Below are 144,179 nucleotides of genomic sequence, written 5' to 3'. Positions count from 1 at the left end.
ATTAAATTTCACTCTTTTTTTTTTTCTTTTGAAATGAGCATAATCAAAACCTGCAATCAGCATTACAATAGTTTGTCAAGGCTGCATCCTGGACTGTCTGTAACAGACTTTGAAGCTCCCTTTGATCAGGGTACCTCCCCTGTCTAATCTTCATATTGTTCCTTCTTTTTCCTCTCCCCTCCAATTTCAGTTTAGTGACTAACAGTTGTGCAGTGACTGACTTAATGCTTGAGAAGTAAATTCCACTATTGACTACGGTCCATGTAACACTTGGGATGGGAAGGAGTTTTTGGAACAAAGAAAGTTTGGGGTTTTTTATCTTCCCTCCCTGCTCCTGTCTGTAGAAACAGTCTTATTCTCCAGAAGTTGCTACTGTATCGAGGACTTGCAGCATGAAGTTTGTTGCTTGTCTGCTTGTTCAAAAATCCTGTGAAAACTGAACCTCAGTATTATTAGAAAAATTAATTCCCTGGCCTAACCATGCAAAAATACTTGGATTTATGTAGTGTAAAGTTGATGATGTTACATGTGTTATCACAAGGAACTACAAGAACACTTAATTCTATACCATGTAGTATCTCCTGTACTTTAATTGTATCCTTTCTTGTCCCTTCTGTAAGGCAAACTCTCATGTTTCTTTTAACAAGAAAGCTGCTAATGAAAGCTCTCATTACTATCTATTAGCTTCTGTCCTGATCTGAAGCAAACCATTTTAGGCAAGAAGGCACCTTCAGATTGCCAGTGGAACTACAAGAGCATTAGCACTACATTCATCATAATTTTTACATCCTCCAGTGCCTGTCTCAGGTACAGTTTTTGATGAGGCATCTTCCTATCTATTTCCCATGAGTTTTGGAGCTCATTACAGCACACCTGGCTGGGTTCCTCTATCCAGGCATTGCCCAGCATTTGTCAAAAGGGCAAAAAAGAATACAAAATAGAGGGGGAAAAATTAAGAACAAATCAATTAAAACCAAAAACGAACAAACAAACAAACAAAAATTAAAAACAAAAAAATCCCAATCCAGTCAGAACCTGAAATAACCTATTACCTCCATCCTTGGAGACAGCTTTGACTTCACCTAATTGAAATCCTTCTGTTGCTTCTGCAGACTTTGTCATTCATTTCTAAATCATTGTTTAAAAAATTAATGAATAAAACCCCTTTAACATGAAGCCCCACATGCCTCTAACCAAAGCTGAAAATTCACAGTTTGTTCCTACTCCTTAATTTAGTTGCAGTTTCTAGTCTGTAACAGTTCTTTATTTCTAACTTCCTGATAACATCATGACCTTTTCTTTATTTCTGTTTTAATATGAATTTATTTCAAACATTTTCTGGAAATCAAAACAATTAATACTATGGAGTTAGGCAGAACAAATAGCAAAAAAGTTCAAGATGAAAAATTTAACTCTGACACACAGAGTTTGATATAAACTATAAATGGTATGGCTACTGGTTTTTTAAATGTTCAAACAAACACTAGTGGATTAATTGAAATTGGACTCAATTCCTTAATAATACAATCCTCTTGCTTCATTTGCTAAACGGAGATGACAACATTTATTCTGTTAAGGCACCATCACACTTGCAAGTGAAAAGTACTATATGAGATACACATAATGGATGCATCTTAATTTATTCTTTTTTTGCTAGAGATAATGGCATTAAAAATTGAAAACATACTTTAATTTAGATGTAAGGTAAGATGAATCCAAATCTATAATAATTTCTCATCCTATTAATTAAAGTCTGACATAACAGCTAAAAAGATTTTTCATTATATTAACAAATCAATGGCATTTAAATACTGTTCACAATAACCAAAACATACATGGAACACTGCAGCCTGTATAAAATTAGCTGAACTCCAAACCACATCAAAATGTTTTGATAGAAATGGTGGTGAGGTTATCTTCTGAACCATGAACTACCTCATCACATATTCTTGTGTTTAAATTATTCAGGCATGCCTAAGAAAATTTTATCTTCCTCCAACATAAGAGAGGTATTTTTCCCAAGGACATTTAAGCTTCTATTGAAGAAAATATTACAATTGAAACCATTTTTAGAACTTACTTTAAACTACAGTAACTTCATTTTCTGGCTCTGTATAGACCTAAATAAATAATTTTCTACACATCTATTTGTGACTCAGTCACAAATCTTTTCAACCTTTAGTAAGCAAAAATGGCTATCAACATTTGAATAGAGAAGCAGAATAAAAATGCTTTAACAGTCTTCCCAAATGGCTTAAATTATCTTCCTAAATGTAACAACAACATGAATCACAAACTGGGCCCAAATTTTTCAAGCAGTGCACATTAAGATGGTCATTAACACTTTTCCTATGATGGATTCTGTTCTTCCTACCAAAAAATTTGTATCACAAGAGAAGGTCTTAAGGTTTTTTATATAATTTTTAAATGGAAACACCAGTGTGTTTCCATTAAAAAAATTATATAAAAAATGGAACAAATCAAGAGTCTCACATGCTGCTTTCCCATGCAGTCACTAAGGATCAGAAGCAACTTTTCTCAGCAAATTTGCTCATTTCATTATTTATTCTTAAACAGTTTTAAAAGGAAATCCAGTAATAATCTAATACTAAGAAAAGTGATTATTTAGTCCTATTTTTCAGCCTGGCCCAATTTTTAAAAATCAGTATTCAATCCATGAAATACATTCCCTCTTACTGCTCAACAGCTTCCTTTCCTCAAGAGCTTCCACTGAGTGACGTCACTGAAAACCTTTAAATCCAAGTGCAGTACAGCAACTTGATCACCATAATTCACGTTTGTCAGACCCTTCAAGGTCCTCTGCTTCATTTGCAAGGAGTGACTTTACCTCCCAAATCAGGTGGATTCCTCCCCAGTATTCCTGGTTTGAGTATGACTGTTTTCTTTACCAATTTCATTATTCTTTGAGTATAGAAGTCAGCCTTCCTGGTGTGCAGCTTGTCCATTCCTTCATCCCCTTTTAGAAAGTAGCATCACATATAAAATCCATTAATTTTCCTGGTATCAAGAACAATTTAGGAGGTTATTTTCATATCACAGTTCAACCGTTTCATTTTTGAGTTACTGCAGAACCTGTGAGCAATTGCCATCTGGTTCTAGAGACCTATTTCTCTCTACTGATTTAGCCTAAAACTTACTCTTGACACTTGCAATTAAGGCAGCCTGACACAGTGAGAGATTGATGTGAAAATTCTTCTAAACTCTTCCAATAAAAAAAAAAACCCAGACAAAAATACAAAGGAAGTCAATGCAAACAATTTCTTTTGCAGTCATTAACTGACTTTAACTGAGACTATCTGTAGAGCTCCTTTTCCATCCTCCTCTTCAGATACCAGACTCACTCAGAAATGCTCCAGAAAATCTTCCTCTTGGTAGCTCTGCATAAAATTCTGGGGTTTTTTGGCTTATTGGTTTGTTGTTTTGTTTTTTTTTTTTAATTACTTCCCCATCTTCAAAAAGCACTTTAGCTGTACTAACTCACTGGCAAGTTCAGTCACCCATGTTACAGAAAACCAAAGGAAGTAATCAAAACTGAATTGCTAGTCATTCTACAAAGAAACTTCCTTTTCCTTTCAAGTCCTAGTAATAGATTGCTACTTCTCTTTCCCTAAACATTTTGATGACCAGAAAAATAGTTACCACTAAGAGCATCCATATTGATCCATCCGAATCAATACAAATGAGATAATTTACACCTCCAAAGAATCATTTCAGCTTTTCTGCAAAATCAGCAAACAATACTTAATTGGTTTGGTTCTAACCACGTTTTCCAAAGCTTTCTCCATGAAGCAGCTCAATTTGTTTTCCTCATAAATCATAAACTGCCAAAATTGTGGCCAAATGTTTTGCTTAAATTTTCAAAATCAAAGGGGATATGCCCGCAGGAAATCCTTTTTTTTACAAAAATAATCACATTCCACAGAAATGCCAAATGTATTTCAAAAATGAGTAATCTACTATCACTGGCTTACAGAAAGACACCATCACCTACGCAAGAGCTTTCAAATGACTGGAATAAGATACAATCCTGTATTCATGGAACATCCTGAAGTCTTCCAGAGCCGATGATAAGATGAATAATAGCAATAACAAATGATGCACTGCTATTTTTTCATTACTGAGTAATTCGCTTTAGAAGTCATTAGGTAATTTGGGTTTTAAATGAGATGCTGAGCTGCTCTTGCTGCTATTTTTTTTTTTTTTTAAGTTTCAGATTCCTGACTTCAGCCGGTAGTTATGTAATACTGTAAAGGCAGATCCCTCTGGTTTCCAAAAATAGTTTTAGTGAGTATACAGTTAACTAAGCAAGAGAACCCAGGGGTTCTTCAAATTACATACTGCTGTTAATTTTTTAGTATTTCTCCAGTAAAAATGATTATTTCACCAATAAACCTTACTAACTGATGTCCAGTGCAACACTGAGAAAATAAAGACTGCAAGTAATACTTTGTTGGTGCTCTTGATTGTGCACCATAATGTTCTGCTACATTACCTGCTTCAGATAATTAAATTATATGCTTACTTTAATCTTCTCACCTGCCAACACTGGAAAGAAGGCTATTATATGAAAGAAGTTCATTTATATCAAAGGTTATTATTCAGGACAGATTGGCAAAAGAAACTGCAATTACCTTTTTATTGGCTTTAATTAACAAAGGAAAACAGAAGAGTATCCATTAACACCAAGTATTCCACGGCTTAGTTCAGTAACTTTGCTCTTTAACCTTGCAAACAGGCAACATAAATGTATCAATGAAAATTCAGCTTTCATATCAGTTTCCCTGAAGTCAAAGATTTTGATCTCACTACCCAAAGCGATTGAGAAAGCTCTTGTAGAACGCCTCCAACAGCCCAGTAGGGAGCACAGCAGCTCAACAAAGAGAGAAGGAGTCAGGGATCTTTGCAAGTGATCCGAGTTCTCAGAGAAAACTCCTGGACCACTCTCAGTATCCAGATTATCTCTTTGGATCTACCTGATCCTCACTCAAAGAACTGAAAATCAAGGGTAATATCCAAACAGGTCCATCCTTTCTGAGCCTAAGCTCTTCTGTCTCATGTAAATCAAACTGAGCCCCTGTACACAAATGAAACTATTCAAAGGTCACTTGGCTGATACTTGTGCTGGATTTCTACTTGTTCAGTACAGGAAAAATCAACTTAGATCACTTTTGTAAAATGGAGCTATGGAGAAGAATGTTGGTCCTCCATAGGACTATGTCTAAAAAATCTTTTATAATGGTAAAACAAAACAACAAAAAAAAAAGTAAATTATCAACTCTACTACTGTGACACAACCAATATAAAATGAATTATATTAAAAATATGAGCATTTTAATCACAAACATCTGTGTAATCTCACAAGAAGACAAAACTGGAAGAGCCAAGTGCAGCACAGCAGGACAGAACTGCTCTATTTGATCAGTATGGAAAACTGCATTAATAGCAGAAGAAAGACTCGACAGATAAAACAGCATTTAAGAAGCTGCATTATTTTTAAAACACCAGTTTATTCTTCTTTCTAAATTGATAGATCTTTAAAGAACTAGTGTCTCAGATCCCTAAGGTGATCAACCTAGTGCTAAGATACATCACTCCGTCAGTAAAAATGAAAACTGGTTCTCAATGACATGTCTGAGTTTCTAATTTTTTGAGCAGGTTTCAAGTGTGCAACAAACAGCTCCACCTACTGTCTCTGAAGCAGAGAAAGCATTTCCCAAATCTGCATTTCCAGGGTGTGGCAAGTGCAAGAGATTTCTTATCATGCCCTTCCACCCTGCCCCTTTGCAATGAAGCAGTATGTCTGAAAAACATGAATACCAAAGTAAGAAGAAGAAAAGAACCAGCCATGTAAAATCCCACTCGAAGTTTTTCTGTTGTCCTTTAGGCAAGTGAAGGTCCCCATCCCAGTCAGAAAAAGGGTAAGAAACCCACCGAGACAGAGACCCTCCCACTCAGCTCCTGACACAGTGCACTCAAGAGACAGGAAGGATGCTCCCCAGCAGGTCTTGCTGTCTTGCATAAATAGCTGACTCTAACCACCACTGTCTGTCTCCCAGTAAGAACCTCTCTGAAAAACACCAAAGCACTACATAGGCCAAAATCAAAGTCCAACACTACTTGTTGTGGATTTTTTTCTGATTTTTGAACATGGAAGATTCCTGTGTCTAAGAAGGAGTGTATGCAGCAACAGGAGATGACAGCCAGCTCGAGCTTGGACCTTCTATACTGACACGAGGAGCAATGCTGTACCAATCCCTACGAAATCAAGGGGCAAAATTCATATGATCAGTTCCTACACTCTCACAGCAGCTCAGCTGTTCTGATGCATTGGTCAGACTTTTACTCAGCTTTCTTTAAGTAAGACTCTCCTTTGTAAACATCAATTATCCATGAAGAAAGAAAGAAAGACTACTTCCTTCCCTTTTAAGAATCACAAAAACATTCAAATACTACAGCAATACAGTACTCAGAAAAGCAAAATTTGTGATCTTTGAGCTTCAAACTACAGTTTATAACCCACATAACTCTTCAAAGATGAAAGTAATTTTATTTAACTTAAGATTTTTAAAGTTGCCTGTTTTAAATAACCAGTAATTTAACATACACAAAATTAACACAGATACTAGTTATATGATCTATAGGTCAGTCTCGTTATGCTCCAAATTAAAGTGGTATAGTCCACCCACAACTCCTACCCCAATCAGCAGGCTTTAAGCACATTTGAAAAAACTTTGCTGTAACCTGTTTGTGAAAACAGCAGAGCAAAAGTTGTGTGTCCAGCTCTTTGGGAAACATCATGAGACTGCCCAGTTGCAGTGTCCTGGCAGCATTCACGGTCCTCAGATGTGATAATATCACTAGATTTGTAACCATAACTGGATGGATGTTTAAAATTATTGTGATTTAATATGGATAAAATATGGGAAAGGGAAAGGAAAAGGAATTTGTGAAGTTCTTGTGGGGTTTTTTGCTTGATCTTTGATTTTTTTTTAATACCATAAAATTAGGATGATTCAAATGAATCACACTGAAGTTAACTTTTGCTCATGTGAACCAACTGGCATGAAGAGTCACATCAACTGATTGCATTACATTTAGTAAAGGGAAAAGGTGCGTTGGGAATTTGAAAATAATCCTGCTTCATCTGCTTGTACAGGGTCACAATGGAGTAACAACGTTAGAGGAGAGAGCTGCACAGAGCAGAAGTCAGAGTAGCAACATATGGCTTCTTTTTCACACAGTCTTGTCACCTTCCCCCAGAGCCCCAGGCCGGATTACGAGGCACACTCCTTCACCCTGATGTTAACTGCTCCTAAAAATGTCACCTGCCAAATGTGAAGCCGTCAAATGCAAGGCTTACAGCCCAGAATGCAAACCAGCTATGAAAACACCAAGATCCTAATCCCAGCAATCTTTCTCTGTCTCACCCTGACTGGAATCTGCTTTAGCTCCTAAATTTAGGATCTGTCAGTGTATCAAGTAGATGGCACTACAAGCTTTGGCTAAGTAGCAGTGGGGTGTATGCTCAAAAGGACTATATTTCAGTAGCAGCACAGTTTAGAAGGATGCATACACTAACAAAACCTAACTCTTAGGAAAAAGCAGTGAAATCTTCTTGCCCTTTGCATGGGATGCTGGCCAGATGAGTAAGTGCAGTTACACGCAGCACACTGCTGCCAAAACTTCCAAAAACAGAAACTGCAAGTTTGTCATTTTTTGTAAATACAGACTTAATCAATAAATATGAAAACTTCTCCTCTGGGGAGGAATTTATATTAAATGCCTTCTTTAACATCTTTGTCCTTAATTATTAGGATAGTAAGTGGAAATGTGTCTATTTCAAGGAAGTTACAACTCTTCCTGTTTCCCAGCAGTGCAAACAGGGTTGGCTGAAGTCAAGCTTCAGGTCAGGCATTCACAAGGAGTGTTCTGCCTTGAGTTATGCCTTGCTATGACAGCACTCCCCTTACCCACTATGACAGAACCCTGCTCAAGGACACTGAGACACTTCAGAACTATGTTGATAGGTGGAAGCTGAACACCTTGCTCCACATTCATCAACACTACACTGAGGAGTTCAAGCTGACTTTAAGAGGATGGCCAGTACCATTCACACCATGCAGGGCAGCACAGATCCCACAAAAGCGGTGCCCATAAATACACTGGTGCACTGACACTAAATTCCATGCAATTTCTGCTACTTTGCAAACAGAGATACCTGAGTTAGCTCTAACACTGGGCAGCTGTACCTGAGCTGATGTGACTGCAGTGAAGCTGCAGTTTTCCTGATGCCATCTTGTTTTGATTTCCAGATCCAGTAAGACAGAAAAGCTACAGTTATTCATTCATTTAAGTCACTTAATATTTGTGTTACAGACCACTGCAAAATAAAAGCTCAGCAAATTCAGCAGCAAAAAATCCCAACAGTTTAACAGCTCAGTTCTAAGGAAGCAGAACAAGTTTTGGGCATTTGCTTTTGGGACAAGGACTTTCACAAAGCACATCTCCAACTCACTGCATGTGTGATCAAGTTTCCTTAATGTCTGCCCTGAACCATGAGCTATGACCTTTGCTGTACCAGAGTGAACAAATGAATTGTCCTCCTTTCAAAAAGTACAATTACAAAACACTCAAGATCCAGGGGCATGACATATCAGTGTCCAGCAAGAAAGTTCACACAACCTGTCTCTTATAGCCCTTTAAACCCTGCAATTAATGCAATCCCAGGCAAAGCCTTAGCATCACTGTAATAAAAATATCTGCTGCAATTAAAACTAATGTTAGCAATCTTACTTTTGCATGCATCTCAGTTTGAGGGACAATCCTCATTTTGTTCTTTATTATGGATACACAAGGTAAATTCTGTATTTCTGTAGATGAATAAAATGTGAAATATTGTAAAATCCTGGCAAACACTGTGTCTAAAACTCAGTGAAACACACAGCCAGACTCACAAAACATACTTAAAAAATTAATGCTATTTCATCACTCTTTTTGCAATGTCCTTTTTTCCTCAGTACAATAAAGCAACTCAGTAAAGGTGCCTTAACACTGAATTTAGGTTGGTTTCATGAGAGAATTTATTAATCAGAAATAACAAGCTATAACATTTTGATTTCATATTTACTTTCATTATAGACTTTTATTCTCACATGTTGTACCATGATTAGCTGCATAATTCCAACACCCTCAAAAATGTAAAAATGTAAGACAAAAAACATGGTGGGAAAAGAAAACATACTCAGCACCAAGAAAAATGTGCATAAAATCATTTACTCTGTTATTGCCACTTTACTATTAAAAGAAAGAATGAAAGCTCTGCTGAAAAAAGTAGCTGTTCAGATGCCAAGTCTTAATAGCTCCATATGTCTCATCAACTAAAAATCCTGAGTTTATTAAATTCCAGCAGGGAAAAAGCAGTTCATAGAGTCAAAGTCATGCATTTTTCTTCCTAAGAATAAGACCACCCGGGGCTGCCTCTAGACATGCCATCTTAAGAAGGGTCAGAGCACAGGCTAACCAGTATCTAGATAAGGTCCATTAGACCATGAGGGTGAACTTTTCTAGGTTTCCTGATTAACACACACACAAAAAAATCTTTCTCCCAATTCCTTACGCATGCAATGGAACATTAGAACATATTGAAGAAATTAAATTCTAACATGTGGGCATGATGGGGATTTGGGCCATTGGAGAATTTTGTTGGGTTTTTTTGGCGTTTTTTTTTTGTTAATATAAAGCAGCAACTTCAGAGCAATTCTCAGTTTCAAATAAGTCAGTACTGTGATACAGTGGAGATATGCAGGGGAGTGCAGTGCTGTAAGTTCATGTGGACAGCCAGTTGTCAACAGCCATCATTTGCTCTTGGCCTGGGCTAGAAGGACTAATTGCCTGGGAAAGGACAGTGCACAGATTATTAACAGACTCCATGCCTGGTGACCACTGATATTATGAAGTTACATCATGATAATGACCACAGTTCACATCCTAGCAATGTATTAAAGAAAAGATCATGGCATGGTTTTGTTTCTCACAGTGGTTAGGTGAGAAAACATTTCCCCTCTTTTGGTGCTGGATACCTTAAAACTTCATCCGACTAATTTTCCATATCAAGACGTTTTACTACCAGGAGCTTTGTCTGTAATTACTTGCAACCTTGGTTGCTGCAGATGTATTAAGACTGAAAAGATAATGTGAAACAAAAGTGACTAAATTAAATGTTTCATTAAGTATTTGTAGATCTTTGTATTTCATCAAACCAGACTCTAAGCTTTTATGGCTGATGGACAAAAGGATATTATAAAAAGCATGTAGGTCAAAATTTTACACTTTTCTCCCCAAGTAATATGACCATACAGTATCTGGGCACCTTGTATCCACCTGTATTTCCACTCCTCCTCCCCCTTTTAAATTACAAGATAGTTTTTACTCAAAATTCAAAACATGGAATTTCAAACAACTTTTGAATACAAATTTTCTCAGTTATCTTCAGTGTCTTACCTCCTGTCATTTGTTCTACTAAAGGGCAACTGACTAGAAGTGCCTTGAGCAAAGATCAAGGCAGCTGAGATGTCTGTCTTGGCGCTTCACCTGACACACTGAGACAGAAATTTATGCTTTTTGAGAACGTGTGTGTCAGGCAGCCAATCACCCTACATTATACAAGGTGAATTATGGCAAATTGGGCAAGGAAGCATTTTCATGAGAACATTTAGCTCATGCCTCCCCCCAAGGCTGATTCACTTACATCTATACAGCTCCTAGTGAATATTTCCTTATTCCAAAACACTGCTAGAAATGGAGATCTTGCAGTTTTTGCAGGTAAGCACTACAAGGCCTCACAACCCTCAGCATTTAATGGTGTTTCTCCATGTGAACCCTCACTTCAACCTAAGCACATTAATTCATAACCTAACACCAGCTGTTTATCCCCTCTCTTATTCCAATAATTTTTTACTTATTCAGTTTGTGCAGTAACATCAGTCTGACTGTGGTAGGCTGCAGGACCTCTGAGGTATTTCAGACCCATTCTTCAGTGCACACTGCATTTATTTCACCTGTCTAATTGAGGTTTCTCCGTGTTGCAGAGCTGCTGTTCGATAAGCATTCAGGCTGACAGCTGTGGGAAATGCACACCTAATGGAAGAGTTTCTGCCACTTTCACCATACATCAGGAATGAACAAATGAGGAAATGGGAAGAACACACAAGCTCATGTTTTTTAATTCAATACATGCTGACCTTCCTTCATCTCATGTGACTGTCAGGGATCGTTCATCCTTTTCTCAGGAGTTCATGCCACTGCCTCTCACCCTTACTAAGCATCTACCAAAGCAAGCTTTGTATCTAAGGGACTGTGTAAGGTAGTAGCTTGCATGATATGCCACAGCTGATACAGTGAATTAAGTTAAAATATTGGGGGAAGTACCTGCTTTCTGTAACCTTAACAATCAGGTCCATAACACGTAAACTTTAAAACCCCATCTTCTGTTTTTTCCTCCACCTCATGTTCTAAAGGCCACAATGGAAAGGAAAATGCACAATAGGTTTCATCTACTTACTGTCTGTCCAAGGGCTAGTAGTACATGGTAAACATTTAATGAGGTTGGAATTAGGACAATTTAACCTCTTTGACTCAAGTGTACACATTATACACATCCATCAGCTCAACAAGACTAATCTTTACAAAGGAAGACAGGCACAGACATGACACGGTATATTAAAAATTAACATAATACTTTTTACAAAATGAACTACAAAAAGTTTTTTGAAATCCAACAAATCTTTATGTAACTAAAATTCATTACTTCTGCTATTTCTACCATACGAACCATGAAATTAGCCTTTATCCTATTTTTATGTACTCTAAAGATATTACATTTTGTACTATGCACCTCACTGACTCACTCATTTGATGATCTTTTGAGCACACAGTGAAAACATTTCCTGAGTAAATCACACAAATAGGATTATTCTGAAGCAATTTTGCCCAGGCTGAAACCACAAGATGCAGAATGGTACGAGAAGAGGTCAAAAAGTACTCTACGTAACATGCAAAAGCTTTCCTGTAAATAGAAAGCAGTTTAGGGTTAATAAAATGAGTAAGATCACCCATCAAGCACTGAAACCTGCAGTAGAAATGCAGGTGAAAATGGATAACACTAAAACACTACAATCTAAGTCAATGATGTGGTATCAGTCTTAAAGAGATGGAGTCCTCAGAACTACTTTCAGTCTTAAACAATCAGGAATAATAACTCAAGATCTCTCCAAAGCCTGGAGTTCCTACTTATCCAAATTGATCAGATTTTTCAGGAACAACTGTAGTATTCTGACTTATCAAAAGCAGCAATCAAGATGCATCCACCCTATGTTACTTCATTCATTCAACATCTCAATTAAGCAACTGAAAATTCTTCTTTAAGATAATTACAATACAGAATAGCATAGCATCTGAAATAGAGGAAATCTACAACAGGAAGTTGCAATCATTTTACACTTTATTTTAGAAGATGTTTCCTTGGGTAGCTGACCGAGTTCAGGTTACTCTTATTTTTCTTGCACTGAAATTGCCCAAGAAGGATTCCTACTTTCACCCTGGTCTGACACTGCAAAAAAAAGAGCACAAATGTAATGAAATGTCTTGTATCACACACAAATGGAATTAGGTTTTAACCTTTGGATGGATGAAGACTGCCTGTCTGTGATTCTTTGAAATTCATGTTCCCCACATTCTCTCATCTCCACAGTTTGAATAAAACTTGCTTTAATAGTCCAAATGCTGCCTGAGTCTTGTCATACAGCAAACTACTACACAATGTCAATCAAACCCATGTATCTTTAATTTTTGATAGAGGTAAAACATTCAACAACAAAGAGGCAAAGATGAAAAGTTTTTCCTTTGCTTCTTACACATATACACCTATAATTACTCATGACAGCTTTGGTTAAATGAATTTCAATAAAAAAGGGTCAAGCCATAAAGGCCTAATTAATTTTACAAATGCTCAGCAGGATAAAATAAAATTTCTCTGGAGAGTTAGAGAACCAGAAAAGACTAATTAAGAATGAGAATATGATGTGGTAGCTCATAATTATGGAAATTTTTTTCATGCGTTTTCATTCTGATCTAAACTTGTTGGAACACACCTCAAATATTTCATTGAGTTGCAGCTACAAACTAAGCCAAAAATGTTGAAAGGTTAGAAAAAAATTATTATTTCCCCACTTAATTTATCTTCACTTCTGTAACAAAATATTTCAATTGTTTTTTTATATATATATACATGTATATGTAGGGCAGAGTAGGGCAACTAGCAGGTTTTACCAGTTTTACCAGCAGGTTTTACCAGTTTTCTAGTTTTCCAATATAGGGGAGTTTACTTATATAGCTTCCAAAAATAAATATCTATATGAAATTTAGACCATTTTAAGTGAACACCAGGAGAGGGCTACACTAGAAAGGCACAGAATGATTTAAAATATAATCTGAAAAATAATCTGTCTTATTTCAAGATAGTCCTCTTCTGCTTTCATCCAAAAACAAAGGACACAAAGAATCTGCAGCATACATTAGCATGATATGTTCAAAGCACATACAAGTACCTATAAAATTCCAGCTGTCCTATATAAACAGAAAAGCTTGGGGGGAAAATAAATCTTATCAGAAACCTAAAGTGATAAAAACTTCAATGCAAGTTACAAAAACACTCAAATTTGTGTTTTACTCCAGAATTCTGTGGTACATGATGTTCAGCATTTCAGGCCAGCTATATCAAGTGCATCTTTTGATACTGCCTGCTAAGAGAATGGAGTGAGATAAACCCACAAAATCCACTCAGCAGTCACCTGTTTCACAGTGAGAGTGAATAGGATTACACAATATATGTAGTTCTACTTTGTATGGAGGGGACATGTGATACCCTGTGGACACAGACTGTTCTGCCAACAGAGGCAAACAGAACAGTAATTATAATTAACTGCATTTTTTTCCACTGGATGGATTTCTACACATATCAGCTCCTAACAAAAGTAAAATTGATTTTAATACAACAGAATAAATACCATGCCATAGAACAGGGTAAAATGTTTCTATTTAAATAACAAAAGAGATTGGAACTTATTGTGGGGATTTTGGTTGTTTGGTTGGGTTTTTTATAATTTGCTTTCAAAGAGCCTTATATTGTTTTCACATATCAAAAGTATAGATTTCAGCTCAAGGTGGTAGGTCTAAGGCTCCACACTGTCACTAAAAATACAGTATCTATTTAGTAATCACAGTAATACTGCCAGTAAAGAAAAACACCCCCACACACAAACCAGCACACCCTCATTTGATAAGCTTTCAGACAATCTCATCATCTTTAAAACAAGCTGTAGCCAGTCACTCACCAGTGCAGAGATTACTCATAATACCCAGATACACAAATATACAAAATTACTTCTGAAATTGCACATTGCTTTAGCAACTCTTAAACTTGCAGTCATTTGCTGAATGACCTTGCAACCCTTTACATGATGAATCTGCTCTTGCCCTTATGAGAGAAATGTACAGCTCCATGAACCCTGAGTATGTGGCTGTTGTTGTTGCCATATAGGAATAAACAATCTCTCAAATTTCATTATACAAAGCACTTCTGGTGAGCTTCAGGCTTCTTTCATTTCAAATTGCTTGGAGAGAAAAAACAAAGTCTCATTTTATTTTCAACAGCCACTTTGTGGATAGTCTCCTCACCACCACCAAGACAGAATAATAAATTTTCAAGAAATGCTGCTTTACTTTTAACATACAGAAATAAGCCTTAGGGGCTGCATTAATCTCCCAGACAGTTTCACAGTGTTCTTTCATTAAACATCTCACAAGCATACACTGGCATCATTTTTTTTGAGGAGGAAAAAAAAGAAAAGGTGCTTCTATTAAAGGTATCCACTTTTAATAAGAACAGGCTCAAACCCTTGTGGTCTGGCTATTTAGGGCTGAAAACCAGAGTTTTTTCACTTCCATGCAAATGAGTAAAAATATTGGTAACGTTTGGGCAAGAAATATAAATCCCCTATAGAAATAAACTTCAGCTATTCCTTATTTAAAAGACCTATAAAATATTCTATTTTTATAAGCACACATTCAGTGAGTTCAAAAATCTTAAGCTACATTTATGAAGACATGGAAGTATGGAAATTTATCTGACTTGATAACAAAATTCAAGGCTTTTGCGACAATCCCTTTAAATTTACATACTGGAAAGTCTCTCAGAGAGGTAGAGGGCATTCAATCATCTTTTATGGGGGCAGGCATCTTTCCCCATTATCAAGTAAGACAGCAACCAGTTTAGAGACCCAGAGTGGGCAAGAACCAGAAAAGGAGCCCAGCTGGGGCAGCGTTCAGGGCAGTACCTACACAGGTGGGGAGGCTGAGTTGCCTCAGTGCAGGATATTTAGCCCTGCTTCCACAGTGTGTCTAGATCAGCTGTTCAGATGCCTGCTCCCACATGTGCACAAGAGACCCTCTCTTGCACAGGAGCCGTTGCTTTTTTCAGGGTGAAAGAGAACACAGATTCATCTTCACAGAGTCCTTCCTGAATACAAATGGGCTTAACTATGTCACCTTATTAGCCTCAGTCTCCAGCTTTGAAATGGGACCATTTAGGAAATAATAAAGGTTTCTCGGGTCTCAGAGGCCAAAGTGATACAGACTGTAACTTTCCTGAGTAAGGCAGACACCCCACTCAGCCACATCTCATGGAGATGAAAAACTACACCAGAGGCAAGACAGAACCTAAAACAACATTAAAGCAAACACATACCCAGATGGAATTTATTGTAAAATACAAAAGCAAATTAAATAATTTTGATCAAATGCAAGAGAGAAAAATTCTCAAAATATGTTTAGTAAAGATACTAACATTTTCATTTTCCTGATCTTTGGTTGTGTTTAGTGAGGTTTTATATGCTTTTTGCTCCATCGCATTCTATCAATATGCAAAGGCTGATTCTGCATTGACTTGCTTAGCAGTAGAGCTTTGTGAAGCCAAAATAAGGTATTGTTGCTGTGTTTTGCTTCCTCACTGAACACTTGAGGGTCTTCAGCCTTTTGAGTGGGTTATGTACAAACATGTAAACCAGAAGGAATGGTCAACACTTGAACATGAAATACAACTCACTGACACCTATATATAAAGCAGCTTTGATTTTTCATGGAAATCTCCCATCCCTTGCATCATGAATAATAGAAATTGGCAGCTTGAATTATTAAAAACTCTGCTAACCAATGAAGTGGAGAAAAGATCATGGAGTTAGCATACCGATTACTACACGAGATACTTGGTACTTTATGCCCCAAAAACTATGAAACTTTACCACTGCCATTAGTCCACTTAAAAACTTAAAAACTGAAACTGTGTTCAACTTTATGCAAATGTCATCTTAATAAGGCAAATATGGTCATCTGAATTTGGGATGTTTCATACTGTAAAATATCTACTTTGCAGAGAAAATGAGACCTCCCATTATGTACAATAATAAGTTATCGTACAGTTTAGATTATTATTAGATCTCACTTTGTTTGCTGGTTTTGGCCAGCATGGATTGAAAACTTAGATCTGAGTCATGATACTTTTAATAACTGTGGAAAGAGAACTAATTTGTAGGATGGCACACTTCCATACAGTCACCATAAGCATCTAAATGTCCATGTAAATATGGAATTTGGCATATGACTGGGTCCAAATTTCTGCATGTGATTTATTTTAAACTGTTTTCCTAAACGAATGTAAAATCCTCTCAGCTTGGGAGATACTCCTTTGCATATTTCCAAAATATCCATCGATATGCCAGCTGTCCCACAAAAGGGAAAAACAGAGTCAGGGTAATGTATATGTCCTAGATTCATTCCAAGAATGAATTCAGTAAAAAAAGCCTGTTCTGGGACTGCAGTTTTATTCCCACTTTCGCCATTAAGAAACCTTTTGCTTCTTTGAGTAAGAAACATCCAAAATACCTAACAATTCAGAAGTTATTAACATTACAAACTCAGGAAAAAAAAGCTGTGGAAATGTAATTATGTACATTCAACAGTGTTGGCCTATTAGGTACATAACATGTATTTCTTAATATTGCTTAACTGCAATTCCATTCTCTTGGGTAATAAAAAAAACACACATCTGAAAAATTTACCTGGGAGAACAGAATTAGAATTTTTAATAATGGAAAATACTGCACATTCTTTACAACATTTATTTAGTTAACCAGCATGTTATCCCACTGCCTCCCTTCTCTACAGTTAGCCATCACAATCTTTCATCATTTGGGGATCTATCAAAGGATCAAAGCTACGAAATTGGAGTTTAAAGTATTAAAAATATTAGTAAGTATTGATTTTCTTATTCACAAAACTGTGTCACACTACAATTTGTCCAGGAGGGTCTGTTTGAAACTATTTTGCACAGCTCACAACGTGTGTTCTCTCTGTCACTGAGGCCTTTTACAGTGAGGAATAACCTGTACTAGGCACTCCACACATGTAGAGTAAGAAACCTTAACTGTGCTGCTAACTGGCCTTGCCTGCCCTGCCTGCTTAGGCAAAGCACTGAGAAACAAAGAGAATTAACTTGCCAAGACCCACACAACCACTTGGTCACAGGGCTCACAATGTTCTCCCAGCTTTCCCAAGACCAGAGCTGCCTTGTTTCTGGGTCACATTGTCCCCTTCTCACAGAGATTATCTTGCCCAAGGAAGGCGTATTATGAAGGAAATAGGTGCACAGAACACAAGCCCTGCAAGCACTTTAAAGCCTGGCAGTATTAGGCAAACAGTTGGGATGCTCTGCAGGCATTAATTTTCTTCCCTAATGAAAAAAGTTCATTTCAACTTCTGCCTGTGTCCTTATCTCTAAATTAAATGAGGAAACCGCCTCTTTTCTACTCTTTTCCAGGTCTCTTTGATCTTATGATTACGTACATTGCTGGTTGCTTGCCATTATATAGAGTCTGAATAATGTATATCAATGCTAGATAGCTCTGAGTACACTATGTACCCAGGAATAAAGAAAAGCTACTTTTTCTGTAACAGGTATCTTAGGAGTGTTTCAAAAATCTTGGGAAGGAGAGGAAGAACATATAAAGCTGTCCCACAGTAATTCCATGCTTGCTCCACATCTGCATTGCCTTAAATCACATGGGGGTGCCCAGGGCAGAAACAAGAAGACAAGAAATAAGGCAGAAAAAACTGCACATGGACTTTACCAAAGGCATACCTGGCTCATTCCCACTTCCTCCTCCATAGCTTACAGGAAGGATGCTGAGGGAGGATGGAGGACCTCACCATCCACAGGCCTGAACCATCTTCCCACCCAGGGAGCTCACCACTGCACTTCAGTCTAAAACATTTTCAACCTTAAGGGACAAAACCACCTTTACAAAAGCCAAACTTCCTGACGCCTTTGTCTTTTAGGAAATTTTGTCCATTTTGGCTTTACCATATTCATTTGCTCACCCACCTTTTCTCCTGTACCATGGACCTCTGAAGAGATGTGAGATGCATCACGTTCACTCCCACTGAATCCACCTATATACCAGGACATGTGGCAAAACAGTAAGAAATATTCACTCCCCTTTATTCAAAGCAGTGCATCCACCCTACCTTCACTTCAGACTTGCATTTCTTTGTCCCTCCTCTCTATCAAGCTGATGGCACACAACCCCACATTCCAGTGTGGCTCCAAAGCATGTCAGGGAAAGCTGCTGTGCAACAGAGTGATAGCTAACCCCTTTACTACCACTGTAACAACTGATCTCAGTTAATCCCTGATAACACTTTCATTTCTAGTAACATCAAAATTTTGATTCTTCTCCTCCCAATCAATATTACTGTGAATACTTTGGACAGTTACATATGGTTTGACCCAGACAATGCTTACAGAAGTCTGAAAATAAGAACAGCTACTCATCTTAGAGAAAGAGGAAAAAAAAAAGAAAAAAAAGTGAAAAAAAAAGAGATCTGCAGCTAAACACATCCAAAATGAAACAATTCTGAAATACTTTCTGCTTTAGAAATCTTCATCCCACTATGTTCCTTTTTATGTCTTGCAGTTAACAAATAAATTCAGAACATAGAACAAATTGAAACATTAAATATTAATTTTCAAAATACCAATTACTCCACTATCATGAGAGCTAGGTTGAAAAATTTATATGATAATATAAAGGGAAAAAATGTTATGTGTCAAAAATTCAAAGGAAAGTTAGCTTTTATGGTGGGGTTTTTTATGGTTGGGTTTTTTTATGGTTTCTTTCTTTGGTATAAAAGCATTGAGCAATATATCGTAAATTTTTACATTCTAAGCTTGGCACTATCTGCTTTTACATCCCTAATGCACCAGGTCTCTAAAGGATGCTTATTTATGACACTTTCATTAGGAGGGTACAAATATAGATACACTAGAAATTTAAGATTCAGAATATGCACAATTTCACAAACAAGCAGTGCTATTCAGGACCTTGAAATGAAAGCAGTACATAAAAATAGATCTGAAACAGAGACAGGCAAAACAGGCTACTTCTGCAAATGATGTACTGTGACTTCTCCGTGCACACATACACATATTTAAAGAGGTAAAAAAAACCCATACTTTCTGGCCTGTTTCAACCAGTTACTGAAAGAATTTATTATTTATACTTCTTAAGTCCAAAGGGCAGTACCATCATTATGATAACACATCCCTCAGCCACATATTTTGCAATATGTGGAAAACAGTACCTTGGAAATGGTTGTTTCAGGACAATTAGGCAGAGGAAAGGCAAGCTGAGAGCTTGATCTAAGGCCTGGACACCAGAGGTAGTGACCTGCACTATGGAAAGCTCCTCTGCAACATCTGACAAGTCACTTCTTGTCTTCTGGCCTCCATTTGTCTTCTGACCTGCACCCCCAGTTTTACCTGGCTATCCTAAAGTCTCAGGGATGCATAAAAGGCTGCACAGAATAGAGTATGCAGATACTAATGCAATTGAAGATAAAGTACATACTAAAGTGATATAGATACACAGACAACTCTGGTGTTTATCAAAGACTACAAAGCTTTAAAAGTAAACAGGAAGGAGTAATGCAGACAGGGGCTAAGTCCCTGCACAAACAGCATGCAGTCAGCTCTTGACATTCAAAAACAGCATCATGTCATTTCCGGACTGGCGAATTACATTGATTCCAACATCTTTCTTTAAACCCACAGTGGTATCCAATCCAGCCAAACACCTATCACCTTCAGCAAGAGGAGGAAATAGTTTCCTAAGCCTAGCAAGAAGGCTCCTGAAAATACACAAAACTACTCTTATTTCCTGAGGCTATCAGTGTTAAAATGTCAGTTGTAAAGAATCATTTACACACAAATGTGGCTGCATAATTTAATTATATACAGATTCTGATATGATTAACTATTAATTAAATCATGCAGACAAGCGAATTTTGCTTGCAGGCAAGCTATCTTTCCCCAAATTATAATTAACTAAAATATTACCAAATAAATGCTGCAGAAACAAAATGATCTGTGTTCACTGCTGCTGTGTTTTCCAATAGTCATAAAGGTGATACTTTATAATCCCAGGATACTAATTAGCAGTATAGTGATATAGAAAGAAATCACCTATTGCAAAGGCAACTTCATTGGGTTAGAGTAAAACCAAAAGAAACTACGGGATCCATTCAAGACACAAACATCTCAAAAAAAAGGAAGGCAAAACTTTTTCTTCTAAACCTGAGTTAAAGGGACTACAAAGAAATCATCCAGATCTTCAAAATTTTTCACAGTGGAATATACAGAGATCAAATTCACAGAAGTCAAATGTAGTTTCAGAAGAAAGCTCTCTTTCTAGGACCTCCCAAAAATTTGAAATAGTTTGCATCAAAAGTACATTTAATAAAAAACACAAGGACACAACCCACGCACACTCATTCTTTACATGACGGAGGTCAACACAACTCAATGGGAGAAGGAAGGAATATGAACATAATGAGGAATGATGAAGTCAAAAAAGGTTTTCCATGGTAGTATTGAAAGCAATCTACTATTACACAAATTTGATTATCCCACCCAGAAAATACATTTTGAAGACTGAGACTCCTTCTCTAAAAATCCCTAAAGAGTTTGTGAAAAGGAAAAAAAAAAAAAGAAGCACAAAAGAATTCTGTGGGAAGAATGAACAAATCTGATGTTTAATAAGGTAAAGAGAACATACAGGTATATTGGATATCCCTTAGGATGTATCAAAACCCATGCAAGTTAAAGAAAATCATCAGCTAGAATTTGATGAGACAATTTAAGCACCAAAGCCTATAGTACAGTCAAACCCACGTCTTTTTTTAACTTTTCATTAACCAGGTGACCTTGGCACCTGACTGCCATTTAGTATTTTTGTCCTTACTTACCTTGGTGTTAGGGTACTACATAGTCCATGTGATCCAGGGTCAGATTTCACTCAGACAAACATGGTGATGTGATCACTGATCATCACTGCCTGCAATGGCAGGGAGCTCCATGTCTGTGTTGTGCACAGCCTTCAACTACTCAACTTCAACTACTCAAAATACACAGTCAGGCTTGGCCCTTCAGAGGCACTTAGACATTTAACTCAAAGAAATCAATGGAAGGAACTCAAGTATCTCCAAAGGGTGTGGGATAAACTGTTTTCCCCAAGGTCAGACATCAAAGTTTTCTGGATAAACTCCACCTCAACTCTGGTCACAGGATTTTCTATTTTTATGTGAGATCACTGGTGCAAACCAGGCTCCTCAAGGCTAATGTAGGGACTGAGGAGTTCTCATGAGCATGACAAACATGGAAGCAAAATTGCTTCAGAATTCAGAGGGTGAATGGGGTGATGTAGATTGGTCACAGCAACCCAGCTTCTAACAGAACAAAGAAATCATGGCAAGAGTTTAATTTTTTTACTATGTCTTATTGAAGTGCAATCAACCAGTAGCAAAATCTAACCTAATCAGCTTCCCTTACACAATTTCCATTAATTGCATCTGAGAGAAAAAGCTGGTTTTACAAGACTATTACAGCAAGAACTGAGTTTTTCAGTGACCTTCAAAAAAAGCTTCTCTTTTACTTCTTAATAAAAACTTTACAAAACTTTACAAACATTTAGATGACTTTTATGAAAAAAACATTAAAAATAAAGTTGAACTAATCTGTGCTGCACAGTCTTGACAATAAGAAATACAGATGCTGAATGGATTGGCCAACTGTAGACAAAGGGAAGCTGCCAACACACCCCTCAAAATGGAAAGAGATTAAGTGGCACTGCCAGATGCTCACTGTTAATTAATGAGGCTGAAGAAAGAATATGCTTGTTTGCAGATGACAAAGGCATTCAGAAGAAACTCAACATAACCGAGATTGTTGGTAAACTGGCTGAAGAGAAACCTCTGTGAAATTCAGTAAGGGATAAATCCAAGGCTGGAGACTTACACAGAGAGAATCAACAGTGCAAACACAAGATGAAGACGACAGTGGAGCAGTCCAAGAACAGCAAAAGCTGAATACAAGGCAACAATGTTTTCAATACTACAGCAAAACCACAAAGCACTGACAGACTAACAACCTGAAAAATACCTGAAATAACCCTGCTTTACACAGGTAAGGTCTCAGGTGAGCTGCTTAAAGTGGGGAAAGGTACTCTTTTTCAGCAATATAGGCACCAAGCAAATACAGTCAGCAGCAGCAACTGGAATGATCTGAGATCTAGAAATAAAAAATATAAAAAAGAACATCTACCTAATAAAAATTATTAAGTCTAGAAAAAAAAGGCTGGTTTCCAAAGATACCTTCTATGTCTCTTCATCTTTCTTAAAATGAAATGCTCACAATATGTATTTGGCGTGTTTTTAAAAGGCTGAAATTCACAGGCAGGGAAAGGAATAAAGAGGAAATGAACAGATTGGGTAGAGGGTGCAGAACATAACAAAGAGACCTGGTCAGGAAAACTCAGGATGATCCTGAGTCAAGGATAATGACATTTGCCAATAACACACTTCTATTTGCCATAATAAGAGACATCCCAACTTTAATACAGACAGATGAAGCATATGAAGCATAATTTATGACTAGAGCATGTTACAGGTGTGAGAAAATAAATACAAAACATTTAATTACATACTGAAATGTCAAATAAAAGGTGAATTCAAACTGACAAACTAGTCTTTAATTTTCGTTGGAATAGCTATATTTGGAAAATTGTGTTTTGATTAATTTTGTCTTTGTAGCCTGCAAAAGACCCTAATTAATGCAATGAAAAATTCATATTTAACTGGAAGGATTCAGCTGAGACATGGCAGCCGACTTAGAACAGGCACATTTTGGAAACTGTCTAGGCTCAGCTTTGACAAATCAAATTAAAAAAATTCAGCAGACCACAACTGTAAATCTCAGCTATTTTATCTTTCTCTCTTGCACTGTTCCCAAATTAGCATCACTGAGAAATCTCCCTTGAAAATACCACAAACTAAAGCATATCCATTTGGAAATTACTGCTTTTGTGCACAATAAGGAGTATCTTCATAGAATAAACTATTTCCATTTAACTTCTTTAAATCATGCCTTTTCTTGAAAAAAATTAACAACTTACAAACAATTTCCAGACACCACTTCCAGCATTTTGGAACACTGTTGTCAACAAGCAAAATCCACCTCCATGCTCTTAATTTCTGCCTAATTTTGTGTTCTTAACTCTTTTCTCAAATTCCAACACAACTGTTATGCATTTAATCAGCAAAAAAACACATGCACATCCCTGTGTTCAGTGTCTTGTATATTATCAATTTGGTAACAGTAGTTTATTTTTTTCATGATGGAATAGTCAAAGTGTTGGACAGGAACCTTTTTTCTCTCTCTCTGCATGGACAAAGTACAAACTAAATAAGGGCCACAATCTGATAAAGCCTCTGGAATCAGCAACAGCATTTAAAATACTGATTTCTATATAATTTCAAAGAGTTAGAAATACACTATTCTCTCTAACATCTGTGAATTCACATTTGCAATACAAGAGCATACTGGCAACTACTGCCTATAGAAGAGAGAAAAGAAAAAAAGGAAGAAACAGCACAAGGAGGATTGTCCTCAGAACCAACCGATGCCTTGAGTTTTAGCTTCTATATTTTTTAGATTCTGTGCTGCTTCAGTGTGTAGTTCTGAGCTTCATATTAAGGGATGGTAAGCTCTCTTCCCAGAGTAGGGAGACAAAACAATTCCTTTTCTAGCTTGGGACCAAGGACAACTGATCCAAGTTTCAGGCCCAAGATCATAAACAATGGTGGACTGAAGAGAGAAAACAAGAAGGATGGAACTTCATAATCTAAAGCTACAATTGGACAATTAACTCCAATTTGCTAATGAACCAGAACTTATAAAAGTCAGAGACCTCATGACCGGTTGTCCATTTTGTGACCATTTTGTGACCATTCTGCATCCATCTTGGGTGTAGCCCTGGCTGGGCTCTTGTACTGCCCAAGGTGCATCCATTGAGGCCTTTTAATAAATACCTACCTGAAATACAAGTGAGAGGCAGAAGAAGTGTAACATTGAAAAGCTTTGTTTCTTTTTGGAAGATTGTAGTTGTAGCACTCAAAGCCAGTTTTAACCCCAAATTCTTCCAGTGCAACTTAAACATGTCAATGGATATTATTATCAGATTAAAAGTGTGTAAGAAGCATTTACAAGAATACATTCTGGCCACAGAATTACAGTTATAAAAAAGGGTTGATAAAAGCAAAAAACTCTTCATTAATAATTAAATAGGGAAAAAAAACTCATCTCTCATCCACATAACTGCTCTTTTTAAAAATTTATAAATAATAATGAACAAGACATTTTATTTATGAATAATAAGAGTCTGGACAGCTTTACAGTTGACATTACTGGAGAAACTTAGTGCAAGTAAAACACATGAAAAATTAATTCTCCCTAAACATATCTCACTTTATACATCCATTTATGCATTACATTAAAGAAGCATGCACGCATCTCTGAGCTTGTGTTCATATAATGTCTCAGCTTCAGAAAGAGTCAAGGCAAAGAAAATACTCAGAGGCAATCCATCTGAGTTTGACTGCTGTTCTGACCACATATTTTCAAAAATAAACATACTTTTTACGAGTCAGAGAATAATTAAGTGTCCAGATGTCTGTTTAATTCATACCCTCTGGGAAGCTTGATCACTCCCATGCCATGTGTTATATGGGCATGTTTCCACAGAGCTCGAGGCTAGGACCAACAACCCCTCTAAGACAGACTGCTCAGCAGAGGGCAACTACTTTGTCATTGCCACTTATATTTAAATTTGAACTTGTGATCTTCAGGCAAAAAGCTTTATATCCTTGTCATCAATGTATTGCAATTATTTAGTTCTTTAAATACAGGAAGACTAATGTAAATGGCAAAGTCTGCTGAAAACAATTGTGGAAGGAAGGAGTCTGTGAAGTCATTGCCACAAAATGTGATGCACAGAGTGTACCTTTCAGTTTTTCTGTTTGTCTGCTGATGATATTCCTGTGATATGTATTGCTCTCAGCAATACAGATGATGCATACATCCTGTCTTTTTCATTTGAAGTGATTAAAGAGCAAAAATTCTTCATATTTTACTAATTATCACAAAGTAAAATCCTACCAAATTACAGTAAGGGTTTTTTTAACGGCTGTATGGCTTTATTGCTGGCAATTTAATTATTTGTCAGTAGTTTCATTCCTAAAGAGTGACGAATGTATGTGATATTCTAAACTTTTATATTTTGCAATTAGTTTAATGAGGCAGTATTCCTAATTATAAAATGTTTTGCATAATTAAGCCCCAGAATGAGTGAATGTATGCTTGTACACATACCTGTGTTACTGTCCTTTATATTACCACAGTACATGTTAGAGTACTACAATAGGATGCTACTTCTTTAATTTGTTCTTTTCCATTATATTCATCTAGTGTATAACACTATTTAGCTACCTACCACTTCTGCTTTGCCTTTACTACAGTGGCTTGCAAATTCAAAACACATCCCTGGGCAACCTGTGCCAGTGCTTAGTTAATCTCACAGAGAAAGAATTTTTCCTGATTTTCAGAGGAAACTTCCTGTGTTTCAGTCGCTGCCCAGTGCTTCTGATCTTGTCACTGGGAAGCACCAAACGGAGCCTGGCTCCATCCCCTTTTGCACCTGGCCCTTGAGGTATTTATGGAAAATTGGTACATTAGTTACTCCTGAGTCTTGTCTTAACTCTGAGTCCAGCCTTAACAGTCCCAGCTCTCTCAGCCTTTTTCCATAAGAGAGATGCTCTGGTTCCTTAATAGTCTCAGTGGCTTTTCACTGGATGCCCTCCAGTACACCCATACCTCTCCCGTGCTGGGGAGCCCAGGACTGGACCCAGCACTCCAAGCGCAGCCTCACCAGCACTAAGGAGGAGGATGACCACCTTAAAACTGCTGGCAGTGCTTTGGCTAAAGCAGCCCAGAGCATCATTAGGGTTTTTTTTTTTTGCTGCAAGAGCACATTGCTAGCTCATGTTCAACTTGGTGTTCACCAGGTCCTCTTCTGACAAGGTGCTTTCCACCTGGGCAGCCCCCAGTATATACTGATGCCTGGGGCTGTCCCTCGCCATGTGCAAGACTTTGTACTTCCCCTTGGTGAACGATATCCCTACTCCAAGAAAGTATGAATGAAGGACATGGAGTCTATTATTGTGTTTTGAATTCCTACACAGCCACGCACTGAAATTTAATGAAAATTACTTTCAACACAAAAATTTAACAGTAGCCTTTCAGCTAAATGGGACTGAAGAATAAACATTGATTTAATACCATGGATAATTAACTTCCCTTTCTCTCCTTAATGGAACAGTCAAAAGTGATCCATTACTTTGTAAAACAAGATCATACACTTCTCTATATAGAGAAAAATTACACTGTTTCTGATGTGTCTAAGAAGCAACTATGGAAACAGAATGTCATTGCTTCTAGTTCAAATTACAATGATATACTAGACCTGTAAATTATGCCTATACATATCAAATTTGTACTGAATGGATGAAACACAGAAATTAGTCTATTTCTAATCAATTTTAATATGTAGAAAACATTTTCATCTTAGCAAAACTGGAGAACACTCAGAGACCAACAAATTTTTGCCAACATAATCAATGTCAAGACACAGAGTATGAAGGACAAACTTATGAAACAGAAAGAAACTTGAAGGAATCTCTGTGCTGAAGAAGCACTTCTTAACAGATACAGCATAATCCCAAGACTGGCTGTGTCCAAGAGCGTCTGAATACTCTTATCTAGGACAAAAAAGTCTGAATCTGCTTGCATTTAGTAGATTACTGCAAGATGTTTCTCTCAGAGCAGTATTTTTTACATGAGTCAAGACTGTTAGCAGGTTTCAAGATTTTTGAAGTAAGCGGTAAAGTCAAAATTGCATAGAGTTCATTAGGTGACCAGAAGGGTCAGACTCCAACAGAGAGGACAGCAATTCTGTTTAGCCTGAAGTGAAAGCTATTCCACTGCTGAATAGTGATTACCAAATCAGCTATTCCACTGCTGACTTGGTAATCACTAACAGGTCTGGCAGCAGAAACACTTCCCAGCACCCCAACAGCGCCAGGAGAGCTCCCTCCAGTACTGCTCCTTGCCTGGGAGCCACAGGAAAACACATGGGGAGCTGGTGCTGCAGTGGTAGAGAGGACACAGAGCAGGTTCTCACTGTTCACAGAGAGCTTTCTCTGCACTCTGTGTGATTTTAAAGGAGATGGTTTTGATGCTATTTTTAACTGCATATATAATAGTGCAGAAAGAACTGAAGTAAATGAAAGCAAAATGATGGAATCTTTTAGGAAGGAGACATTTTTGAATGAACATTGCCTCATTGCAAAGTCTCTTTTGACCCTAAATGCAGTAGAAACTGCAAACTTGATAAAAAGAGTTCATTACAGTACACACTGTAATGTGTAATAAAAAAAAAAGCACCCACAAGAAACAAGCCGGAACAAAATATATTGAGTCAACAGCAGTCCAAATTCACTGGCTCAACTAAGGAAGTAATAAGAAACAAAACAGAAGATTTTATTTTCACAAGGACCATGGAAAGTATCAGGACATTGACAAAAACAAGTAATTTACATTCATAAAGTAAAAAAAAAAAAAACAAAACCCTTAAAGATTTAGCTACTGTAAACCTAGGAGAAATGTTTCCTGTTAACTTTTAAAGCAAATGGAGCCCAGCCAAAAATTTGCCAAGCAAATTCTAACACCCATTCTTCCATTTCTGAATTTCTACAATTACTGTAGAAACAGCTTCCTTTTTTACTTTTTTTCGTAAACATTATTTTTCACGCTACAGTACAAAAACAATTTACAAGAAAGTACTGTCATTTAAAAGGACTTTTTATTGTTTGCTCTACCATTCATGTCTGTATTTTGTTATCACAGTACACCTAGATATTTGCAACCTGCAGGGCACGCACCTAAAACACATTCCCACGTTGTGCTTATCCCCTCTTTGCAATGATCTTTCATTCCCATAATTTCAGTTCCTCTAACTTATGCCACCTCCTCAGAGCCAAAGATGATTTGCTATCAGCTATGAGAGCACCACCTCATTCTCCAAATGCTATCACCAGATGAAGATTGTGCATTAATTGCTGGGCCAACTCAACTGGGCCAGCAGGGTACTGGAACTAAACACAGCAGAGCTAAAACACCTGACTTGCATGAGCTGTTTGATTGGAAATATACATAAATTTTTACGAGCTGCAAGAGAAGCCATGAGTATTTGCTTGGAGAATGCTGGTTAATAGAGATGAGTTTATTACCTACACTTCAGTGAACTTGGGGACAATCTTGACCTCATAAGATAGCATTTATGGGTGACACATCAAAGGAAAGTCTTAGGATCTTTTTCTTCTCTCCCTGAAGGGTAAAGAAGACAGCTTATAGCTACCAGCACCAGCTAAATCCTGAAAGAGATTTCTCATTCCTCACTTACTCCCACCCCTTCTGTTTAAAGAAGTATAATCATGGTAACCCGGATGGTTTCCTCTGCACAACACTGCTGCAGGTCAGCAACTCAAGGCAATACTGAAGCCAGTGCTTTAAGCAGCCCTGCGATGACACAAACTCAACAAGTTTTGCCAGGCAGAGTTGAGGAGGGAACATGCTTCCCACTTGCCCTCAGCACTGAGCCCTGGCTGCAGAAATGAATGCTCTCTCTGCCCTTTGCCCTTTTCTTCCATGCCTTGTCCTGAGGACTGCTCTAAGAGAACAAGGACTGAACTCCAACAGCATCAGCTGCCCCCCTCCACCTGGGCGAGGACTCTAATTTCCCCCCCTTTCCTCTAGAAGAACTAGTTAGGATGTCTGTAACATTTTAATCCCAAATTTTAAATTATATAATACAGAAACAAGTAGGTGCCATTATGACAACAAAAAAAATAGTTCTGTATTTAACTGTACTATTTTGTTGGGTTTCTTTGCTCTTAAAAAAGTTACACAGACTTCTTTTTCCCCCAACCACTGACTGGTTACTTCATTTTCAAATAAATGGAGGCCTCAGCACTCAAACATTTATCTAACAGCCAAATCTTGCATCACTAAACCATAGTGTTAAATACCTTTTCATTTTTTGTCCTATTTATATTAATTTAAACTCTTGAGACAGGGAGACACGAAAGAATGCTGCTCTTTAGTCTCAGACCTATACTAACATCCAGTGTATTTTAGACGTACATAAAATTTTTGAAGCTTTATTGAATTAGTTTAAAATGATCAGAAGTCACCAACGAGTTCTAGCTAACCTATCTTAATCCTGAGATAAAGAATAATTAAGAGTAAGTATGTTACCTCAGTACTGACGGTGTCTTTTCAAACTAAAATTTGAGTCAAGCATTAGCGCACTTTCTTTCTTCTCTTTAGGGAAAAAAAAGGCAAAGTTGCTCCATTATTTATATTTAATGAATCATTTAAAGACAGCAGTTTTGTCTATTTATAATTGCAATGTTTAAATATAGTGCACTGATTGCTTCTTGTCTTTTTGAAGAGCCACATGGCAACATCTGCGAGTTTATTTTGGAAAAAAAAAATCAATAGAACCTATAAATTCAGAATCCAAGTGGCTCTTAATTGCAGATGCTGATGCTGACTGGTACTTACAGGACTTCCAGTTTCAATTTGGGTCTACTGGGGTCTGACCCTTCCAGTGGTTTCCAGGAAGAACATAGAACAGGAAACTAAAGGAGGAGTCCCCCAAGATGAGGAAGGAAAGGATAACCAGGGAGAGATTGTAAAATTGTGTGTGCAACCAGCTGATGCCAAGTGCTTGTTTCTCCTCTTACTCCCTCTGTTTTGACAATATTTCTTCTCCAGCCTTTTTGGGGAGAGGTATTTCCTGTCAGCTATACTGTCAGAATACAGATGTCTGTCATTACACTTCGTGAGAACTGGAACACATATGGTTCCCTATGTCCGGAAAGTTTTTTGAATCAAATGCTGCCTCTGGAGCTCCTAGTTAAGAATTACTACTGCCACAAAAGAGAACAGCCAAGGAGAAGCAATACAGAACCAAGTTTTCTGCTCCAAGACTGCTCCAAGGCTGTCTCCAGCTGCCAACAGATCAGCAGGCTATGCTTTGCTCACAAGAATGCCCTCTCCACAAAGGTGTCCAGTTTCTCCCCCTATACCGTTGCTAGCTGCGACCTCTCCCTTTCCATACCCTCATATGAACAACTTCTGCACTATTTAAAAGGCACAGAGCATTTCTTACTCTCACACTTCACACATTACAAACTCACTGCCTTCCCCATGAGTTTTTCACAGTAAAATGTGAATCCAATCCAGTTCCTGATGTTAGAGATGTAACACAGATACAGACACATAACCCAGACACCCTGAATGCACCAACGACTGAAAGAAATAAATGTACCAACAGTGGGAGCTGAGGAGAAAATCCCACTCTGGCAAACAACTTTAATCCTGTCCCTACTCTAAAAATTTATTCAAAGCTGTAGCAACCACAGGGAATTTTTAAACAGTCTCACTGTACACTCAGCTCTCCAAATAAGAACCAGAGTGAAATAAAAGTAAATAACAAATAAAACTAAACAAGACACTAAAAGTTATTTGCCTCAATTGAAAGTTTCAGTTGAAATAAGCCTGCCTTTTGTAGTTGAGCCATTACTTAATAGTGACTGCTAGAATCCATCCTGGCCTTAGTCAAAGCATTCTTCTATTCTGTCTATAGGATCATGTCCACAAAGCATCTCAAGCCATCTGCCCCATGAGATCATGAAAGAGGAGCTCATCTGGAGGTTGGGCATGTAAAAGTATAACTTACTCCTTATACTTAACAGGATATAAAGGCTTTTATTAGATTAAGGCATGTCTGTAACTAAATAGTTAGGTGAGCTGGTAGATGGTGCACTAGGAAAATGAGGATGCTGGGTACACTCTGTCTGCTGGGTAGCTGTCCACATGCAGCACAACAGTGCCCATCTCACAGGGATGTTTGTCCCACTTGAGGAAGGATTAAGGGGCAAGGAGAGAATGAGTTAAATCCTTAAGTTTATTCTCTCAAACTAAAAGTTTGCTTCTTTGACTTAATGTTCTATATATTTTTTCAAAACATAACGATACTATTGTCAACTCCATGTAAGTTTAAAAGTATTATGTGAATTAAGAATTAATGCTGTGCAATTTTCCAGCCTGACAAGTATGGGTAACTAAGATGATCTGCAAGTGAGTGAAAGGGTCAAGCAATTTCCTAGTTGAGATTTTCTTTATTTCTCAGTGAGGTAAGAAACAATTGGAGGAAGGAAAGGCTTAAGCATGACATTTCAGAAGCCAAAAGCTGTTCTTGTAAAACAGAAGAACAGTACAATTCAAAACCAGGAAAACCACATATAATTCCAGGTCAAAAAGCTGAAAACATTAAGCGGGGAAGAAATCAAAACACTGAGAGTCTAAAAGACCAACACAATAGCAGAAACAACTAGAACAAACATATGCATATAAGCAGAAAAAGTAGAAAATAATTAAGTGAATTGAAATCTGACAGGCCATTAAAACACTAGGATAAGCAAGATGTACTGTTCATCATTAGATCTTGATGAACAAGAGTATTGAAATGGTCCATTTTTCACCTCAGGAAATAAGTATGTCAGATTTTAACTTGCAGAAGAAAAAATAAAACAAATTTGCAATTTTTTTTAACAGTGCTCATGCTTAATGAAAATAATTTGACAAGCCGGAGGGCTATCTGTTCAAATCAGTGATTAATTAAACAAGACTATTTTAATTATTCTTAAAATAACACTGCTGTATTTATATTTTTAAAAGATTAATCAGTGGAGAATGCTATCATTTCCAGACTTGGAAATCTGAAAGATTATAGGCCATATATTTAAGGTTTAGGGGAACTGCAGAATGAAAATCAAAGTCAGTTCAGTCTTAGGGACAAGAAGAAAAGGATTAACTGCAAGATGTTCACGTACAGTAGAGAGAGTGCAGATCCTTCTGCCATTTGATGCAGTAAGTTTTTATATCTGGTATAAAGACTAGATGATTCACACACATCCCTACATTACTAGTAGGTCTCCTTTAATTCCCTTTCTAAAGGGACTCCATCTAACATTTCAACTAGACTCTTTCAGAATAGACTGAAGAAAAATATGCAAACAACACAATATTTTTCTTTCTCAACAAAAATATGCAAACAACACAAAAGACATCCAAGCTTTTGCCAGACTACAGCTAGCCATAAATATGGATCTAATAATTTGTAACACACTGTACAAAGCTGTTCAGCTTTTCAAAACTGGGCATGTTAAGAACATGCAGCCTTTATCAATAACTAGGCCACATTTTTCGAAATGGGGATAATCAGTTTAAATGTTTGTCAAACTTAAAAGGTAAAGCCTAAAAATACGATTACAGTAAAATGTATTACTGGCACAACAGCTGCCAGAGAGATTAAAAATGAGTGAAACAATTGAGCCTTTGACACAAACCTATCAGTCTGCAATGCTTACACTGTCATGGAGAGACAAGGATTCATTAGAAGAACCAGGTACAGATGCAAGAAAATCTGTGTTCTAAAGAAATGCTTTTCCTTTGTTTAATCTATGCAGTTTAAACATAAGGTACACGTTCATTTAATCCATGGTAACTTCCACAAGTTGGTTATTTGAGAAGCTAATGCAGCAGGGAAGGTGAAGAAGGACGACACGTATTTCCAACACACAAGAATTTTTTTCAGACTAGTCTGATTTTAGTGACTGTGACTTTTGGTGTAATGAAGGATATAACCTCTTCCTACAGATCTTATCTTCTTTTTTTTTCTGTAGACAATCTTGGCCATACCACCAGTAGAAACAGGTTAAGGTCTTTGAAGGAAGAGTCATTGGCATTCATTTGCTCTTTTAAAATAATCTCTTTCCTCCTTATTCCACCATGTAGTATAATTCACACCACCAACGCAAAATGATGAAAACAAAGTCTATATTCACACTCTTCACTACACTCAGGGTTTTGAAAGCCTGTTTAAACCGTCCCTAAACAGCTGGGGTTATTTCCACTAAGTTTTAGTCCTCAGATAGAAAGTATTCCATACCTTTGATCAAGCATGACAATCTTTGCTATTTATTTACTACTGCTATCATATTTTAAAGATAACTATAACATTAAGGAAGTGCATAATATTGAAATGTGGATGTGGTAGAAATTAAAGCATTTGAACTAGTGAAGTTTTCTGATTTGTTCTCTATTCCTTTATTAGTCTATCATCAACATCCTTTTAGAATCCTTCTAGATAGTCCAGTACTACTGAGTACTGAACCAATTCCTAAGACATAAGTCTTTCTTTAATGGCAACAGCTGATTTATTAATTTAAAGGTTACGGTTTGTAAGTTTTTTCCTTTCTTCACCATGTAAAGTGCTTGGTACTTACCAAAGTTATCCCATTTGCACTTAAATACTAAAACCCCAAAGTCCTCACTTAAATAATGAAAATGTAAAGTTTTCATGGTTGCTTTTGATTCACAAGAATCTTTCTCTATAATGAAAAATTGTCAACATATTGCAACTTCCTGTCTAATATTTCAATGGGGCAAACACTCTTGAGTTTTTCAGATATTAACTACAATGAAAAAATGTTTAAATTAAGCGTGCTGCAATCACTTTATCCACCTGCACTATCTCATTTTCATCTTAATAATTATTAGCTTTGCTGACTCCTGGCAAACTTGCTTCTTGCTTATTATGTATCAATAGCTGTTACACACAAGTTTAGGGGGTTGGTTTTTGTTATTTTGTCTTTAAAAGGGCAGTGTTTACATATTTTCCATCGTCTTCAGAGGATATTGCCTTCACTTTTTAAAGGCAGCATTTTTATTTTCAACAAATCTTTCATTCAGCTTTCTGATGCTTTTTTCTTTCTTTTTAGACTTTACCCTTAATTAGACAAATTTTCTTGAGCCTCTACCTTTCAACATAATTAATCCTGACTCCAAGCACCTTTCCTTTTACCTGTTCCTTTTATTTCTTTTTTAAAATTAAAATCCTTTCTGTAACTCAAAACACTAGAGAAAAGTAAAACAAGGGTAAGCAGTGCCACTACCTCCGCTGTAGAAATTGCTCTGAAAGAATAAAAGGCTTCACAGCCATCGTTCCTCAGTCTCAGGCAAAAGACACATAAGATCTAGTCCAAAAAATAAAAAGCTTTAAAAATTCAGGGACACTGTTTCACTCTAGTTTACTTATTTATTAAAGGTTTGTAGCCACATACATACTGCGATTATTTAATTTTTCATTTTTGATGCAAATACAAGATTTGAAAGCTTCTGGGGTTGTTCACCCTTTTTAATGCTACTTCTCCAGTGATCTCTAGGGCTCAGTCTTGCCACATAAACTCTGATCAGATGCTTGTTTGGCATAAATAGTTCTTTTAGATCATAAAAGACCAAACTCCTAAAAGACAGTTCTTCTGGCACACAGTAGAACATAAATTCTTTTCTGCCAAGAAAAGATAAATCACAGACGTTCAAATAAGCAGTAATTGCAATACAGAAACACAGCTGGTTAGCAAGAAATAACCAAACCAACAAGAAACAAATCAACCCAATCCAAACCTGAGAAACGTGTTTTCATTTTCTTTCAGTAAGAAAGAAATGCTTTTGCAGTAGGTCTTTCAGGCACCATGAATTAGTATTCCAGGATGGCTTGTTGCAAGTCAACCGCACATAAGTGACCATTTGTATTTTGAGAATATTGATTATATGCAGTTGAGGAAAGCTTTTTGAGCTAAAAAGCTGGGGCTCAATAAATGAAAAAAAGACAGTAAAAACTGACTTGCCAATGTTGAAGTAACATATGCCTAAGGTACCTTCACCACATCTTTTAAAATTCTGTTCCCTATAAATAAACATCTAATAATTAACAACAGTTAATTAGGCCTAAACCCAACTTATATTAATGTTGTGAATCATAAATATTTTTCACAGTCGGTTGCTGTGAAAAGGATTGTGTGTCATATGCAGAGGATTAGGATGTCACACTGAAAGTGATCAGAAGCAGACGGAATTATAAGAACCATGGATCCAGCTTTTATGGAAAGGACACAAGCATAAATTTTCCTACACTTTCCAGAATGCAGTAGCAGGAATATTTTATAGCAATCTTTTTATTATTGATCCTTTTAAAATAAAAATTTTAAAAAAGTAGAGAACAGAACACAAATATAAGGTAATAAGTACGTATCACTACTGAAACGCTCAAAGTAGCACAGAAAGCCAAACTTACTGAGTCCAGCTTCTGCAAACAGTTCACAGGAGCTGTGCTGTGCCTACAAGTCACAGTTGATTTAATCCTCATGTAACAGTAAACCAGAGAAAAATGAACCACTACAAGACCACTTGCACAACTATCCATAGAAACAAAAGTGAAAAGCAAGAAACATTCACCTGGATAAAATATGCTTATAGCTCTCTTCAACAAGCAGCTGTGAAACAGGAAGGTTCTAGTTTAGAAGCACCAAGTAGCTTAGGTTGAAAGGAGCTTTACTCTGACTTGCATTCTCAAAGCTATTAGCAAACTTTCCACTTAAGGCACTTTATGAAATGGACTGACCTTTGTCTTTACAATACATTTTTCTTTGAAATTAGGTCTTCAGTAAAAAGAAAAAGGGGCAAATTGAGGTCTGGTCATTCTTCCTGTCATTTTCATACATAATGTGATAACTTTCCCCATAAGTAGCATCACTCCTCAAGGACCACCTCCCAATACCATGGCTCCTGAAAAGTCAGCCTGCCTGCAGACCCACATAAAAGCTGCATCTTGTCAGTGAGACTAGCTTTCCAGAGATGCAAAATATGAGACATCCCGCTGACACCTAATGGGGTCAGGCTGCTATTCCCCTCTCTCAATGGAAAAAAAAATCCTACGGGAGACTGAGTCATTGCTATAGGTAAATCATGTCATCTACTAGCTACCATTTAAAAAATGTGGACATCAAACCTTGAAACAAATGGGGTATTTATGATATCCAAAAGAAACAGTTCTGGGCTTCCAGTACAAGTGAGAGATGGACATCCTGAGGAGTACAGCAAAGTCCCACTAAGACTACTTAAGGACTATAGCACCTCTCCTATAAAAAGAACTGCTTCTGTTCAGCCTGGAGAAGAGAAAGCTCAGTGGGGCATCTCATCAGTTTTTCACAAATACTTGAAAGGAGGGCACAAAGAAGACATAGCCAGGCTTTTTTCAGTGGCTCCCAGTGACAAGATCAAAGATGAAGGGTACAAACTGAAACCCAAGAAGCTACCCCTGAACATCAGGAAACAGCAGTCACCTCCATGAGAGAGAGAGAGCACTAGCACAGTTTGTCCAGGGATGTTGTGGAGTTTTCCTTAAAGAAATTTACAAGTCACTGAAGATGGCCCTGCGAAACTGGCTCTTGGTGGTCCTTCTTCAGTAGGTGTGTTGGACAAGATGACCTCCAGAGGTCCCTTCTAACCATGCTATGATTTTGTGAACAGCAGCTAAGAATGGAAGAAGCATGGCAATTTATCATTTTCAGAATAAACTGCGCTCTAAATTTCTCACGGTGTTTAAAACTCAGCAATCCTACTAAATGCTGAGCTGTAGGTCTCATCAATGAAGCAATCTTTAGAAGGTGGCTCAATATGTATGGATTGGCAAAATTCTGAGTAAGTATTACTATTGGATCAATACTTTAATTAAGATGGATGAAATTATGTTTGAGAATTACTTTTAGCAGTAATAAGGCAAAAAATTTCCACTTTCTTACTATGCTTTGATATTAAATATAAATCACAGTGTTGAATAAGCCTCTGGCAAGGTTAATTAACAAAGCAATATCAATCAAGCATGAAATTATCACGGGACAAATGCTACCCATGGCAGAAATAGAGAACAAGAAGAGACATCCGTCAAAGATTAAACAGGCAAAGTCCATGTTGTTTCCAAAATGAGACCCTGAGCTGGACAAGCACAGTACAAAGACAAAGCTTTAACAGACTACTATAATGCATCACCTAATACAATAACTCCAATCCATCAATTTTCATGTTAAAGTGCATCTGAATGGAAATACCCATCTACAGCATGCCAGTTTAAATATCACTGGCTTCTCCTCATTGTAAATTTAAAGTCATCCATTAATAATCATTGATGGAATAAAAATCTGGAAACAAATACATGAAAACATGTTCCCTCATGCCCCACGGCATTCAATCAAAACTTTTGGAACAGCCCCACCAGCAGTTCTAGGCCTCACATGAAATGAATCATTAATTTGGTTTGACTACCCAAAACATCTTGCCTAGATTCAAATTCATAGGCTCTATTATACAACTCTAAGCAGAGCATATGCTATTCTACAAATGCCCTCTGATTACAATGCCCAGGATTTTGGCGGGGGAACCCCAAAACATTTCTAAAACCACAGACTAGATGCAACTCTTACAATTTTGCACCCTTCCTGAATAAGGTAACATTACAGGAAGCATCTCCTAACTCAGGTGGGGTCATATACCTCATCTGCTGCGCAAGCATTTGTGCTTTCAGCTCTCAGACAGAGAATCAGAGCTAGGAACACTTAGTACTTCTCTGATACAGTCTCTTAATGAGACAGGACTAGGAAGCATCCCTGACTTCATTTACTGATCCTAATGCATGGAAAAAAAATGATGAGAAAATTCTTCCAGACAATGAAATTTATTTTTACTTCAATTAAAAACAAATGAGCACTCTACTGAAAAAAGTAGCACCACAGGATGTCATGCTTGCATGGTTTAACAAGTGTCAGGAAATACATGAATTCAGACAGAATGTGTCATTAATTAATTCTACATTAGGAGTCAGCTTTTAATTACACTATCTCATGCTAGAACATCAAGATACTCCTGAAATCTGCCCCTGATACAGAGTCTTGATGACCTTCAGGGTATTTTTGACTCTTCAATAAGGTACCTCCAGTATGAAGCTCCCCTTATCTCCCATGCTGTAGTCAGAAGCCACCAGTATCAGAAGGCTGATAAAAGCACTATAGGCCACCTATCTATATCTATATATCTATATCTATATATATATATACAAGATATCAGCTTTGCTTACAAGAGAAATTTTCCCAACAGTCATTAGTTTAAAAGGTAGCTTGAGCCTGAACTAAATGTGTCCCAAAAGAGCTGAGAAAGAAATTTGGACATCTCAAGCTTGCTAGCTACTTCATGCTGCTTGCATTTAACTTTGTGGATGTTTGCCAACACACAGAAGGAGGAAGGACATAAGACATTTTTAATTATAGAAGGAGTCTAGTTAAAAACATAAAATTAAAAATAAATCCAGACCATTTAATTTAACACAAAGAAAAACGCTACCATATCTGAGCTATTGTTCATGACCAGTGCCCCAGGAACACAAAGAACCTGAACCAAATAAATGAGTATTTTTTCTATGTTATCTGAAGAGAATTATCTTTATTAAAACCAATCTAGCCTTTATGAATAATACACGCCAGCTTCAAACAGATCAAAGAATAGCTACTCACTACAAAATCACCTCCAGGAGGGGGGGAAGAAAGGACACAGTTTTACTTAACATAACTGCTTCCCGATACTTTCAGTTAGAAAAATAGCCATTAACTGCCATGTATTAAAAAAAGAAAGCATTCTTCTACAGCCACCCTTGCTGAGAAGGAGCACCTGCCACCACAGTGTGCCTCTGCTGCCAAAGGCACCCTTTATGTGCTGGGAGTAGTGCAGGCATTATTGCCACAGCTAGTCCAGCACACAAGGGAAGAGTGATTTTGCAGGACACTGTACTCAAATGAACTTTACCTAGGCAAATTCCTACCACCTCCTCAAGAGATCAGGGATGCTGTAATTTGAGAAAAACAATAGGAAATTTAGCCCACTCAGTGCACAGATGGGTGCCAGCTTCACCCAAAGCAACTGCACTGGGAACACAGTACAAATTGGGATGTTGTTTCATCTTCGTAAGGGGCTGCACAAGCTGACAACAAATTGTTGAGGAAACACAGATAAAAACCACATTCATTATTACTGTGGCCTTCGTGTAATGAGACTGAAATTTTAAAAAAAGGTCAGGTAATACTTCTACTGGATGTGTAGAAGGTTAAATGTCCATCAAATGAACTGCTGCAACTATGCCTGCTGTGAATTACTGCAGCACACACTTCGGTTTACTAGAAAGATAACAAATTATTTTGACAGATTTTGTCACACTTTAAAGTGTTTCCCAAACATTAAAAATTAAAGGTTTGAAATTTAGTGGAACACAATGAAGAAAATCTAAACCTCAAGTCCTCCATCTATTATTCAACAACAGCTGCTATTCCAACACTGTATTCTAAAATAAAGTTTTATAGATGTATTCATGCCAAGGTCAGCAGCTTGGCAGAGAACCTGTCCCAAGCAGACTTTAAAAGAAGAACACATATACTTATAGACAACCTGTCACTTGGAATATATCTTTTCTCAAAGGAGGATGTGGATGCTCGAGGTTCACAGGCATTAGTTAAGCATGACATGCCTGGCCCAGAGAACACTGCACTTCAGTGCTATTACCTGAGGGTGGAGGTTGTCAAACATCAAAGATAAGGCACCTCTGAAAATGCTAATATTTTATCAATACTTTGGAGCAAAAGATGCTGAAAACCAGTTGGGAATGAAGCTGTCAGTATGCCAGCAACCAACTTTAATTCTTGGTAACATGATGAAAAAACATAATAACACCATATTAAACAGAAGCACATATAACATGAAGCTTGAATATATTTTCTTTACAGGCACATTCCACTTCATTTTTGAAATTAACATCACAATTAATAGATAAAAAGGACAGATTCAATGCACAGCTCCACCTGTGAAAAGTCTGACAAGTCTCATTCAGATCAGGAATATCTATGCATGAAATGCTTCCCAAAAGATACAGCCTCTTACAAATTTAGACTTTTTCGATGACAAAATGTAAAGACTGTGATTCTAAGTATCTTTTAGCATTTTTAAGACTTAGAAAACAAGACAGTATGTTGATGAAGGAAAGGCTTAAAGTGAAAAAAGTAGTATTAAATACACAAATTCTTGAATGAAATGAGTAAGAACTCATCATGATAGCAAAACAGAACGAAACTCAAGTCGGTAGAAAAACAGACATCGTAAAATTATATTCAGGTTGAAGCTGGTCTTACAACTTCCCCACTCTCTCCCAAAACCCCACAAAAAACCTTCAAACCTTTATATGATTATTACCCCAACTTTTTTGTTCCAACTCTTCTAGCTGTTAGCACTGATGTTAATGTGTTGAAGTTACACACACTAAAATCTGTATGCACACTAATCTGATTTGCTTTGCTTCCCCTACTCCAGCCTGACACAGGAAAACTTATTTATCCTGCTTTGTCCATTCCCACAAAGAAACTCTTCTGGCTTGACAAACTCTCTTTCTGCCAAGTATCCCCAGTTCCAACATTTCTTTATTTTATTAACTGAATATCCTTAATGTGGGGGGGAAGTGATGCAAGCAAAAAATACTCATTTATATATTACCTAATTAAAATAAAAATAGAGTTTATGGTTTATTGACTGAATTCTTTAATACCTAAAGGAAAAAACTGAAGTTTAAATCACTGGTCCCATTGCTCCAATGTGTAAAGAGTACAAGCCAAGACAGCAACAATAGTCCTCTTATGCTCTACTGAGAAGGTCACATACAGGATTAAAGCTGACAAATCTCCATGGGTGCATGGTTCCATAGAGCTTGTGTTTTCAAGATTAAACCTTTGGTTTTTATTAATACTACAAAGAGCAAGAACAAAACCTTGTTAAATCAGATACATAAGCTTATTTCAAGAAATGCCAAAGTCCTAACTCAAATTCAAGAAGATAAAGAAAACCCCAACACACTCTCAGGACGACTGAAGCAGGAGCTCAGGTCACTGAACTCAGCTAATCCCTTGCTAAGTAAAGGTCTCTGCCCAGCTACAATCTTTGTACCCACAGATGACCATTGGTTTCCTCAGGTCAAGAATGTGCTCAGCTAAGCTTGCAAGTCTACCAGATGAGGATCAGGTTTATTTCCCAGGATGCTTAAACTGGTTACCAGCCTCTCATTTATCTACATTGATCCTGTCTGGTTTCAAATTCCTGTATGAAGGGTCAGTAGCCAGACTGGAGACCTCCAAGAAGCAGCACAGTTCAGAACCAGACAGGGCTGCTAGTTTCAAAGCAGGATCAAAGATCCACAAAGCAAACCAACTCCTTTGCCCCACACTCCCCTGAGGCAGAGTCAAGTTGAGACCAATTCTGAATTAGTGTAATTAACATAGCAGCTAATAGCAGAGTTAATTTCTGATGAAATGCACCACTATTTACACTGTACTAGAGCTGCCCTTTGGCTACATCAAGAGAAGCACTCCTTGCTCCTTGGACAAGTTCAACCCTCTTCTGTTTCTTGACTCATGCTCAAATGCTCAGGAAAGAAAAGCTGCAAGGGAGAGAGGCTGGCAGTACACACAGATTAACCGGAAACAGGTAAAAATTAGACATACAGCATGAATGTGACATTTTTGAAGAGCTTTGCAGTGAGATCAACTGAGAGAGATGAGGTCAAAACAGTGCTGCTGCAATCGCAATCAGAAACATTTCATGGAGATAAAAGCAATTGCACCAACATGCCAGAGGTGTGAAGGTTGTATTTGTCTTGTGAAATACTTTATTCCAGCAACTACAAAACTTTACCAGAATACTTTTACTATAAAAGGCTCTATCAGAAGTCTGGTTTAAAATCAGTTGCAGGGGATGAGGGAAAAACAAAGAGCACACTCAACTCAGATTAAGCTTATTTCCCCAAAACAAAGAAACCTTTCTGAACTCCCTCTGACCCATGCCTCTGTCATCTATGGTCCCTCAAGTACTATCAAATTGATTACAGAGGATTTTATAGAACTTAAATAACCCTCAATGATCCTGCATTTATCCTGCCAGGGATGCGTGACTCACATTTCAAAAAAGGCCACTCTAACACACTTGGCAGCTAAATATATTGGAACCAATTATCACTGCACAACTTCAGTTCTGGTGAGTTCACCAAACCGAAAGACTTTTCTGATACACTGTAAAGGTCCATTCTTCCAGCTGAATGAGCAGCTTATAGCTGACATCAAGCTAATTATGTGAAAGCAAGCAATAAGAGTCTGTGTATACTGCTTACAATAATAAACATTTTTTAAAACATAGCCAGGTTTTAATGCTTACATTCAAAAGATCCAAGTTCACTTTTCTTAGGTCAGGAATAAATTATTTAACACTGCAAAACATTTCAAGTTCTTATTGAACAAGAGGAGGAACATACAAATGAGAAACTCATTGTATTATTTTTAGTCTCCCCAAGTGTTTCTGAAAGATGACAGAAAAACTCCTAAAAAGCAAAGTTCCTTTTGCCTAGGAACAGAAAATGTTTTTGGGGTTTTTTTCTACACAGAGTAGGAAATACTATCCTTGTAGAAAGAAAAATTAATAACTCTCGCCTTCTTTAATCAGAGGTCTTTGAAAAACTATTTACTGTAGGGTGGGTTGTATTTTTAATACCTGGGTTGTCAATACTGAGGTGATTTATCTTCTCCCTTACACACAGTTCAGTGAAATGCCATTTACACAAAAGCAGTGGCAAGGTTCTCTGTTCCAAGGTTCTTTCATGTAGGCACTTTCACAGATTTTTTTCTAGGACTGCATCCATGCTGGAGCACAGTCAGGATGTGTCAGGAGCACAACAAATCTGTTTGACTCCAGAAACAATTTAGTGCTGTTTGTACTACCTGGGAGGTAGTAAGCCCTGCAGGAATTTATCAGGGAATATGCCCCTTTCAGCCCTGAGACCATAGATGAGGTTAGTAGGACCCAGTCCTGCTGCACTGATCTCTTTAGTGCACAGAACAGGTTTTCACTCATCCAACAAGAGGCACAAACAAAACATGCTGATGGGCTTAACAACTACAAGGCACACCTCCCAGTCAATGCAACCATCTATAGGGGATGTAGGGAGATGCACTGATCTGTAGGGAAAGAGAAAAGTTTTCAAAGGAGAGCAGAGAATGTGGCAGTTAATGCAACAGAGACCCCTCTTATGCAAGTGTTCTCAACCTCCTACCAGTAAGCAGAGACAAGCAGGCTCTCCCACCTCTTCATTACCAGGAATCATTTAACTTAATTGTCTACAATCTTCCACTCTCCTCATTTCAGAGTTAATGAAACAATACCAGACCAGCTGGAAAGAAGTACAGGAAAGTGAGTGAACAGAGCTTTGATTTGTCCCTGGAAGAGTGTCTTGACCCAGAAGATTAGTCCCTCTCCTCTTTCTGTCAAGATGGAAAACTGGCCAATGGCAAGGCTTTAAGAACATTCAAGCGAATGCCTGTCCTTTTTCAAAGCAGCGACAGTATTTTAGCCACTATCGACTGATTTTGGAACCATTTCTTTATATAAGCAGATAAACTTCTTCAAACAGTCATTTGCTGGTGATGATAAAGGCTTCAGCCATCTAAAATTCCCTTCAGATGAGAAATAAAGTTTTTACAGTATTATCACCATGATACCTAACTACTCCTATAGATACATCTAACAAGAATAACAGCTACACGGAATGTTGAAAAACTGCCTCAGTACCAGATATCAATACAATGCCTACACTCCACTGCTGTGTTCAGTAACTAAATAATAAACAAATCTGTCATTCATTAGCAAAAAGGTACAGTAGACTGAAAGCATGAACACTGCATTTGCCCAAAGCAGGAAACAGGGGAAAATGCAGTTGTATCACCTGGAAGAGTCTTACCAAATCCTTGTGATGAATTCAGAAATTTAAAAAAAAAAAAAATCCATTTGATGTATTTATACTACAATTTGCAATGTTATATGGATTTTGTTTCTCACACAAGACAAACATTAGTAGACAAAGACCTTAAAAGCCTACTTCACTGTTAACCATTTTAATAACCAATTCACTTTTAGCTACAAAAGTTAATGACAGATTATCTGCCAATGCTAGCGGAAACCAGCTGAGGTATACCAAACATGAATATAATTCACAATATGCGTGTTTGCAATCAACTAAAATTGTCTTTCATGTGACAATTTAGTTCTTCATAATTAACATTGAAGTGACAACTGTAAATGGAAAGACGAAAGATACAATCCCAGCTCTCTAACTATTGAAGATTTAGGTCTGTAATGAAAGCTAAAGCCTTTCATATGATAGGCTCATTTCAGCTAACAGACACAGAAGTGGTACTTCATTTGCATCTAACCCATGGAAACTAAAAATATTAATTAGGACAACTGTAAATAACAGAACTTAAACAAAAGGCTCAATATTTCTAAAATTTTAACTCTTGAAGTGCTACAATCTCAGGGGTGGCTTTGTGAGATAATGGTTCCAGAAATATTAACTTGAGGTGGAACACAGCTCTCTTATTTTTTTTATACTGCAGACTCTCTCCCAGAGAGTATTCATACTTGTTTGATGAAAATCAGTATATAACTTCTTATTCCTCAGAAGCCCTGAAGACATAACATTGCTAAATTGAAAACACAGATGGCTTTATTACTTCTTGTGCAATATTCTACAAAAAAATCTAATTACTCACAGACATGCAGCCCTACTGGTGATGAAAAGGCTGCACAAGCAATACTTCCACCTCACCAATGCTTCAGGGATTTTAAAAGGACATCAAGAAATCAAATTTAAAGAACTCAGATCAACTTTTGCAGCAGCTGTCAAGTTTGCAGTTAGTATCAAGGGGATAAAGAATGCATTTAATAAAAGAATACTAAGAAACAGTGAATATGGAACTTCAAATAAGAATTTTTACATTCAAGTTTTTTGAAGTAGATGTACATTAAATGGTTTCATTAAGTCACATACGAGCACACACACCTTGCTGCACCTTACTAAATCAGTCAGCCAAACTCTGTGAAGCCTTCCTCTCTTCCCCAAGGTAGGACAGATTTGTAAGTCCATTCTGGCATCACACAGAAGAGCTTCCAGACCACACCCCAAATCCTCTGTGTACACACACACAGACACTCATTTCAGTGAGATCAGTGCAATTTTTTTCCTGTACCACACACTTTGTGAGCTAAGGATGAGGCAGGATACTAAGGATTGCATAACAAAACCCTAGTGCCATTTGAGACTTTCCCAACACAAGAAGAAAGTTCCTACACCCCCCATGCTTTAAACCAACAGCCAGGATCACCCCAATGCCAATGGCAATGGCACCTGGCTTCTGGTACACAGGAAACAGGCTTTTCTGCTTTTAATGACACCTGCTCTTTGCACAACTCCTTCTGTATGAGGCTCCCCTTCCAGCCAGTTTCCTCGGTAATTTCACCAGATTTCTCAAAAGGTGGAGGGAAAATGGACACCCTGACAAATGATTCCTGCCAGGAAGCAACATCCACTTTCAAACAACCCATGTCAGAACTATCCACATGCTTTTTTTAAATGTACTATTTTCATTGCCTTTTCTGAAATTGATAACAGAGAGAGTAGTTATTTAACTAAAAGGTTCTGCAATAAATACCACTATGTGGTTTATTATGGCCACAGAAATATATTTTCTGTCTTAATCTTTAAAACTATGGCAATATGTGCAATCTTATCAATATTTGCTTATCTATTAAAGCAAATCTAAATATTTCTCTGGGAAGTGCATCACGTGTGATCAACATAAGGTAGTGAATAGTAGCTCACAAGCCACGTAGGTAAAAATGAACACAGAGCACCACTTAAAGCTTTGCAAAGCAGCAGAATACTTGGAAACAAATGAGGAGCTCAAAAAGAGAGACAACTCATATAACATGTATCAACAGTCTAATCAGCACTGACAGACTTTTTCTCACCACAGATATCTACTGAGAATGTTTGTTTTTTCAAAACGTGCAGCATATAAAAAGATACAGTGTTTGTTATTTCTGCCTGCTTCAATTTCTGACTGCTTCATGAAGCAGTCCATTACCATCTACAGTAAGCTGTTTTGGTTTCAAGTTTTGCTACATTAGGAAACTACAAATGCAGAGACTTCAATACATATGTATCTTGGAGTTGTAGTGCTTCATGGTTTGGTTTTTATTATTCAGAATAAAAAGACTCGGTCTTGACTTTACATCCTCCATGCTAATTGCTGTTGTCTAAAACTAAAGTATTTGTTTGAGTGAAGAAAGAAATCCATAGTACTGAAGAGGAGTTTAATCCATGCAAAGCCAACTGAGCTGAACTCATAAGCTACAATAGAGGCAGTCAAATCAAGAGAAAATAGGCAGAGAAAGGGATCAGATTTTACTAGATAACAGTGACTTCAAAGATATTCTTTCTTCTTCTGTCTCCTTCCTAATATCTCTTGTCTTAGATAACCCAAATCACCATTACAAAGTGCAAAATGATGAAGCAAACTAATCAAAGGAAAATGCCACCATATTAAGCAAGTTAAATGTAGAGACATCAAATACATGACTAAAATGTTCTGCAAATTTCTGAGATTGTTATTCTGCAGCAAACATCAGTATTTGAAGATTTTTCCGCTGAATGAAAAAGGCATCACAGCAGTTTTAAAAACTGTTACCTGTTCATATACACTACAATTATGTACTGCTGATTTACTCATCACATTAATTGTAATTAATGCTAATGTCAATAATTGATGCTAAAGCAGCAATGCTTTCAATACCAAGATAATGTGTATTTAAGATCATAATTTCTGCTCAAAGTGATGATATCACCTTCTCCTCTTGCAACATTATCCTCTGCTGTAATTCATTCAAAGTAAATGTTGTATGGCCAGGACTATTTGCTTAAAAGAACATTTTAATGTAGAGTCCTCTACAGGACTTTGCTGTTGTCAGGAATTTCCTGTTCAATAGCATACAAAACCACTTAACTGCTGAACTCAGCAGTCTGACTTGCTATTCCTAGCAGGAGTCATTACTGATGTGTATCTGAAACATACCTTACTTAACTCAGCTACGGTAAACATGAGACTGGGAAAAATTTTGAAAAATAGTCTGTGTTATCATAAAAATGCCAAAGCTATCAACTTAGCCAGAGAAATGTAGGTCAAAGCAGAGTACTCCTGAAAAGTGGACAAAGTTAATTTCTGTGACAGTGGAGTTACTGCCTTCCTTTTATGAAACTAAGTCCTAAGTTGATTAATGGAATGCTGCATATTTTTACATCACCCGAGGGCAGAAATGGCTTGCATTAGAGTGCCTGGAACTGCTTCATCGATTGATTAAAGAAATGAAGGTTGAGAGAACTGTCGACCAGAAAACACTTCTTGGAGATCATAGAATCTACTAAGGCCTAGAATAATATTTTGTTTGACTAGAAAGAAAAATTATCCTCACTTGTGTTAGTAATACTTGTGTTCTGTCCTCATTTTTATTCAGAATACAAAAATATAAGAATACCAGCCTGAAACTGAACTAAAATTTGGCAAATGTAAGGAATTTAAAGATTATTCCTTCTGAGACCACTATAAAACACTGAAAACTCCTTCAAGCAGGTACTTAGAGAGAGCTGATGTATTCTATGTCAGGAAAACCCTCATTTACAGTTTGCTGACAGAAGTGCCATCCACAAGACTCTGTGCTTAAGACAATTGCAAACACATGAAAGTGAATTCAATCTCTGTTCAGCCTTTCTGAAACTGGGTTACTTCCTAAGTTCTAAGCTATTTTTTCAAATCACAAGTTTGCATCTCTGGATAGTTGCAAGTCCAGCCTGTGTTAACGGCAAACATGAACATACATGTCTGACTTGTTATAAACCTCTGATTTCAGAGGCTATCTTCCTCTGATTTCTCACCTGCTCTGGCAATCTGAAGGTACACTTTGCTAGTGTGGTTGTATGAGTATTTCATTATATACTATACTAGTAGAAAACTAGTAAATAGCCAATATTATTAGTATTTTTTAAAAATGATAGAACAGTAAAGCTCCTGGGGGAAAGAAATGAAAAGTCTGTGTGGCAGAAAAGAAAACAATGCTCAGGCTACTGTATACTTTGCTTGCTGAGACACAGAAAATTCACCAGTCCTGGACTGATTTATAAACTGTTTAAGAGCTCCTTCTTGAACCTGAAGAAACCCAATTTTACACAGATTCACCACTTACCATAGAACAGATCTGTCAGTTCACAGATCACACTAGCTAACTAGGTTTCATATTAGCACTGAAGAATTGTTCTCAAGAACCACGGTGCATAAAATATGAAAGTAAAGTAAGTACAAATTCACAGTAATTTTAATTGATTTACAACAAAATTACTTTTTATCTAGATAACCAACTAATTATACATGAAACACAAATTCACATTCCCCTTTTATGCACTAAATTTGGCTACCCGTAATAATGTAACAGTGAAATAACAACAGGCAAAATCTATCACACATATAGAAACTCCAAACAATATTTCACGGCATGGAGCAGGTTTCTGTACCAGTGACATTATTTAGATTACAGTCTCATATCTAACAAGAGATATTCCATACCTGCCATACAAGTATGTGACTATTTTCATATTAGTCCACAATCCAATAAAATGAAGTTTTCAAAAGACAGTCACTGGTGACATCTTGCTATCAACTGAAGGAACATAAATTGAAAAGACAGGTTCATTCTTTTGTGAGATCAACATAGTGGAAGGATTACCACAGGATTATCTCCAGGATAACTGACAGCCTACATGCAGCTCCAAAAAAGCCTTTAAAATTCATCATATGTTCAACATTCTTCTGGAAGAACACAAGTTTATTTTTATTCTTAAACAGGAAAGCAAAGGAGAAAAAGAACCCAAAAAAATCAAAACACAAGCAAATAATTCAACATTTCCTGCAGGTTCGAGAACTATAAAAACCACAGAACCACAGTGCAGCACTAATGAGCTTCACCCCTTTAATGACAAATCTTCTACCAAAATACAATGGTCCCCTCCCTCTGAGTGCTATGCTGAGAAAAACCACAAAGTCCATCATGCACGGATAAAAACTGAAGAGGGATAAAGGAGAGAGATGCCACCAGCACATAATCAGCCATCCTCACTGACAAATGCTACACAGTAGTCAAGAGAGATTAATTAAAGATTCTTTTGTTAAAGCTCAATCAGAGTGTTTCTGTACAGCAGAAAAAAAATTATGAAATCCCTGCCACCTCCATCAGACATCTTTTTTAATTACTTCCTGATTTAGACTTTGATTGAGATGCAAACACTGACTTCTGTGCTTCATTCCATTTCCAATGTGCTTCACAAAACCAAGATAAATTTAGAATATCCTTTCAAGTTGAATGTGCTGCAGAAACACCATATCATCTGCAGTCTATATCTTCCAATATTTACTAGCCAAATTGTAACCCAAACTGTACCAAGAACCACATGTAATTTGCCATAAACTAGCACTAGGGTTGCATCTTCCTAATGCACTGAAGAACAGCATTAATGAAGACTTACAATGATGCTCTAATATACTAATTCTGTTGTAAACCAGCTTTATAGAGATTTTTTTTTTCTTTTATGGAGTTAGGATAGCAGAATGGATAAAATAGGTACCATAGAGGAAAAAGCTTAAAAAAGTATGTTTGAGTTCAACTGCTTCCAAGAGAACCTGAAGTCATAACTAGAACGAGAATCAAATTATTACATCAATAAAGGAAAATATGCATAAGCAAATATATAGAGCAGTTATAATTCATTCCAATAAAAAATTACTCTGGTGGGCAGCTCGAAGACTTGCTCTTGCCTCAGGCACAAACTGTAAATAAAGGCAACAGTACATTAAAAACTTACCACAAGTTAAATTACAGCAAAAAGTATGACTGCAGTAACTGCCCATATGTTAGTTCCTTCTCTTAGGCAAACATGAAGCTCCTTACTGTACCCCTCAAGGGTAAATTATAATTATCTTGTATTTATCATAGGGTAGGTTTATATACTTAGGCAACACCCATTGCAGCAAAACTTTGTGGTATATTAAGTTGAGTAATACCATCAGCTGAGATACACCTGACAATTTTTGTATGTCTAAAATATTATAAATGCAAAACTTGACTTATTAGTTTCTACTGCTACTACTCTTTTTTTATTATTTTCACAGAAGTAACAAAAGCAAATCCATTTTATGTCAAATAAGAACCAACAAGTGGCAGAATGTGTTACAGTTAAAAAGTATCTCCAAAGATATTTCTCAAGCTACACTTTGGAAGTGTTGACAAAGTGCTTTGACATCTGTGGTATTCTCCCACACATGCATATCCCTCTTTCCTTTAGCTGAAAATGTTAAACAATTTCATTTAGAAAACTTCATGCTGAAAATTTTGGCATTTTGGAAACAGAGATCACTGATCTCTAACATACACCTTAACTCAGTCACCTCCATTCCTCACAGAAGTTGACTGGTAGTCTTTGGAACCCACCACAAACATAGAACATTATTACAAACACTAAAAATTGAACTCCCCTTAACCAACACATGGTGACATTTCTGGAAAGCAAGCAGATTCTAGTTTGCAATAGTTCACTTTGGAATGAAGTATAACAGTGAAGAACCTGGCACAAGTGATTTATAAAGTAGTTTTCTTTCCATGGACCTCCTAAGACACAAATTCTTAGGCTCAGGATGAATTTCTAAGAACCACACCCCCTTTAGCACAGCTTATTCCTCTGGCACAGCTTTGAGAAGAAAGCTGCAAAAGACAAAAGTACTAGAGAACCTGCAGGATGAGGGGTTAGGTGAATACAAAAGCACCAAAGCTATTTATTAACATTCACCTCTCCTTACTCAATAGGCTGAGGCAGATCTCGTGACGTACTCCCTTAAGCTTCAGCACAATGAACAAAGCACCCAATTTGCTGTAGTACAGCAGCCTTACCTCCCCAAAGTGCTCCTTCCACACCCAGAAGATTTATCTAAATCCAGAAGATTTGTTTGTCATGTGGATTCCAAGATGCTTTCAGTTCTTCATAGTCTTCAGAAAGGAAATATTAAGAAGTATTCAAAATGCACCTTTTTATAACGAAAAGCATGGACAGTGGGATACAGCTCCATAGTCAGCTGCTCGGCTGCAAGGGCAACTGAACTTCACAGCAGACCTTTTTCACTCTGTCACCTTCCTGTGCTGTTTCTTACAGCTATTCTTGGTTTTACTCCAAACTGGGAGCATAGGAACTAGCCACAAAAAAATAAATGACCAGAGAAATTTCTATGAAGAACACAGAGTATGGAAATGCTTGAAGTAAGCAAAGCAAATACTATCCCTTGATTCACCAACAATACTTGAAATAAAAACATCAGCAAATGAAGTCAATATTAATTTCCTTAAATGTCCTGCCTCTGAAATACTGTAATACTTCTTAAGAATGGTTACTACATTGTAGGCAGAAGCAAAAGTCTTTTACTTTCACAAACATCAGTGTTTCTCAAAAGTAGACTTTTACAATTCCATAATGCATATTTCTGAAAAAAAGGATTACAAGTCAAATTTCACATCTAAATGAAAAGTCATAGCTCAGACTGATAACAAACTAACCTCATAATGATGAGCAGTATTTCTTATTTCCTTGAGAACCAAAGGTGAGTATAACTAAGACAGGAAGGCCTGCAGCTTCAGCCAAATCCATCCAGATTAGTGCAGACAAGGGCAGGCCTATGGCACGTTACAACAGAAACTTACAGTAAAACCTATCCCTTCTGTCATAAATAAGCCCCAAAACCAAAACCCTACCCATATTTTAAATACAACACCTCAAAACTGTAAGACTTGGCACTACTTACAAGTTACTGAACATTATATGGAAATGCACTCAGAGTATCCCTGTTCTCTAAAATCTAATATGAAGAATAAATCCTGAATAAAATACATTATGCAGCCATTTTTCTCATGTTTATTTACATGTTCTGCCATAACTTGGCAGAACCAATTGTACTGCTATAATAACACGCAAAGAGATAAACCAACACTTAAGATAGACTAAACTGTAAAGACAGGAGTTCATGTGCAAGAGAACATCCTTTGCCCGCACTGCAGGGCCAGTCAGGTGGGAGAAGATTACTACTACAAGTCACGTGTGACAGCTCAGACTTTTCATACACGAGACATTGGAGATTAAATATTGATTTTACATTATAGCTGTTCATTATCACTAGGAACACTCACTCCTTTTAGCTAAATTGTAGCCAATAATTTGATTAGTCATAACCCACAACGAAGACCAAATTACACAAAAAAATCCTGCAATAAGTTTTATAACATCTCTGCAACATCATGCTGCTTTCTTTAAATACTTAGCCACAGTTTATGCAAGCTTGGCACACTGAACGTGGGATGTACTTCAGCTACATCTCTTATGGCCTGTCCAATATTAAAAATGTGAGCTGGAGATATTTCTTTATAGAAAAGTTTCTCTAATATTCCCTAAAATTATGCCTTTTTTTTGCACCTTTCATAAGCATGAAGAAACATGAGAGATGATGCTTGGTTCACCAGAATTTCCTCTCAGCTGAAACTGCATTTGTAAATACATTTTGAAAAAGCCAAAACTCACATCTGGCATTGCCTATATTCAAACACTTGGCAGAAAGAATTTGTTAAAAAGTTCCATCTGTGCTTCTCCTATAGCATCTACATGCCATTCAGATAGCAAGAAACTTCATGGTGGGTTCCCATGATAGTCACAAGCAAGATGCACAGACCTTAGTTTTAGAGGCAACTAAGCATAAGCTACTCTTTGGAAGTAGCCTGGCATTTTTTCCTCCATTAGGCAGGAAGAAAACTGGGCCCAAATCTGTAACTGGAAACAGATTCTTTGTTCAGTTCTTTGCTTCAAAGGCCAGATTCTTCCCAGTGCCCTGGTTTCTCTCCTTTAAGGCATAAACTAGATCCTACTGTCTTGTCAGCTGCAATCACTTTCTCCAATTACAGGTGGGGCTGGGATCAACATCAGAGTCAGAAGAACCTACACACTCACCACCTTTGCACCTTGTGGTGTCAAAGTAGGGAGTTCTGGGCAAACCACAGAAAGGACTCAAAATGCTGCTGCACTGCACAAGGTAAGACCTTGCATCATTGCTGAGATACCTCTTTCCTTGTCTAATCCCAGTCACGGCATTATTCCATAGCAAGCAGCACGCTTGGATCAATATTTCCTGAAATTAGCAGCAACTAACAGTTTCTAAATGCATTTTGAAGTGCACCCTTACTGACTGCAGCAAAAGCAACCATTAGCTATGACTTGCATGCAGAATTCATCCAAGTAGCCATTTTTTGATAAGCAACTTATCCTGACCTGAGAAGACTGCTAAGGGATAGCTGTTAAAATATTAAACACAGCTGTTGAGAGAAGGCAACACAGTAGCAGTATGAAGCATCTAGTACACAGATGCAGTTACTGACAACTCTTAATCCTGACAGGCTGTGTGAGCTAGAAAACAGGTTTGCATCTTGGAACATTATGTAACAAAATTGGTGATAAGCTATAAAAAAAAAAAAGATGTCTTGCTCTTAATCTTGTTAATAAACCCTTACTTCCAGGAAAAAGCTGTAGTGCCCTACATATGTTTTAATCATCTTGTTTTCTAAGTCAAGGCCCTAGCAAAATAATGTATTTATTCAGCAGCTATGATTCTGATGAATCATTTCTTGCACCCAAAAATAATTCTAGGCATATGAGTGCTAAACTCATGACAGCTCAGCAGAACCTTGCACTGGAGAAGTGTGCAGCTGTTTTAACATGAGAATCACAAAGAACAACTTTCTCAGAGGAGCTAACTGCTCTAAGACCTTTTATGATGGGAGAGAACAGATCTGTCAGGACAACCCAGGAAGCAGAACAGTGACTACCTGCTCAAATAAAAAAATTTAAAAAGTCAGCATAATGGGCTTCCCCCACACTGTTCATCAGAGTGAAGGGCAGGAAGGCCGACCTTATGAAATCACTTCAAGCCATTAAGGTACTGATCAACAAGTTCATCTGCTGGAACTCTAGAGCTTGACACAAGACTAATCTCCTGTTCTTTCCTCACTAGGAAAACAGCTATAAAATAGCATTGCTTGGAGGAAAGAAGAGGGAAGACAGGACGTGGTTTTGCTTGGTTTTTGTTTGGTTTAAGGTATTTAGTACAAGCCTGCCACAGGAAGGAGGAACAAGGACTGATACGTAGAAACAACAGATAGCTACCCAAATGTCTGTCCTGGCATTTTGCCAGTTTGATATGACTCATACCAGCAATATTTTGATTAACAAGCTTTGGAAGGAGTTCAATATTTTATCCACTACAAGACCCATGACACATACTGTAAAAACACTGAAGTCTACTGTAGTTTGACAAGAAAGTATCAAACTGGTTTCTGGGTTTTGTCAAGTATGTTTCTGCAGAAGCCTCTTCACAGGCCTATTCATGCTACAATAGGATATGCTGCAAAAGGAGCAAAAAGAATAAAGTAGGCAAAAGCAATTTAAACCATTTCATAATGTTCTACACAAGGCTCTGTCCTAATCCCTTTCTCATTCTTTGGCTAAAAAGGCAATTAGAATAACCAGAGTAGAGAGGGCCCTCCTGTGAGCATAGACAATTCATTTCTTTCTGCAAATAAAACACTTCTGCAAAATTGATCACAAATAACTGCATTTGTCTTTACTACAACTGAAAACGTGACTTTATAAATAAAGGTAGCCAAGTTGATATTCAGCAACCCAGCTATGAAAGACACAACATCAAGCAAGACATGGCGATGTTTCTGCCTGTGGGCAACAGTCAGTTCTCAACACTTCCCTTGTGCTGTTCCAGCAAACCCCACATAAGTATATTGATTTGTTAAAGTGTTATGATCACATATCCATGTGGCACCAGAAGGTCAGTAGTTTTTCTTCATAAATACATTTTCTCAGATGATTAACAGCAGCGGTTCAAACAAAAGAGAACCATGCTGCCTGCAAAGAAGCACCTTTCATCCCTGCCCAATGCAAGTTTTGCCACTAAAATACCAACATACAAATGGCTGATCCAGCATTCACTATGATGATGGAAACTCTTCTTAGCCAATGACTATAGAAAGACAGCTTAAGTCGCTCCAACCATGGCCTCCTAAGGTAAAGTAGCTGCTGACAGGTAAAGCATCCGCTCCGTTTGCAGTCTGCTCTGTTTACAGCTGATCAGCACCGAGCCCTTCCTATGCCTGAATCCTTCTGACCTTCTAATTTGCCTCCCTTTGCACCCACTCTGAATGTGAGAATCAGAACAGCCATTTTTTAACCTGTCCACATGGCTGAAACACAACAGATCAGGAACATCTACCACAATAAGGTGATCTACCAATTATTTTCTGTGAAATTATAATTTCACTTATTTAAAACACCTTGACTTCTCAGCATTCCTGACCTAAAACACATGGATACGTGTGTTTATAAATACATTAGGAACTGTAAAAACAAAACCAAAGGGCAACTTGATTTTGTCCACAGTGGAAGAGAATTAACAGTGGCATATTTAGACAGTCTTGAAAACTGAATCAGCAAGCAACAAATACAAGACAGCAAACACTTTTACACATCTGGTTATATATAAAGGCCACAAGCATTTGGGCTTGGAAGCTCTTATTGTCTCTCCTCTGTCATTTCTTTCAAAAAAATAAATAATTTAAAAAAAGAGGACACAGTCCTTCCTAAACTGCAGACAACAAAGATGTTATGCACAGCAAAATATTAAAATATTAGATGTTTAATGCTCAACACAGTCCAGTCTTTTCCACTGCTGACATTCTGCAGCTGCATGCAGTCTGAAATTCAAGATTAATAAATCTGTACATGAGGAAACAAGTCATTAGCATGTCCAGTCAACTTCCTCAAAAAGCCAAGTCTGGTTCTGAGTGTCCCAGGAGTCCAGAGACAGCCTGCAGAGCTTCAGTGACAGAAGGAATGTACACAAGGTTGTCCTGAGCATACACACCAAGAAATTCAAATTAACCACCTTCCTAGTTACACCAGATCTGCCTTGTTTGTCTAGTTCAACTGATTCACAGTAAACTCAGCCCATGCATTTGCAAGTCTGTGTTATAATTTTAGCCACAATGGCTCTGGGTGACTACACTAACACAGGGGTAAATAAAAACATAACACTACTGCCAAAGACAACAACAAACACATAATCAAGCCAGAAAGATAATGGGTGAACAAGTGTCAAAGAACAGTAAATATTATTAATCTCATATCAGGTTGAAAGCCATAGCAAAAAAAGAAACTAAAATGATACGAAGCAGTAAGGCATAACAAACCAACCACTCTACTCACTAAACATGTACACATGTTTATCTTATTGTTATCGTACCAGCTGTAGCCAACTAATTTTTTTTTTCACAAAATGTACAAGATCAAACTGTCTGATAACAGCAGGAGATATAATTGTGAGAAAGACTTAAATTAGAGAACCACTGCAAAAAATCCTCACTGCAGAGAAATTCAAAACAGCTCTGCAGCAGAAAATGCAGATCACCAGTATGGCTTTTCTCCATACATTATGTCATTTTGTTTACAGAATATGAAAAAATTAGTTAACATGTAAACCCAGCAATATTATAAAAAACATTGGAATGTTAGTTCTAAAACATTTGCTATTTTACCACCTTAAAAATATTTATTAGAAGTAAAGATAAGCTTCTCTTCTTGTAGTATGCTAGTTAACTGTTCAGCTGCCATTAGAAAAGCAAAGTTGAAGTTATCAACCACTCACAGTTTTTTAGCTTTCGTTACCCTCCTGATACAGTGGAAATCTATCATATATTCCTTTAAGCATTTCTTGATCTTTAGAAATAATTGTTACCAATAGGAATAATACAGAGAGAGATATGTGAAAGAGCTACTTAAATCTTGGTGGGGAAAAGCACCCAAAAATAACACAATGATATGAAGAATTATACAGAAACCCTATTTTAAGAAAGTATCACATGCAAAAGCTTCAACAGTTCCATTTAAAGTCTAATGCTGACACAAATTAATTACAGGAATAAAAAAAAAAAAATTAAAAACCATACCTTTAGATATAGCTTGGTTTTGAATTTGTTAAAAGACGTCTAAAAGTCTAACGTATAATATATTAATATATATATGCCAGCTTTTTTATCTTAAAGATTACAGAGCCTTAAAGAGTTTCACTTCTAAAGTGAAACTACATGGTAAACTTTGCCAGTTGATAACATTCTAAATACAAACACAATAGAGCCAAGAACATCAAAGGAAATCTAATCTCTTTTCTTACATGTTGAAAAAATCTAATCTATAGCAAGATCATGTAATTTTCTTATATATTTTCAATCACACAGGAAGACATAAAGGTGTGCTGTAAACGAAGCAACCAAAACCCACCAGAGTAGCCTGATTTAAAAAAAGGAAAATAAAAAAGATCATAGCTTTTAAGTCAGAAGTAAGCTTTGAATTTCACTTGCAATTTTAGTGTCATTGAAACTACTTAAGTTCATATTTTAAATAACAGCTGAATTTCAGAACTGCTTTGTCACTACAGCTCCTTATACAGCAGCACTTTAACATAAATACTTGCAAAAGGCATAACTTTGTAAGAAGACAAAAGTCATATATACTTGAAACACACCTACCTTCCCAGTGTTTTAGCTGTCTTCTCACACCAGCTTTCTACTTGTGAAATTAAGTGTCATGAAAATTAGGTGTCATGAAAAACTTCAGTAGCACAATGAAAAAACACAAACACCAGCAGAAATTTTCTCTATCTAGGCTTTCCAGTCAATTTTCTGTGTGCATGCCTTTCATCTTTGCTCCTCCTCCTCCCACTGTAAATCTATTGTATAGAACAGGCAAGATGCCCCAGAGCACTTCCCAGATGTGCTATGCTTGCTCCAGTCATGGTACAAAAAGCCAGAGAGAGCTCACACACTCACCCTCTTTAAGCTGTTTCGAGAATCTCTTGGCTGTGTTGTGAAAAATTACCAGAGTAATCAGAACAACCTATGGTACAACAAACAGTCAAAAAAAAAATTCTGTGTTCCATGCTCATGCAGTTGTTTCTCCCTGCAGCAAGCTTGCACTACCAACCCAAGCAAGAACTTGCACAGCATGCTAAAATTGAAGTAGGCCTATGCTGCAAGACACATTTCTTGCTCCTAATATTCCAGGTGAGAGAGTTTCAATTGCACATGGTATATATGCCTAGTTTTCTGTTGAGTTCAGTCATCTTCCTGCTCTGTTGACTTCGGCTTGATAATAAATGAAACAGATGATGTCTGAGATAAAAGTAGCACAGTAAGAGAATGTACATTTGCCAACCATAGATAGAGACTCCAGAGCATTCTGAATAATAAATAACTATGTGTTCAAAGAAGGTAGTAAAAAATCAGGCATAATAATTCAAGGAAATATTGTTGAAACTAGAAAGAGAAATACTGCATCTACCAATTCAGGTCTCTATCGGTAGTCCCCTTGTCACATACCGAATTTCCTCAGCTACCTTGTGAACAAGTTCCATCTGTTTTCTTCTGGATTATTTCTGTTTGCCATCATTTTGTACACAGACTACTGAAAGCAAAGTTAAGTTATCTCAACACAATGGACAACACATCCCATTGACTGCTTCGGGGGAAAGAGATGGGTTGAACTTCTTCACTTTCAGATGTCTGCATGTAGAGAAATTTTTGAATAAAAAGATGGAACTGACTACAGCAGGGAAAAAATTCTCTTAACATAAACTTCTGCTTTCGTTACGTCAAACACTACTTAGCCTCTACCCAGGAGATATACATAGGTGATTTAGAGACCATTTCTGTGGTTTAATCTCGGATAGACTAAATACAAAAATTAATTACTACTCAGTAATTGAATTCATGTGGAGGAGTTTGAATATTTCTTGCCTCTGTGACAGGAATGATTATTAATGCACAGAACACCACAAAAATGCTGTGTTCTCACGTTTCCTCCAAAGCCAATTTGTAATAATCAAAATACACCACTATTTTAAATCCTGTTTTTATCCTTACCTCAGCCTTTCCTCTTCTTTCTTACGAAGGCTGAAATCTCTCTGAACCACCTGGAGCACATGCTCTGCTTCTTCATCGGTCAAGCCAGAAAGGTCCAGTTTTCTCCCCATTCTACACTGGGTCCTGGATATGAATAACTATAACGAATATCTAAAATCAGAAAAAGAAAATAAAATAGAGAAATAAATTGAAAGCACTCATAGTTTTCATAAGTGTGTGGAGATCACGGGCACAAAAAGAAAGTTGCTGCCATAAACATCAGAAAAGAAAACATTTGAATCTTTTTGGCTGGAAAACACCTTTTACACTGAGTCCAACCACCAACCCAGCACTGCCCAGTCCACCATTAAACTGTGTCCCTAGGTGCCACACCTGCACATCTTTTAAATACCTTCAGGAATGGCAACTCAACCTGTTCAATGTTTGACAAACCTTTCAGTGATGGAATCACATCCAAAATCCCATCTAAACTTCCCTCGTACAACTTGAAGGATTAATTTCAGAATTATTTTGCAGGTTCCACGCACTGAAAGCAATCACTCCTCATTCAAACATAAATGAAAAAGATAAATTATTTGGGATAATAAGAGATGCTGAGGACAGACCTCAGTGTTGCTCTCAAAAAGGAACATGTTTAACTAAGTCAGGTCAAATCAGGTTTATACATTTCTTAAGATTTTATAAAACTGCTTGCAGTGCAATCCCTGCCACTGTGTATGAACAGAGAACATATTCTGCTGTAACACTCAAAAATGTTTTATATTGCCAACTAAGAAATCGGGAATTATTTTAAAGCACCATTTAAAAAAGTAAGCACATAAATTTTAAATGGATTTCCCAGAGTGACTGAAAAGATTTAGATGTCACTATCTATATTTGGATGTCACCACTATAAGGTTGGAGGAGAAAAAGAAGTAGTTAATATTATGTGTGAACTGAAGGTACTATAAAGTTTGAACTAGAGCTTGGTCCATTAAGTTTCACTAATGAAATTTGTTCTAATTTATTTTCTCATGACTTTTACTCATTTAATTGAATTCTCATAAATTCAGCTCTCAGTATTAACTTGCATCACTTGATTTATGCAATTATTTGGGCCATCACAGAGGTGTTAATCTCCACGTTGTGTTACAGCTTCAGAAGCATAAGACAGTCTTTGCATCTTTGTTGTGAGCCCCCAGCAACGTACATAATAACCATGAACACACTACAGTTCCTACACAGTACACAAGAGGTGACTATTACTGAATCTTCATCCATGGTGAGTGGCAAGTGGATGAGGCTATGTAAAGCATCTAAGCTGGTTCTGGCTCAAAAAAACCCCACACCTCTAAGGAAAACTGCTAAGGCATACAATTAAGTGCTCCAAGTACTACTGCAAGTAGAAGCATGGGAGAAAAAGTCAGTTTTATTTTCTCAACATTTCTTTTGCTACTCAGATAATGATGGGATGCGGTTGGTTGGGTTTTGCTTGGGTTTTTTTTTTTTGTTGGTTTGGTGGAGGTTTTTTTAGTACAATATTTACCTTCCTACAATCATCTGATTACCCTTCTTCAAACAAGAAAAACACACACACAAAAGGAGGGAACTGCTTATTTTTTGGTTAGGCTGTTTTGGTTAAGCTATTCATGAAGTTTATTCTAAACTCCTTGCTCAAGAAAACAACTCTTCACCAAAACCAAGCTGATACTATACAAGCTTAGGTAGAATCAAGATGACAAGATGCCTCCAACAAGATATATATGTTCCCCATACAGATGAAAAAAAAGGTCACAATGTTCTGGCTTGACTCTGAATCTACTAAGGAAGATGACAATGAGTATTTAATAATGATTATAAAAATTTGTTTCTAAAAAAAATTGATTTGCATAGAAGAGAAGTGCCAAAGAAACAAAGGACTGTGTGTAGTCTTCATTAATCTCACTTGCAAGACCAAGAATATACATTAAAGATTGGCTAAAACATAGCGAGGAACAACTGGCAAGATGGTTTTTTTTCAATGCCACACGTGCATAAATCTTCTCAAAATTTTCAATGGAATATTAAGATTTTCCTCTTATAAGAACCTTTTTCCCTTACTTTCCTCTTATAAGAACCATTTTCCTTTACCTTCCTTTCCTCTCGTAAGAACCTACAGTCCTTACACCAAAACCTCATTGAGCGCTGGCAAGGAAAAGAAAAGGGTTTGCTGAGGTAACACTTGGGTTGAAGCTCAAAGACAGAGCATGAAATGCCCTGGGACACATCCTTCCCTTCAGGCTTAGGGATAGCTGCTCAGCTCTTCCCAAAGAAAGCAATTGAGTGCAAAGGCACCTATGCCTTTCTAAAAGCATGGAAGGGCTTCACTACAGGAGAGCCACATCCATGGGGAAGTAAGCAAGGCTTTTCCAAGTAACGTTTTTTATGCATATACACTTTAGGGAAAATATAAGATGCACAGTAAAATGAAATAAAACCTTTTTAAGCAATTCCTGGAGCCAGTAGAGACACCTGCATGCTAGGGCTACAGTCTTCTGAGACACGAGATGACGAAGGCAACTGGAATTTCATCTTTGATCTCCCAGTATCATAAGCATGAAGTCAACAACTGTAATTAACACTTTCATAATAAGTTCTCCCTTCAGGTCTTCATCAAAACCCTTTTGAAAATTGTTTAAAAACCAATAATGTTTTTCCACAGACGCAAACTGGTCCACCAGTAAAGAAAATTGTCCCTTTGATTCAGCTGCCAGTGCTGATTGTGGCCATGTATTAGAAAGGGGAAGCTTACCCCTAAGTTTGGGAATAAGTGGGCAGCCCCACCACTTCTGATTTTCTGGGGCTGGCTAAGACTTCATTTCAAGTATACACGCTTTAAAATCAAAACCAACTTTAACTTTAGATTTTCATGTGGTTTAGTTCTCTATGGTATTCTCAGTTTGCATTCCAATACCACATTAACCTCTAAGGAATGCTGTGTGTTTTACTAGGAAATAATTTTTCATCACATTACTAAATCACCTCTGATCTGGGAGTATCACAGCACTTTATAAATATTTATGAACAATTCTCAATTGTCCTTTCTGTGGTAGATCCAGATTATGCATTTCAGAAATACACAATGGCAAGTCCTCTAGAGAAAATGTAACAAGTTACACTTAAAACTACCTTAAAACACACAAAATAGCTTCTAAGCCTAAAATAACTTCTGGCCTGAATTAAAATAACTTACATGAGGCTGTTCAGATGATTGCCTTCATGAGTACTTCTTTGGTAAATCTCAAACTGAATACAAAATCTAAGATCTCACAGGCCTTACAAGGAATAATATCACTCCTTGGAAAACTTTTGCTCAACAAATTAAAACACTGTAACAGAAAAGCCTAGGCTTACAAGACACGATTGGGTACTGTTTGAGTAATACTCTAATCTTCACATTTCTTACAGTCTATTTTAAAATCTAATTAAAACTTCCACATTTAAAACCTTTCTTGAGTTTAACCTCAAAAACAAAACCAAACCCCAGCAAAAAGGAAAACAAGCAAATGAAATGCTTTTCAAGAACTGCAAGCAATTGATGGTTTTAACACACACAAAGGCATCAAACAAGAAATAAAGGCAAGTAGTGCATTTCCTACTCACCCATATAACAGCTAAGCTGTTTAGACTTGGAGTCTCAGCAGATGATTAGCATTACTGGGAGGGTGGGATGAAAAAAAAAGGTTTTTGGGCTAAGTGACAACTAATATTTAAGACAGATTCTCGGCTTGACAAAGAACCACATTATAAAGTTAATTATACAAGTGGCCACACTGAATATTGTACAACACAGACCTCTTAGTTTTATGCTGTAGCAAAGCAATCAGCACTAGTGAGGCTGCATCTCGAGTCCTGTGTCCAGTTTGGGCTTTCCCAGGACTAGAAAGATACTTATGGCCACAGCGATGGTTAGGGGACTGGAGCGTCTTTCGCAGGCAGTGATGCTCGGAGTACTAGGACAGCTCAGCCTGGAGAAGAGAAGGCTTGGGGAGTATATACAGTGGGTATCTGGAAAAGAGCTCTCCAAACAAGAATATCCTACAATTCTTTCCGTTTCTGAGCACATATTTATTCAAGATTTCACTGGCTGACACAACACAGTATAAGTTTTGCTCCAAAATGCTGTTGATTTGCATTGATGAAATGTAACACCTGAGGAACCAAGACCACAAACTCTTTCAACCCAGTCATTTGCAACTGAAATATTTCATATACAATACCTTTCCCCCACATAGTCTCAGCTTTAGAGTCACCAAACTCTTCATCAGAACTGTTCTACTCTGTTTTGCTACTCTACTGCTTCAAAAATTTCCAGGTAGAAAATCAAGAAGAAACCTATTAGCAATTATATCTTTGCTTCTGTCACCAACAAGCTCATCTTGCCTCCTTTAGCAGTCTGTCAGGACCCAAATAATACTGCTCAATCTTTCTTGTCGTTCTTTCCAGAATTCTTTTAGTACTATAAGAAATTCCTTGTATAATCTTACTGGTGAACATTTTCCCCTTTTAAATCATACAAGATAGTCACCTCTCTAAGACAGAGAGGAAGACAAGCACTTTGTCCTCAACAGAGCTCCTTCACCATCCTTGTATTTTAAAAAGTTTTGTTTACTGAATTGTCCAAAAGAAGTTTCCACTTTGCTCATGTGAGGTCATTATCATAATTTTTGAAAGCAAATATCACAATACTGTGACATAATGTCACACACTTCATTTGACAAATATAAGGTAATAGTGCTATGAGTTATGTCAACACACTTGAATAAAACAGACTTCAGCCATAAGCCAACATTTTAAAAACATCACTGTCCAAAGTAATTTCTACTACAGCTAGCACATTGTTAAGTCTGAAATGAGGCATAATTAACTCTGGCCACAGATTTGTTAATCTTTTTTAAACTCCAAGAATGTCTAGAAGCTTGAGCAAAAAACACTGAGTAATCTTCTCTTTACACTCAAAATGAACAAATGTCTCAAAATAAGAAAAGGGAAAATATACTTGTCAGAAATAAAAGGCCACCTCTCTGATTGAAACATTAAATACAACCCACCTGACTTCAACATGGGAGTGACTTGTATCTGGTGTATCACTTTTTAAATGAGATGTAAGATCAAGATCTCAAAGACTATGTTATTCTTTGTACCCACACTGATTTTAAACTGAGTTTTACTGCACATATATCCTGGTCTACCACCAAAGCAAAACAAAAATTATCTTGCTTTCAGCCTTGGACTAATTTTATGAGAGATTTGCAAGCAGCAAAACAAATGGCTGGCAAGCTCCTGAGCAAAGTTACATTTGTTTCACTGGGGTGCGTGAGGGGTAAAGCAGCAGGTTTTAAAACATGAAGTTCATTCAGTTCCTTCAGGGAGAAATGTTTCTTATTAATGCAAGCTATTACAATACTTGTATGTACATTTATCTAAAAGATTGCTGAAACATACCATAATGGGTGAAACTGTAAACCTTACAGGTCAAAGGTTAGTACTGCACGGTTTTAAATTTTAAGCTATTTAGGAAATAAACAGGAGTTTCACACTCTTCTTCTTGCTTTTGTATTTTATGTTATTTTAAGTACTGAATATGAAACAGCAGAATTTCCTGGTGACACCTGGGATAGAGCTCATTTTCTTCTTAGTGGCTGGTGGGGTTATACCATGACACAGAATTAAAAATATTAGTGAGGTCACATTCCATTCAAGAAAGAATGGCATCTCTCATATAAGGATAGCACTCTCCTAAAGGCAGAACACCGCACATAAAAGTGTTTCAAAAAAAATGGAACCTATTTTATTTAAATAGAAAAGAAAATTAGAAAATACTAAAGGTTTCACCGTAGAACCTAATTTGTCATCTAACTCTGATGGTTCAAAAAAAGTGACATTAAAAAAAGAATCTGTATAACAACTAATGACCATTTTATACTTATGTATCAGGCCTACAACTAATACACAAGTACAAATTGCACTGGAGATTCAAAATGTGATACAAAAGCTAAATTGATGGACCAGAATAACCTTCTCACTGGTAGAACTGAACTAGAGTCAAGTCTTATCAAAAATCCCCGCAGCTGCTAAAGATCATAGCTTATCTGGCATATACTGATTTCACATATTTCATATGCAAGTGGATTTCTAGTTAGTGTATATTTTCACTTTACTTCAGTCTCCTCTTCCATTGTTTATGCTGAATTTAGGCAGATCATGTTCAGCTCTATTTTCTCTATTTAATAGCAACTGTCTTATGGAAGAGTGCGTAAAGATGATGGGTCTGACAATATTCTGAGTGTGCGAGACTGACTATCACTCTTCCAGAAATGACGAAGACAGCTTGGAGAAAAAGACAAAATTGGAGCAGTAATGTGCTGACATACAATCGTATCTTGGATGATTTGCCTCTTCTCCATGTGCCTTCAATCTAAAGCATGAAATCCAGCTCATTACTGTAATGGACTGTCAACCAACTCCAGAGTGAATCATCACAGGCCAGCAAGAAAGCCAGCATGTGCACTTAGGGAATGCAACTGATCCCAAACAGTCCAACACAACCAGAAATTTGCACATCTGTAAGCACAAGACTGCAGGGGCTTCCCTTTGAATGCCTAACCTGCAAAGTGGGGCTCAGAGCTTAATTCTATATGCCTGGACTCCCTGCACAGAGAGAGCAGCAGGCACCAAACTGAGTTATGCCTCTTCCACCTTTGCATCAAAACACAAACCAGAACACACCTGGCAAATCAGGCTTCACACTGTACCTGCTAAGCTTGAGTCAGCATGAAGAGAATACAAAACAAAAAGCTCGTTTGTACTCCTGCCTCCCCTCAGCGTCAGCTCAAGAATGAGGACTGCAAAAATGCATTCACCCACCTGTGCTGCATTACACATGCCACAATTTTTCCTGAGACACCTGTAGTCCCAGCATTTCACAATCAATGGCCCTCAAACAAGCCACATGGATTGAAGGGAGATGAAAGAAACAGTGAATACTTCTTGGTTCCTTCAAAGAATTGCAGGGTTTCTCTCTCATTCTAAGAGGCAGACAGATAAGTGAGCACTCACTTTACCAGTATAAATACATGCAAATACCAGCCTAATACTGGCACCCAGAAAAACTCAGGTCAGATGCCATATTAACTCTGGGAAGGCTCAATTGTTTATCTCCATCCTTGTGGAGGACAAGTGAGAGGAGCCCTCATCAATGCCTTTAAGTATCTGAAGGTGTGGGGGGAGGATGCCAAGAGGATGTTTCCAGGCTTGTAGCGGTGGTGCCAAACAACAGCACAATAGGCAAAGGGCAGAGACTGATGCTCAGAAGTTCCATCTGAACACGAGGAAGAGCTTCTTCAAGCAGGTGATCACACACTAGAACAGGCTGCCCAGACAGGTTGTGCCATCTCCCTCACCAGGAATACTCAAAAACAACCTGGATGCAATCCTGCACCATGTGCTCTAAGGTGGCCCAGCTTCAGCAGGGACACTGGACCAGATGACCAGATAGTCCCTTCCAACTTGACCCATTCTGGATACTACTGTGCAGATCCCTATTTCAGATGCCAACATCCTGTTTTCCTGTATGACCTGAAGCAATTGAACGATACAGAAGGTCCCCTGCCATACAAGCTGTGGAGCAGCACATGACAAGTATGTGTATCAAAGTTAAATGCCTTCCCCTATACACAGCAGTCGCTATTTGTCAGAACAACTAGAGATAACATTCAATAAACTAACCAAGAAAATAGGTCCACTAAGATAAGTTCTTCAACTCCACAATGCCAAAGCATCACTATTGACTTAAGTCGTGATAAGGCTTCTCATCTAAGTTATTAACATCTTTAATACGAAAAAAAAAAATTGAGAGAAAAGGTGAAGCTTTTGTCTAAAGTCAAACAGCTCTGGAAGCACTACACATTTTGCATCTGTGTTTAATTCTGCATTTCAATAATATAGGCAAAAGAGTTATGATAAATTAAGAAACTCATCATAACTTGAAAGCCATATTGTGATTAATCCTTGCAAGCTACAAAAGCAAACAATTAAGTGTGGATTGCTTGACTGCCACTAAAACATCCATAACATAAAATCCAACCAATACACAAACATACCACAGGCATACTTAAAATATCCTATACAGTAAAATCGATATTTTTCCCTACAACATCTGTTGCACTATTTGATATCCCTCATCCCTCTTATGAAATACCACCCATGAATGTATAATTAAAATTTATCCAAGAACTAAACTTTCACTGAGAGAATCTTCCTGCAGGACTAGAAGAAGGACAAAAGTTCTATTTTTAGAGGTAAGAAAATGCTTCCAACAGCAGTTGCCACAATGAGGTAGTATTCTCTAGCGCTGCCAGATGTGAAAACAAATTTAATACAGTAAATCACTGTTAATTCAAATCACGGGCAGGAAACCCCACTGCAAATTACTGAATTTTACAGATTAGCAAGTAAATTAACAAAATAAAAAGCTAAAATAAATTCCTAAGACTGTGCCTTCCACATTCACTATGACATTTGCAAAATGCTTCTAACCCTGATTTATCCTTGAAGAAGCAAGAATCATAAGATATACAACAATGAAGGGACATGTATAAAGCCACATGTTCCATTTCACTTAGACTTTGTGCCGAGCTGCAGTTGGCTGACACACACCGTATGCCCTGTGCACTGTAAAAAGGGTTTCAGTAGCAGGTTGTCTTTGGTTTGTTTAGGTAACCATTTGTCAACTGACATAAGACATGAATTAAATAGAGCCAGAGCTTTAGAAAGCCTCTGAAAACCAAAGGACCTGGGTTAATCTGCCAGGTGGGGGAGTTAATGGATTTGTTTGTTGACACTGGGACCTACTCCACACTGTACTCAGAAGACACTCTGCTTTGGACCAGTGCTCAGCTGATTTTTTTTATATTGACACTGCACAACATAGAGATAACCTGAGCCTAGACCAATAAACACACACCTGAAGGTCTGGATCATAAATTTATACAAGTAAAGCATGTTTATATTCAAGCATAATACACGGTCAGTTGTTCTCTGGAGTTCAAAGGCCAACCTCAGTGTCAGGTTTTGACTGCTGCTTCACCAATATTTGAAACCAAACTGGAGCAGAGTCACAGCTCCTTTAGTTTAAACTACAGAACCAATTCATCCTCCTACAGGCTCAGGAAATCATCCAGCTAGCACAGATCCCTTTTTGAGTCTCACAGAACTTATTATTTGAACAGCATAATCGAGTTAAGCCACGACCTTTAGGAACTAACTAGGGCTCCTCACTTAATCATGTGTGGAACCCAAGTCCACAGTATTTCCAATTATTTGCCTGTTTTGACCTGTGATACTACCTTGGAGAAGGAATTTGAAACCTTATCATTAAACATTAGAAAAGAAGTGGGAGATGGAATAATCAGGCTTATCCTCCTCTAGAGGTGAACTGCTTTCTGCTCATTTGGGACTCAATTCATGGTTTCTCTGCTTGTAGTGATCAACACATGGACAAATTTTGTCACTTTTAGATCAAGACCAGCTGAGATAGTGAAAAACAACACCACCTTTTTGAATCCTCCCCAAAGCTCTTTCAATTGTTTTTGAAACCTGATGGTGCTCCAATTCACACACTGTGATTTAACTTGAATCCAAGTCATGGTCTGTCAAACAAATATCAAAGCACTTATGACAGCAAGATGCAAGCACTGAGATAACTCCAGAAAAGTACACTCAAGCACTTCTGGGTATGATCCCTGAGAGGCAAAAGGATCAGTTCTCATAAGTGGAAAAAAAGTAATCAATTTCTTGCAAGATTAACAATGGTTAGAAAAATAGGTGCATCCCTGAAATTTGAGGTATTTCAGGTCAGCGCTAGTTGCACCCCTGTCAATTGCACTTAAATCATACACTGCACATCCACGCTGTAGCAATTAACCTTGATGACACAAACTTTTTTTTTTTATTATTATCCTGGGACACAAAATCCTGTTCATACAGCTCAAAAGGGTCAGAAGAAAACCCCATCAAAAACATCTTCTGTCCTACAAGTAATGCCTAATAAGCAAAGAATAAGCTCTTGTATTCATTTCAGAAGAGATAAAACTCATCACAAGAGCAGAACAGAAAGTTTATTCCACCAGTTATAAACATATTTTGCTTTCAAGAAAGAAAACAACTGATTATGTACTGTCTTCCTCCAAAGGCAGAAAGTTGGTTTACAACAGCAGAACCACCTATTATTCTGCAGGGAGACGGGTGGAGGGTGCTGGGGAAGGGACTGCTTTGTTATTAATAAAACCCAAAGATTTCAGGCTGTTGCCTGGCTTCAAGACTCATTAAAGACAGTGGGAATGCCATGAACTTTAACAGCCTTTGAGTGAGCCTACACTTCAGATTGCTATCACAAGAAGATATTACACTTCACTTTCTAGAGAAAATTACCTCTGCGCCCTTTAAACAGACTTAATCCAGAAACTACGGCTGCCCCATTTATTCTTCTCCGTCAATAAGCAGCACATTCTGCAAAAAAGAGTCCAGAAAGAGCTTCTTGAAACTGCTACACAGCAGAACTTGAGCTTGGGTGCTCAGCAAGAGGACAGGATAGAGTTGCCTGCCTGCAAAGTCAATGCCAGCAAAACTCCAGAAAACTACTGATTACCACGAGCCAACGGGGACAATGCCATTGAAAGTGTCTCACCAAGACTGATCTCCACAGTAGTCAGCTCCACTCCAATTTTATTTGGAGGTATACTTTGCCTTGAAGAATGTGTATTTCACTTCCTGTGGTAATGCTTTATATCTTAAAACAACCAGTAAATAGAAATAATTCCAATAATCCAAATACCAAACACCAATATTAGTTTTTCCAATCATCAATGGATCAACAGGTAAATGAAGCATAAAATGATAAAAAGTAACAAGAGATTTTGTTTCTTTTACTCAGTTCAGGAGCTAATTGGTCAGTAAAAAATTGCTACATGAGGTGTTTTACTAGTAGAACACTCTTTAAAAAGTATTTTATATATACACATACATACATTGCTGTGGTATTGAAATTTAACACATTATTGGCTTGGAAATTTATTGTGTTTCTATTCCCTGAATAGTATGCATAAGATCTAAAAATCTGTCATTATTGCAATATGCTGATATTAGCTTTTGACCAATCAAGTCATTGCAGTCTTTATACCCTCTTCATCTATGATAAAGCTGCTAAGGTGATTCATTAAACTGCTTTCCACTACAGTGTGCTTAATTTATTTATTTTCAGGACACAGGATGCCAAGCATAATGTTTATTCACAGAAAACGAAGTTTTAAAAGACACAGCATGGCATTTTTCTACAAGATTGTTAAAAAAATAATGATAGCATGTTTCAACTGAAAGTTAAACAGCAAGCACATCATAATCACTAGCCTACCACATGAGTGACAGAACTTACTGGTGTATCAGATATGTATGGGAGGTTTTTCTCTTCAGTTTCTGTAAACCCACAAAATTTCAGACACAGGCATCTTTGACCAATCACACAGAGAGATGTACAAAATTAGATCACTGTTTAAAATCTTCTCAAATTACACTGTATTTAGCCCTTCTGTAAAATTGCCTGGTTGTATCGTAACGGTGAAGTTTCTTTGGTAAACTGAGGAATAGTGTGGTGTGCTTCACTTCACACCAAAGTATAGCATTCACCTGCCTCATCCCTTAAGCCCTAAAAGCTTCTTCTGAAAGTAAGCTGCTATAAATCTCTGAGTATAAGAAACTTGGAGCTGTCTTATTCTTTGGCTGTCAGTGGTTCACAGGTAAGCCAGAAGGCTTTATTATCTTTAAGAATCTATCTAAAAAATAACCTACCTGAATCCAAAAGGAAGGTGAATAAAGCATTCCACAGGAAGGCAGCATTAATCTGCTCAAACAATTCAATGGGTTTTCTCAATGAGAAAAGCTGTCCCTGTGGTTTTCATGGAATTATATTCAGCTAGATTCTTTCAACTTGTCCAGCTTTCCAAGGGCAAGTTAAGGTGGTTTACACTGCCAAACCACGGTTTCCAGCCTTATAACAATAGGGCATGTTAATGTTGGCAGCAATACAAAGGAGTTGCATTTTCATACCAATGTACTGTTTGTGCACAATAGTGCACTTGGTACATACAGCTTTACAATAGTGCACTTGGTACATACAGCCTTGGTTCATCATCACCCATGCATGCTTTGGGGATTTTTTTATTTTCTTTACTTAAATACAAGCCATTCAAGTGTTCTGTTTACTGCAACTATGAAGTGAGAAGGGTGAATTCCTACTGTGCTCATACACTTGGGTACACTCTATGTAGTGCACTCAGATGTATTCATCAGGTTAGCATGGAAGCAAGAAACCAGCTCAGGAAAATAAATGAAAGTTCTAACTCAGTTTTCTACAGCCAAACAGCAGTGGTTCAGACGAAGACAAAAAGGCACTACCCTGCCTGAAAAGACAATATTGTGTCATTTGAACATGCAGCAGGTCCAAGAGGCAAATCCTGTCACAGGGTGTAGTGCTCTAAGTACATCTCACCGCTGTGAGGGCTACTAGGGTGGAATTGACTTGTGTGCATTCTCACCACCAGCAATTAAGGTATCACAGGCTGCTCGCCTGTTTCTAACTGCAATCTACTAAATTACCTGACAAACTCCCCAGAAAGGCTACACAAGAGCCAAGTAACTTTTTAGATGCTCAGACATAAGGCATCAGTAAATATGCTCTGATACAATCTGATACTTGAACAATGATGGGTAAGGCAGTAGCCTGAGGGGCAACATACAAGATACAGGATCTTCTGCTTTTTGCACAGCTCTGTTCATTTCCTAAAGGTAGAATTAAGCAGCAAACACTACTGTTTGACATTTAACAGCAGGGGCTTAGTCAGTGGTCCCAACACAGTTAACGGAGAGCAGCTATCACCATAAATAAGCAACTGTAAAAACCTGTCTAGTTTGATGACAGGTCCATCAAAATCAGAAAGATGTCTGGTAATATGAGAACTAGACTAACTATCCTTCCATTCTCTCTCTAGCCTTCCAGAAAAGGCTTACAAGAGGAATGAGTAAAAGCCTTTATTGCTAAAATCTTTGCTGTGCCTATTCTAAAAAACTCCTGGCTCCATAGGGAGGCAGCTACCCACATTTTCAGAAATGCAAGAAATAATAAAATGGTAGGTATGAGACAAAAAAGCATAATTTGTCAAAATAGATTGCTAGTTACGGTTAACGTCCCTGCAGACACTCTTGAGGAGCGACACACGCGCTATAAGGCATTCTGCAATCTAATTCGGTTACGCTTGCCTGAAACATAACACAAATCCCAGCACAACACAGGCTCTGACTTAATTAGATTCCCTAAGAAAAGTCAGTCTGAGCCATATGGTATTTTCCTCAGTAGTTACGATAAACTGACCTTGATACTAGGAAAACGCACGCTGCTTCTGTCTGAGACATAAATTACAAGCGCAGCGTGGCGGGATGCTCCCATGAAACGGGGACAGCGGCAGCGCCACGCTGAAACCCTCCCCGGGCTCTCGGGGAAGTTGATCAAGAGTAAAACACTCCAATGATAACGACGATGATGATGCACTGCAGTGACAGCGCTCGAAGAGCCACGCGGCCAGCAGAACACCACGAAGCTGCTCAGACATCTGTCCGGTAATTAAAGCACAGCCTAATGCCGCGCTGCCGCGGAGGAGCGGCCCGCCTCGGCCCCGGACGCCGCGGAGAGCGGTGGCCCCTCGGCCACCGGCCGCCCCGGCCCCGCCCGACCCCTCCCCAGCGGCGCAGGGCGCCCCACGGCCCGAGCCCGGCCGGCCCCGACGGGCGCTGCGGCCCCGCACCTCGGCCCTGCCGCAGGCCGCCCCACGGCGCGGCCGGCCCCGCGCTGCCGCGGCGGGGGGGGCCCCAAGCCCACCCCGGCCCACCCCGGCCCCGGCCGTACTCACCCCCGGCCAAGTGCGAGGGCTGCACCGCAATGGCACGCAGGCAGGAAGCGCCTCGCTCTGGGGCACGGGCAGAACCACCGCCGGCGGCTGCGCCCCGTGCCTCATGCACGGCGGGGTCTGCGGCCGCCCCGCGCCGGCCCCCGGCCACCAGCTGCGCGGAGTCGCCGGGCACAGGTGCCCCGGTCCCGCTCCGCACCGGACGGTGCAAGGCGAGAGCCGCTATCTCCTCCTCCTTCTCCTCCTCCTCTTGCTGCTGCTGCTGCTGCTTCTGCCGCCGCCGCCGCTGCTGCTGTCGCTGTCGCCTTCAGCCCTCCCCGCCCCGCCGGACGCGCCGAGTGCTGCTGCGGTGCCGGCGGCGGCAGCTCCCGCCGCGCACCGGCACCTGCCCGGGCGCTGCCGCCAATCGCCGGCAAGGGGCCGGGCAGGGGCGGGGGCGGCGCGCCTGACAGGGGCGGGAGTTGCGCGAACCTCCGCGTCCCGGTGCGCATCCATCCCTAAAGCTGTACCCCCGACAGGCAAGGACCGCGCTCCCACCGCCCCGGCAAGTGCCCCGGGGCCGCCCGCCGCTGTCACACCCGCTGGCCGGGGGGACACCTGCGGCCCGGCCGCCACCTGAGCCCCGCTGGCCGGGATAGGCACAGGTGCCGCCAGGCGGTGCCTGTCTGGGCCCTGCCGGGTGCGGGCCGCCCGTGGCGGGTGTCTAGCAAAGGAAAGCAGAGGCCGGTTGTTGGGAACGGGCGAGAATTCCATCCGTATGGCTGCGGCGCACCGGGCAGTCATAAGGAAGGTGCGGCCTGGTCAGTCGTTCAGCGCATCTGTGAGTCACTGCTGTAACGTGGAACCGCTTTCTTATGTCCTGAATCACTGCAGATTTTGTTGTACCAGGCTAATTACTTTTCCCCTGGTATTATGTTTCATTCCCCTTTTTTTTTGTTGTTTTTTTTCCCATGCTTGCTTATCTTCATTTTAAAGTAGCTGCAGCTGTTCACTGCAAGGTGTGGACTTATTTGATCTCAGCCAAAGTGCTCTGTCAAGACAGATGAATTCAATAAACTTTGGCAGGTGTTCAAAGAAAACATTTTCTGGGAGAGTATTTTTGTTTACATGAATTTCATGGTATAACAAATTAACTGGTTTACCAAACGTTTACTTCTATGCTAACCTACACTTGCCTCTGTTAGTAAAATGGGTGCCACTCTGTGAGGCAGACATCACATTCATTTTAAATGTGTATGCAAAGAACAAACAAACAAAAACAACTTTAGGAAGTACTCTGCATCAAACATCATTTTGTATTTCCCAAACACATACGTAGGTAAATACATGCCTCAGTGTTTCCCAAACAGAAGAAATTTCTTTAAATAAAAACAAGAAAAAGAAGCAGTTATTTTCAGCAGTAACATTTTTTCAAGAGCAACATGACATGGCAACAAATCAGGGATTGACTTAAACAATAGGTCACACATCGCCTGTATTAGAAGAGTAATCGATAACACACTTGAGCGCTTTTAATAATTGAAAAAGGATCTGGATAGAAACCTCTCTCCAATATTCCAGTTGAAACACTGGAAGAATAAGGTTTTAAAGTCAGCCACCAATACCAGTAATTCTATAATGCTTATGATTATACAACCATGAAGTTAAACAGATAAAACTGTCTGAGATCCTGCTCCTCACACTCAAGCTACTAAGCTAATATTGAGTTCAAGAGTAATGTCTCACCCTTGCCTCAACATTCTGCAATTAGGTTAAAAAAAACACAGAGTGTTTTTTCCTTTCAAGGTAATATTTCACATTCTTCACCACTGGAGATAAACGGTTGGACTTGAGGCTCTTTCATTCCACACCAGTGCAGTAACCAATACGTTTTTACATGTTTACATGTAAATCAGTACATTTTTACATCTTTACATTTACATGTTTTTACTGCAACAGTACTCCGCAGGGAAGGCATTAATCAGTGGCACAGCTAAGCCAGCCATTAACAACTGACAGAGTGCCACTGAAAGAGGGGAAAGGGAACAATGCAAAAGTGAAGAAATACTGTAATTACCTTGTGAATACTGTGCTGGACTTCTCTATTTGACTGTATCCCCACCTTACTTGTTAGATGCTCTATTTGTCCTCATGTACAGGTTTTGGTGTCTCACTTGGAGAGAAAACAACTTCTCTTTGCATCTGTAGCAGGTGTTTTTCATGGCATGCATTCACGCTAAAAAAACAACAACAACAACAACAACAACAACAACAACAACAACAACAACAACAACAACAACAACAACAAACCACCCCAAACCTGCATAAAAAAAGCATAAAAATCTCCTTTTCACCCCTACAAGCCAAATCATAAGGGATGGATGGGGAAACTGAGATATGCCAGGCTTTCCCCAGAATCACATGAGATACAGCCACTGACTAATTAAAATAAGTATCGAAATAAGCATGCAGAATAAACAGAAGTCTGAGGAAGAGAAACTATCCAGAGGCAAGTTCCTAGTGGTGGCATGGCAATTTTTACCCTGTGAGCAGCACATGCCCAAACACCTTTCCACCCAGTGCCTGGCAGTTGCAGAGGGGAGCAGGGCACTAGAGGTGCAAGGGATACAGGCAAGAGTATCCCTGGTCATCAGGGAAAGAAGAGGGCCCTGCACGCTCATCTCACATCCTATAGCTCTGAAATTCCCAGTTCCCCATATATTCACAACAGTTAGGATAAACTACAGACCATGCAATCTTTCAGTGATAATAACCTCAGTGTGGAGACAAGCAAAAAAAAGACGTTGGATCCAGAGAACACATGTGTAGTAACAGCAACCATGGTGCTGTTTAGGCAGCAGCATGGGAAAAATCTTGTAAAAATGGGAGGCAGATCTGGTAATAATGGGGTGCAGGACAAGAAAATAATGTGTTTTCTTGGTGGTAAGTTTCTCTTGTCACAATACAGCCTTTTTCCATAAAGAAAAAAAGTCATCCAAATGCAGACCGAAATAAGCAGGCTGGTGTTGCTTGGAATGCTCAGCACTAAATCCAGTGATGCCATAACTTGTGGCTACAAGGCTGCAGTGGCCAACAGGTGACTCTTCAAGCTGTCCCCAAGGTGTGCTGTGTAACCACCTGGCTGCACTGGGGTAAGGAGGTCAGGGCAGGCTGCTGCCAGGACCTGTGGGACCCTGCCTTAGCCTGACAGCAGTAGTTCTGGGTAGGAGGTCCCACTCTACAAAGAACTCTCTGCCCTCAGCATCCATGGAATGGGACTGCTAGTCATAGGAAGATTTTTGGAGCACAGTTCATACGATCAGGAGTTTTGGCCATCTTTATTACAGCATATGATTGTTGCAAAACCTTCAAATAAGTTGTTCTTTAAAATAAGATTTAAAAAATAAGATTTTGCTGGTTTGGTATTCCTCCAGAGGATACACAGGGGGTGCAGAAATATGGTGTTAGCCAATGTGCACAGTCATGCTGGATTATTCATTGACAATCACAGACCACTCCAGGAGGACTTTATGAAGTTTGCTTTCTGAGTGTCCCAAATTTCTCAATAAAAATAGGGAGTTTAATAGGGAAATTGGAGATGCAAATATGGACTGTACCTGCTGAAAAGCCACCAGCTGCTGCTTAGCCACAACGACCAATTATGAGCTTATTCCAGCCTACTGGTATCTCAGGGCAGCAAATGAAGACAGTAATAAGTAATTGAGTTTCTCTTAATTTCAAGTGATCTCAGAGTATTTTCACAAAGTGTAGTTAACAATAATTTGATGGTAATCACTTGGAAGTCATTGTAACCTTTTATCTTAGGGTCTTAAAGAACTTCCTAAATACAAATCACATTTTACAAAGTGTCCATGCAAAACACAGAGTATTATGATAAATAAGTTAAAGTACTTAAGTTATTCATAGGCCATAAGAAAATGAGTAGGAAGAGAAAGAACTGAAAAGAATGGACACATTTTTAACAGTACTTAGTATGTAGGGCATAACATTTGATATTTCATTTTGCCATGAAATTTCCTTTGGAAATTTCAACAGCCATGCTCCCTGCCTCATAAGCCTCACAGTGTATGGAGGAGCTCTGATAAATGCTAAGTGTGGAAAGAGAAAAAGGAAAGCTGAGAGAAGACGGGATTAGTTATATGCCTACTCTAGTAAAGGATACAACTTGAGAAAGTTTTGGTATTTACCAAGCAGCAGCATAATTGAGGCGAGCTAATACTTAGAAAAGACACAAACTTACCAAACTCTCACAACTGGGATGAAAACAGTTGCAGACAAACTGTAACTAATGCAGAAAAAACAATTTATGATCAGTGGGGGGAGAGAAAGGAGGGGGTGTTTTGTTTTTGTTGTGGTTGTGTGGTCAATGAAAAGGCAACAACAGGAATATGAGTTAGTAAGAGAGATGGTAGAGAAAAAACATATGATACATAATTAGTAAGGGGAATTCTTTCCATGATTATTGGAAAGAATGGGAATAATCAGAACGCTAATAAGTTGTAGAAGAGAACATGATGCTGCTGTATTGCTGTTACTGTAGATTTCCTCATTCTTTCAGAGTGCATAAATGCAAGCTTGAAGGTGTTTGCAGAAGAAGCTACGTGCAAAGAAATGTAGACTCTTTTGGTGCTCTTCCCTGTGACTGTCACTAAATAGGTATGGGCAAGGACATTAAGTTCCTGCATTTCTGCAAGTAAAAAGAAAATTCTTAAAATGGTGGGGTGACTTCTTCAATTTCCCTGAAGAATGGGCTTCATTTTTTGGCAGTGGCTGAAACATATGAAACAATGTGAGGATGTCCTTCATCCTCAGGTGGTGGTTTTTTGTTTCTTTGTTTATTTTTTCTCCATTTAGCCCCACCTTTCATGCAATAACTCCTTCTTGGTCATCAGTCTGAGGATGAGCAAGCAGCAGGAGGGATGTGGTCCACTGATGCTTTTCTTTAGAGCTGCATTTGTGTCCTGGGCAAAGTGGCACTGAGGATGTGGTAGCATCTCTAGTATGGCTCAGCTCCGCTCTCTTCTCCACAAATTGAAAAAAAAAGAGAAAAAGCTTTGTGGTGCCCAGGGGAGGAATAAGAAAAACCATGCAAGTCTCCAACTAAACAGGAAAATGCTCACATTAAGGCAGATTTGACTTCACAGATTCAAGCACTGAATAAACAGGAGTGAATGTTGGTTTAGCTCTTGATCTCTTGTGTTTAGTGATAGGTTCTTTCAGCTTCATTTGATTTCTTTGTACCAGAATCAACAGACAGCTGTGAAATTTTGGGTTTAAAACAAGCCCATCTGAAACTATTATGCCTGCAGCTCTCTTTTGGGTTCATTGCTTCAATTCTCTAGCACTATCAGGAATTTTTTATTTTACTTAACACCTCTGATACCTAGAGCCAGACTACAAGAATACGCTCTAGAAGGTTGCTTTTCATAAAAAGACTATAAAATTCTTTTCTTATTCAAATAAATCAAAGTTTTTCATTATTTTAAGTTATTAAAATCTAAGTTGTCATCAACCCAACTGCCTTTGGCTAAAGCTGATAAATGAAGGTGATAGTGTTAAATGCTTTTCTGTCCCTTATTATAACTCTATACAGAAAAAGTATCCTCAGGTGCATATAGTATACATTATATAATTCTATGCTTACATTTTACAAGCAAAACCCCAGCCATAATGAAACAAATTTTTATGAACAGAGCCCTAAAAATCCTAGGCAGTACAAAACCAGTCAATTCCTTTAAGGAAGATTAGTCAAAATTAAAATACTTTCTATTAACTTCTTATATTTTAGTACATCCTGAATATAGGAGTTTTCAGAAATTCTTTTTTTGTTTTTTTTTTGAAAGAAACCCTAATCCTGACAGTAATTTCCACATGGAAATGAGGTCAACAAAACCAGATCAGCTGAATTTTCCAACCAATTGTTTGGGGATATAGGATTTAACCATTTCTGAGTCAAAGAGAAAATTCATCTTTTCAAAGAGGAAAAGTTTTCTCACTTTCTTCCCCTTCCCATTAGGCCATTGGATGGAAATAGGTACAATTTCATCCACATTTACAAAACTTTTATGCAGCTGTTTTACATTGAAGTCCCTTCTTCTGTGATATTCATCTGTTCAGAATCAGTAGTGCGTGGCTGAGGAAAAAATGGATGTTTCAAACAGCAAAAATGCCTGGTGAGAGTGAGGCAAGCTCTTTGCTAACAACACAGGCTAGTTCATTAATGTTTCTGAGCCTTGCTAGTTAGATACACTGACTGGCAAGGTTCACCCAGGAGCAGAAGTAACAGGTATTTTGACAATCTTTTCTCCATGATACATCTAGCTGAGATGGACATTAAAATAAAAATCATCAAACAAAATCTATTTCCACAATGACTCTTTAGAAAGGTAGTTTCTCTCTTCCAAAACCCAAGTCTTAGTGGCAAATGTATAGCAACAACAGTCAAAGCAACTACAAGAAAGTTGCTTGCCAGCACCTCATTCCAGAAAAAGACTGAGTTAAAGTATTGTGAAAGTATGTGTTTGATGCTGGGACATCTAATCATGTTACTGTTTGACACATTCTTGCACAACCTCTCACATGCCTTGATTATGTTCAGTACCCTTTGAGCTTGTTCTGTGCATAGAAAATCCATTGTGCTTGTTTCAAAGAGCTTACCCCATGAATGCTTTAATTCCTCTCCCTGGATTTTCTATAATCAGTTTGTTACTTGGTGTTTTCTCACACACAAAGTAAAAATCTTCTCATTTAATTTACCCCCAAAAGAACATGGGGTATACTGGAGCAGGATTATATCTGTCACAAGCTGCAGAAATGACTGTGTGGTTTTATTCAAATCAAATCCTCCAGGGATTGTCCCAAATACACACAAGTTTCTTTTTTCTGTGTCTGTCTTGGGAACTCAGATCAGCCATTTTGCTTTTCCATCTTGTTTTAAAGGTATTGTGTCTGACAGGACCATGTCACTTCACCTTGCATTGTCCTTGCAGAGGGCTGCAGGCACTGCACTCACGCACTCTTCTTCTGCAAGACCAGCATCAGCCCTGCAAGACTTATTCCTTAACCTCTTCCACTCTGCCCAAGTTAGCAACAGCTATACTTCAGGAATTTCTCAGTTTTATAATTCCTATGAGAACAACCTTTCCAGTGTGCAAACTGGCATACACCAGCCCTCCAGCAGACCCAGGCCCAGATTACATATGTCCTGTTTCCCTGCTCAGCTATGAAACTCTCAGCTCTCAGACACACCAACAGGGTGTGTCACTCCAGACAAATATTTATATACTGAGCTTCATTTCCTTATCCAAGTTCCTGGTGAATGTATAAAAAAACAGTCACTAGAATTTTAAAACCTAGAATACCCACATCTATTAATTAAGTGTTTAAGGGGAAGAGACCAGTCTCTAATTGCAGAGCTTGAGCTGTTCATTTTCCTATGGGAGCCAATTATTGTTGTTCTCCTCAGTGGCATCTCCACTTTAGGCCATGGGGTAATGAAGACAGATGAGTAAATAGTGCATATAAGATATCTGTGAATCATTAACAAAGTCATTAAAACAATTACAGATAACTTTTACTGAAATAGGGTCTAGCACAGAGAATAGTAAGTCTTATTGTGATACCATCTGTGATACCAGGAACAGAGAGCTCTGCAGCCAAATCTTAATCCAACAACTTTTTGATTAAAAAAAACAAAAACCCCTTTGGCATTCACTTTGAAAGCCCTCAGTTGTTTTCTTGTGGTCATTCTTATGAGGAATTATTCTGATGCACTAGCTCTTTGCTGACAGGCATCTCTGTGTCAGGAAAGATGCCTGTGGCCCTCACAGCAGGACTTGGGAAAGCTAACAGGATGGTTGCCCAGGTGGGCAAGCATTAGTCCCTAACTGTAAATAATAAGCTGCAGACCAATGTTTTTCTTTAAATACTCCTAGGAAGAGCATGGCCATCAACAGCCTTCCTGGGCAGGTTTCTTCATGGAGTTTTCTATGTGTTGGTTGGTATCAGTGTGCTGCACATGTGCAGCATGTGTGCTGCACAGCTTCCCTGGAACAAGGTGGCATTGTTTGAATCCTCCCTGTATGCAAACCCATTAAGAACAGGCCTCCATCAATGGGCAATAAAGCTGTTACGGCCATCACTGCTTGATGGCTTGATTTCTGGAAGAGCAGATGGCCCATACCTCTTACTGGAGATTTCAGCCCATTTTACTTCAAGTGTTCCTGGTTCTGTAGCTTTATTTCCTTGTGCCTGAAAAGCAAAGCTGGAGTGGTCCTGAGGTGGCCTTTGAAATGCAGCCTCACTCCCATTACCACACCTGCCACAGAAAGGTGAGAAATTTGCTGTCCTTTAATGAAACTACATTTGAAATGAAATTAATGAAATTAATGAAATACATAATATTTCTTTTTCTCTGAAATGGTCTGGAATGTAGTCCTGGAAAAAACAAACCTGCTACAATTATGCACTGCTGTGGTAGAAGAGACCATAAGATTTCCACAGCAACTACTAGTAGTGACCCAGCATACACCATGAGCATTGTGTGACTTCACTACTTCTATTCAATGGTCTATATTAAATGGCACTAAGAGGAATAGTTTCAGTTACACTTTTAATGCCCTGTTGATGCACTTGATGCAAATAGCTCTACCACAAGCTATAACTCTTTGAAAAAAAACCCCAAACCAAACCCTCAAACAGAATAGCAATTAAATTGTCAAGCCAGTGTTGCTGTAAGATTTTAGCTTTTATATCTGAGGTTCATTTGTTTCACGTGCAGTAATATTGCCCTTTCGTGCAACTTAATCTTATCTCTACTACATGCATAAACATTTTAAAACATCTCCATATGAAATACCAAGGAATTTAAAATTACTCTATTCTCAAAGGCATTATCAAGGTTCTCCACTTGGTGGAAGGGGATATTTTGCCAGTGGAGAAGTGAAGGGGAATGCAAAGGGATGAGCAGAGAAAATTCAGGATCCCTGTAAGTCCCAGACACAGTTTTATCTGTGTCTGAGGTTCTCTGAAGAGCAGATGGGGAGGATACGGATGAATTATTGATAAGAAGACAGAAATGCATACCGTTATACCAGCTACATGAATAATAAAATTCCTTCAGTCTGTTGACCAAGTGCAGTTCAGGAGCAGGACATGAGCACCAGCTTTGGTGGTCAGTTCTAGGACCTCAACATGCATTCCTACTTATTGAGAAAATTATAGGGAGCCAGATGCACACACTCATGGAAGCTGATATCTCAAATCTCAGGAACTCAGAGAAAGGGAAAACAGAAATTATAAATGAAGCACAAAGGAAGTACATTGGTGGACTGTGTTCAGTTGTTAACAGGGGAATCCATTCTCCTAACCTTTACTGGAGCAGTAACTAACTTTAGACCACAGATCCTGCCATACAGATAAAAAAAGGTCTGTAGATTTCAGGAAATCTGGTAAAATCTTTTTAAATCTTTTCCCAATAGGTTGTAGCTAATATGGCATCTCAGCCAAGAGAATCCTGGTGTATGGATACACACACACACTCATTCAGTGTCTCTAAAGTCTCTAGATGAAGAGATAAAAATCACATAATGTACAATTTTCCCATCTTTGCTTACATTGTGCCTGATATGTTATGAGAGATGGTACTTAATAATAACTGATGAGAGAGTCAGTGATTCCTGTAGGCAGGAAATAAACTCACACCTTTCCAAGTTCCCTTGTGTGACTGTGTTGTGACATAACTTATGTCTTACTTTGCAGGATTACTACTCACATATGGGACTACTTAAAATTATTATTTCAAGCAAAAGTTATGTGAAAGGTTGGTTTCAAGAAAACCAAGAAAAAAGCAACAGTGAAACAGCCAAGGTTCTGGTTGAGACCAGTTCGTCCATCAAAAGCTGAACTCAGGAAAGACAAAATTGTACAGATGTATGGGAAGAAAAAGATCCCTAAAAACATTTCCAAGAGTTCTCAGCAGCAACAAATTCTCATTTTACCAGAGTCCCACATCATTTTTGGAGAGGTTGATTCCTCCTTGGCATTCCACTCCAGAATCACAGGATCTCCTTTTGACTAAGAGGCTCCATCCCAAAGCAGTGAACAACATTCTGGCCTTGTTATAAAAATTCCAACAACAGCAGGACACTGAAGCAGCTCTGAAGCCTGATGTAGCCCGGGTATTACCTTTTTCTTCCTAGTATGTAATGACCCGATGTAGGATATAAAAGGTTTCTGAGGCTCTGGGGTAGAAATCAAGGGTGACTTGATTTCCTCTGAAGCTCCCCTGTTATGGTCCTGGCAGGGGACAGATCTTCTCAAAGGTATTGCTTATCTGTGGAGCCAATCCTGAGAGAGTCATCTGCATTCTGCTGTAAAATCATGCTGCTTGCTTCAAATTTTTTGTAATGTTTGATATTATTTGCATTTTAAACTAAACACAATCAGATTCAGATACTTTGCAGCACATATTATAGACACCGAGGGAAGGAAAGAACACACAACATTGGAAATGACAGTCACATCTGTTTCTACAAGGAAATGAGAATAGACTGTGCAAGGAGAGTGATATCTGAATCTATATCAGAGCAACTACATTTGAAACAGTGGCACCAAGAAGGAGTCTCAGACAACCTCATTACTCTCTAGTTCTGATTCCTTTGGTGGTTTTTCTCCTAAATGACTGTTCCTTCTCTTGTAGGGTCTGAATGTGCAAGTTATTCTACCCCTCTCTGCCTATGCTGTACCAAATCTATCATGGATGACAGTGATAACTTCAATCACTTCCCAAAATCCGTACGTGACTATATTTACTATTTTGCTTATTATTATATTTTATTATTTCAAAGATTCTTTAATGGTCTTCTGGGACATTACACCTTATACACTTTTCAGAAGATTATCTATTTTGAGTTGCAGCAAGTGTTTCATATGTGCAAATAGTTTCCTTTTACCTTGTGAAATATTCCAGTGCATTTTTGAGCTACTGACTACTAAAATTTTGCTTCTCAAATTAAATTGTCATTTTTTTTTCCCAGTCAGGAAAATATAACATGTACTTACTATTTGTTAGCTTTTTATTGAATGGAATAATAAAGGGCACCAGCAGAGAACCCAGCAGCAACCCAGACAACTGTTTTTGCACTCTTACTATAGAGATAAATTAGCCTTTTTTCCCCCCTCCATAAATCTTCATGAAAAAACTAATTCATGTCTTTGGCCTGATTTCTCCCTCTACTGGTCTGAAACAGAATCTTTACAATGGGAAATGTCACGACCTTTTGTATTAAAATCTGATCTCTGTGCTTGCACTACAGCAAAGAAAGCATGATGCCCCTGAAGTTCATCCTCTGCAGTTCCCATGAATCACATGCCCCTGTAATCCACGGACAAGGACAACATCTTCAATGGTCTGGCCACATTTATGCTATTTCTTCTTAAAATACCTCCTCTCTGTAGGGATTTGAGCTTGAATAGTCATGTGATAGCATGAGAATAAATCACAAATCCATGATTTATACATCGCCTTGAACCTCATTCAAGGAATGAGAGTGAATTGCTGTTTGAAGTTTGCTCTTTGTTAAGCAAAATGGAACCCATGAATGGGAAAAGATGAGACAATTGCCATTTCACACATTGTAATAGTAAGAATAGCCCAAAATCTCTGAGGCTGGTTATTCCTTACTCAAGAGAAGCTAGTTTGTATGGAAGCTATGCTCAAATGACATTGCCATTCTGTTCCTCCTCAGTCATGCTTTTCTCTCCTTGGGCAGTCACACAGTGAGCTAGCTCAAGGAATGTATCTGGTCAAAAAATGCCTTCAAAAAGCTGTATTTTTAATCCAACAACTTGCATTTCAGTCAGCTTAATGAGAGAATGAATAACAGCCCGATCACAGTTCTGGAACATTCAGGTTCCCCGATTTCCTTAACATAGCCTTAATTTCATCTACCTCCTTCGCCGTGTTCTCCTCCCAAAGGACCCCATCCCACTGTCCCTGTTTTATCTTTGGGCCTGAGAGGTGTCCTTTAACCTACAGTGCCAGCACACAGCTGAATGTGCCAACACTGAAGTCCACTTGCCTGCTCTCTGGACTAGGCCACCATGTATTCCCACGGAATGCAGGGAGTATGTCAGCATGGATTATGCTCAACATACCCAGGACATCCATCTTCCTTACAACGAAAACTGCAGTGGAAATATTGATTTTCAGCATGACTCATTGACAAGTTTTTACCTCACTGTTTGCCACTGACGAAGGCTTGTGTTGCTGGGTTCCTCCAGCCACAGGAAGAAAACCTGATCTCCTTCAAGGCTGAGCTCTCCTGAGGATGGCATGGGCAGCTGCTGCAGCCCAGCACATAGCCATGTCACAGCACCAGGATGCTCAGGCTTGTATTCCTGGAGCAGGAATCCACTGCATTTGCACAATCAATTAGACCAGAGGGAGAAGAGACATAGGGGAAGTTTCCAAGTTGAGGTTTATCATACAACTGTTTGCATGGTGAGCCCATATTAATTTCTGCACTGAAGGTTGTTTTGCTTTTACAGGTACAAACTCAGCAAACCCAGTTATACAGAGGCTATGAAATTAATGGCTTTTTCCCCCTCCATCACAGCCTGGCAGCTTGCAGCTTTGAGTGGAGAAACAGGGGGAGATTACTAAAATTAAATGTAAAAACTCAGCTTGTAAGCACCATTAGTCTTGATGGCAAGAAGAAATGTTTGCTGAGGAGTTCATATACTCGACAGTGTGAGAAAGTATATAACCTTGCTGTCAGAAGTGAAAAGAGTGTTAAGACAGAAGAGAGAAGCCTTGCTCAGTGTCAAGGATGGCTAAGCAAGTGTTTAAAGCTAATCACAATTTGGAAAGGTAGCCAGGAGATGTGAGGCAGGAAAAATAAAGGAGTTAATGCTAAACCCATGTGGCCAAGGGAAGGAAAGAAATACTCTGGAAGCAACCCATAAGCAATAGAATTAGGTAGTTACAGAGCACATCTTAATGGCAATATTGCATACATTCTCATTTTTGGATCTTTCTCTTCTCTACAAAGACAAGAGCAAGCAAAGGTATGAATGCTGCCTGCTCTCCAGGTTAGATTCTTGTCTTGCACCATTGATACTGAGGCAGATGTGAGACAGGTCAGCCCATGCTGGGATAAATATTCCTGCTTAACCCAGAGCCCAGCAGCCACCCAGCCTTACTCGTCCTCCCCAGCCAGCTTAGGCTGCTCCCACTCAAGGGAAGCTACTCAGAACTATCACAACCTGCTAATTCTGGTACTGGGGCTTTAGTCCTCTGCAGCCAGGCTGGGGTGTGCAGCCTTCCTCCAGGAGAGCAAAGGAGGCAAGCACAGGCTGGGGCTGTACTAAAGAGCTGGGGGATTTTATAGCTCAGGCTTTGCACGCCTAAATTAAAGGTTATGTTGTTGCATTAACGATAATTAATTGATCCTGGGGGTGCAGGCACCACACCCTGCTAGCCTCAGCCCGGCAGAACCACACCTCCCAGCTGTAGGGTAGTGTAACCAGGCTGGGTGGGTTGAAGTAAATCCAGAGTTTCCCTGAAGATCATTACAAACCCCTCTGTTCTTTCTCACTCCTTGGTTTGATGAAGGCAGTGACATGTCCTTATAAAGTATCCAGCAGGCATTCAGCTTCCCATTCCCTTGAATGCATTTGATCTCTCACATTGTCCATCTCTGCACACTAGGGTGAAATGAGTGGGCAAGAAAGCAGGAGGAGCAGGGACTGCTTTCTCCCAGATTCCCCCAAATGAAGCAGTTTCTCAGAAGAGGAAATGGTCTGCAAGGAGCAGATATGGCTTTGTCATGAGACAGGGCAAGAGAGACGAGGATTGCAGTGGGTGCCAAATCCTTCTTTACCCACTCAGGCAGGACAAGGCTTTGATTTCTCAGCATCAGCTGTGGTAAAGCTGGTGGCTGTGCCCATGTATTCCCCACAGTGCTTAAATGGAGCAATGGCACCATCTGCACAGCAATTATGAGCAAAAACACCTCTGCCCTGGGTGCATGCACACACAGCAGATCTGATCAGGAGCCAGCTGTGAGAAGAGAAAGGAAATGCCACTGGAGCTGGCTGTGCCCAGGGAAGGGAGGCTCTGAGACCAGCCAGAGACATGTTCAGGATGTCTATGGGAGTGAGGAAACACATGCTGCTAAACCAGGGGAGCAGGAATTGTGTGCATGGCTCTAAGAGGTCCAGAGAAACATCCCTGGTACACAATAAATCGTGTCCAGAGCTTCCTGCTTGGCTGCCAATTGCTCATTTCTCTCCATGCAATTATAGACATTTAACTATGACATTCGATGGCTGGGAAGGACCCATATCTTCTCACCCAAGTAACTTGTGGCCATCATTCAGTAGCTCACCCTTGAAAAAAACCCTGTTTGCACTGCACATCTTAGCCTGGCCACTCATTCAGGTGCCATCTCAGCCTGGCCACTCATTCAGGTGCCACTTCTATTCTGCTGTGGGGTTCAATGGCATCTGCACAGGCATCAAACAGTGCATCAAGTCTCATATTTCTCACTGTGCATTCAGGCTGCAGAGCAGTTGCTGTTCCAAAGGCACCTTTTGTGGGCCAGACCCTTCATATCTCACTGGGCTGCACCCTACCTCATCTTTTCAGCAGTTTCAGTATGCTTCTGCTTCTCCTCTCTTGACTTTCTCCAGGACATCTTGAATTTGGAAATTTCTCTAATAAAATGCTGAGCAGAATTTCAAAGTAAAAAAAAAAACAAAAAAAAACAACCCAAAACAAAGCAAAAACAAATAAACAATAACAACAAAAAAACTCCAAAAAAACAAAAACCCCAAGACAAATTGGGGGAGGAGGAAATAAAACCAATCCCATTTCCAAGCATGGCTTAAAGCTGCTTGCCATCACTGCCTGATAGTGCTCTTGTCATGTCGGCTGTCTGCTTACTTTTTGAATTCCCTCTACAAGTTACTCTAGTCAGAGGAAAATAAAAGTGACAAGCAGAGCTGACGTGTATGTGCTCTGAAAAGGACAGGGGCAAAGTCCTCTATGAGGTTTTAAAAATAGATGTGCTGCAAAGTGTACAAAAAGATGGACTGAGAGTTTCTTTCCCCCACATGCAGCTTCTGTAGATACTGAGTGCTGGTAGGGTCACCACATGATTTACTCTAAGTGTTTAAGTAGGGTAGCAAGACACACTGCTAAGTGACTGTCAAAATACAAGTATTTAATGGTTTGGAATCATTATCTAATCAACTAATCCAACACTGCAAAAAAAAACCTTACACCTTTTGCCTTTATCACTTGCACAGTTTAGTGACATATTTGCAGTTGAATAATTAACACATCGGTTACTGCAAATCATTTTGATGTATGTACAGCAAATTAAGAACTGGAAACACAGCAAGGATTTCTTAGTGTTTGTCTGGGCTTTTCCCCTTTCAAGTCATCCCTCTAAGCTTCCTGTAAATACACACAAGTTTTGTGGCTTTTGTCTTCCTCTGTAAAACAGTAGGAATTGTGCACAATATCACAAACACTTTAACCAATCAAGCACACAATTAACGACCGATTTATATGTTTCGTCTGCAATTTTCCTCAGCAGCAGCTTTAGTCGAGACTATTGCACAGTCTTGGCTTGCCTAGAAAGATCAGATTTGCCAAGGCAGTTGCAATTAATTGAAAGTTCTTCCTATTGCCTCTAAAGGTGGCTGAAAAGAAATTATATACCAGCTCTGCTTACCAAGAAGAAGGCATTGGCAATTCTAAGGAGATGATATCCACTTTATTTAAATAAGTTTTTATCATGGTTAGTAGAAGGCTGTAAGAAGCAAATTAAATTTCTTATCAGCATTAATACAGAGACAACTGTTGTGATAGGAATTCAATAGCATTATATTTAAATACTTATTTTGCAGGGAAAATGTATCAGTGAAAAATGAAAAATCCTCCAGTTATCAAATACTCAACTAATGCATACTAAAAATGTGAAATGCACTCAGGAATTTCACTTTAAAAATACACACTGGACTCATTAATTCATCACAGTCACTTGTGGAGTATACTGTAAAGGGAATTTTTGTTTTCAACAACTTAATCCTAGGCTACAAAATAAGAGCTGTTTTACTGAGATACTCCAGCCAGCGCATGCACTGGGGATACCAGCAGCAGTATTCCTCCTGGGACTTTGGTAGTCCTGCGGCAGTTTACTGATGTTGCCTTACTAACACAGCACAGCCAGCCCCACATCTGAGGGTTTTTTAGCAGATTTTGATGTTTATGTTACTTTTGTGAAGTATCACACATAGCAGACCTGATTCCTACCCATGGGTAAGCCCTGGGTATCAGTGGAGTTGACCTGTCTTAAGTGTGAAGAGATGGTTTCTGCTTCTGCATATCACATAGTCCCAGAAGAAACAAAGGAAGGTCCCTCACCTGCTTCATTCCTAGAAAGGAATCTCATCTTGGGGTGCTGGAGAGCAGCAGATGACATCCAGAAGAGGAAATTAATTATTGCCATTATTCGTGAGCAGGAAAATTGCTATTTCTATAAATCTTTATGGGGCATGTACAAATATACTCAACACGTGTTTGCACTAGCTGTAGCAGAAAACCTCCTCCACCCCCAACTACAAGAAATTAAATGAACCAAAAAGCTCCAAATTCTGTTGTAATAGCGCAGGGATTCCTTGAAACTCTGAAAACTTCAAACAACAGCTGGGAACAAAGCTCAGAGTCATTTACTATCCAGAAAAAATAGTGGCATTACACATTACAAGACAGTACTTTAATAAATGTGGAAGAGAAAAAAAATCCTAATATCTGGCAGAAGCCAGTGTTATTTATCTATTTACATGAGCACTAAGAACAGAAACCCTTTCTAGCAACACCTCCTGGCTTGAATGCCTTTAACATCATGTTTTTTCCTAGCTACATTTGGCTCTTTGCATTATTCCTTGATTAACTTCTTGTTACTCACAGGCATTTAAATACCCAAATATTACTGATCATACTTACCCTAAAATTTTGACAACAAATTCCCATTTTAATCTATCATGCAGTTTATTTTTTGCTGCAGGAACACACTTCCCTTTTATCTCTCTCCTAAGTAACACCTTTATAAATTTTCTGTTCTTTCCTTCACTCCTTCGGAGGAATTTAACCACCCACAGGTTATATTTTTCTTCCAAAAGCACCAGTCTGCTGCTTGCTCAGTTGTGACAGATTCAGTCTAAGCAGAGACCTTTCTCTTAGCAGGAGATTTTTTGTCCCACAGTACAGGGTAGAGTCTTTCTCTGATCACACTGCTGGCTGCACTGTTCCCCTCTGTTTCTCTGAAGGGAGGATGTCCTATGTGAGTGGGCATCCACTAGGTGTGTTTGCATGGGTTTTCCCCCCCAATAACATCAGCTTCTAGTTCCTCCACCAGAAATTCCTTTGGTGCCAAAGCAAGATCTGCTTCTTACTTACTCTCTCCGTCCCTGTAAGGAACCAAGTATTTTCCAGCACTTAAATTTTTTAGCCAAAAGGTCCTGAAGAGTCATCTCCACACAGGCAAACAGCCTCTCCTCTGAGAACTCCACCTCTGCATTTACCCTGGAGCAATGTTTGTAATGATGCACTGGCAAATTTCCTCATACAGATGTTATGCATGAGATGAGACTAAGCATGTTCTTGGTAATGCAACCTGTCAGTCTTAAATCATCCAGATTAAATAGATATGTCTGCACTCTGAAACACACATGCAAAAAAAGCTCTAGGGGAAACAAAAAAGAACAGTCTTGTACCAATACGTGGGGGGGCAGGGAGCATCTTTATCACCCAGCATTGCCCTGAGCACACAGAAACCCAGAGGAAGCTCATTTCAAAACAAAGGTGTTGCTGCTGCTGCCCTAAGTGACAATCCTGCATGGCCTAGGCTGCCCATGGAGCAGAGTCAGGGCTGGAGGGAATGTAGGCAGAGCTCACTGTCTACCCAGTGGGAGATGCTGCACCAAACCATGCACATTCCCTCCACCCTCCCTGCCCCAGCACCCTCCCCTGTTTAGGGATCAGGGATGCCTGGAGAAAGGAAGATGTTTGGCCCCATACCCAGAAGTTTTGCTTCAGGCTGAGATTCGCTGGATCACACATCCTCAAATGCACCATGCTGTTCTGGGTGTGCATGAAACACATGTTTGTCGCTGTCTCAGATTTGCACTAGCTCTACCTGGAGCAGCCACCCTGTCCCCTCTGGAAGAGGAAGTGAGCTACCATGATCAGAACTGGCCTTTGGGGTACCAAGGTTTGTATTTCGTATAATTTCAAACTCTAAAACTATCTGTGAAAAACCTGAAATTATATTCCTGTTGGGCAACATTCTCCAAATTACATTTTCTACCTGGAAGCTTTATTAAGGGATAATGAAATCACTGGTTACAGCCAATCCCCCGAAATCTCACATTGATATAAACTTACATGTAGTGGATGAGGATATTAAAACACACACTAGGAGACAGAAAAAGGAAAGCCCTACAGTCTGGGAGAGAGCAGCACAGAAAAGAGTGACCCACTCATGTAATTTCTCATTTCTAGTTTATTCTAGCAATTCCTAGAATTTAAAAATATGTGAGAAATCTTTATTAAAAGATGAGATAAAAAACCAAAACCTTTTCTGAAACTTACTTTTGTCAGATGGGCAAATTAGAAGTTTTGAAATATTCAGTCTTTAAAGATGGATGTTTCCACTAATTTTTGTATCATGAACTTAATTATGCCTCCCCACAGATTTGATACATTTCTTCAGTAATGACTGCTTATAAAATTCTGAAAAAAATCCTTGGACAAAGTCTTTAAAGTAAAAACTGCCCCCAGATAATTGCTGTAATAGTCATTAGAAACAGGCAATTATTTTTTAGAAAATTAAATTTCAACTCATGGATTTATATAAAATACCATCATTTGTTCAAACCTGAATTTCCACACTGCATAACAAAATGTGTTGCTGGGACAGGCTGATAAATATGTGTCAGCTTAGACAAAATTTTTATGTGGCCAAAAGTAAACACTTTGTATATACTTATCTATATTATATTTAGAACTTGTATTTTACCTATGTAGGACTTTTTAGATTTTCCTGGCCCTGCTGACATCTGACTACCTTTAGTAATATAACACTTTAAGAAAAAAATATTCTCAGTTCCTTTTAGTAGCAGTGCATTCAGAGTGGGTGACTGACTCTATAAACTTTGGACTATTTTTCACCTGGCATAAGAAGTGGAAAGTTGTGAGGCTTCCCTGGTCCTGGAAGGGCTTTTTCCTCTCCAGATATTTCCCTAATGATCCATGAACAGAAATCAGCTGGGACTCACAGCAATACTGCTGAAGAGCAGATCTTTTTCTTATGACTTGGCAAGACTGGTTTAAACACCAGATGGATCCAAAGTAATAATTGGAAGAAAAGCAGTATCTTCTTCCACTGGTCCCCCACAATCTTTTTCCTGTCTCACACACACCTACACTCTTACAGTCACATGCTGAATGCTGCTCTTGGAAGGATCCTGGAGCACCAAGTGCTTTCCATTAAACCAGAGATTTGCTCTGTGGTGATGCTTCCTTCACCAGCTGTGTTTAAGAGAGATTGGTTTTGTTTAGCTGCATTACCTGGAGCCACTGAGCTCTCCAGTGAGTTTTCCAGGTGTTACTGGAACAACACATGGAATGGACTGCAAACCAATGGTGTAAACCTTTATGGCACTGGGAAAGTGGGCGGGTTCTACCATGCCCAGACTCACTGTCCCTACATCCATTTTCCAGTTCCTCCGGCAAAGTCACATTCACTTGAGCCTGGAGGGGCAAAGCTACTCTAATTGTGTCTGTCTTAAATAGCAAATCCTCTTCCAACCTGTCCATTTTTATAAATGTCACATCTTCTGTATGGATGACCTTTTCCTTTCCTGAGTTTTCTATCTGACTTGGCACGGGGAGAAATGAAGTCCAGAGTTTGGTGGATGGCAACACGGTAGCTCTCGGATGGCATACGCTGTGGAAATGCAGTGCAGCCACTCTTTTCAGGCTCCTGATAACAGGGCTGGATTGCAAGTATGTCTGGCAGAACAATATGAATGGATGGCACAATCAAAGGCTGAGAGGAGCCCGTGCAAACTGGCACATCACATTTTTAGGTATCCTTTAGAAAAGGTCACAGATCAGCTTATTGCAGCACCAGCCTGCTGACTAACAGAAATTTATCAAACTAGTGATTAAACACACACAAACAAAACAAGCCCGGTGATTTTTTTTTTTTTACCTTAATGGAAAATCTCTCCAAGCTCAAGTATCACTTGAGTGTTTCCCACAAGCATTTGTGGATCTGGCAGAGCTGAAGAAAACATGTGGGTAACCACAGAGAGACCTCACTGCAGCTACATCTCCTGAGATCCCTCCAGGCTGTCTATGACCAATAGAGAGCATCCTTGCATGGCAGCAGTGTAGAGGGAGCACATCCAGTGTCAGAAAGGACCTACAGCGAACAGACCTACAGTGCAGACACCCAAAAGTCCCAGCTGGACAGACCCTACAGAGCAGTAGATCAGCACATGGCTGCTGTTCACTTCATGGTCTAACCACCTTGCTACCTGGCTGGTCTTTGTGCTGTAGCCCCTCCAAAGCTACAAAGGCGGTAACTACAGGAAAGCAGCAGCATTGATGCCCTTTCAGTCCTTTTCCAGACAATTTTCCCTACAGTTAGAGAGCAGGAGTAGAGCAGACATTTTTATTGCTTGAGCCCAGAGATAATAAACATAGAGATTAGCCAATTCAATACTTTTAGGGCTTTGTGGTTTTTAAATTTAACACAAATGACTCTTAAGTTCTGATTTTAACACAAATTACTCTTAATTTCCAATTCATCCCCAACACAACAACAGTCAGCTCCCAGCATTGCTTGAAATATGTCTTTTCTCAAGCTGTGCTAACAGTTAAAAAATCATCACTGCTTAGGATGGACAATACCTTTCTGGTTTTTGCCTCAAGGATCAAGATAAACCGATTTTCTAATGACTCTCCACAGAAATGTCAAATAGTGAAGCTAATCCTTAGTCAGCTTGGCTGCTTCTGTGGCTTTTGTGCAGCAAATTAAGACACAGAAACTATGTTTTTAATTGTGCCTGTGTAATAGAAGTTGTGATACTGGGATTTCCAGCCATTCTTTCTGTGCTTTTAGGAATCCGCCACTACCCACAGAAAGGTGGTTCTTGTTTCTCCATCTTCCTATTGTCATTTGCAGAAATATCACCTGATTTTGTTTTCTAAACCATAAAGTACCAAAAGAATAACAGCTTGCTTGACTTTTATGGTGGCCCACAGTATAAGTGGCAGATGAAAGAGTAACAAATATATCCAAAGGCTTTTTTTGTCTGAAAAGTGAGTTTTGTAAGCTTACCAAATTCTGAGGTTTATTTTGCCTAAGGCATTGATGGGAGTTAAATGTAGATTTCCAGCACCCCTGGATGAATGCACAAAGCCTTGGGCAGCTCATGAGCAGTTCTGCAAATCAAGTATTTTACTTCCTCTGCTTTGATAGCAAGTGCCTGAAAGCAAGCAGCTGCTTTCTAGGAAGACAGTGTGTTTTGCTGGACACAAAGCAACACTTTTTTCCTAGTTCCATTTCAGGGAAACACTCTCAGTTGCATCCAAACTTTAGAGTTGAGTTTGACCCAGGTGGAATTTCCTATTGGTTTTGTTTTGCCTTTTAACGTGGCAATCCCCCACCACCCAAGGTACCCTTGGTATTTGGGTACCTTGTTGTTTCCTGTCTCTTTTCCTTTCTTTGAAGCTGCTCAGCTCTGCAACCAGCCACAAAGCTGCCAGAACAAGGCTGCTCTTAGAGGCTAAAGGAAGTAGAGGTATTCCCCTTTTTTTTATATCAAAAGGCTGAAACACCAAAAAACAAACAAAAACACAAAACAAACAAACAAACAAAAAACCCCAACAACAACAAAAAAGAAAAGAAAACAAACCCAAGAAAAAATAAAAAATGGGCTCTTCTAAAAATAGCCACTGCTCTAAACAGTCACTTTGAACTAAAGGATTTAATTTCCCTGTTTGACAGGAGCAGTGAAGGATAGGACTGATTAGTTTCTTTGCGTGTGCTGTAAGAAAGATGTTTCTTTGCACATGCTGCACCTAAGAAAGATGAGGGCTGCTTTGAGCAGTCTGTGGAGCCAGAACAGTTGGGTCTGAGCCAGCACGGAGCAGCCAGAGACAGCCCGGATGCCCCCATAGTCCTGGAACTCCTGCCCGACAGGTTGCTGGAGCTGCCTCCATTGGGGCATTGCAGGAGGCTCAGCTCTCAGCCTGCCAAAAACCAGAGGGTGTCCAAGAAACCTCCAAGACCAGCCCTCTTACCTGTGACATTACAGGAATAACAAATACTTGTTGCTGGAACATTTGCTAACGTTCTCCTCTTGGCTACACTAGGCATAAACAAGCACAGGAAGAACCTCTTGGTTTTGCATAAGGCTGAGGCCAGTCAGACGTAAAAATGGCAACACAGGTTTCTCTAAAGAGGTTTAAGATTGCACCATATTTAGGCTTCCAAAAATCTAAATTGTATTGTTATAGTTAGGAAATAGCCACACACAAATCATAGAATTGTAGATTGGTTTGGGTTGGAAGAGGCCTCAATGATCATCCACTTCCAACCTCTCTGCCATGGGTAGGGACACCTTCCACTAGACCAGATTGCCCAAGACCCCATCCAACTTGACCTAGAACGCATCCATGGATAGGGCATCCACAACTTCTCAGGGCAGCCTGTTCCTGCGCCTCACCACCCTCTCAGGAAATTCATAGCTTTCCAAAAGAAATTGTGGAAGGTAAACCACAATTTACATTAGGAAGCTGCTATGGGTGTGCCACCGTTCCCCTTATACCCCAACCACCAACCTGTCAGTCCTTTGACCACAGCCTGCACCAACTTGCCTTGAAGACTGGCAGGCTATTTCAGGCTAATCTTTAGCACAGGCAAGTATGGAGTCAGGATGTAACACCTGTACCTTTAAAATATGTGTTTGGGGTTGTTTTGTTTTTTAAATTTAAATGTGTTAAATTTAAACCATTCTGCCTAAAATTGTGGAGACAGCTGCCTTGGAAAAAAGTAGGGAAGGTTTCAGCTGAATTTGCTGTCCCATTCCCCTGAGTGATGGTAAGAGGAAATATTTTGGTTTGTCTATTACACTAAAACTTCTAGTGTTCCTTGCTTTAGGGTAATGAAATGTTGAGATAGGAAGTGTCCTCCATTGTGAATGATTTGTGCTGTCTTCCTCCAATGAAAATGGATAGATAACTGATTTTGCCATGATAACTAATTTTGGTTACCTCTTCTTTCTGGATATCATAACTTACACACATTTATATTAAAAAGGGCTATATCAGAGAAAAGTGGGGCCTTGCAGACACATCCAGAGGCAAAGCAGTAAAAAACATGTCCTTGCAGACAGCACATTAGCAGGCCTGATGGGTGTCTTTTGTGATGCCCCCAGATTGTGCAATCTCATTTTATAATAAATTACTATTTTGTGCAGTTTCTGAACAAATCTGAGCAGAAGAGGATATCCAGCTATTACATTTCAGGCTCTGTGCATACATTATTTTCCTGACACTACAGAGCTGTTCTCATTTTTTAATGCAAATGCTCTATGCTGCTGATCAGCGATACATTCTCTTACCCTGTTTATATAAGAAAAGGAGGTATGGAATGGTCCTATCTGTGACTGCCTACATGATTACTTTTAATCCAAAGGACAATTTTAACTATGTCTCTACATGCCTCAGAGCCTGTGAAAACACATGGAAGGCTGGAACGCAGAGAGGCAGCAGAAGGATGGAGAAGAGCTGTCCTACAGGCAGCCAGCACAGGCCACTGCTCCATCCACACTTGCATAATTCTGCTGAGAAATGCAGGGGAAAATACAGGAGTCAAAAGTCCAAATCTGTTGGAAAGCAGGCTTCCTTGGATCTGTTACCAACTGAACAGCTTAAATTACTGCGGGGTAATCATCATGCTGCTGTAAAAGGAATTAATCAAAAGGGCATGCAAAGCTTTCTGAAGACTGATTCTTACAGCTGTAGAAATCTAAGTGAATCACTCCCATTTTCCATAAGGTATGTATTTTGACATGTATCGTCTCATCCTTGGGCTTCAGCAAAAGCTAGCAACTCTTCAGTGAGCAGCCACACACTGTATATTTACTTTTTAAATTTTTCTCTGGAGGTAGATATCATCTCAGGAAAAATATACATAGATCTTAGAAGACTGTAAACTGTCCATCACAAATACAGCCTTTGCAAAACTTGCTAGCTGAAGGAGGAATAAAAAAGCCATAATAAGCTAATTTCCAAGTATTTGGTTTTCCCCCTGGCAGACACCACTAGTAAAAAAAAAAATCCTTAAATCCTTTCTCAGAGATGTGAAAGTTTGAAAATATTAACAAGAAGTGAGAGGTAGTGTAAGCAGCAGTAAAAATAGTTCTCATTTACTCAAGAATTAATAAAAAAACAAAGCAGAAAAGATGATGTTGAGAGAACTAGAATGAAAAAACCCTGCTTATAAGAACTCACAAAGACAGAACTGCTCAGTGTTATCCTGGCAGGCACCCTGCTGGTGCTGTTCCAAACCCATTTGTCTCTAGGGCTGGGTGTGTACAGAAAATGTCAAGTCCGGACCCACGTTTCACCTGCTGAAAAGGGAGACACAAGACTGGAGGATTGCTGTCTCTGTCCCTCTGCAATTACTGGCAATCCTGTGTGGCCAATGGGAGTGGTGTTTGGCACAGCCAGTCCCACAGCACTCCCAGGCACCAAAATCCCTCCTGCACATCTCTGAAGCACATCCTGCAGCATGGTAACTAGTTTAAGTATAAAAAACAGCTTAAAGAGGCACAGTGCCAAGGGGGAGTCTCAGCTACATCTGCCTGTCAGCTGTGTCAAAGCATGGAGGGAGCAGCCCTGTGGCACCTCTGAAACCCCAGCAGTCTGTGTCCTATAACTCATCTTTCCCTCCAAGACTGGTGACAAAGGACTTTCCCTGTTTGCAAATTCATATTGCAGGTCTGAATTAGGCGCAAATTGACATGCCAGCGTAGATAAAATGCAAATATGTTTTCATTTTTCATTTGTAAATGTCCTTGCAGCTCCTAAACCAAAAAAAATCTTGATAAAATTTACTTCTGGTAATGTACTCAGGATGTTCCCTCCCTTGCTATACTGGTTATTTTGCACAGCAGAAGTTCCCTACACCAGAGAAACATTCAAATTATTGAAGAGCTAATTGCAAAAGAGTGTTTCGGGGTTAAGATATGGACTGTGTTGGAGATTATGCTATATCAGGTGCAGATTATTAATTTGTGCTACCCCAAATTGCAGCATGATGGTTGAAAGAGCGGATTAATATTTAAATTCTTGTTTGGATTAAATTGATGCAAATAACTTCTCTTGCTCAAGTACTTGATTGTTATTTTTTGTGGTATTTTTGGACACTACCAAGGGAAGTTTCTTTTGGCACACATGGACCACAAGAAAAGGTTTGAAAATATTGAATTGATAATGTCTCTCAAACTGTCCCTGTATGTGTTTTTCTGAATCTTTTTTTCCCCCAGTATTGCCCCTTCTGTTTCTACTGTGAATCTGCCTCTTTTCTAAATTAAGATACCACATCTCCATCTCTGTTGAAAACATGTATTCCTGGTTTTCCCTTCCATGCCTGAAGTGGAAATAGGTTTAGGGAAATGTGAAGAAGAGTCAGGAGAAATGACAGCAAATTGGGATGGGTTTCATCCAATATATTTGCCATATAAGACTGGCAAAGTAGATGAAATGCAATTACATTGTAACTTTGCTCACTGGCTCCGGTGGTACAGCGAGCATTGCCTGCTCAGGTCACAGCATCATCAAATCCTGGGAGGTAGGAAGGGGCCACTGGAGGACATCCAGTCCAGCCCCCTGCCCAAATCATGGTCAACCATTGGATCACACACACCCAGTGCCTCAGGGCTTTTAACTGGTCAGGTCCTGAGAAACTCCAAGGATGGAGGGGGCAGAACCTCTCTGGATAACCTGAGCCATAGCCTTTCCTGTGATACCTGTAGGGTAGCAGAGTTCTGCCCTGTAATGACAAGTCCACTGTATGACATGGCCATACTCAAAAATACTTACCTAAAAGCAAAGACTTATGGACTCATGAGAGGTTTTGAGAAGCATTCCCTCTGCTGCTGTGTTGGTTCTTGCACACAGAACACCAACCCAGGGTTTTTCCCAGCCCCTGCTATGACTCAGTTTACACCGTGTATTTTTCACCATGCTGTGGGACAAGCTCTCTGCCGCCCTGAAGCACAGCAGGATGGCAGCTGCCACTTCTCTTGACAGAAGAAGAGCCCTCCCACCTGACCACTTCCCAGATTCATTATCAAAGCCTTCCCACACGTGTAACAAGTGAGCAAATTTTCACCTCTGCACCCATTATCTGGCAGTGGAAAAGTGACGCCACTCTGAGACACGACATGAAATAGCTGGAGCAGAGCCTCAGTCTCAATTGCCTACGTCTACTGAGGTGGTAGCCTAAATTAGAGAAACTGCAAAATGCCTTTTCAGTATTAAACCAGCTGAGTCAGAGTGGGAAAGTCAGCCTCTCACAGCTCAGAGTGGATATGCTTACCTCCCTGCATTCCCCTCTGGGGCCAAAACAGGTGTTTCTTGCTAATGAAATTACTGAGATCTAACAGAATTAAAAATATATACATACACAGATAATTGAACAGGGTAAAAAAGTAGTTTAAAAAAGTGTGTTCACTCAAGAAAGAACTGTGATATTTGAGACAGCTATTTCTACAGCCCCTGTTCTGATTTAGCTTTTCTCCTCTTGCTCCCTCCTTCATTAAATCACATCCTTCCTGACCGCCTTCATTAAACCATATCGGGTACCTTGAATTAGATAATCAGAACCTTAAAAATTTCCAGTCTGTCATGCACTTTGACATTCTTGGATTTCACATAAAGAGCATTTATTGAGCAATGTTTTCTGGTCCCATTCAGATTTCAGTGCCCTCCAGCCAGTGTGTATTATCTCAGGAGGCACATGTCAGGGTGGCACAGCCAGCACAAACCTTCCTAGTCTCCCTGCAGGGAAATTTCCTCATTAGGAGAGCACACAAGCATGAGAAACAGGCCAACCACCCCTGGTGACTTTCCTTGTTGTGAAACACAGAGATGCTTCTATCAGAAGAGCTCTGGAGGAACTCTGAGTGACACAGTTTTCCTGCCACTTTCTGCAGCCCAGAAGAACACCAGGGTTTTTGTGACTGGTCCGTGAAGGTACCCAAGCATGGCATCAATACTTGCAAAAAAAAATGACAAGCTTAACTGCCAATCCCAACCCTTCATAATTCCAGAACTGATTTAATCATCTGAGCCAGTGGTTTCAGGGCCAAATTAAATGACAAAGGTGGGAGAGGGGCCCAGCACTCATTCCCTAAATAGCACAAATTGTTCTGACCTGTCACAGTAGATCAGGATGAAGGTTTTAGGCTTAGCAAGATAGCCATGAAGATCAAATAGGGATGAGGGTAGAGGAGAACTAATGTGTATTTAATCCCAGACACTCTACTGTGACAAGAAAATATTTTTCTAAAAATTATTTGATATGTTTCCAGGGCTGAAGTGAGGGAGTAGCCATCAGATCCACATGACCTTGCCCAGTCTTATACTGTGCCCCTGGGCACCCAGAGCAGGAGCCAGGTAATGACCACCATACTGGCTGCTGTCCCATCTCTGTTCCATCCTGGCTGGCAGGAAAGTCCCTGGAGAGGGAAGGTGGCAGTGTAGTCCCAGGGCACTGCTGACACAGCAGGGCCAGAGGGACACCATCATGGCAGGTCCATGGTCAACATATGTCACCTCAGCAGATGCCGCCTCAGCAGTGATATGGAGGATATGAGGAAACTGAAAGGGAACATGAAAGCTAAAGAAATTTGAGAAGAAAGTGATGCAGGACATGCTGTTTCCCTTATTGGGGCAACATTCAGAGCACCGATTTAGGCTGTGTCTGTGCTGAGCTCAGGGTTAGGGCTGTTTATTCTTGTCTCTCCAGGGCTGCCTTGCCCAGAAGACACATGGGCTGGACATCCGAGATTTCCCTGTGCTGCTTGATAGTTCTTTCACAAACCACTTTTCTTCTCTAACCTCAGACAAATCGTCTTCATGTTAATAAAAAGACTAATGTTTGGAAAACTCCTTCTGTGCCCACAAAAAATAACCTCATCAGCTCACTGAACAGGAGCTTAGCAATTTTCCTCCAAACAAGATGAATCAAAAGCAAAGGCACTAAGCTCAGATTCTCAGTGTGTCGTATTTATGTAAATATCTGAGTAAAATAATCATCAGCACTGCTCTGAGAGGTGAGGAGGTGGAGGATAGCTGGGGGCAGAGCGCTGCCAAGGCATCTAGAAACCTCACAACAAGAAGCAGCAAATATCAAAATGCCATGAGGAGGATGGATTTGGGTTCTCCAATTGCTTCACGTTTCATTGAGCATGATATTTGTGCTTTGAAGTTTTTGAGTACTGGGCGCAAAGTGCCACCTGGGGTAAAGGTTAAAAGAACCAGTGGCTGGAAAATGCCATTGCTGTGACACAGAGCTTTTGACATAGGTGCTGGGACTGCTCTAAGCCCAGTGGATGAGGAAAAAAACAGGAAATCAAGGCTTTCTACAGCACTGTCTACTCACAAAGTCTCTGGAGCTCTCTTGTTCACTTATCCTCACTATTCTTGCATGAAGCTTCTGAGATACCATTTTTTAGGGTTTATTTAGAATTTCCCCACTTTGATGCAGTTACCTTACTGGGGCTTCAATACACAGCAAGTATATGTGGGAACTGATTGGCTGTGATTCAAAGGCTTCAGGGCCATCGTTACACAGGAGGTGTTATCACAGCTTCCCTCCCACCATAGCAAAAAGCTTGAGCAGAAACCTTGGTTTTGGTCATTATTGGAAAGCAATAGAACATGTTTTTCTGTGCAAGCAAAGTTAATCAATACCAGTTATGGTTACATGAGCAGAATATAGCTCTGAAACTCAGACCTCACCACAGGGAGGTTGCTTAAGAAGTCAGTTTAGCCAGATCTTGCTGCCTGTGAGTGCTGCTAAAGCTGCTATTTCTGAGCTCTGCTACAGAATTTACTACAGTGACTTCTGTGTGAAAACATGCGGTAACGCAATTTGGTTTTGGAAACTCTGTGGCCAATTGGTACATTTTCAAAATTAAGTAACCATCATTTAGCATCTAGTTATTTATGTCCCTGAGGAAAAGTTTTTATTAGTATAAAGGTATTCAGATTTTAAAGGCAAAAGAACAAATGAGCCTGCTAATAGTTCATAAAATGATCTTCCCAGCTTGCCTTAAATGATACTGCAAAATTATTGTAATGGAAAAAGCACTAGAGGACCTTGATCAAACATGATCCTTCAGGGCTAAGGAACCTCATTTTCCTGCATACAGATACAGTTCACTCAGTCTCTCAAGATTTCATAACACATGAAGACATCAGTATTTTCAGCAGAATTAAGCAGTGCAGTTAAATAGCTACTCAACTGCTGCACCATGGAAAAATACAGTAGAATCATTTCATAGGGATAGCTAACCTAATCAAGGATCAGCCAGTCTTACAGTACACCTGCTATGAATTAATGCTTCCCTCTGCACCAGACCAAGCTGGTCCAGGGGCACTGCCCCACACCTGGACCAGGCTTAAAAACAAGTGGCTCCTTTACGAGTGGTTTCTCTCTTTGCAGGAATGTGAATTAATGAAGACCAAATCACTTCACTTGTTAATAATTTTTTAGTGAACAGCCACAACAAAAGGGTTTAACAAACAAGAGTAACCAAATTCAATTATGGGCAGTCTAAAGAAGTAGTTTTGCTCACTTCTGAGGTGCCAATATTAAGCAAGTTGCTCTCCAGCCACAGTCAGCTGGTGCCACCCGTGGGCTTTGGAGGAATGCCAGTGCAGTCTCTGCGAGTGCTTGGAGCTGAGACACACAGTACCATGCAGAAGATGTAACAAAGCAGAGACAGTGAAGGAGCAGATGCTCCAGAAGGCTCTACCTGCTGTGACTAAGATTGGTCTTTCAAAGCACACGCATGGGGTGTGCAAAAGAGGCAATGACAGTCACACATGGATGTGTCACTGTCTGTGAGGGTGTGGAACAGAGCAAGCCAACACTGAGGAGTTGCTGTTGGTGTTTGATCAAGCCCAGTGAACAGATTCTTGTGCAGAAGTTTGTGGACAGAGGAATCAGGAGCAGGTTTGGTTTGCTGCAAGAGGTGTAGGTTGAATGCAGGCAATCCAAAACACACGCAAGACTTGGATAAATAAATTTGCCATTTATGATTTACAACCCTCCCCACAGCACAAAGCCTGGATGGACAGTTTTATGAAGTCTGATCAGTCAGTGAATTTACTTCCATTTAAATAGCCTGAGCTGCTCAAAAATAATAACAAAAAAGAGATGATACTGCAAAGCCAGTGCTCAGTACTTCTAGAAGCATTATCTAGTGCTCCTACCACTGCTGGGTGCTGGCACAATGAGAGTTTTACCCACTTGTGTCTTATGTGCTGAGTTTATTATATCTTCACAGTTCATGGAGTAGTTAAATTACTTTCTCAGGATCACATAACTCATCTTTGTCAGCACTGAGACGAGAAGCCAGGTGCTCTCTTTGCCACTGCAGACTTCAGGGCCCAATAGCTAGATTTTGTGTTTCCCTCTTTACTTGCTTCTGCTGGATGAATAGTACAAGCAATTCATCCTGCATTATATGCAGGAAAGAAAGCAGAAATTTGAATAGTTGCCATCTGCTGGAGATGCTTTGATTTATTGCTTTCCAGCCTCAGCTGGATCAAACAAGCTCAAGAGAGAAACGTTTCCTTAGGTTGTTGTAGTGCGTGTGTCTCTGCTCAGTGCTAAACTAAGTCACAAGGATATGGGCAGAGAACATTCCCTTCCTTCACCAGAATAATTTATACCTTTAATTCAGTGGTTATAATCGGCCACCCAAAATGTATTGTTGCTTCCACTGGCATCAGTTCTTCTCTCAAGTAGCATCAAATTCAAAATTGAATAAAACAGTTACACTTTGTAATTTCCTGTCTGATTTATTGTGTTTTCTCAGAGAAGAGCTCTTTATCCTTCAGAAGCATACCCCTATCTTTCTTCAAAGTGTCACACAGACAACAATAATATTGTGGCATTTCACCCCATCTGTCTACATTTTTAGACATAAGTTTTTCACTTTATGTATTTTCATTTCCTCTCCAAGTCCAAAGCCATAAAACTCTTCAGTTAATTACTGCTACTGTTTCCTTCAGATTATATAATTACTTTCCTTTTTTATCTAGCTGCCCTTTCATTTGTATTTTCCATGTTGATTAAACAAAAAGTACTATGCCACTGCTAATTTTACTTCAAAGAGGGACTTTCACATTTGGGCAAATTAAAAAAAAAAATCCTAGCATCAATATCTATGCATAAAGTAATTTATTTTTCCATTAATTTCTATATTCTCTAATCTTCTTCAGTATTAGTGGAGATCTTTGGGTTTTGAATTGAGTCTGTTTCTTTGTAACCATATCTGTCTTTGGCCCAGGTCCTGAGTACTGGTAATAGCTGATAGAGGTAATTGATGGACCAAAGGGAGAGTTTCTGACAGAGTCCTACCTAGAGGGTTAGAGGTTTAGTGTTATGTCCTACCAAACAGGGAAAACAATGCCAGTAGTTAGATCAGGAAATAATCCGAAATTATGCAGTTTGTGTGTGGCTGAGGTTGTAAGACCCACAGGCTTTGGGAGAGAATAAGACTATCCTGTTTATTTCTGCCTGGGTCATTGCCCAAGACCCAAGCAACCCAAAATAACCATTCCAAATCAAAGTGCGACACTTAATAATCCTACAATGGCAGATGGGTATAGTAAAGAGAGAAAAGATTTAACCTCCACCTGGATATTTCTTACATGCTAACCTGGCCGCTTTCTGTCCTTTAGAGGAGACTTGGGGTCAGTTGATGTTCCCAGGCACTGTGTAGAAGGTTGGCTCTCAGCCCCTGCCTCCAGCCCCTGTCTCCACCTCCTTGCCAGAGTCCCTCTGTGCTCTCGCAAGCTGTGACACCCCTATCTTCAGACAGAGGGTGAGGAACCCAGCTGGCTCCTGTCTTACCCTACAGGATACCAAAAGGAGCTTGGCAGGGTTCTTCTTGCCTTTGTGCAGCCAGCCAGCCGTGCCTTGCAGGGGAACCCATTTTTCTTACATTCAACATCTTTACAGCAACAAGAAAAACATGCAGAGCTTTGATCCAACATTGCTTCCCATCTGCACCGCTGACTGCTGAGGAGCCCCACACCAGATGGTTGTTTCGCCAGGAACTGTGCCAATGCAAAGCCCAAAGAGAGTTCCTGTCCTCAAATACGTCAAGAAGAAGCACTGAGATGAGAGGATGTCGGTGCAGGCAATAATGAAGAATCCTGGCACTCCAGCACATTAACTGCTGGCAGTTTCAGGTATGTCAGGCATTTGTCGGCAGGAGAGGAGGGAGATCTGCTTGTGTAGGCATTTGAAAGATGATGCTATTCATGGCTTTTACGTGGCACAAAGACAAAGCAGTGCAGGCAACATCAAAAATGCTCCATGCTTGTCAGCCTTTAGCCAGGACAGCTGGGAGAAATCAGACCTTCATCCTCAAGACGTGGAACTAATGGAGACCTTTAAAATCAACAGTGTGTTTCCAACTGAAAATCAGTGAGCACAAGGAAAGGATTCTAACAGCACAACATCCAAGCCAGGATCAGAACCTGTGTATACTTGGGTCCACAACCACAGCTTCTCCCCTTTCCTCTTGTCTTCAGTACCTCCCTTCATTTCCTTGTCTCATAAAAATCACAACATCATTCATCCCAATTGTTTTCACTCCTGGGAGACCTGATTTATTGCAATAAAAGATTTAATGAAGTTTGAAATAGTACTTCTTACGACCAAAATCATAACCTACAAGAATGAAAAAATTTCAAGGGAGCCTCAGGACAAAAATATTCAACTGAATCTTTCAAAAAGTACAGTAAACATTCCATTCTTTCCTCCAAAATAATTGTCAGGCAGCAATGCCACGTATTGTGTTCAATAAAACATGGCAGTGACAAACCTACCTGCAGCAGAAAATAAACTGAAGAATTAAAGCCAAACTTGAAGATATTCTTCCTTAGTCCTTGACTTCAATTTCCATTTTCTCTGGCAGATTTAAACTTACTGTGAATGACTACAGTAACTTTCAGGCATTCAGTTGCCTCATCAGTGTTAAACTCCCAGGAGGAAAAATGGCAGAACTACAGCAAGGATGAAGACAGCATGTGAGTGACCAGCAGTGAGCTGTCTCCATCCCACGTAAACTTGTTAATTTAAAATTCTGAAAGAAATTCTGATCAGAGTATTAATTGTCGGTGTTTTAAATATTATAATTAAGTCATTGCTTTTCATCTCCTGTGAAGTGGGAAAGTGTTGTCACTTCAAATCTCTCTTGCTTTGTGCCAGAAAATTCTAGCAGATGTGAATCTGTGATGTTAATGTTTGCATTTGTATTCACTCAGCAAACAGCTAAAATGTTCACCTCCTATGAATATTCAGTCTATAAAAATTCAGACAACATTTTTCACTTGCAGGACAATAACTGAAATAATTTATTCACCAGAAGAGCTGAAACACACACAGTTGAGCAAGTCTGTCTGTCTGTCTGTCTATCTATCTATCTATCTATCTATCTATCTATCTATCTATCTATCTATCTACCTCTCTCTCTCCTTGGACAACTTTTTTGACTGCAAAAAAGATTACAAAAAAAAAATCTTAAAACATTTAACCTAGTGGGAACTTCTATCAGGACTGGTAATGGGCAAATATGACAAGACAGCAGATAGGAGGAACACAAGCTTTTAGAGGCTCCACTTTCCACTGGAAAGGAATACAGTTATGTTAGCACTTTAAATCTCACAAAAACTTTGTAGCTAGAGATTAAAGCAATGGGAAAGTGGGGACAAATCACGGATAACTTTGCTGGATAACTTTGCGGTGATGCACAACAGGGGAGAGCAAGTGCTTCTACAATGGGGCTATTGCAAACTGATGGTACCATACTAAGCTTTGCTTTCAGGGAAGGAGCAGTTGTGTTTCCAAAACCTCTGTGGGCACCAAAGAGGAGTACCTTTCATTGCAGGAGGGAGTTTCATGCTAGCTTTGTATTATTGCTGCTGCAAGCATGTAATCATCAGCTTAACCTTTCTCTGAGTACTGCTGTCTGTGCTATCAGGCTTTGCAGTCCTAACCTACGCCCACAGCTCAACTCTGCAGCTGAACTGTCAGTATGACTTTAGTTCATGTTAGTGACCTAGGACTCCCAGCAAATTGGGTGGATTAAACATCCTAAGATATCATCATTCACTTTAATTTGACAAAGTAGATTTTTACCCAGCATAGCAGGCTGTCCATAACTTTCTGGAGGTCACCTGGAACACTGGGAGCTGGTGTCCCCAGGGTGAAGTAAAAGCCAGAAGTACATGCTGATGAAGGAGCTGACAAAGCAGAAGTCAAATGCAATTAATATGCATCAGAAAAAGATTTTCTAGGAGAGATAGGAAAATATTAATGCCACTGCAGAAGCAATCGCTGTTGCCTCAACTATGGTGCAGTGCACATCCCTGGGCACTTTGAACTGTCTAAGAGAATTCAAACCAAGTTGGAATAAAAACTATGAACATAAAAAGTGGAGATATTTTTCATTGGGGGTCTGAAAATCTGGGGTAAACTGGCCTAGAAAAACATCCTTGCTGCTTTTCATGTGGAGTTTTCCCAGCAAGAACAGTCTGGCACAATTCCCTGCCACACCAGGGGACATGATGCCATGGTCCCAGGGAGTCCCTTCCACCTCCCTCTTCAAAGAATTGTGGCTCTGGAGTGTCCATCTGAGGCAGTAACTCAGCGACAGAAAGAATTCATTCTTAAGATTAAGAATGTCAACACTGAACCATGTTGGAAACAATGCTTTATTCTAAGCTCAGTCTTCTGCATGCAAAAGCCAGAGATTTCAAGGATGATACAAAGATCCTGAGGGGGAAAGGACTCCCACATTGCCTCTGACTGCCTGCATAGAGAGAAGCCCTACAGAATTATGCATTATTCAGATACAAAATGCAGTTCCACTAATAAACTTTTTAACATCAAAGGGCAATGGTACCAGCAGACTGCAAGCCAGTTGCACTGATTACAGAGTAATTTTCTTGTGAGGCAACTGACTGGAAAATAAATAAATAAATGCAAAGCTGTCTTTCAGGGTGGATGAGTTTGTTCCCTGTTTGAAAATCCTGTGGTGAGTTCCAGCAGGACAAACAAGGACCAAACAACAAGAAAAAGCATTCTTTTTAGTTGCCAGCAACATAATCCTTCCACCTGCCAAGTGGCTGTAGCAGAGCATTGGGGATATTCCTGAATTATCAGAGGCATCCACAGACACCAACTGTTTGGTTCTGATTGTGTCACGTGAGAGTGTGATCTGACAATGTGCTGCTGGGACAGACCCCTCTGGTCCCATGTGTCAGATTCTTCATGAGCAGACAATTGGAAAGTGCTGCCTGAAGCAGCTGGGACAGCAGGCATAACTCTGGCATATGAGATTTTTAGGACTAGAGTAGCTAGGATTGATTCACATTGGTGATTTATGTCACAGATTACAATGAGCTGAGGGACCTGTCCTCCTGAGCTAAACCAAGTGCTCTCTTCTCACATCTTAGGATCTACACTCTGACAAATGGGAAAGCTCCCATGATTTAGGTCTTTTTATCTGAAGATGCAAAGCGGGTGACAAGAGAAAGAAAACTGCCACAGGTGCTACAGAGAAAAAAGTCCATGGGGAACTAGGGACTCTTTAGGTTTCCTTCCAGTGACTAATTCCTCTTCACAACTCTGACCTCTAATTTCAGCAGTTAGTTCTTCAGCTGCTCTCATATCCGGTCTTGCAGCATTTCTAGGCTTATTTGGATTCTGCCATGTTTAATCTGAATAGTATCATATGCTGTGTGTAGTCACATTTATTAGTCTCTCTGGAAAAAGATGTCTTCAAAATCAGCAGTAAATGCCAGATTCTTTCCCCAGTGACCAGCACTGACGTCATTCCATGATACTGCAACTGTCTTCCCTGTTAGCTAGATTCCCACAATTCACAATTAATAGATTTCTTTAAGACAGGTGAATAGGTCACCATGGGCCAATTTTATGAATATTTCTCGAACCAAAGTAAACAAATGAAAATTTAAAGAGGGGATTTGATATGCTGCCATTACCCTAATGCTGTTGTAAGCAGAAATACCTGTGTTCCTTACTGTCAATACACTATCCTCTTGGATCCATCATGGAGAGCAGACACTGCAACTAAGCCTGAGATACACTTTTTAAAGTTACTTTACATGTCAGATGACATTTTATTTGAAATATCAAATGAGACAGTAGCTGCTCAATGAGCTTCCCACATAAATTGATAAAAACAAACAGATGGGACCCAGGGAACCTGACACATGTGTAGCCCATTTATTGCCCTAAGATTGTTTCCTGCTGCAGTACTTCGCTTTTGAATAACCCATCTTTTGCTGTAAGAACATGGTATTTGTAGTCTGCCCTGATAGTTTATAGCAGGTACCTGCCTCCAGCCCTCTAGGGAAACATGGCAAATAGCTGACAACTGTGGAGCAAAATCTGAGAATGGCATGAAATCCCAAAAGGAGTAAGAGTTTCAGATTAGAAAGGGGAAGAATTTCACTGATATGAGAGGGTCAGAGGTGCACAGTAACTGATATCTCTTTGCCATGAGATGCTTCTCTACTGACTTTTCAGATTGTGTTAAACATCCGAGGTTTCATCTGCGCCTTTCTGGATTATCATAATATCGTATTGGGCAATCTCATTAAATAGAGAGCTTTTTCTGTCTATTTGTTCAATGATGAAAATGTTTATTCTGCAAGCCCTCTTTTTGGTGCTATTTCTTTATCCTTTCTATCATCCATTATATCCAGGTTAAGAGATTGACAGGCTACGATCGTGGGATTTCTTGCAGAGTTTATAATATTTGAACATCAAATGTTTCAACAACTAAGCTTGAAGAGCTGTTCTTGCTATCTGCTAGGCAATTATAGGTGAGTGCTTATCCATGGAGCCTTTTGCAGCCATTTAATACCACTTTTATTTTGCTTTTGGTTGGTGTTTATCACTACAGCAGTGAGATTCTTGCTTGTGGTTTTGTCCCTTAATTGTATGGAATTAAAATAATTCCATTCAATGCTCACAAAAGCTTCTCCACTGATGACAAGAGAAAATGATGAAGTAGTCTCTTCTGTAAGCTGTGCTTGCTAATGCTAATTCAGCACTCCTCTGTGAGGATGCTCTTTGTGGTGTAAGGAAGGGGAGAGCAGGTATTCCAAACAATGGCCTGTCTGCTTCATCCGCCAACAAATCGAGACTAATTGTTGGCCTTGTTCTCTAGCACAGATGTCATGTGCATCTACCTCTGCCACTGAACTGCTCACATGCCAACACATCAGAGGAGCAGAGCCAAAGAGCCCTGAAGACAGCCCAGCACAGTTCTGTTAACATCACTGGCACATGGTTGGTCACAGGTAAACAGGCCCAGCTGAAAACCCATCAAGGGGCTGTTCCCACTACATCAACACAATCTGGTGAGGAGAATTTCCATTTTAATGTTAATGTTTAATGTTTGACAGGCAATTCACCAGTAGCCCACCATCGGAAAAATGTAGGGATTTCCCTCCTGTCTTAAAAACTTTCCGCCCTGCATTGACCGCTGAAGAATTGTTACCAAGACATCATTCTTCCAAGACACCTCACTGAAATACCAAGATTCTGAGAACAATTCTGAGAACTTTCAAACTAGTTTTCTGCCTGTTCATTTCAGTTCAGTTTTGCCTAATGACTTCTAACAAGTGAAAAAAAACCCCAACCCAATAACAACAACAATAACAACAACATCAACAACAATAATAATAATAAATTCCACTTAAAAATAATTTTGTCCTTCAATTATAACTTCATTCCTCGATGAGGGACACAGGGTGCATAGCCTCAGTTTTGCTCTCTGGGTGAAGTGAAGGAACACTGAGACTTGCGTAATTTTTTCTCAGATCAGTTTTCCCCAAAGAGAAACAGTTTGAAATATACAGTTCCTGGCTACAGGCAGGCTACAGTGAGTGGACATTACAGTTCCTGTAGGAGAAGAGTTTTTCAGTGTTTCAGTTTCTTCAAAGCACAGTTGTGGCAGAGGGAGTGCACTGGTGTCAGTGTAAGAAAACCCACATAAAAGAATGTCACCCTGGTTTTTTAAGATTTTCTAAGCCTTCTGATGTTAACATTCTTGTAGTGAACTTTCTCACACACTTTCGGTAAATAACTCATTGTTTTGCATTCCTTTATAGAAGAAGAGAGAGTTGATAGACTGTTAGTTTGACCAGTGTCATTGGAGAGGTGTCACAGTCACCCTCCAATCCGCTGTCACTTTTGGAAAACTATAAATGTCGGAGTCAGAAAATAAACTTCCCTTTTTTTCCTCACCTTGAGAACAGTGGTGTGTGCTTGTGTTCTTTCATGTCCTATAGTGACAAAAGAAAACAAGAGGTAGTTTTTTCTATACACTGGCTTTTTAATATATTCTTTGCCTATATATCAGCAGACCATGGGTTAAATCTTTAATATAGACTCGGTATGGCAATGTTTAAGTCTTGGGTTTTTGGCAATCACTTGAGATGCAAAACTCTTGGCTAAACTTGATGTTTCTCAAAAGCCTTTTCTAGAGTATTTTGCTCTGAAGAGAATCTAGTGTCTCCTTGCACCTCTCCTAACATTTGCTAGTTTTAGATATTCTTTGAACAAAACACAAACTGAAAATATACATTCAATATTGGGATTATTAATTTTTATGCCCAGATTCAGGACATGGATAAGTCATTAATGGCACAGGGAATAAAAAAAGTTACAGCAGCAATAGTACAACCAATGTGGAAGTGTTTCAATGACCGATTCATATAGTACAGATGCCTTAAAATATGTGCAATCCTCTTTGGAGGAACTCATTTGTTAAGACTTCAGCAATGTAGAAACATGCTTTTGTGCAGACTGTCTTAAGAAAATCCTGGTGGATTGTAGAATTCAGGGAACTGCTTTTAATGCAATCAGAAGCTGATGAGATAGGGTTTTGCTGGAGCGCAAAAAAAGCTGCCAGATGAAATTTATGACACAGGCCAAAACAACATTAAACTCCGTTTTTAGGTCTAGTGCTAGCAGGCATTTCTGGATTTACAGCAAAATTCCAGTTGCAGCTGGGGGGTAAAGGTGAGGTGAAGATTACTAACATTACTTCTATCCCTGTCATCTCCATCCTATGAATGTGTAGGTGCTTACTGGAGAGAGCTCTTAACTCAGGCAGTGCTGTATTATGGACATTTGCCCCTTCTACTCCAAATCTCACACCAGCTATTGTTTTAATCTGCCATTTTCACATTAAAGTTAGAAAGACAGCTGCTAACATACTGAGTCCAATTATACACAACTCCTCTCCCACCCTCCTGGCACTGATTCCAGCATGAAACCCAACATTACTTCTGGACTTGGCTAAGCCAAACTTTAGGGAGAAAGACTTTACAGGCACCAGTAGCAACTCTAGTTCCACTCTACCCCTGGTCCAATGCCTCATCTCAAACTTTCCTGTTACTAGCCCTTAAAACCAGTTTACAAACCTAGATTTGATGCTAACACTGTTTTTAAAGGTCCTGTCTGTAGAGGAGCTAAGGATTAGTTTGGGGTCAGGAGGCACTCCTGGGCTAAATCTCAGGATTGGAATCACCAAAGCTGTCCCAGTGGTGAGCTGGTCTGAAGGAAAGTGAGGATTAAGCCTGTGGCTAGATAAAGACTTGAGTCATAAGGTTTAAGGGTTTTCATGCAGTGCTGCTGGACAGGCGCTTTGGGAGGCAGCAGGATCAGCATTTTCCTGCATCTCCTTGGCACGCTGCCCCTGCTGTGCCCAGCAAAATCTGACCAGTGCTCACCCTGAACATGCTTCACCTGCCCTCTGCCTTTCCCTAATGCCCACACTCCTGAGCTACAGCAAGTGCACAGGGGTGCTTTCCCCCTCTGAGTCTCTAAGCCAGCTAAAAGGGACATCAGCTAAATACTCACTTCAGGGAACAATAAGGAAGCCTCTGACTCATGGGTGGGCTGACAAACCTTGGGAAGGTTTTCTCTCAAGAATTGAAATTCCTAGTTTAGTTTCTTGCCAGCAATAATTGCCCATGAGTCACTGACCCAGCTCTGTGTTGTGGTCACTCGAGTGTATCTGGCCTGTTTGAGCCACTGCAGTTTTCTTTTGATAAGTATCAAATGGCTTTTATATCATCTAGCAATTCACTGCATATCACTGAAAACAGCTCTGGAACCCAGCATCAGTAAGTGCCTGCAATCATGCCCGGTTTTTTTCCTCTCCTGTTTTTTTTTTTGTTGTTTAAAATCTGAGCTATTTTTGAGCTGAAAAGAGTGCTGAATGCTATAATGTCTTCCTTCCTGTGAATACACCACTTATCTGATTACTAAATATTGCCATAAATTGTGCCCCCTACAATAATTTTACATAACCTGCAGTGTGGAAGAGGGACTGTGATTGCAATTGGAAAATTACAGCCAAAGAAGTTCACTTACAAGATGTCTTATATAGGGGTGGAACACTGTTATCCTTATCTTAGTTTCATTACTCACTTTTCAGAGATGAAATATACATACTAGGCCCAAGTCTCTGCAGATGGCTATGTCTTGTACCTCATGCTATGGCTGAAATTAACCAGGGCAGAAAGTGCAATAAACTCAATCTGATCAAACCTCAGCTGAAATTTGATCTAAGATTGGGAAAAATTTAGGGTAGCTCATCTGAACCTCTCTTGCACTTCCTAGCTTTGATCTCAGATGATAATGAAATACCTTTCCCTCTTGCTGCCTCCTAAGGGTGGGATTAATATTACAGAGGGTGGGATCAAACAATGTGCTTTGTAAACATATGTTGCAATACAAAATCCTTGATGGAAAAATATCTCTAATATCTGGGTCAGGCACCTACCTTTTCTTTGAGGAAACCCATCTGGCAAGTAGTTCTTTCTCCTCCTCTCTACTCCTCCTACACTCTTGCAACCCCCATCAGGGCTGCTCTGATTTAGAGCAGCGTAATTTTAGTGTTACTGTGGTTTTGGAATTGTGAAGAAAAGGAATTACAAGCTGACTGTGGGGTCCCTTGTAATCTGGGGAGACAAAACTGTAAATCCAACTGGTTTGCCTCTGTTGGGTTACAGTTGTATCTGCTTTCTTTAACACACAATACCTGTTTATGATAGATTGCAAATACCTACAATACAGGATTTATATGACAGCACAAGCTCCTGACACACAGCTGTCAGCTCAAAGTTATCCACTTTAAACATGGTTCAGAAGTCACGAATAAGAAAAAATAATCACTTCAAGCCTTCAAATAGAGAAAAGGTCAACTTCAGTGGATAAATGATTCCTAGAAACATTTCATCCATTATCACTGTGGGAATGTCTTAGACTTTTTAGAAGTACTTGTAAACTTTGCCATGGTGTGATGTGAAAATACTTTATGTGTCTAACTAATTACTGAACATCTGAGACAGCAGAAAAGACCAACCAAGAAAACAAAATCCCAGGTGCTTGGAAAGTCAAACACTGAAGAGCAATAAAGAAATTAATTATTATGAGATAATTTGGCTACATCCCAATAAATGGGAATTGCTTTGCCTCATTCTAGGTAGACATAAGCCCATCCTTTGCAAGGAGTTATACCAGTCTATGAAGAACAACAGAGTGTGAATTCAGCACTTGCTTTAAAGGAACTGGAAAAATATCATCATAAACCTGATTCTCACAACTGTGTCTTTCAAGAGGAATCTGGACATTTCCACCCCTTCCACAAAGTCCTGTGCCCATAACAAGATTTAAGAGCTGTGCTGCCTTGTTACAGGATGAGAAGCAGCCAAGAGAATTATGTCAAACAAATTCGTGCCCATATAAATTACAAAGTAAAGCCCAGAGCAGTATCTATTTCATAACAGTGTGATGATCCTGTCTGCCAGAAACCAACGTCATCAGTAATGCTTATCTCTCAAAGCAGTTATATGTATCAATTTATATTTCAGGTGCTATCTTGCAATTAAATTTCTGGGCTTAAAAAGCCTGCTTCCCACTCCCTCCCCCTTTTCAATTCTAGGTCCTCCAAGATTAACAAAACATCCTCTGTGGCAGCAAATTAATCACATTACAAAACTAAACTGTTCAATAGAGATGCAGCACACCAAAACTGCTATTAAAAACTCAATACTGCTATTTTTTGTCTTTAATTTTGTGGTGCTGTTTGCAGCATATCATTCTCTAAGTACACACACTGCCAAAACAAATACACGGATAAGCCCTGAACCCTGTTGGGTATTGATGTGCCACGAGCTTGCAGTGAGCTACAACATCAGAGCCCTTGTCTAGGAGCTTTTTGATGTCTACAATGTGCAAATTCCCACTCACATCAACTCCCATGGGATTTGCCAAGACAGCCCCAAAGCATTGCCTTAGCCTGCATTCACTAGAGCAGTGTAATTTTGATGCTTTGCTGCAGAGGATGAAGAGAGATGCAGCTGCACTCCCATCTTTAGCAGTGACCTTGCCAGTGCCCTCTCCCTTTTCTGGCCTTTCCTTTCCCCCTTGAAAAATCTTTAGTCTTTTTTCCTTCCTGATTCTTCACCTCTTTGGAAAGAACTCACTGATCTAGTGAGCAGGATCTCCTTCTCAGGATCTCCTCTGTTCCCTACTCCAGGATTTTGTAAGCTGGCTGACTACAGGCTCCTGCATCTGTCTTTCCTGCCCTTTCAGCCTGGGGGAATGTCCTCTGGATATTCATAACCTCAGCTCCTCATGAGATTTCCTTTTTTATTTAAAAATTCTGCTTTTGTTTGGTTGCTTGTTTTGCTGTTAGGAATACATGGAATTTTAAGCTCCTTCTTCAAAGGTAATGCTGTAGAGCAAGGGACAGCCTTGCATTTTGGATAAAAGGAAGTTGTTTAATCAAAAGCTGAGCTCCTTTGCCCTAGTGTGCAGGCTGAGGTATATACCATGGAACCCTGCTCTTAGACATCTCATTTCATATTTTGCAAAGAAAGAAAACAAGAAAGCAAAACTGGAAGAAAGCAGCCCTTAAAGAAAACATGGACATGAGTTCTCTCAAGGACTGGCTAGATCCACTGGGAGTCTACAGAAAAATGCAGCAACCCCATCAACAAATCTCCTCATGCCCTGCGGTTTCCCTGAGTCAGCTATTGCATTAAGCACTGGAAGAAGCCCTCAGGCTTAGGCACTTCTGACTTGCAGGTAAATTATGCATGATGTTAAACATGCAAAATGTGTCCTGCCCTCCAAGCCTTCTGCTGAAGAAAGAACCCCTTTATAGAGCTTAAGCAAGAAGGTCTTCACCTGAGGAGAGCAGAACTTTGAACTCTCTAAAAGATACCTGGGTGTAGGCTGCGGTCCTGACTTGATGAGGACAACGAAACCAAAGCTTTGCTGCAGGACTCTCCACCACATCCTACTCTCACCCTGAGGCACAGAAGGCAGATCAAAGGCACAGCAGGAGATACAGCCCTGGAGAGTCATCTCTCTCCTTAGAAGCTGTGGGAAGTCACCAGAACTCAGGCAAACTCACCTCTCCTCTGGCAAAACATCTGCCATGTCATTTAAAAACACCCTCTAGCCTTCTACCACTCCTTACCTCAATGTGCAAAGGGGAAGACAATGAAATTTCCTTTTCTGTAACACACAGATCCCTATCTCTTGCTTACAAAATAATTGTGTTAATCTTGCAGCTTTCTTGCCAAAGCGATACAGAATAGCAAATTAGTTTAAGCTTTTAGATGCGAAATACAGTGTCCAGCACTCAAGTGCTTTGATTAAATATGCATCAACAGTACTCACGCATTGCTAGCAACCCTCAACTGCTAAACAAAACTCTTCCTTACATCGCTGTCATCTCTATTTTGCTTGTTGTAATCATGTATGACATTTGAAGTTGTGTAATATCATAGTTCATTGAACTATGGTCACCCACTTGGCTTGCTCGCAATATTCCCTATTAAAATTTACCCCAAATCACAGGGGCATTTCTTGTTATGTCTGTACAAATAACAGCATATCTGATATGCTTTGCTCTCTTGAAGACATCAGCTTTTTCAGCTTTAGCAAACAGGTCCTGAACAAGCACTCCAGGACTCATCAAAGAGTTTTCCCTGAGTTAGCAGCAGGACTAAAACAAGCTTTCTCTGAAAACCAGAAACACAGGTCCGCAGCCTTGTGCTCCTCCAGATTTTGCCTCTGCTCCCCTCTGCCCACCAATGCCCTGACAGACTGCTGGGGACCCAGTGTGAGACTTTGTCAAGCAATTTGCTTCTCCCCAGGTGTGCTGTGGGATCTGCTGAGATGCTGGAATGGTGTTTAACTCCCCACTGGGAGATCCAGGGTCCTGCTCCACTGCCTGCGCAAGCACCTGGAGCTGGAAAGCAGAGCAGAGGAGGGAGGATGCTGGAAAGGGAGAAGGGAGAAGTGCAGGCGACAAAACGCTAAGGTGAAAGCTAAACTGATTCTGCATGAGAGCTTGCAAATGCCTTTCTGATGGGAGAAACTTTACAAAGGGAAAAGAGTGCTCCTTATCCTGGAGCTGGGGTGTGAGGAGGTGCCAAGGAGCCTTCTGCAATCCTGTGGCTCCATCCCTGGATGGAGAACCCAAAGAATGCATCATGAGCATGGCAGTGGGATAGCTGGAGGCACCTCTACTTCTCTATCCAGCTGCAGCTTTCCCAGCCTCTGTATTTCATTCTTTTATCAGCAAACAGCTGTTTCCTCTGGTGATACTCATGATACTGTGGCTATTACTTTTTTGAAGTGTTTATCAAAGAGACCATCAAAGCAACAGTTTTTTCTTACTTTTCCTACTTAATTGTGTGTTTCTGCAGTAAAGAAAACAGAAGTTAATTAGTTGACTATTACCTTCATTCCTGGTGCACATGCATATACCTTACAAATTTATGTTAATTCTTTATTCAGATACTGGTGTCACACAGAAACAAGATTTGACCCAAAATATTGTTCTGTTGGTGCTGGCAGAGCAATCATGTAAAGAAGGTAGCAGCACCTTTTGTTATTCAAAATTTTGTTGTATAATTCTCTATAGTTCTACAACATTTATAGGTGGCTATTGAACCAACCCTGTCATTGTGTGGGTGCCTAGAAGTTTAGGGCTTTCCTTATTTGATTTGATTGCTTCAAACTTTGCAGATCCATTTTAATTCTTCCTTGGGGATCCACATTTTACACCTGTCCAAAGGTGTGATGTAGCAGTGGAATAATTTTTTAGCAAAGCAATAACTTCTTTCCTGGCCATGCTCTTCCTTCCTTCTCCCCACCACACGGCCCTGTCTCCCGTTCCTTGCTGACACAAGGAACTTCAGAGCTTGTGCCCGCACAAAGAACTTCTTGCTCTTGCTCTAGATCTGGGGAAACAGGCTCAGGCACCTCAGCTTGAAATCTGAACCCATTTGGTAATCATGGCAGTGTTGGCAAATATTTTGGCTTCTCTAGAGCTCAGCTCTTTAACCCTCACAGGTCAGAAGAGGAAATGCTGCTTGTACTCTGCCCTCTGACCTCCCACGTCCTTGTGATTCTGAGCAGCCCATCTACACTGGTGGAACAAGGAGCACACCTCTCCCTCTCCTCTGTGGCCCTGACAAGGTGGCATAGGGTCAAGGCATAACCTTATCTCTTAAGTATACTCTAAATAAAATTCAGTTCAAAGCCTTAAACCCCAAATGTGGCCAAGGGGAAATCTCTCTATTTTTGTCCTTACCAAATTCAAAGAATATTTTTTTAAAAATTGCTGGTCAAGCATTTTCTTGTCTGGATTCTGGCTTTGGGTGCCTGATTCAGGGCCATTTTAAAGGGTCTAATTTCCAGAATGAGCTTAGTACCACCTTTGTTCTGAAAACCCTACTTTAACAAGTGTCTCTTAGGAGGGAGGGTATACAAAGAGCCAACCTGACCCCTGCCCCAACTTAGACTCCCTGTCTTGGTGCCTGTGATGTCTCCAGCCTAGATGCTCAGAGACATAACTTTGAGCCAAGAAAAGCCCTCAGTGACAGAATGTGATACTGCAGAAAACACTGGATTCAGAGCCCTGGAGATTAGAAGCCATTACTTAGTGACAGCAGGTTTTGCAGCAGAAGCGTTAAGAAAGTGCCTCACAAAATAGGTATATCATAAACACATTTCCTTCCATCATTGTAAAATCAATCTCTAAGGGGATGAGGAGATCTTCAGACACAGCTTCACTGATCAGCTGTGCTCCAGTGCTTTGCTCCTGATCCTTTAGCAGATATGTAGCTTTCAGACATGAAATATTCCTGGTCAGCAGGCATTTTTCCATTAGCAGTATGATTTATTTCTTGGTAGGATCATATTTGCTTGTTTGGGAACTTTCTTCCATGCATCTCTCTGTCAGAATACCAATCAAGTGGAAATTGCTTGAAATGACATCACTGAATCACAAAATAAGCTGAGCTGGAAGAGACCCACAAGGATGATCCAGTCCAGCTCCCAGCCCTGCACAGCCCAAGAAAGAATCACACCTTGTGCCTGAGAGCACTGTCCAAAAGCTTCCTGAACTCTGTCAGGTTGGTGCTGTGACCACTTCCCTGGGGACCCTGTTCAGTGCCCAAACACCCTCTGGGTGAAAAAGCTTTTTCTAACATCTAACCTAGACCTCCCCTGACGCAACTTCAGGCCATTTCTTTGTGTCCTGTCACTGGCCACCACAGAAAACAAACAAGTGTCTGCCCCTTCTCTTCCCCTCACAAAGAAGTTTTAATTGCAATGAGGTCTGTCCTCAGTCTCCCTTTTTCTAGCTAAACAGACCAAGTGACACCAGCTGCTCCTCACATGGCTTCCCCTCACAGCCTTCACCATCTTCATAGCTCTCCTTTGGACTCTCTCCAATACCTTATCTTTCTTATATTGTGGCTCCCAAAACTGCCCCCAGCACTTGAGGTGAGGCCACCCCAGTGCAGAGCAGGGCAGGACAATCCCCTCCCTTGCCTGGCTGGCCATGCTGTCCCTGATGCCCCCCAGGACACTCTTGGCCCTTCTGGATGCCAGGGCACTGCTGACTCATGTTCAACTTGTCATTGACCAGGTCAGCAAATTCCCATTTGTGGTTGCACACTCTTTGCTGACTTCTAGTCTGTGTTAGAACCAAGCCTTTGACTATGATGAACAGGACATTTTATTGTTGTTATGTGGAGTTTGCTCTTTCTGTGCCCCAGTGGAATTGCACCTGAGCTTTCAATATCTTTTAAAGTTCAGCTGAGCTAAAAGTGGTCAAAATCAACATTAGGGCTTTAGGGAAATTACTGAAAGCCTTCCTGTGGCTGCAAGTAATATTAAAAGCTGTTATCCTTGTTTAAACTCAGATGATGAACATTACTCAGCCCTTTCCCTGAGGCCAGTTCAGAGTTTTGCATCTTGTCAGTGCTGAGTGACATACTGCTTATCTGGTCTTCTTTGTTTGCGAACAGGCTGTTTGGGTTGACGTTGAAAAGAATAGATCTGCATGAATAACTGTGCAGAAAAACAAGAGCCTGTGCTCTCTTCAAGCTCAGTGACAGCCAGAAATACCAGCCAAACTAGTGCCAAAATACAGACTGTGTGGCTGTATCAGTATAGCACCAAGCTCAAGTGGTCTGTTCATGAGGGTTTGGCTTCCACAGCCTGTGATTAAGCAACTGGATATTTGAACTGCGTATTTTGAACCTAGCAAGTCCTTTGGCATTCTCTCCTGAACCCTCTTCATAACCAAACTGATGTGGTGTCAACTGGATAACTGGAACATAAAGTGGGTGGAAACATCACTGGTCAAAGGGTTTTGACCAGCAGAACAGAATCCAGCTAACAGCCCACTGATACTTGAGCCAATGTTGTTTAGCACTTTTGCTAACACCAGAGAAGGGGAATGGAGTGAGAGCTCAGCAAGTTCACAAGACCAGCCTGAGGGAGCAATGGGCAGGCTTGAGGATCAAGCTGCTGTTCAGAGAGCTGGGCTGGGCAGGCAGGAGAGGGGGTGTTTGGGAGCATCATTAATTCAGCAAAGGCAAATGCAAAGTCCTGTGGCTGGGATGTGATAAACCCTGCAGTACCACAGCCTAGGAGCGGGCTGGCTGGCAAGCAGGGATTAGTCTGGATCTGGCCTCTCATCCCACATGGCTCAAACTTCACAGCTGGAGCTGCAGCCAGGTCCCATCACAGTCATCAGGGCACCAGCACTGCAAGCTGTCTGTAGCACAGCTCATGAAGACATAAAGCACTGTGCAAGAAGCTGGGCAAAACTGATGAGGCAAGTGCTGCTCCAGATAAGCAAAGTGGTGCAAATAGGCACCTGCCTTCCTGCACTCCTTCATGAGAGGAGCAAAGATACATGGGAGAGGAGGAATGGAAGTGCTATGACGCTGCAGTCCATGCCCCTTGCTCAGCCTGTGGCAGCTTCCCTGGATCAAGGGGTAGTTCCCTTCCTTGCTGGATTAAGCCCACTACCCTGGACCCAGCCAAGGAGCCCCTCCTGGGGGATCAGCCTGCTCCTGCAGCAGGAAGGGATTTTTGTGCCTTCGATTTCTGTGAAGGTTCATGTCTTCCATTATTTGTCACCCAGCCTGAGGGCTCTGTGTCCTGCACTCTGTCACTGCACAGGAAAAGGTGCAAGGCTTCTGCTGAAATTCTGGGATGACCAAAGTTCAGCCTCACAGGGTGTGAGCTCAACAGGTAGCCCACTAGCAGAGACTTTCATTGGAGGATATGCAAGTGGACTAACAGACATGGATGTGCTAGCTCATGGCACATCCTGTTCTCTCTCGGTGAAAAACTCAGTGCTGACAGCACCCTCAAGTCCACCACTAATCTAGCAACCCATTTCTCATCCAAAAGATTTTGAGGTCACTGAAAATGTTCAGTCTTTACATTTCATGATTATATGATTTTCTTTCCTCTCCTCTTTTAACCCACGCATAAACCACTTACTGATAACCTCAGTATAGCTCTGGCTTTGTGGCTCCTCTCAAACGAGGCAAGTCCAGCAATGGTGAATATCTCTGTGTTGTTTACTGCTATAAATTGAAAATGCTTTTGTGATATTTCACAGAACTCCTATTTTACAACCTCTTCCTCTACCTGTATAGCAATTTGTTTGGCTTATTACCTAGGAAAACACTTGCCATACAAAATATAGTACTTCAAAGCAGAGTTAAAATGTACCCAAATTACATTGCTCTGTTATTACAAACACTAACATGTATTGAGAGAAAATTACATTACTCTGTTATTACTAACACTAAGGTATATTGAGAGCTTTACTTACATAAGCAGTTGGATAAGGCTTAACTACACTTGCTTTTGTGCAGAATTCAAATTCTGGTATGGAAAAATACTCTATTTTGCATTGAGAAGGACTGAGCATTTGGCTGTAGATGAAATGTAGTTTTGTTTTGTAAGCAGCAGTTAGTAATTATCAGACTTGCCTATGGCTGTTTCATGGGAGGTGGGAATATGAATATATTCATATTTACTGGTGCTTTATAAGGAATTATAGGTCACGTTAACACATCTAAATTATGTTTCTTTTTGAATTAATTGCTATAAATGCAGACAATCTTATAAAAAACCTGTAGTTAAATTGTCCAACATAGAAACATATGAAAACCTCCTCTTCTAAAAGAACATTTTACAACAGACCTATTTTAGTTTTCTCTTGTCACGCATCTGCTTTGCCTTCCATCCTCCTCCTCCACTTGTGCCTTCCCTCCCTCTGCTCCACTTTACCTTTCAGAGCAGCAGCAGCATCTGCAGCACTACCCACAGCTGAGCTTCTCCATCAGCGGCTCTAGGGGAGCTGCTGGCAGCTCACCTTTAAATCCCGAGCATGCGCGGCAGCTGCGTTCGTGCTGCCGTTTTCCAGCAGGGAGCTTATGGAAAGGTTCAGGAGAGATAAAAAGCGAAAGAAATGCCACGGTAAAAATAACTCCTGCGGGCACAAACGATCCTTAGCATACCAGGAGCACTGAGAACAGCTGTGCCCAGGGGTCTTTACCTACAGAAGTGAGGAGGGGCCTGTTATTATAATTGATAATTATTAAAAAAAAATAAATCTCTGCCTGTTATTTATAATTGATGCCTGTGCTCCTTAAGGAGAGTCTCGTGACAAGCAAAGCCTCCCTGTCCCAAGCAGAAAGCCCATCCCTGCCCCACAGAGCTGGCTGTGGTATGGCCTTGAGAGGGGACATGTCCCCAGGGCAGGCCAGGGGATGAATGTGGGGAAGGGGAGGCAGTGCCACCTCGCACAGTGACCACCAGCATCCCATCCCTAGCCTGGGGTTATCCAGGTCTGTGCAAGGGTCACACCAATATCTGCTGGAGGAGTTTTTGAAAATCTAGTTTTATGGTCATTGTTAGTGTTTTTCTTTTTTCTTCTCTGCTAGAAAGAACAGCATAGGAAAAACCAGAAAATAATTTGATTAAAAATTTGGCAAACAAGTGATAGTGGATTACACTCAGGCAAGAGAAAGCAGGACGATACAGCGTCCAAGTGTAGAGGGATGGGAGAGATCATAGTTATCCCAAATCTGGGCCTACAGATGGGGAGAGCATTCCCCCCAGGTCCCTGCTTTGGGAGGAGAGATTTCTGCATGCACAAATGGTGGGACACTTCCCCTCTTGGGAAGAAAGTGGGAGACTGCCTGCCTGTTCCCAAAAGAGCTGCATTTCTTTCCTCTGGCCAAGTAAATAAGGAATACAAGATTCACACATAATTGCTGCAGTTCTTGATGCCCAGTGAAAGCTTTAGGGACTTCATTTGAGCATTATCATGCATCCTGTTATAACATTAAATCTCAACAACTCCAAAAAAGTCAATATTTATTACAGTTAATATTTATTACATCTGCATCTTTGCTAAGGAAATGCAGATGAGGTTTTCTCTGCAGATCTAGCTACTAGCTAAAGATTCACTGAGATCTCTATGTGAGAAAATACAGAAGTTATATCCAGAGAGGTTTTTATTTTAATATTTTTTTTCTGCCTGTATTTCATTCTTTCTGCTGATTTTCAACTGTTCCCCTTGGGTCAGGACCTCAGTTAAAGCACAGAGGTAGAGTGCCCTATAATTCCATTTGCCAGCTCCAAAGTGAAGAAAGCTTCAGAAAGTCAAAATTAAAAACAAGAAAGAGAAAAGTGAAGGGGGGAAGGAACCCCCAAACCTACTTATATTCTTTTTATTTCATGTTTAATGGCAGAAAGGGAAAGAAAAGGAGCACACAGGAGCTCCCCTTTTGATGAAAAATTATAGTTAAAAAAAGAAGTAGCTAATTTATAAACATTTCCAAAGGGAAATTGTTGACCACTGCCACAGAAACATGCCTGCACTCTTGTGCCTTGGTGGTGTAGTGCCTCCAGCTGCATGTGACTGAGTCTGCTGGGGACTGCTGGAGTCCCCTGCTCTGTGAAGGGGCAGCGCCACAAAACTGCTTCTGTTCTTCCAAAGAATAAACTCAGAAACCCTCAAGGAGCAAGCCCATGGGATATGGGCCTGGTGTATAGCACTTCCACAGGCACACAAGCAGGAATTTTTGCACTAAAGGGGGGCACTAACTCTGCAGCTTTTTCCTGGCAGTTGGGCAGAGGTTGGGGGCTGAGCTGGTGAAATACAAGGTGCTTGGTGTTTTCATGCTGACTGTGCCACCCAGGCTCTGCATTCTCATGTTCCTCTCACTCCAGAGACCTCCACAATGCCCTTACTCACCTGGGCCCCTCTGCAGCATCATGAGACCAGCAGTGCAGCTTTTGGGAGGAGAAATAGGTGGGAAATAAACAGGCCCCTTGTTAAAAGAAGAACAACCTGACAGCAGAACAGCCTCGCCTTATTTAAGGAAACCCCAAATGATGATCAGCCCCCAGCTACCCTGAGCTCAAGCTTGAGGGGAAGGTGTCTGGCTGGAGATGGTCTTAGTAAATCTGTGCTCATATTTACATTGAGAAGGAGGTTCATGATGGTAAAAGGCAAGGAAACCACATCTTGTCTTCCAGCACAGAAGGGCTGGAAGGTATCTTTAAAGCCAGAAGTAAACATAGAGTAGAGAACTGCTGCTGCAGATGAGAACAATTTTAGGTGTCGGCAGACAATCAATAAATTCCCTGATATTAAATAAAGGAGAAAAAGGGAGGAAGTAGCTCTAGGTAGATCCAATACAGGGAAAATTGGGTGTTTCTCACTGCAGAGCAGAACACAGCTGGCTAAATAACCACACATGACCCTGTCTGAAGAGCTGGGAGCAACTCTGAACATATGGCTTTTGCCATTGGGCAGGCAATTGCTTTTATGAGCATGAATCTCTCCTGGCCAAGAGGATGACTTTTGGCAATCAAAAGGCATAACAAGTAGACCGAAAAATGAACCAAAAGTTATAAATGGAAAATAGTTATGTAGTAAAACATTTCTGGAACAATGTGGGAGGCTGAATCCCTCACAAGCTCCAAAGCCACCACTCAGCTATATGAGATCACTGCAATATCAGTAAATTACACAGGACAATTATTTCCTTGCAGGGAGTCACAGACCCAGCACAAGTGGGAAGGGGCCCCTATGGGTCTCCAGCCCAGCCCTGCTCCAGTGTTTGACTGCTCTTTTGCCCCAGGGAAAAGGTGGTTCCTTAAAGGTAATCAAAGTCTTCCTTTTTCCAGCTTGTACCTGCTGAAGAACATTAGGTCTAAAGGTCCAGATTCTCTAAGATGCCAGCTGTTCACTCAATGAGTTGGCTGTACCATGCCCATTTTTAATTTCTGGTGTGATCACTTGAGAGGACAGAATGGGAAATAAAATAATTTAGATACACAGAGTAAGAAGGAGTAGGAAATAAAAGAAAGTCAAATATAGGGTACCTAACAAAAGACAAATAATCAGTCTCCAGAGGACAATTGCTGTTCTTTAAAGCCTCAGTGCTGGACAGGATAAAAGAGACTGGATTTGGGACATAAGACAAAGGTCTGGAGGTTACAAAAGAAACTAAATTAATAAAATTCTAAGCTATGATTCAGAGTACAACTATCCTAAGGAGCCTGCAAAAATGTCACTGAGAAAAGATATTCAGGAATGCTAACTAGCCTGAAGAGTCTGGTCTTCCTCACAGCCCCCTTAAGCCGGACAATGAGCCATTCAGAGATATTTTACACATTGAAATAAATCACCTCTCTGCATTATTCCATAACTGTCTTCACATCACCAGGGAAACATAGTGTGGTAGAGAAAAACAAGCTTAAAACTTTTAAATGTATCAGCTCAAAAATGGACTACTATCATAAATATTAAAGGAAAACCTGCAGTTGAGTGAACATCATTCATCACTTCTCATGACAATCACTTTTCCTTAACTGGAGTAGGTATTTCATAGTAATAAAGATAAGTTCCTATTCTAAAAAATTGTGTTCTTAAAAATCTATTGCCAAAGTCAGAACAAGCATGCTGCTCTTCCATCCACAAGTTCAACTGTGCAATAAAAAAAGGATTAATAAAAGATAAATCCTTTCGCAGTGAACCCTCACAGGGTCCCAGCTGCTGCTGTTGTTGTTACCACTGCAAGAAGTTCATTTGAATCTCTTCTGGTGCTATAGCCCAAAAATTACATCTTGTTTATCAACATGCACAACAGCACAGCAGCTTTCAACTGCTTCAGATGAGGGTAGGATTAGAAAAAAGGCAAAGTTAAGTGATAAACAAAGGTTTCCAGACAAAATCATTACCAGATTTTGACAAGAGTGCTGCAACTAACACACAGGCATTTGTTAAATGATAAAGATTTACTAACTGTAGGAAAAAGAAGGTCTTCAGATTTTATTTCATTTCTTTCAGAAGAATATACTGCTACATATTGGTAGAGATAAAAGTGTGCCACCAGCTCATGATCAGCATCTGTCTGACTGGGCCCTCTGGGTTTGCTGGGTAGCGGAAGAGCACAGACTGGAATCTGTGACTGCTGAGGCAGAGATCATCCCATTTGTGTACCAACACTGCTTTCTCCACTTGCTTATCCCTAAAACCAACTCTGAATATTAAACAGGGTCTGTCTCATAGGGTATTTGTGAGACCAGAGCCCAGGCTCTGATTGCTGTCCCCATGACTCAATGGCATAATATACAACCAGCTCCCTACCAGAATCTGGTGGTGTATTTCCTACAAACAGGTATCAAAAGATCAGAAACAGAAACCTGAGAGAAGGACCCACACATTCATCCTTGGAGGAAAACTTCTGAAAAGTGGCAGTCTTTACCCTAGCAAAACAGCCTCTGACGGATGATGTGGAATAGCCACTATAAATATGTATTGAGATGTCAAGAAGAAGATGGGAATCAATGACATCAAATATTCAGAGCATATTTGAGGAAAAAAATAATAGTGAGCTCACAATAATGAAATAGGAGAAAAAGCCCCAATTCCAAACTGACAAGAGGAGATGGTTAAGAAATCAGTCAATCAACAGCAAACTAAGCAAAAAAACATATAATACCTGCTTTTATCCCATATACCCCTCATCCCAAATGCTTCTTCCTATGTTGACCCTCATTAAAATTTATATGTAACCAAGAACTCTTGCTTAGTGGTTATCCTGTAATGAGGCAATGCTCCCAAGCTCATTTCTTAGCTAGATGGGCACATTAGGATGTAACTTGTTCCTTTATAGTAATGCTGTCCAAAAGGTTTTAGTTCAGCTTCATTGGAAAGTCCCTGTGAATTAGAATCTGGCTGAAAATAATCCTTAGAAATTCAGGGACGCCTGCAGATAATTATTTCTGATTCTCATTTCAGGATGGTTTCCACATACATTTTCATACAGTTTGGGGATACTTGGTTAAAGACCACACAAAAAATAGAATTCATTTTGGTAATCTGTGTGTGAGCAAATAACAATCTGCCCTTCTGCAGCATCCAAAGGGACTGAATCCATTGCTGTACATTTTATGCATGTAGTGAAAATGCAGCACTGGAAACATTTTGCTATTTCTTAGGGAACCTCTCTGTAGGTATCTCCAATTCTGCAGGTATCTGACTGGGCAATCCAGGAGGTGCTTCACACCTTGCAGCTATCAAATGATCCAGTTTCTAATCTACCGTCAAAGATCCATTCCTTCATGCCAGCCCTAGTTTGGTTTTTTCCCCTTTAAGCTGTATGCCCCTTATGCTACCACAGCCATTTCATATACAGCTGTAATTATCTTTGCTGTTATCAGTTTTTCAATATGTCACCTTCAGCATAGGCAGATGATGAATGCTCATGAATTTTACTGAATTTTACTCATTATTCAGCCAAGTCTGTCTGTATCTCCCCAAAATAAAATGCATCATGGCCTCTTGTCATCTGCTGCAGCACAAACTACTTTTAAGAGACAATCCCCTGTTTTTAATAGGAAGAAATCACAACTTAATCATTAGCAAGGCTAATAATAACAATTACTGACCTGTGACCCGTAATGTGCTGTTTCTCAGACAAAGGCAATTAAATACTGATGTGACCAAATATCAGAGGCAAACTAGAAGGATATGTAAATTGAAGCAAGTGAGGGGGTCTTTTGAAAGAACACCAGTTACATTATGATGAATTTTATGAATAGGTTTCATAGCTCCACCTACTCACACTAATTCCATTTAATATACAGAATCATAGAGCAGAATCATAGAATAGTTTGGGTTGGAATGGACCTTAAAGAGCATCTAGCTCCAACCTCTGTGCCATGGGCAGGGACACCACCCATTAAACCAGGTTGGTCAAAGCCCCATCCAGCCTGGCCTTGAACACTGCCCGGAATGGGGAATCCAGCTTCTCTGGGCAACCTATTCAAGTGCTTCATCACCCTCAGAGTAAAGCACTTTCTTCTGCATATCAAAACTAATTTCCCCTCTTTCAGTTTGAAGCCTTTACCCTGTGTCCTAACTCTAGAGTTCCTGACAAAGAGTTCCTCTCCAGCTTCCTTGTAGGCCTACCCTTCAGCAGGTATTATCTTGTACTCATTAACATATAAATGCACAGTTTTTAAAAGGCAGTAGAAAGACATTTGAGGAGAAAAATTATATTTGAAGCCAAGACTGCCCTGGTTTTAAGATGTTTTGATGACAGCACATGGCTCTGTCCAAGTCTTTGCTCTCTGGACAGCATCAGACTCTTCTTCTGGGTTTTGATGTTCCCATCCTTTCCAAGAGCAAAGCCATCACAAGGCAGGTATCTGAGCAGCATTGAGTGCAACATTTGAGGAGAATACTGTGGTTTTTTTAATGTAGAAAATATCTCATCTTTACTCCTTGATTTCAGCCCCTTGAAGTCAATTTTCCCAGCCTGTGGCACAGCCTAAATCCAAGTACCTGCAGGTAAAACCCCAGCCACTGAAACCTAACAGCCAGTCCCTCTGCTCCAAAAACTCACCTTCCTCTCCAACTCAATTAGACTTAAACAAATGGAAAAAGGAGACAGCTAGGATCCCAGGCTTCACAAATGATTCAGGATCCTGAGAGTTTTGCCAAGAGCAGTCAGCTCACTGTGCTGGCACAGCCAGGGATACTCTTGGTCACAGCTGTTCCTTTGGTCATGGTCAGCTATTGTTGCTTAAAAAAAACATCACTCCTGGTCTTACTGCTATGCCATGTAGCACTGCATTACCATCCAACAGGGACAAACAGAAATTATAAAAATATCATTCTGATGAACAACAGAATAGCCCCACATTGGTCTCTCCCACCAGAAGGTTTTATTGACCAGATAACTTGTTACCACCATACCAAGTGCTGAAGGACCCTGCCAGGTGCTGCTCTGTGGGCACTGAACCTGTAGCCCCTGTACAGAGCCTTACCTGACTTCCTCCAGCTCCCCTATCCAAACAGAGGATTTGAGAGGCACCAGGTGGGCATGGACACCACACATGGCAAGAGGGGGCATGGGCTGCCACAGGCTGCTGGCCTGGGTGCAGGTCTCGTAGCAGGTCTCATCCTGGCAGGTCTAAAAACAGTAGCCAAGTGCATCCCATGGGCTACTCGCCTCTGGGAATCCAGAGTCCCACATCCTCATCTTCAGCTTGCATGGAGTCAATATCTGAGTATGTGAGCCAGAAACTGCCTCTCTCTACTGCTGCCCCATCCTCTCCAGAGCTCCTCTCTCATTGCTTTTTCCTCTTAACCTCTCCTGCCTGCTAATCAGACAGCACTGGGTGCTTACCTAGCCAGGCACTGTCTCAGGATTCATTCAGATTTTAGATATCCCATGCAGCATCTCTGCACATTTCCTAAACTGTGTTAGGTAAGAGTGAAATGAGTAGATTTTATGATCTTCAAATGCCACTGTTAGTGGGCTGAGTATAAGTGATAAAATGGCTTCGTGCATCTTATGGCAAAATTGAAGCTAGAAACATGCATAAATAAAATTATTCCCAGTTTCCTAATAAAAGACAAACCTGTTTTATATAAATAAGTTAAATGGTGACAATCTAAATGGATTTCAGAAAGTTCCCTGTCTTCCTTTGAACTATTAAATAAATGCAGCTTTGTCCCTTTGGAGCTCTAATGAAAATCCCATCAAAATCCAATTTACAGAATGCTGAGACATAGTGCAAGTTAGGAGCATTAAATTAATTGATTTGCCTTAAAGAGTTATCAAGACTGGATTTGTCAGTCATATTTGGACATGGAAGTCGGTTGTGTTTTAGCAGGAAGATGCTCCTTTTCTCAGAGCACTTCAGGTTAGCAGTAGTCATTTCTTTGGTAATTCCCCCATGTGCTCCTGGATGAGCTGAAGACATGTTCACACATCTCTGCAGGAAGGCTGTGGGACACCCATCCTGCACTGAACCTCCCCCTGCCTGCTCACTGGCCTTGGCACTTGTTGGGACAGCTGGGGAGGACATTTCTTCCAGCTCTCCTCTGCTGCTGTCCTGGAGAAGGAAGCTCCTAAGCGGGATTGATAGTGTGTGTAAAACCAGCAATGGTGTGTGGGGTCCCAAGCCAGGGTACAGGTGGAGTCAAGCCCACAAGTCAAGCCCACCTGACTCCCCTCCTCTCCCCTGCTAACACAATTCTGGGCTGTAGAATTCTTCCCCCTCCTGCTTTCCACCTGGAATCCAAAATATCAGTTTCTCTAGTTACACCTGAACTGCAAGATTAAATCAAACTCAAGATTTTGCAAAAAAAAAAAAAAAAAAGTGAAATAAAATTCTGCAAGTAATGTATTGACCTAAGAAAAAAAAAAGTAAATCAAGAATTAAAAATTATCCATTGTTTGCCTCAAATTCAGCAGTGGGTTTGAAATAAGAATTGTTAGGTAACTACAGCAAAAAAAATTGAGGAGAAAGGGTCACTAGCAGCTTGCTGTATATTTAAGACCAAAGGGCTAAAGTGGATGAGAAGAGCTGGCTCAGTTTCCTGTCACCCTTGAAGGGGTAAGATAGGACAGCCAGAGCTCCCTGTATTCTGGGAATGTGCTCTAAACACTGTGCTGTACAACACTCCCAAGGGAGCTGGCCTTCACTCCTGGTAGCCCTACTTGAAGTTTTATAGAAGAGGAATGGGGCAAGAGAAGTTGACTGTCAGGGAAGGACACCCAGGAATCAAATCAGTCCTTGAACTTGGTCTCCATTTCCACCATCCTGGTTTGCCTGATGATGACAAACTGGAAATGAAAACCCTTGTCTGAACCTCAGAGTAAGGGCTTCATTCAAAGAAAAAACCACATGTTACTAATATTATTACTTATTTAGTTCTAATACATCTGGAGTGAAGACAGACCCACCTAAAATGGATTTGAGCTGAGAGCACAAGGGTGCATACAATGGAACACACCTGAAGATGAACACAATTCTGTAGTCATTACCCTTCAACAGATCAGGGTTCAAAACTTTTCTGCTTCCTCAGATTCCCCTGAGATTTCATATAATTCATTTATGGTTTGCACAGACTCTCCTTCTGTTGAACCCTCCATTTCCTACACCTCTGTCACTCTTGTCACTCTAAACTGCAATTTGTGTTCTTAAAGCTGGAGAGACCTCTCATGGCATCACAGGGATGTTTTCAAGATAAACAGCACCAAGAACGACCACTCTTGGGCTATATATGGAAGCTTGGAGATGAAAAAAAAGCAGTATTAAAAGCATCTTTGATGAACATAAGCCCTTGCCCTCAGGAACAGCCCTGGGTTTTCCAGAGGATGCTGGGAGCACAGTAGAAAGTCCCAGCCTGCTGGGAGATACAGTGCTCATTTATCGGCTTCCCTCAGTTTTCCTCCAATGGTTGCCTCTCCCCTTTATGCCAGTCTTTGGACCACATGATGGGAGCTGCAGAGAAGCTCCTTTTCCTCTGCCCCGACCATCCTTTAATATTGTCTGTGCAGTTCTTCCTCAGACAGCAGTGTTATTCCTTCTCTTGTTCGTAACAAGGTTAAAATAGAAATTAATAGCAGTTGAAGTGCATAAATGCTGGGAAGATCGTGTGGCTTTAGTGGCACTGGGAGTGGACACAAAAATATGCATGTACACAAGCTGAGATGCCAACAGCTCCAAACAGGAAAGCCAAAGTGACCATTTGTTTCTGGTGTGGCAGCCTTTTTCTGGAAGGAAGACTCACACTGAACTGATGCTTCACAAAGGAAATACACTGATTGTAAGCATTTCACAACATTCCTTAGACACCCTATTTTTGGCAACTTTTAAATATCTCTTCCCATAGCTTCTGGGTAAGAATCTAAATACATTTTTCAATCCATTGGGAAGGAGAAGGGGCCAATTATTTTTCAGTTTTATTAAGAAATAGAATTACAACGAGCAGTATGAAACCCAAACTTATTAGCTGTGGTGGAAATAGGATTTAATACAGAAGTAAAAATAGCCCAGCTCTACTTACACTAGTGCAAAAAGCATTAAGAGATGCAAACTCCTATAACAGGCAGAGTCCTTTTTAATTTTGCTTTATTTAGGCTTGCCTTCTAAACATCTGTGCACTGATGTGAGATGAATATCTAAAACAGTAATAACTGCAGATAGGTATTACATAAAATGATTCATACCTATCATTTCCTAGTGCTTTTTGCCTCAAAAGGATTGCACAGAATTTACAACCTGTGGCTGACATATAGTACATAAAAATGAAGCACTCCATCCATCACTGATAGGAACAGGTAAGAAACATGATAGGAGTTTAATGGCAACAAAATATCAGAATTAAAAACAAGAAGATATTAAATCCTGTTTTTAATATTTGAATGTCATCAAAAGGAAGCTTTCCTACATTCTGGTCTCAAATGGTAAATAAACAACCAAGAGAAAGAGTGATGTAAGTGGTCAAGAGATGAATTAAAATTTTAACCTGAGAATTTAAACTTTTAAAAATCAAGTAGCATCATGCTGAGAGCTGTAGCATATTGTATCTGTGATGCTTAAAATCTAATCACTTCTGAGCATTTTCCATTCTCCTTATGGAGGGTGCTACCAAGTGTGGGGACATGGGAGGAGGCCAAAAATTCCCTTCAATTCCCAAAATGCTTACAAAGGCAACAAATGTTTTCCAAGCTGGAAATATTTAGAAGCTGAATTTGAGGGTCTATCACATAGTACACTTATGTCCTATGAGCTGAACACATGCATTTCAGCAAAAGTGGGGCCAAGGATCCACAAAAGGGAAATATGAAAACTGGTGAGCTTTAAATTTATTTTCTTCACATGAAAGCATTCTTCTGGATCTCTTGTTACCTGCATGACACAGCTTTTTATATCGTAATCTTGGAGATCACCAACAATGTACATATTGTGTGCACATTGAGTGTGTACTGAGCCTTCAGCATGGAATAGAGCCCCTGGTTTCTGTCCACTCTAACTTATTTACATGGAATTGCATCTAAATCAACTTTCACATGGCTTAAGCTTTATTAGCAGAGGCTGCTCCTGGCAAGCTGAGTTCAGCTGCTCTTTTCAAGCTAGGTGAGATTTTACGGAGCGTAAAGGAGATGGGTTTGGCTAGTCCCAACCTCAGCCTCTCCAAATCAAGTTTGAAGTAAAAAACGTACATGCAGACCTGTCCCAGTCCCACACTGGAATCATGTAATGTTTCACCTACAGGAAACTCTTCTTACAGAATGCTAACCAGAGACAGCCATGGTCTTAACTCCAGCACACTTTTAACTGAAAAAGAGATGTTTGAGGGACAACACCTAAAAAGGTAATCTCAGACTGCTTTCACTGTGCTTTTAGGCACAGACCATTTTTCCAGGATGTTTCCTGGGTCTGATCTGACATAGGTTCCTGCATCTAGTTTGAGCTCAGCAAAGGTAAATGACAGCATGGCCGTGGATAATCTGATAGAGAGGCAGTGGTCATGAATTCTGCACCAGCTGACACTGGCCTGAGAGAAGAGGATACCATCTACACTCCAGTCTCTTCAGTCTTCCCTTCTCCTTCCCTAGCACAAATGCTGGCATAATAATTATCTTTGGTTCTTCTGCCAAGCTTGTACACATGGGCCCATCCTATAAAATCACTGCCTGCCAGCCTGTGAATGTTTCCAGCCATTATGAGGAACGTAACACATGGACTTTCACTTTTCCATGAGGGTAAGATAGGCCCTGGGGCTGGTGCCCGCAGCACAGCTCTAACTCCTCCTGTAAGGCTGCATGGCCACTTGGGACCTTCAGGACATGTTTGTGAGCTGGGTGTGGGCAGAGTCCAGTTGAATCAAAACTATTTCTGGTTTAGTTCAGCCAACAACATGAGGCATGCAGCAGGTCTGGTGCCTGGGACCTGGTTTATGTGTAACACAATTCATTTGATGCAACTGGAAATTGATATGATTTTAAATTGATGCTCTAATCCTGTATGCACACACCCTCATAAATCTATTTGAATTCAGAGCATGATTTTGACCAGCAGTTTAGTGCAGTCCATCCTGAAGACCTGTGAAAGTAATCACACATTTTGAACTAACTACACTACAGATAGCAATCATTGGGATCCCAAAACTCTTTGAGATATGGGAACAGATTGCTAAGAACTAGAGGTTTCAGACATGATTGACATGCCAGTCAATCGCCTTCCTGACCAGAAGAAGAAAAATATCAGTTCTCATTGAAATTTGCTTCCTTTATCATTACAGACACTTGCAGATTTGGGATCATGAATGTATCTACAATACAGAAGATGTGCCTCTAGCAATTATCCTTACATTGTGCTGCAATGCCACATGCAATTAGGACTGCTCCTCCAATACACCAGACAGGTATACTTCTTGCCCAGAATTATTTTTCATCTGACAGCACTGTGAAGAAAAGTGGAAAAGACAAGTAGAGAAAGCAGCTAAAGCAAATGGGGGCATTCACAGTGCCTGGGAAAGTGCAGAACCGGAAGGAAAAGCATGTAAGGTGCAGGAGGAGAAAGATCCCCAGTCCAAACATCAAAAAACAGACTGGCTTCTCCCAAATGCCACTGAGGGCAAACATAGGCTGTGTTACTCCAGCATAGGTATGTGTTCAGAGATGTCACAATGGGATGCCCAGCATTTCCCTCAGTGGGAGAGAGGCAGAGAAAGCCAAATTGTGGTGGGAACAACTTCCTGCACACAGCCTTGAAGTTACATTCAGCTCAGTCTCCCCTGTGCTTCAGGCTCCCTGGGTTTCTGCTACCTCTGCACTCTTTTCCTTGCAAACCACTTCCCTGCTCTCCTTGCTGGGCTGTTTGTGCTTTTGGGAATCCACATCAGCAATATCTGGTGCTTGTGTGGCATTTTTCAGAGGCAAGTCTTGGAAAATAATCCTGTGCCCTGTCAGTCTCAGCAGTGCTCCTGTGGAAGCTGCCAAGCCAAATGGGGCCATGGAGGGTTAGGGAAAAAAACCTCTGTCCCCAGAGATCAGAGGAATGGGATTGAGTATGCTAAGGAGAAAAAATTGATGTCACCATATAGCTATCAGTATTTTGCAGGCTTCTGTTGGTATCAGCAAACTTTTGATCAGGTTTAGAAAGCTTCTTTTTCCAAATGGAAAAAACACAGATCAAAAGTAAAACCTCTCTGAATTTGGATTGCACGGGACACTCTGCAGCCAGATCCCTTGACTGCTCTATGTGCTGTTCCCTTCTCTGCTTTGATACAGCCAGGAGGTTGTAAATCCTTCCCATCTCACTCACATAACTGGGAATAGGACCCTGAGTGTGCAAAGATATTTGATTTAAAAGAGCAATTCAAGTGACCTTTGACCTGGCCAGAGTTTGCCATTTTCAGAAAAGAAATAAGAGAAATGTTCAGCTGCCTAGGAGATGCCTTTCTTCCTCCCTTCAAACATCTTAAATACCAGCTTAAATGCAAAATGTGTATAACGTGAAAATAAACACTTCATCTGTGATTTTAATTGTTAAAATAATAATCTCTTCCTTTGCATGAAGATGTGTGAATTCATACAATTAAATGTCATGTGTTTGACAAATAGGCCTAAAGAGCAAGCCATCTGGCATCAAAAAATTATTGTGACAAATCTGACACTGTTTTCGTATTTTTATGAATTGATTCCCACAACACAAGCAAACAGATTAAAGGCCACTGAAAAGAGAAAATGTGTATTTGTGAGTGGTTTTCTTCCTTATGCTTTATGTTTGCCTGTGAATGTGAGATATTTTACCTTTGCTTTTAGGGAAGGAGGGCAAAGAGAAGGCTGTGGGAGGACAGAGGGGCCTTTGCCTTAGAAACCAAAGGCAAATTGTTCAGCCTTCCCTGGAGACCTTGACTAATCAGGGAGTCAGCATAAGCCATGAGTATGGAGAACACCTGTTTTGTATTCAGGCTATTATATTTTTTTGCTACTATCTTTTAAACTTCAATTTTTAATTTTTGGGTTTTTTTAAGTGTCAGCAGTTTCCCTTCCCCATGGAGACCTCAGCGCCATCCTGAAAAGAATCAACACTGATACTAGCATAAAGGACTATTTTAAAGTTAGAGGCTGGAATTTGTATAAATACAGCAGGAGATGCCTTTCCTCCATATTTCAAGGAGATAAAAGCAAAGGTACAAACATTTTTAGGCATCTTACGTGCCTTTTCCTGTGCAAGCCACCTCCTTTACAGAAGAGCTTTACGGAGGGTTGTGGTTGATCACTGCTGTTTGGAAATGAGGGCATGTCCCTGATGAAGCCTATGACTCCCAGAGTTTCCTCAGACACTCTTAGCCACAGCAATGTTTCTCAAAGAGATAATCCAAAATCTCTTGTACATCACTGTATCTTTCCAGAGGTTAATGACTGTGCTGACCAGACTTTAATGGTTGAACACAGGCCTTGAGATCAAGCACCATCAGCTGAATTTTAAAGCCCATCTCATGTCAAACCAGTCTCTCCAATGGGCCTTATTACAACAGGTAATTGACTCATTTTATCAATAGGAACTTTCACAGAGACTTTGTTATCAGTTTAGGAGTTTTGCATATATTTTCGCCAGCTGCATGCAGTGAAAGGTATTTCCAGATCCAAGACACTTAAAGAGTAAAACCCATAAACCCCAGACTCAAGTCCTGGCTTTGTTAAGTTTTTGACTGAGTTCTCATGGATACAAGTAAGTTTTCATGCATGGTCTGCACACACAATTATCTATATTGATGTAGGTTACATCACCATGTTTGTGAACTCATTTTTACTCAGAAATACTAGACTGAAGTGCTCAAAAATAGCAGCTGCTAGTTTATAAATTTCTCTTGCAAAGACCCACCAGGAAATAAAATTGTCCTAGAATGACTTTGCTGCAACAGAACAAAAAATTTTAAAAGACCTTTGCAAATAGATAAATTAAGTAGAGTATAATTGCTCGAGGCATTTCCTATCTTTACTTGTCAGAGGACAGATAAGAAATTGGGCACCAGTGCGTTTTAATTAATGTTTCCTGGTGCCCATTTGCAAGATTGTTGATCTATTTAGGCTTTTCAAATACCTAGATTTTCCATAAAAAAAAAGTCTACTTCCAAATGTTGAGGGAAATAACTAAGTAGTACTTAATTGCCAAGCACAGAAGCAACTACTCCCGTCTGAGTTAACTCTGCAGAAATGGCACTTAGTGACCGAGGTGTGTGCGCTCGGCCAGCAAGGACACAGAACTCTGGGGACAAAGTCATTCAGGAATATGAATAGTTGCACTCTCTCCCGTGTTTAGGAAAAAACCTAGATTTCCATTACCTGCTCCATGCTGTATTATGTAAGATAAACTAAAATAAACCAAAACCATATTCCTTCAATCTTGTGGCCTCTCTCCCTTTTAAATATGAGCAAATGAATTGGTTATTTGGCCCAAGAGACTTGGGAAAATGTTGCTTACTGCAGACCAAATGAAAGCCTTTAGGTTAATGCTCTATTTAAATTCCTTAAATGCAAACAACAAAAGCATCTTTGGAAGCTACAGGCCACGCTGAGAGCAAAGCAGCCTGTCAGGATTGAATCTTACTTACATCCTGTCCAACAGAGTGTTTTGTTCTGTTCTGCCTCCCTCTGATGATCCAGAATCCTGTCACTTTTATACTCAGGGGATATTTTATAGCATGTTATTCCAATGAGACACTTTAAAGAATGAATTTGAGAACTGGTGCCTTGATCTAATCATTCTTCCATTTAAAGTAGCAAGACTGGCATGGTGAGGGGTCACTGTGAAAAAGTGGAGAGTGATGTGACTGCATGCACTGATAGGGCCAATCCCCTTGTCTCTTAAAGAGAGATTTTAAGTATGCCCAAAACACAGCCATTTTAAACACTTGCATTTGAGCAGGGGTCCGGGCAGCCTGCCCATTACCAGAGGGAATAAAAGGGATAAAGAGTGATTGTCCACTACAAAACTGGGGGGGCAGCCTCCAGATACCCCAGTACTGGTCCTCTGTGAGCATCTTGCTTGAACATAGCCTCTGTTCTTGCTGCAGCTGCAGGTACTTATTTTTGGGAGCCTTCCCTATCATCTCATTTCTTCAATAAGGCAAGGAACACAGATATACCTCAAAGAATGGTGAATATCTCAGGAATTTCTCTGCTGAGCAAGTGACTCATTGAGTTTTTAGCCCTCAATACTGAACTAAAATCTAATAAGAAAATCTCAGAGTGGGAAAAAAGTTCATTTCATTGCAGAGAAGGACTTATGGTTGCAAAAAAGATGAATGCAATGGTCTGTGTAGTTTGAACTATCTGTGGAGATGTCATTCATCAATAGATAATGCAATTTATTTCTCAGACATTTGCCAGTGTCTCCAAAGCGTTGATAACAAGATCTGTACTGCCAGGATCTAATTGAGTTTAAAGTTTGCCTGCTCAGTAGAAATCTTTAGAACAAGAAGAGTTTGGCTCATATTTCTGATTTGAGAAACCTTTGTTAAACGCCACCAATAAAATAGTGAAATTAGTGATGATAGACCTAGAAGGGTGGAATGGTCACAAAGAGAATTTACTTCTCATTTCTTACATTTTTATATCCCCAAAGAGCTGTATCAATAAATTTCTATGAGGATTTCATCTTCTGTATGCATCCCAGGAAAAAAAACTTCTTGGCTTTTTCCTTGTATATGTGCTCTCTCTAGAGCAACCAACAGAAGTGACCATGTGGGAGCCAGTCTGCCCATCCATATGAGGGACAGAAAAGAGAAATACAAAGGAAAAAACCAAATGAGAGCTCTCATTTTGGAGGGAAATATAATTTACTGTGCAATAAAGGAGTGAGAAAGACAAGGATTTGATATTTCTTGCTAGATTTTATCAAATCCACAAGAAAGCCAAGCCAACAGTCAAGCACTCCACATTTACATCTCAGCATCATAATCTAAGATTGAAACAGCACAGCTGAATTTTACAAGAAGTCAATCCAAAGTAACTCAAATCACAGATTTTTCAGACTGAGAACAGCATTTTTTTCTGACTCCTACAGAAATTAGGATAGGGATGCTGAACTGGTGAAGCCACACACAAACAGAGAAATAGAAATCCCAAAGTGCTGGCCAGTGTTACATCCCCCTGGGTATACTTACTTTTCCAAGTACTTGGATCTGACATGCGATACTGAGTTCTACTTTGTTACTCAAGTCCACTACTGGAAGTTGACCTGGTATGATCTTTGATGTGCAAAGTACGAGGGAAACTAAAATAATGAGTAGAGGAAAAACTCTTATTGCTATGATAGCTTTGTAGGCTAACTACTGCCACTTTCTTTTCTATGAAATATAAATTTCTATAAAATAAACACACACACACGATTTGTGAGGCTGGGCCTTGAGAGCTTTTTCATTCCCTTTGTGTTGTTTTACAAGAGCATGGCTAACAGAAGTGTTTGATAGAGTGCAGGATTGTTTTGGGAGGCGGCCGAGTCAGTGATCTAATGAAAAGTAATTCCATTTGTGGTGGCTACAGAACATGCAGTCTTGGCCCAGTATAAGGATTTTCAAACTCAGAAAAATTCAACAGAGCTTTCAAAAAGTATTTTTGAAAAATGCTCAGTAGGGGAGGGGAAGAAGATGGAACAGCTACTGCCCCATTGTGCTGGAGAGTTCCTGAAACAGTCATGCAGCAAAATAGTTCTGCTTCAGGCCAAAAGAAATGCTTCCAAGTATACACAAAACATGTAGCACAGCTTGTCTGGTGCTTCAGCCCAGATGATCACAAGAAGAAGAGAATTGAAATGAGGCCTCAGTGAAGGCCATGTTTGAAAAAGTATTTTGGAGCTATTTGAATTGGGAGGCGCTGGATTGTGATACAAGAGCCCTTGTCTGACATGTCATCTTGACCCATTCAGATGGGTCCAGAAAAACATTTCCACACACTGTGTTGTTGATGTGAAGCTCTCCATCTGTAGTTATTGCACTGTGTGGTGTCACTTGATAAGCAGAGAAAAGACATTTGAAATATCTCAAGAGCAAACTGGATTTTACTGAGGAAAGGAAAGAAATAAAGGACGTAGAGTCTTGCTGTTTAAATGAGATTTCTTCTGGCAACATTTATTACAGTACAGTCCTGTACTTTGGAAATGTCTTCATTTTATTGTAAAGAATATTTTGATCCATTGCATCAGAGACAGTGAATTGCAAGATTATTATACTTCAGGGAGTCAAACCCAGACCAAATGAATCCTGTTTTGTAATTTATCACTCAGAGGACTGCAGTTCCTGTGGCATTTTACAACCAGTCCTTTCATTAATTATTTGCATTGCAGTGACGAGAGATCAAGACAGAATAAACTGGGGCACACTGACCCAGCCACTGTATATTTCAAATTTTAAAGAAGAAATAATTCTTGCCTCAAATATCTCAAAGCTCTGCAAACCTATGCAGAGGGACTCCTGGGAAATTGTGTTAAAAAGAAAAAAATATGGCTGCTGCAGCAGAATTGTCATGCAACACAGATCAATTGGTCCATGCAAAACAAGCAAGGAAGCAGCTCAGTATCTGGCAGAGCTTTTAACCTGTGCCCTAGGGCAAGTTTTCCAGTCAACTGCCCTCTCAGTGCTGCAACTCTGCATTGCACCCGAGAATGCTGAAACCTGTGGTAAATCTGATCCTGTAGGAGAGAATTCTGATTGTCCACCCACACTGGGTTTTTGGCCAAGAGTGGTGTCATCCATTTAGTCCATCACTTGCATCCAGCAGTGCAGTGAATTTCTTTAATCTATTCTAAACAATAAAACCACTCTTAAAAGGAGCCAATTCAGCTGAGATAATGATTCCTACATGACACACTTTAGTATTTAATAGACATAACACCATCTGTTCTAGCTTTAAACAATAAAATCTGAGACAATGGAACCAGAAGCTGCAATCATTAAAAAAAAAAAGAAAACAGCCAAAGGCAGAGGAAGGAGGTGAGTGAATACATGCAGGACATGCATAGAAAATGATTGCAGGGGAACCTTTCTCAAGGTACACTGCAAGAAAGAGCTTATTGCTGCCTTCTGTATTCTGCACAGCATGTATCTGTATTTTTTCTTCTGTTTTAGAAGCAAACTAGCGGGAGAGAGAGGAGAATAGAGCACTGCCCTGAAACAGTGAATCCCCATCAGTGCTGATTTCTTCGCAGCAAACAGGGATTTACAGACAGGCCTTTTTCTTACACTGGAGAGATGATTAGATTAAATGCAGTGAGGAAGATAACACTTTTCTCTCTGGGCTGCAGACTGGTCCGAGTTGGACCTAGGGTTTATTTCCTGCTAAGTCCAGGGTCTGCATTTTCCACAAGGCATGCCTTTGCCAGCACTGCAGCACCGAGGGGCAGCAGTGTTTCTGGAACCAAGAACAATACATCAAACAGGTGCGAGACTGTGTTCCTTCTCTGCGTCTTTTCTAGACACCTCTGCCAGTGAGCTAAAGCAACAATTGGGCTGTTTTCACCAACCCTCACCCAGAGCGTCAAATAGTTATAGCCTGAAGAAGATATTTAGTTGTGTTCAAAAAGGTAAAATTACATTTCACACTATTTTTTCTAAGTTTTAAAGCTGAATAAAAATCAACCAAATAGATGATCACTCTTTAGGAGTGTGTATAAGAACATGATTGCAGAAAAGTCTGTAAGGGTATGCAACAGAAGAACTAAGATTTTAGATCTGATTTTAAACCTATGTTATCTTTTTATCTTACTCCAATGACATGTGTCAAAATCAAGAAGATAGCTACTGTCAGGAGAGTTAAACCCATGCTATAAAAACACAGCTGGAATCAGGCTCAGTGTCTTGATGTCTCACACATTCAGCGCATTCCTATTTAAAAACAAAGAAAAAAAAATCCTACTGTGGATGGAAAGCTTTGCCAAGGATTTCAGAGGAATATCATAAAAGTAACACTAGAAAAGGGATATCAAAATCTACTTGTGTCTTTAAGAGAAGCTGTGAACAATATTTGGTAAAATACCTGGGAAAGAAAACCAATGAGCCATCTGAGCAACTGCCCCTTGTATGCACTACACCAAGAAATACACTGCAAATAAATAGCTACTATACAGCCCTCAGTACAGTATGGAGCCTTTGAAATAGAGCCTTATTCTCCAGTTAAATCAGTCTAATAACACTGAAAGCCCTGCAGTCAAGCTTCCTTGTACTACTTCAAGAACAGCTAAGTGTCAACCTTGATTTTATTAATAAATCAATCTTAAGCACTAGTGAAATTTCAGTTGAAGATTCTCTCAACTTGGCTCTCAAACATTTGCCTTAAGGATTTTTCTCTTTTCTAACTCCCTCTGCACTTTCTCCTGGCAGTCCTCCCTGCCTCCTTGCTTCAAACCTGTTTTAGTGAAGAGTGTCTTGGGCCACCCCACCTGCCTAGAAGAGGT

Source organism: Camarhynchus parvulus, chromosome 2, assembly GCF_901933205.1.
Source record: "Camarhynchus parvulus chromosome 2, STF_HiC, whole genome shotgun sequence".
Taxonomy (NCBI): Eukaryota; Metazoa; Chordata; class Aves; order Passeriformes; family Thraupidae; genus Camarhynchus; species Camarhynchus parvulus.
This window is presented reverse-complemented; position numbering follows the sequence as displayed.